The sequence below is a fragment of the Rhopalosiphum padi genome, chromosome 3, assembly GCF_020882245.1.
Source record: "Rhopalosiphum padi isolate XX-2018 chromosome 3, ASM2088224v1, whole genome shotgun sequence".
Lineage (NCBI taxonomy): Eukaryota > Metazoa > Arthropoda > Insecta > Hemiptera > Aphididae > Rhopalosiphum > Rhopalosiphum padi.
In genome coordinates this window covers 20,274,511-20,406,980 of record NC_083599.1, presented here as the reverse complement: position 1 = coordinate 20,406,980, position 132,470 = coordinate 20,274,511, and the positions used below count along the sequence as shown (strand labels likewise).

The window sequence follows — 132,470 nt, the reverse complement described above, 5'->3', positions numbered from 1 at the left end:
CGAGACTAATTTTTCAAACATTTAAATTTTCAATATAATTATGAAAGATCAAAAAGTTACGTAATTCGTTTACTTGTTACTTGTTATTCACTTATTTCTTTGAAAATCAAAATATGAAGAAAAAAACAGTTGAAAACATCATCTTCTCAGAATAGTTATTATAATTGATTATAATTCTGTATGACGTATTCTCTCCGTAGTTAATAATTGGTTTCATTTTCATATACGCATTAATAATAAATATAAACTTTAATGCAGATTTAAAAAACCTAAATAAAAACATTTTTAATGTATCAAAATATTATGCATTTTTAAAAATAACATTAAAATATTTAAAATATTTCCAAACACTAAATATTTGTTTATGAGTGTAAATCATTTTACGAATTTAATATTATAATTTAATACTAGATTAATAGTAAAATAGAAAAATGGGAAAAGTATAGATATACCTAACCACTCTTCTGTATAGTAACTATACGTCTATACGCGTATGTGTCGAGTGTGTAACTCATCATTGAAAATCACTGTAATATAATATGTGTTAAATCTGAATTTAATGAAAGGATGTCATTTCATACGAAAAATCTTTCTAAGCGAAAATTGTCTGTCAGCCTGTATTATGTATTATAAGTATATTTTATGATATTATATTTATATCGCTATTAAAGTATTATATTATTATACTATTAGCCAGTAATACTGTAAATTAAATTATTTTTTTCCTAAAACATAGCATTTTAAAATATCGTTAAACAATCACAAGATGTACCCATAAATAATATTTTTAAATTATGATAAATTGATAAGATAACTAAAATCGTTATTCTTTATTTAAATATTAAATATCTAATTTATTCCAAATTTAAAGTCTAATGTGAATAGAAAAAAAACTATTTATGAGAAACCTTGTAATACATTTTTAAACCATAGATATTAATATTAAATAATTTATGAATTTTTATTTACAACATGAATTGCAAATATTCACGATTTTGACTCAGCAAAATTATTTTATTGATATTTATATTTTATAGGAAAAAAAAACTAAAAACATTGAAAATTGAAAATGTCTATAAATCGCTTAAAAAGAATAAAAATATTAAATATTTTAATATTTAGTGAGAATTTCAAGGCTGAAAAAAATACAATATAATATATAATATCAAGGTTATTTGTTTTTGAATTACGTAAAAGAAACAACAATTTATTTGTTGAATACTAGTTTTGGGGTTTTTGTTTTCCCGGTTATTTAAAAAAATTACAAGGAAAAAACTCTTGGCCAACTAAACCATATTTCCTATCAGAAACCACGCCCAAAGTTGAAAATCGAAGCATTTTTACTACCCTAAAGCTGATGACAGAAATCAATACATTCATCGTTCTGCTAAGAATCTAAAATGAAAATAATTACAATTATTTAACCATATGTATCTATGTATACACTATACATACTTTAATGCTTATAAGTAGAGCTAAGATTTCTATGCAGTAAAAAATTGGAAAATATGCATTTTATTTACCAAAATATGCAAAAACATTTTTTTTTTAATATTTGTATCCTATTATTAAATCATGTTTTTTAAATTTTCAAATGTAAACTTATAAGTTATAAGTTATAAGTTATAATCATTCATAATAATTGACAATCGCCAGACAAATGTCATGAATAATATTATAAAACTCAATACCTATACATCATCATAATATTATCCGAGTATATTTTTTTTTATATACACATATAGCCTATTAGCTAAAAGTATCTCAAAATGCACTTACATAAAAATAACAAAATTTGATATTTTCCTCTGATATTTTTATAGTTTTAAACACAACTCAGAATTAATTAAAACCAGACATAATGATGTATAATATAATTTATGTCTTGACTTAATAAACTTTTAATTATTAAATATTTTTATAAATAATAATGTTTAAATATTATTTAAAATGTAATTATTAAATATTTTTAGTTTATTAAAGGTTCCTTGGTCTCCCTATAGTTAGGAACAAAAACACACCTAAAATAAATTCCATCGATAAACTTACAATAACGTGCAACAAAAACAATTATGAAAACAGATTTGAATTCTCACTTAAGTCTTCTTTGTACATTACATAATCTTTTTACAGTTGTATTTTATTATTTTTAAATTACTTAATAGAATAAAAAAATAAAAATAAAAATAATGAAGTATTAAAAATTGTAATTTTTTCAAAAATGTGAAAAATGTATAACACGACAGTAAACAGATTATGTTGTTAAATTTTTTAATCCGTTTTAAACATTTATGATAAATCATTTTTCTCTTCGTAGTACTGATACAAAAGTCTTTAGAGTACATAAAATTTAATTTAAGGGGCTTTTATAGACTGCAATTTCACTGTGAATTATGGATGTGTTGTGTGAGAAGTGTGCTCAAATAATCCATAAAAATCCATTTAATCCATCGCATCTATGTTGTTTATCTAGTTGTTTAATTGATTTATCTTTAATAAAATATGTCAGTACAGAATCCCCATCATTTGTAATTATTATTATTTTATAATATTTTGTGTAAATTGAGTGGCGCCCTCTACTGTTGTTACTATTATACGACTATACGAGATGACTATACTATACGTTTCAACTGTAACCACCAATTTTTTACAATATAAAATAACATAATGTATTAATGTGTGCTATGGATAAGAGCACAAGACAGTATCTTACATTGTCATCAAAGTCACGCAAAGTGTAAACAGCTGGTAGATCCTTTGACCTTTCAAAGGAGTTTAATATAGACATTTTTAAAGAGCATTCGTGCGTGTTGTGTAAAGGTAATATATTACTTGTTTAGTCGTTTATTTCGTAACAAAGTTAACTCGAAGTCGATTACTTAACTTTCTCTTCAAATAAAGTACAACAACTGTTAACTGTTAAAAAAACAAATTTAAAGGGAAGACAAGAATTGAATGTGGAAAAGTGGAGTGATCGTAATCACTCTCAAATAAACATTATGATGAAGTTTTTGGTTCCATACTATTGGCATGCATAATATTAAATATTTATTATAATATAAAAATATATTAATTATTACATTATTATTTTTTTATAACTGCATTACCTATTATAATTTATATTACATAATATATTTTAATAAATTATAGTTATGTCGATGGGGCTATTTGGCGAAAGTGCTGAAATACTCCGTACACCCTCTGTGCACGACACCTACGCCTGATTGACGATTTTATTACTAATATTATTAGTATAATATTTTTACAAATTATTGAATCCGTTAGTGTCTAATCTTTTCTAAGGTTGTTCAATATAGGCAATTTTTAAGTGCATAATTGTGTTTTTTATCTTTTTATAGTGGAGAGTAAAACGCTCACATGCACTGAAATCTTAGTAACGTAAACACGAATATTAACTATTATATGTTTACTTTTCAAAAACTGTCAATATTTTACCAATTGCATGAACCTATTTATCTGATTTAATTTCTAAAACCATGATATTTGAATTCACTATAAACTTTACTTAAAAACAGCTTTTTACATTGTTTGATAATTTTTTTTTTATAAATATTATAAACATTTTAAAATTATTAATTTTAAACATTTAAAAATAAAATTGTTGAAGATTTTAGAGCTTAATTTCAAATAAAAGTGGGCAAGTGGGTATCGCTCAGCTATATAGTAGAGATGGATAATAGGTCAGTATAATAGATAAATTAAATTTGAATGCAATTACAGATATCATTGTACACGAAAAACGATTCTGAACGGAGATGATTTGTAAGTCTAGGATAATATTAGTAGTATATATTATATTATTACTTATATTTAAATTGTAATATATCGTTATTTTATGTGATTTCGTAAAAAAATTAATTTCATACGCTCATAAAATTTTTTCTATATCGACGTTGGAGTTTTTTTTTACAATTATTTAAACTTTGAAGATAAAGTTATGGAGAATCTCATGTTGGGTTTTTTAACCTTAGATATAAATTACAAAAATTTAATGAATTTTCAATTTCAAAATGCCTTGCAAATATTCGCGATTTTAAGATATTTCGTAAACATTTGAACTTTTAATGCTTATAAACAAAAATTGTGACTAACGATTTTTGATTTTTTTTTTTTTTACTACAATAAGAACAACTTATAATTAACCTTGTATTAAATTTTAAACATATTTTGGAAAACCAAATTTCTTTAATCGGCATTTCAAGAAAAAAAAATTAGAAAAAACAAAAAATATCAATAGTCTATAAATAGTTTAAAAAAATTATAAATATTTTGAAAATTTAATCGTAAATAGATAACGCCAATATAGATATTTAGTGAAAATTTCAAATATTTACTATGATTCGTTTTTGAGTTACAGCAAAATCAAAAAATCGATTTTGTTGAAAAGTGATTATGCGTAAAAATTCCTGTTTATCAGCTACTTTTTCAGGGTTTTTCCTAACGCTTTTGAAAACTACTGGAAATTTTTTATTTCTGACCTTTAAAGTACCAACTAGATTAAATTTTCTTTTCAGAGAGGGGCTGAAGTCAAAAATCAAAGCACTATTACTATTCCAAAACGTGATGACAGACACAAAAAATAAATAAAAAAAACACACATCATTGTAAAATCAATGAATTCATCACTCCGTTCAGAATCTAAAAGTAACACGTTGACTGCGTACCGACAAGCAAGATAGAAAAATACTTGATGAATCCAAATATGTTTTCAAAAAATGTATTAAATTATTACTATAATTACGATATAAATGATATAATAAAATATATTATTATTATTATAAAATTGACATAAAATAGGCCTATTTTTGTAGAAACCCCAACCAGAATCGTGTTTTCTGAATTTAATATCGTGTATTCCTAACTATAGAAATAATATTATTTAACCCATCACCACCAAAATAAAATTAAGAACTTACCTTTATAATTTATCCTTTGAGTCTGGTTTTTGACATCCTGCTGACATAAAATTATAGCTAGATATACCTAATTTACAAGACAAAGGAAAATATTTTCAGAGTATTAAAATTACATCCTTTTGAAATACTTAATTATTTATTTTGTACTAAGTGTTTGATCTTTTCGCCATTCTTGAGTTTAGAGTTCACACATGCTGTAGTTCGTTTTTTATTTATACCTACACAGGTTACACACACACACACACAAACACACACATACATTGGTTGGTTAAATACGTAGGGTTTAATGTTTATAAAGCTAAATAATACATAAACAAAATTATTAAAATATCAAACATTAAAAATAATGTACTATATTAATAAAATAATTTAACGTCTAGATGGCTCACACATTATAGAGATGTAAAATTAGCATATAAAATGTTATAATAACATAATATTATATAAAATTATAATTTAATTCCCTGTAGGCACTAATCTTAACTTTATTCCAAGTGTTCAATATCTACCACAAAAAATCTTTTGATGAAGTTTTCTCTTCGTTATAAGTATCATAAACAATAATATAATTCCCATCCTACTCATTATCATAATAGTATAACATTTATATAACTTTACGTAAATACAAATATCTTGCCAAAATTCTACTAAATTTATCACAAAATAATATGGTACAACAAATTTATAAAAATAGATATCAATTAGTTATTAATTTTTAAAATTATATTTTTGAGCAAATGATGACTTTAAATTTAAAAACAAAATGCATTAAATTATACCCGACATCTATGACATTTTTATACCTACTAGTATTAGAATGATTGATACATTTGTAAGTACAAAATATAGATTAAATTTAACAAATTCAATAACATCATATTTTTAAAAGCATATTATAGGTATCTCCATTTAAACATTTTTTTTTTTTTTAGAAAACTAATTTAGTTGATAATTTGACTAATGGTTGAGATTCATTTAGTAAGTAAAATCGTCAAAATCAACTTAAACTCAAATAATAATATGTATATCAGATCATATACCTACTTAAATATTGTGTGAGTTTATGTCTAAAGATACTTAAGGTCAAATATTTAAGTATTATCCACTTTAATTCATACACCAAATGTTCTCCGAGGGTTTAATAATTAACATATGAACCAATGAACCTACATTATACCTACGCGAATACAGTAAGTATACTTACACATTTATACTTAGATAGGTAATATATTATTTATAATGTATAGGTAGCCTTATTAGTAGTCTTATTTTCAATTCTCAAAGGATATCAAATGTGTGTGATGTAGTCTGCATTAACGTCATTAACAGTATTAATTCACGCACGACAGTACGACACATGTTGTATAAAATATACCAATATACGTATTATATACATTATACATAGGTATATATGATAATAAAATCATATAATATAGGAATATTATATAACAAGTACCTACCTATAATAGAACCGACATAAAAATATTTATGCTTTAAATATTAAAAGTAATGTATAATAAACATTATAAATTGTTACTGTACGCAGTGGTGTATTTAGGATTTCTTTAAGGGAGAAGATATGACTAAAATTCTCGACGCCATATTATGTCTTAGCATTTTATTACCATTAAATTTTAGAGTGATAAATAGAAAACACAAATCCATAACCATATAAAAATATCTAAAAAAAGGGGGATCAAAGGGGGAGATATATCTCCCTAATCTTCCACCGTGAATACGCCACTGACTGCCTGACAGTACAATAGTATAATGTACGTGTACCATAGACCTTATGCTTATACTAAGTTTAAGGTCTATGAAGTGTATCTACTACTTAGTACTTACCTGCATATCCTGTTATTCAAATTTAAATAATTTGGAATTGGATGCAAATATAGATGTATTTATGGAGTACCTTATAATACCTGCCTGGCTGCCTAATTATTTATATAAATATATTATATCCACGATTGTCTTTATGTGCGGTTATTAACGGTTCACTATACCTATATTATACCTATACTTATAGGTACCAGTTATAACTTATAAGTTATAACTATCCAGAAGGGCTGTAAGCCAGTAGATGAATTCTGTAAATCGATAAGTTAGCTTAACGACGACTTTTGGTCCGTTAAGCTATCGAAAGCTGTGTTATCTCCAATTTGAAAAAAAAAGATTCTGTAATTAAGTTTTCGTTAAGCTATCGATATTTGTCGTTAATAAAATCGATAACAGACCTTAACGATAGTGCCACTTTGAAATCCCTCGTTAACGTTTAACGAAATATATTCATTATTCATTATATTCTTATGTGTTTCATCCCTCAAAAATTTGAAGCCAGGAATGTAGTAGAACGATTTTTTGGGGTGTTATAAGAATACTAGGATGAACGACTGCTCCTGATCCTAAAATGGGGAAAAAAATGTTTTAAGTTTAACAGCAGGTTTATTCATAATTCATAACAGAAGATTAATCATTCAAGTAAAAAATAAGTGTATTCATATCATAAATTGTAAAAGTTAATAAAAAAAATTAACTAAAGAAGAACCTAAAAATATTACATTGGTCCTAGTAAATGTAGTTGGTGGGTGGGTGAGTTGTTACTTGTTTAAAAACTTGCTACTTGAGTTATGAAGACTCAAGCTGCCACTATACCTATCTATGTTCATATTGACCATATTTCATAACTCATTTATAGCTACCACTATCTGACCGTCCTGTAGTCCTGTGTCCTGTCTAAAGTTTAACAGATAGGTATCTAACAAATTAAAAATGTATTAAAAATAGTAATTCAACTTTTGAAATATCTGCATCAATTAACATTGAAAATTAGAATTAATTATTAAAATACCTAATTAGAAACATATATTTTAATTTAAAATACAGAGAAAAAATTATAATAATTATTGTGACTACTGACTATTAATAAATAGTGACAATTTTTAAAATGTTACTACAAAACTTTAAGTTGTAAAGAAGTTTTTGATGAGAACAAAAATGGTCAGACACCAATGGTAAGTTTACAAATATAAATTGAAAGTTGAAGTAATTAATAAATCGAATTGTCAATTACGATTATCTATAAAATATAAATTTAATTTATTTTAATTTATTAATTTATTATATATTAATAATAATTATTAAAAGATGTACCAACACTATTGTTACTTGTTAGAACAAATAATATTTTAATTATTTTATTTATTTTTTAATCATCATTAACATAAATGTCTAACTATTTAATTTTAATTACGTAACTATATAAAAATAGAATAATTATTTTAAGTAGGTATGTGGTTACGCTAAATTGTAAAAATATATTTAAGGAACCTGAGTTTACTAAAACCTTTATTAACTCTATCTGCCTATTATCAAGTTACAAAATATGAATTGTTGCAAAGACTATAAGTATACATTAAGACACATATATGAAACAACAAGCAAGTATTATAGGTAACAACAAAAATAAGTTTTATTTTTAAATTTATTGATAAAGTGGCTTATAACAAATCTAATATGTAATAGGAAAAACAAAAAGTTAAATTATTGTTTAATTTAATTTTGTGTTGTTTGTCCATCACCAAATATTTTCATTCTATATCCTAATGTCTAGTACCTACCTCTCATTCTGAGTAAAACAAACCACTTTTCCACTGTGTACTACAAATACAATTAGACCATTCCTTTTTCTTTTCCCTAAATGTAACAAACTATTCTATCTACTTCAATAAAATATATGATCATCGTTATCACTAATAATTTTATTTCATTGTTATTTTAGACACGAGCCTGTACATTTTTTAATAAGATCTGTAACTGAATAATTCATTAAATAAAATGTATGATAATAACTTATATAAAAAAAAAAAAACAGTTTGATATACAATTTATTTATTAAATATTTAGCTATACTAAACATATTAAAAATAAATAAAACTATAGAAATAAAAATTGACAATTTGTTCTATGATTTTATGATACCAGGAGCAGGAGCAAACTGTAGCACACATAACAATATATAAAGTTATTAGTAACTTGAGAATATTTGGATAATATTATTGTACTTAAAATAAAATATTTAAAGAAAAACCATAGGTACAAAATGCTTACACGCTTGTATAATAAGAACTAAATATGAATGTATTTAGATTTTAGACAACTTAATATTATCATCTATATAGCAGGAGTCTTCAACCTTATTAGTCTCGCAACCCACTGTATTTGTAATTTATGTTTTATGACTATTACCTAATTGTTTTATAAAAAAAAAAATCTGATTAATATTTAATAAATACTATTTTATTATGCAATTAAAAACAGACTAATTTTTTATTTGTGTAGTAATGTAGTATTAACTATTATTGTTTATTTTTTATACTTTAAACAACAGATGAAATATATTTATACCATTTTTTTTTTATAGTTAATCAAAATAAACCTCGGCCTGATTTTGAAGCTTATGAAACCCACTGGTTGAATACCACTAGGTATTAATTAGTAAACACTTATACCTTTTTAATTAACCAGTTTAAGAAACAATAAACAAATTCTACAATATTTTTTATATTGAAAAAGTAAACTTTAAATACAAAAACATATGAATAAATATTATTTTAAATAATTTAATGTAGAATTACTGTATTCTTCATCACATAAGAATGGGATATTGATTGCAAATAGAATACATTGCACAATATATTTTAGTAGTAATATTTATATAATTTTTTAATTATAATTACTTAAGCTATACATATTTAGTGATTATTATTATACTATAAATGGATTTGCTGGAATATACTTTTGGTTAATGTGGTGCCTGCAAGTTCCTTATTGCCTTGAATTGCATACTGTACTTTTTCACGTATTTCTGATCTACTTAAATCACCTCTTAAACCTAATAATCTAGTCATTTGGTCTTCGGTAATATCCGGGTACATCTTTACAAGTGTGTGCAAGTCCAATGACAATATTTCAGAATCTTCACTTTTTAATACTTCAGATAACTTGACAACAGCATCAAAGGGAGAATCTTTATCACGTGTTACTAAAGGCGCTACACGCATAAAAAAAGATTTCAATTGGTCCACTTCATTTGTCATTTTATCTGCTGCTGATCGACGCTCTTCATAGGTCTTGAAATTTAATTTTTTCTGCAGAATAGCCATTATGTATCGACGCACTATTATATCTTCAGCTTCCAATATTATATACTCTAAATTTTTGGGTTTTAAATGAGTATAATCTTGAAAATAATCTTCTAATGTCACACAAATTGTTTCAATAGATATAAAGCTGGTAAGCCATTTCGTAGTTATTAAGTCTTGAAAATGAGAATCAAGATCAAGGAAAGCTTCTTCTAAAAGAAATTGTGCCGCTTCGTCCCTAAGGTTTTGGAAGGTCTTTATTAATTTTTCATACGCAGTACTCGATTGATCCTTAAAATCACTACTCCAATAATGTTGTTTCATTTCTAATGCTAATTCAATAAATTGTAAACAATTATTCAGCACAGTAATTATGCAGTGTGTAAAAAATGGTACTTTACTTCTATCCTCAAAGTGCTTTTTCTTGAACTCTATAACAGCCTCTTTGTAAGACAAACCATATAGACTGACACTATCTACACTCAATAATAACGCTTTGTGTGTTAAGTGCTGGCTTATAGTTTTTGTGACTTGTAAATTTTGATCGATCATCTGAAATATAATAACTGGAGCAGCTGTATGAAAACATCCGTCTGGACCAACCTCGGGTGAAGCTCCTGCATACCAATCATTTTTTTCAGTATCTAATGTTTTTAACATCCATTCTTTGTAATTAGATTTAATGTATTCTAAATATTTTGATTGTAAATCAAAAACAATTGATGATTTTAATAATGGACCAACCTTACCAATGTCTATATTCAATTCAGGATGTAACATTAACTCTTTACCGGAATATGTGTTAGTTACCCATGAAATAATTGTAACATATTCATTGCCTTCTAATCCATCTGATATTATGTCATTTAAATTTGCTGAAAGACTAGAATGATACATATAAACAAATTTTTCAAAAATATCATATTGTGGTGGAAAACATGGCACACAAAGAGTTTTAACCACTCGCAAATCCTCAAGAATTAATTGCCGACAAAGTTCCAAATATGTTACAAGCCACATTTTATTGTCAGATCGTTCATTTACTTGAGTACCTTCTATTCTCTGATCAACAGACTTTTGAAGCACATCAAACGCCATTTCTTTCCACTTTTTTGGACGACTAGGAGGCATAAATCCAGATTGTTTATTACGCTGTAATGCAAATGTATCAGCACGCTCTTCTCGTTCTATAATCCTCAGAACAGTAACAATCACCATAGGTTCTTTTCTAACAGTATTTAGTGTTCTGCTTAATACTAATTTTATTTGTTTTTTCAACATATCAGACATAACTTCAACATCTTCAAAATATGCTTTTAGTAGTATTTTATCACTGGGTGCTTGATTGGGCAATTTATGCACTTCAAATAAAAGATCATCTCTAGAGTTCTCAAGATCTATTAAACATTGATGAGCATGTAAAAACTTTCCATCATTTATCCACTGTTTGGTTTTTTCAATGCTCTCAGGTACGGTGAATAGGTGCTTCATATTTTCATTAGCTGTCAAGTACTGAGAATGTTGCATTTGTTTGGTGCGCACATCTTGCAACTTGTACCCAAGAGATGGTAAATTTATAAATGAACGTTTTGTTTGACTGAGGTATATTTTTACTTTACTTATGTCATCCAACGCATCTTTTAGTTGTTCCATTCCAATTGTAACCCCATCTAATTGACTTTGCATAGCTGTTTTCAACATTGCCTCAGTAGAAGTTTTTTTACGTGATATTCGATTTTTCAATTGTTCAACTTTCTCCAATTGTCCTGGTTTTTTTAGCATATTTGTAAAGTATTTTGTTGCTGCCAACTTAGCATCATTACCCAACTGATCAATGTCCATATTTACGATTCAATGTCTCTATAGTAAAAATACAATTTTTAGTTTAAATTTATTTTATACTCAAATACATACAACATAAAGAGTTACACAAATTACAATAAAATATTTAATACTGGTAATAATTAGGATAACCTAATGTGCAAACAGAAGTATGATGATGAATAGAAAAGTAAATGGAATGGGAATTGAATGGGGTAATAAATTAAAATGTTAAGATAGATAGTTATGTGATATCAAATATCAATGTAATTTACAAAAACTTCATAATTAAATTTATCCAGTTCGTATATCAGAATCATATTATTAGAAAATAAAATTAATAAGTACATAATTAAAAAAATAAGTCCATACCTTTTTATAATCTAAACTAATGTATATAGACTTGCAGACTGCAATACAAGCTTGATTGAAAATATTCAAAACAAATTGTAATCGGTATTTCACATATTTTAAACAAATTTAAATATTGTTAACTGTAACCATTTACAATTCACACGTATAAAAACGAAAGGATTAATTTCATATTAATTTACTAGACATTAGACATTTTTTTTTATGTAATTTATATGATTTATGAGTATCTCACTAGTGATTATAGTGATACCGTTAATCATTGTCCATTGATTTTGATACGATAGGCTGTGGAGGTCACATATATATTGATATTGTAGAATAAAATTGATTCTGTATATCTGTGGTTGGAGGTAATATATTAGGTACAACATAACGTCATATTGACCGTTGTACGAATTGTCCACCGAATTTCTAAAATTCTACTCGTAATAAAAGATCGATATTCCCGGTTTAACACGGCAATTTTACGAATTACTACTCATACGTATACTGTGTCTGCATAATAAATAATAATATGTAGGATTTGGAGGAATAGAAATTCAATGCACTCGCCTTTAAGCGAGAAATCTCATGAATAATATCACTTTATTATGAATAAAAAAATGTGTACTTAATTAAATAATTAAATAATTTATTATTGAGTGTAGCCCTGTGTAGGGCGTGTAGGGCCGTGTGCTTGTGTATAATCTTATCTCATCAAAAAATAAATGATTGCCGAAGATAACACCTGATAATACTTAAAGATTGTGTTTTGGTAAACAGTGGAATAGGTAGGTACATATTAAAGAAATTAAGTAATATAAAACTTCGTTTAAACATTTATGTTGGTGTCAAAGTTAACAGTTTAAGTGACAACAATTGAGAAAAGTTCACACTCACACCATCGCGAAACAAACACTGTTCACAAAATAAACTATTACGGTAAATTGACTTGGTACTTACCTGTATAACATGACGTGTGTTTTAAGCTATTAATTAATAAGTACGTTCATAATTTGGCAACTAATAAACCATTATAACCCTAATGGGCCGTACTTAAAAACAATTAACTTTGTGAATTTTTGTGGGCCGTTATTTTGAGGTATAATGAAGTTTGGGATCTTGAACGATTTAATGACATTTTGTTCTTAAATATTTTTATATTGCAATCGTTAACCTAAAAATTCAACCAATTTATAAATAATGAATTCACTATGCTCAATAAAGCACAAAATGTATCTTATTTATTATTGTTACAAATATTTTAGGAAAGTTAAAGATCCTATATAAAATGATTTAACTACACTTACTTTAGATTTTTTTCTCATTGATATTTCAAATTTAATATATCTAAAAAAAATATACCACATTTTCTGTATCAGTACCATCTTTTTTTTTATGTTATAGAATAGTACATATTTATTAAAACAAAATGTCTTGCAACTATGCTGATGGTTTATCTCCGTATGAATATAAAGGAGAAGTTGGTATGAATGAAGTAAGTAAAATACTTAAAGATATAGTTAAGCTATCCAATGTTATGCATTTTAATTTATTTTAGGTTTTTGATACTCCTGAAGTTTTAAAACAAAAAATTTCACTTCTTGCCGAGTGGATCAAAGATTCTAAATATACAGTTTTTCATACAGGTGCTGGTATAAGTACATCAGCAGGTATACCAGATTTTAGGTAAATATGTATAGACTAAAGAGATGTTATAAAAATTTAATTTTTTAAGTGTAAATTAAAAATATAATATTGTAAGTATTATAATTATTTTAAATTTGTATACAAGACATATTTGTCTTGTATACAAATGTCAATACATGTTTTTTCAAACATTAACATTTTTTTAAAGCAATAAATATTTATTAACACTAAATAAAATACAAGACAATTTACTATCCTAGTATATTTTAAAGACTTTATTTTACTAAAATGACCTTAAAAAAATGTATCAATATTGATTATTTGTCACTGTATACATGTTGTAGTGTAGTACATATTAAATTTATTATATCTTGAATAATTGTTAATACATAATTTGATTAGGAATTGTATGTACAGAAATCTCTGCTTGAATTCTCATTAAATTGACTCATTGACCTATTAGGCTTAAACCTAATTTACACATATACAACATAACATAATGGAAAATTTTTGATGTATTAGGTAGCATATTTTCACGTATTCTATCTATATTCACAATTTATACTATTCTCATGACTTGACACATTGAAATGTATAAGTATTAAAAATATTTTGTAGTAATAATTTTTATATTTTTTCTTTATGATTCACAACATATTATAATTGAAATACGAGTACCTACTTAAATTATTAAATATATAATAATAAATATTCATTAGTACATACATTACCTATGTAGCCAAATTAAAAATTTGTTATTAAATTTTCTTATATTTTTGTTTTTAAAATTTTTAGTTTATTGATGTTAATAAACACAAATACTCTGGTTATACACCTTTTATTAACACTACTTTACATTTTTTTTTAATTGTTCTGTTTAGCTTTTTTGTAGTCTCGCGATTATTTTCATTTCTCGAATTTGAGGTTTTAAATTTTTTTGACGTATTAGAAATTAACGTGTTACCTTTGTGACAACTATCTTGATGAGATTTCTTTTATAGAAAGTTCACTCAAACAGACATTAAAAGGTCATTTTTGTACTACCAAGCTTCGCCAGGTCTAGTTGTATTTAAAAGAATCTTCACAGCTTGAAAGGGTAAGAGTGCCCTCATGACAAGAAGGAGAAGCATCTGATTAAAACTTATATAATATAATATAATATAATATATATACAAATATTTCTAATTTAAAAAATAAAAAAAATTATTAAATCTAATTTAATATTTTCTAATTTTTTTTTTTACATTTTAAGATTGTTTTTGATTATTTTTAAGGTATTGTTTGTTTTTCTATCTACCATAAAATGTCATTTACCAATGATGGTATATTCTACTTAATAATTAATTACAATTTATAAACTATAACTTTTATCGTTGAACACTCCTTATTTCAGTGTTGACTTTTTTCAAATTTTTAATTTTGTTATTTTCTAAAACTATATAACATTTTTTATTTTTTTCATCCTTATACTTAATTGTAAAATCACTATTAACTTTTGATTTTCAAATTAACCTATATTTAAAATATCATAAAATAATAGGGATATTTTGTTTATGAATTTTAATATTCAATTTATAATTATTCATTTAATCGTTAGTGAATTATAGCTGCTCAAAGTTGGGTGGTTTTAGGTTTTCAAGTGTTCATCCTACATGTTGGCTATTAAGCGTTAATTAGAACATTGGTTATTATCCAAATTAGATAATATGACAATACATGGTTGGATGTTGCAACTACAGGTACAAAATTAATTACTCCGTCAATAGATACTAACGAGTTTATTACGCCATATGAAAATATGTATCTCTTATTATTATTTATTACTCATGCAATTTCTGTTCTTCAGAAACAAGAAGTATTATAAATACCGAAAACCGTCCAATTTTTGAATGCTACATCTTGCTAAAAAATTAACAAAAAATAGTAATTTGAACGTTAAATTCATATTAAAAAATAGCCCTACTATTTTATGATATTTTAAACATAGGTTGCCATTTAAAAATCAAAAGAGTGAAAAAAATAAAAACTTCAAATAGTTTGAAAAAAGCATGACACAAAAGATTTTGAAAAAATCAATACTTGACGAAATAATGAGTGTTTAATGTTAAAAGAATCATTTTGTATTGCTGAGGATCATCATTGTCAAGTATATTATTAGATGTTAGATGTTGTTCTTACATCATCTCTGAAAACTTCTAATAAACTATTGTGTAGAGTATTAATGCACAACTACTATCTCACTTTTAATTAGAGGCCAAACAAATTTGTTAATTCTATATTTAGTTATAACATGTCTCTCATATAGAATTGATCATTTTTGTTTGTGGCCCTGATGTAGGATCAACAAAAAATCTTTAAATGTTTCACTGTTTTGTGATGATAACATTGATAACCTACATTAACCTACATTTTTTAAGGTACTATATTCTCGCAATTAATCTATTTTCTATATTATTACTTATACATAAATAGCATAATAATATAGCAGGTATGTCATATTTTCCTATAACTATTTACCTCTAGGTAGTATAAATATTTTCTGCTATTTTTATGAATTAAACAATGCAATTTTATGTTAGGAATAAAGTATGATAATTTAAAAGCAAATTGAATATTGAACTAAGAAATAAACAAATTCTTTTCTTCATTCTTCAAAATTTATCTTTTCAAACAAAATTACTCTTTTATTTGTTTATCTTTAAATATTATCGTTCTATTCACTTTCATGCTACTGACATTAGCTTTGTTTCTTTTTTCCTCAATAACTCATTCAATTTTTCAGTTTTCTCAAGCATCCAATCTATTCACATTCTAAATTGTATAGCAGCAATTATCTGTTAAAATTAATATTATGCAATTCAAGTATTACCTCTCAATTTGCAATTATTCTGCTTAATTCTATGACCTTGTATCTTTTCTGGATCATAGTTTATAATCATTATGTCACTATACATACTACTAAATATTGTATTGTTAAATAAATAAATATTTTCTATTCATTATAGAGGACCAAAAGGAGTATGGACTTTAGAAAAAGAGGGAAAGAAACCAGAAATAAGCTTAGATTTCAATGATGCTAAACCAACAGTTACACATATGGCAATCAAAAGCTTGGTCAAAAAAGGTCTGATTCTTGAATTATTGTTTAGATAGCTTATTTTTAAATAATCATGAAATTTATATTGTATAATATATATACAAAGTATATTATGTATATTGTATATAACACATAGGTATTTAGTCTTAGATATTATGGTGCTTATTGATTGTAAGATTCATTTCATTTACTCGTATTTTGTAACTGAGAGCATACAATAATAGTAATAATTTCCAGACCTGTATTTTTTACACAATTAGAGAATTCTGAGACATGGATAGTGGTATTATTATTTGTTAGGTTGGATTAGATCAACCAGAAGTTGTCAATATTCCTGTAAAAACTGGTGAGATATATTATAAAAATGTAATATAGTTTGTAAAGTAAATATAATATTATAAATACTGATAATACCTAGTTTTTATTAAAGATAGATAGTTGGCAATTAAACCTATGTATAGAACAGGATAATGCCGTGTACTATTAACACACTGAGTTAATAGTAATTTTCACTTTAATATAGTTTTCAACTTTTTTTGCAATAAAAAAAAATTAAAAACTTGCATATTAAAGCTTATTTTGATATTTATTGATTATTTTTCTCATTTTTAAAAGAACGATTATACGTATTCTCTAAAAAAACCTATAAAGGTTAGATTATAAAAGTGTCATATTTAAACTTTTGTTTAATCTAGTAATCCAGATTTCGATGAAAATGAATAACATATACAATACATAATATCATAGTTAAATATATTAATAAATAATAATACATTTTTATTAGTAAAATATTTAAGTCTATGATGTATTAATTATAGTTATTAATTGGTATACATTTGGTTATAACTGATACACAAAGACATATTTTGTTCATGAATAATTTGAAATTATATTTATTACATAATTATGAACTATTAGTAATCCAAACTAAAATTTAAAAAAACTTTAAGTAATTTAATATTTTTTACCATTACACCTTTAAAATAAATTCTGTTTCATTCTATATAAAGAATAGCAAAAATAAATTACGTAATACTATTAATATTTATTTTGTCAAATAAGCAGTATAATATATTTAGTAAGAGTATTTAACACTAGCTAGTAAATGCAGATCACAACTAATTGTTAACAATAAATTTATATATTGCATTAGGTTATGCAAAATATGTTGTCAGTCAGAACATAGATGGTTTGCATTTGAAATCAGGTTTACTTCGTGAATATGTTTCTGAAGTTCATGGAAATATGTTTACTATGAAATGTAATAAATGCAAAAGGTAAATTAAAATATTCACATTTATTTAAGGTATTTATTATTAATAGCTTGTATAATTTTTTTAATAATTAACAATAAATGAATTATCAATATACATATATGTATTACTTTTATTATTAAATATAGTATTTTTTATATCTATAAAACTTCTGTTTTTAATTTTATTGTTGAATTATTTCTAAAATTGTTGATTTAAGGTTAAATAGTAAACTATTTATTGGTATTGAACACATGGATATGGCATTTCTATCTTCACTATAATATTTAGTTAATATACACTTTGAGGTCAATATAATGAGAAGACTAAATGACAATTCTTACTTGTAAAAAAGCTCTAAATGATAAAAAAAACTAACATTTAAATAAAAGTGAAAAGAGGTATAATTATATTGTGGTTAACAATGGTTATCAATTGTGTTGACTTACAGATTTGTATACAATGCCATGTTCATAAATTCAATATCAATGATGCAAGTATAATATAGTATTGTTTTACAAGCATTTAAACTGTTTTTAAGAGGACACCACACCCACATATGTGTCTTCGTCTTACAAACGTATTACATGGCAAATTTTCGTTCAGTAAAATCAATTTCGTGTATTTAGCTTAAATATTAGAGTAAAATAACCTATTATCAAACCTAGGTAAGAACACAATCTGTGTTCTCTCATTGGATTTTTACAGTATTTTAATTTTTAATCGAGTTGTGAGTATGTAAAATATTTATATTTAAAAATGCTCATAATTTGCTTAACAATTAAAATACATACTATAAATATCTGATGTAAATACATTCGTAAGATGGAGACAACACATGCAGGTGTGTCCCTTTTTTGTTTGCTCTTTGCATGTAAATGTAAATGTTGAGTTGGAAAAATCCAGGTATTTTCATGACCAGTTATGCTCCATTTTCAAGCCCTGATTTAAAGTAAACTACTAATTAACGTTTGAAATCATTTTGTTTCAAACAGTATTATACATCACTTATTTTTCTAATATAATAAGGTTTGAAAATAATTTTTTTGAAACTGTTTGTTATTTAATTAGCTATATTACTAGAGATGATTTAGTTATGTTATATTGTTTAAATACTAGGAGCTATGTCAGTAAGACTGCTGTAAAAACAGTTGGACAACGATGCTTAAACATAAGATGTCTTGGGAAAAATAAGAATGGCCATCAATGTCGAGGTATTTTATATGATACAATATTAGACTGGGAACATCAATTACCAATCGAAGAGTTAGAGTTATCGGAGTTACATTCCAAGTAATTGTATAATGTTTGCTTTATATTTTACGATTAAATATTATTTTTAATAAACGTTTTACATATTAATGATCATTTATTGGTTGACATTATTATATTTGTGTGACAGTCCACTGAGATTGTATACATAAATACTAACTGCCTTTTAAGATTGGTAAATTCCTGTTTAGGACTGAAATAATCATAGTATAATAGAATCTAGTCATTTAAGCTCAGTTGATACTAACTATGTAGCTTATATGTACTTAAGTATAATACAAGCACAATTAATCTATAAAAGGTATTTTTAAAGGTAATCTAAGAGGGTGTTATATTTGCTTTTGTTGTCTTTGTCTTACAGACATACACTATACAGCGTAACAAATTTTCGTTTAATACAGTAGAAACTCAATTAACCGTCACTGTTGGGACCCGGAAAATCACAGTTAATCAAATAGAGTCTATTTGGTTAACAGAAATACAATAATACAAAACATAGTTTTTCAATAAACTTATATATTTTACAACGTAATTTACAAACAAAAATAATAAATACTAATAATATATAATATGTAATATGTAATATGCAATAACAAAAATAATACCATACTAAATAATCCTTCTTCTGTTTTTTGAGGCACGTGCTTTTTGAGCAGCTGTGTTTTGTATTTCATGAAGTAGTAAGACCTGCATTGCATTTGTCTCCTCTTGTATTTCAAACCAATCAATGCATTTTGATAATATTGCTTCTGTATAGCTAGTTGGCGGTTTTAAGTCAAGCACTGAATCTTCGATGCCGTCATCGACTTTTTCGTCAACGGCAGTGACATTAAAAATGATTTGATCATCATTCAATATTTCAATGATCGCATCATTAACTTTTTTTTTATGGTGACCGATGACGGATAACAGAGTGTGACGGTTAAACTAGTTTTTACTGTACAACAGATTTTGTGTTATTAGTTAGCTTTTATACTAGCGAGTTAATACTAGTGTAATAACCTATAACCACACTTGAAGGTAATAACTGTAATTTTTCATTAGTTTTTTATGATATTTAAATTTTTACGTGAGTTATGAACATTTTCATATTTTGGAATTTTATATACTTATACTTGCTTCAAAACTGATGAAAATAATAGTTTCTTATTTTTAAGGTTGATTATAGGTTAATTACATTTAAAGTTAATAACACAAAATTGGTTCTACAGAACTCAAATTTGCCATGTTATACGTTGGTAAAATGAAGACAGCACAGCAGGTTAAGCATTCTGTTAAATGCAGTTGAAATAATTCTCTTGTTATTTTATTAAATTAAATTTATTTATGAAGTGTTATGTGTAATAATATAAACATAATTAATATTTTATAGCTTTGCAAAAGATATATGTATTTGTAATTAAACATGCTAACTATCTTATCATAATTTTTTCAATTTAACTTAAGGATTTATGTTTATTCAGAATGGCTGATTTATGCATTTGTCTTGGAACTTCATTGCAAATTCAACCAATCAATCTGGTTCCATTTAATGCGAAAAAAAACAAAGGAAAAGTTGTTATTTGTAATTTACAAAAAACAAACTGTGTAAGTATCTTATATTTATTATTTTAAATTTTGTATTATATATCACTGGTATTTTTTCTTATGTTTGTTCTAATTGTGTTAAATATTTAACAGGATCGTAAAGCAGATTTAGTAATTCATACATATGTAGACAATTTGATGACGTCTTTAATGGATATCCTTGGAGTAGATATTGACAAATATGATGAGATTAAAGATCCAACAAATATAAATCATGAAATCACTGATTGGTCAATTTATGAAATAGATTTGAAGAAAGTACGAGAAATTAAAAGAAACACAACAAAATCAAAAAAAAGAAAAAAGTCTGTAGTCAAATTGCCTAATCCAGAATCAGAAACTGAATCACCTCATAATAATCAAATCCTTAAACCATCAAAAATTTCTAAACTCAATAATATTGATAATATTATAAAATAATAACAAAATAATTAGGTTTTTGAAAAACATTTGTAGTATGTTTTCAATATAAATCTTCTAATTTGGTGTTTCCTAACACTCCAAAAATAATTCACATTGAAAATCCTTTACTTATAAATATTATATTATATCATACAGTAGTTGTAAGTAACGTACTGTTTATTAGCTATGCTACAATAGTGCATTTATTTATTTATTTTGTTTTTGTAACAGCATTTAGAAAACTAAACAATACTATAATTTTCCATTATAAATAACGTACATGTCATCACTTTAAAGTTTAAACACTACTTTTTACCAGCATTTTCAGTTTTTAACTAATAAAACATTTCTAATTTATCCTAAACTAGATAAAAAAAAAATGTATACTAAATTTAAACAAACACATCTTAAAAAATAAATAAATTAAATAAATGTAACAATTTAAAGAACAAAATTTTTTTAATTTTATATAATTTTACTGTATGATGTATAATTAAAAAAAAAAAATTCATCCTAGCCTAATAAAAACAAAATGTATAATATCTAATAAAAATATAAGTGGTGATGGGAGAAGAATGAATTTATAATCTGAATATTCAGATAAGCTTATACATTAAATGAGTTTAAAGTTCTAAAACTCGCCGTAAATATGAGTTGTGTTCAAAAAATTACCATTAGTTTATCACCATTAAATTTACCAATGTGTATTATATTTTGAGTGCTCTTGGATAATGCATTTCAAGTACCTAATTTGTTTCACAAACTTTTATTTTGCATTTTTGATGTCTTTCCATTTTTAGAAAACTTATAGCATTTTATTAATTTATTGTGTATACTTATATTTATAATATATTGTATAAGCTTTTGTTGTAAATTGTGAAATTCAAAATATTATCTGTCAAAAAATAATGTTTTTGTAATATTTGTTTTAATTCATAGTTTTTAGGTGTTTTTTTTATTTATACCAAATGTCAATTTTTGTAAATATATGTAGTGGTTTTCAACCTGTGCGTCACAGCTCCTAGGGGCAACTTCAGTTATTAGGGAACCGCGCTCGCAGTAGAAATTAAAAATTTAAAAAATAAAAACTTGATAGAATCTGTAAAATTGTTATTCATGGAACACTTATCACAATTTATTGTTCAATTCCAAAATTATTTTTCTGAGGCCGATCTTGAAATGAGAAAATGAGAATCGCGCTTTAAAAATGTACGGCATTATTTGATAATATTATGCAACAAAAACAAACACAGCTGTCCCACTAAATATTAAAATTATTATTATTGTTTAAAAATATTTCCTATTATTAATAATTACATGTTTATTTCATTATTAAATAGAGTTAGATTAAATAATGTAAATTTGATTATTTTAAATGTTCGTATGGGTGCCGTATATGTTATTTCAAAATCAAAAGGAGCCGTGGAAACAAAAAGGTTGAAAACCACTGCATTAACGTATTAATCTAATCAATAGCGGTTATCAAATGTGATCTGGGGCTCTAACAATTAACAACTAATTGGTGAGTTGGAGATTCTCACTATCTCATTTATTTCGAATACCTATAATGTGTTTATTTAATGTATGTGTCTAAGTACAGTTATGGAATATTTGTTAATTTTAGAAAGCAACTAATGTTCTCTGGGCACCTTTCATATTGTAAACAGATGATACCGCATTCCTTTTGTTTGAAAAACAATTTTAGAAAAGATTGAAGACTGACTATCAAAGAAACACAATATCCTTATTATGTTTTTATATTTTTTCAATATAAGTTTGTTCCTGGTAGTTGAAATGACCCAAATCAAATTTTCTGTTTACAAGTTTTGAAAATATTAAAATAAAAATTTTCTTTTAAAAGATCAAAAGTGAGCAAAAAAGAATCATTAAGGTTAGGCGCTGTGCATTCAGCTCTTATTGCTTCTTTTAGAGAATTTTTAACATTCAAAAATATATTAGTGGTTTCATACAAATCACAATCTCTTGACTTGGCCTCTCTGCAACTTGTTTCATAAACTAAAAACTATTTGATAACATTAATGATGCTATTCGTATTGCAATTGGAGATCTCAATCCTATAACTTTAGAAGAAATATTCAAGTACTAATTTTTTTCAAAAATAGTAGACCTTTGGATTCACTGTATTAGTGAAATTACACAATACTTTGAAGGCAATCAATTATATTAGTTCAACTTTTATACATAATATGCAATACCGTTTATCTGAATATTTTTTGAACATATATCTTTTATGCTATTACTGTCAACTAGTGGTATTTTAATAACTAAATAATTAAATACATTTTACAGATAAATGCTATAATATTATAATTATATTCAATGTGTAATGTATACAATTATTAATTATATATACTAGAATATATTGTTCTTTAGTTATTATCAATTATCATATTTAATATAGAATAGTCAATGATTGTATTTGTTTTTAGTCTATCTAGTCTATCATAAAAAAATAATAAAGATCAAATTAATATTACTAATTTTTTTATAAAATGTATAGTATTTTTTTTTTTTTTGCTTTCTTTATAGTCAGTTTTTATTAATCAACATATAAATATATTTTCTTAAATAATAAATTTGAGTTTAAATGATTAATAGGCATGTATAATTAATAAAATAAGAGCTTTTGAATTAATTGTGTAATATATATTTAAATGCAAACAACAAAAAAATTATATTGAACAATAAGTTCTTAATAATATGTATAATTAAATTAAATTCATAAAAAAAACTCATGCAATTAATCAATTACAATAGTGTAAAAAAGATCAAGAATCCTTTCTACTGTATTCTATTTATTTAGTGCATGTATTATTTAGTTTTAATTTTAAATTACATTTAAATATACCTAATGAAAATTAGTAAAATGTTATTACATGTATTTTATCTACGATCTAAACAATAATAAAATGCTAGAATTAGAAGCGTTTGATGAAAGATTTTTGAGTAATGGCTAAGTATAGTTTATAGTAATATAATTTAATGTATTTATAATATTCTGTTGTACTTCAGTATCGAATACTAAAAAAAAAAATATATACTTTAAGACTCGTATAATATCAAGCAAATTTAGAAAAGTATTATTATTTATTGTTCCTCTTTTAAGGTTTTGACCTTAGGATTTTACTGCTTAGTGCTTATCTATAATATTAGTGATTCTTTCATAACAAATTATTGCTGATCGGGTAGCCGTTATTTCTACTGACTCATTTTGAATGAGGCATTCAGAGCATTTGATGCTATAAACTATGCTTTGGTTTAGGTAGGTTTAAATGTTGATACTAGTAAAATGATATACTTTTATCTTATTCCCAATTTTATAAAATATTGTTATAATTATTTTGATGTATTGATGTATCAAGTGATTTGTAATTTGTCAAAAACACTTAGTTTTTATTGTCAACCAATCTAAATGTTTTTGCTTGCATATTAATCAAATACGTGTTCTCGGATTTACCTGAAAGAATAGTGCACTTTTACTCCTTGTCTTGTTTAGGTAGTGACGTTATTCAATTTTTAAGTAGAATTTGGTTTATGTATAATAATTAATATGTACCATAATATTAGATATAAAGCGAATAAATTGTATTCAAAACTGATTTCAATAGCGAGGCACTTAACATTGTGTATTTAAGTGGAAATAAAAAAAAAAAAAGCAAGACTCGTGTACAAATTAGCTTTAAGTCTAGAATGTAATTGATAATGTTTGAAATAAGTTATGTTTATACTACGTACGGATCTTTAAATTTTATATTATGCTATACAATTTTAATCTTATGTATATTAATATTTTTTTTTTTATTGATGTGAATTATAGCAATTATTCATTTTTATTTCATAATTGGTAGTTTAAAAATGTTAGATCAACTTGAAGTTTCATTAAAATACTTAATGTATTATTTTAATTATATAAAATGAAAATAAATTTAATAATTATTTGACTTAAAAATATTTTTGTTTCTTTTTTTGTTAATGAATGGTACATATTACTATAGGACTAGGTCATATGGGTATTTAAAATATATAATGTAAATATAATCAATATAATTTCCTAAGGGGCTAAATATTAAACATAGAATAATATTATAATCATACTATTATGTGTTGTGTAAATTGTATAATGTCATTGTTTTGATGTTATAATTTTTGAGCCACTACATAATTAATAATACTATATTATATAATTGAGAATTTGGTATTAATACTCATCGATATTGTGGGCATATGGCTAAATAAAATTCAGTTAATTTTTTTAATTCTTCTTTCGTAAAATAGAGTGAAACCTGATTAAGTGATAACACTTCAATATGATTAAAAAATCTAGGTAATAATGAGAACCTTGCACTATTTTTATGAGTTATTATTGTTATTAATGTAAAAATTAGTTTATTGCCTTATTGGGTGCTTGTGGGTAAAGCCCTCACGGGTCTGTTTGCACTTACATAGTTAAGTACACATATATATACTTTTATAAAAGGATATTACTATTATTTATTTTTCAATATATTTTATTAAAAATTAATTAGAAATACACAATAAATTATTATGATAATAATGAAGTCTAAAGGAGTAAATATTAAATACTGACAGAAATAATCGTTGGTTATTATAATTAATCTTATGCCGAGCAGCATAACAAATTGATTAATTGAATTATTGTTCATTAAAATTTAATGGGACAATCATGGACCACTAAATTATGTTATTCATTAAATGCTTAGTGATTGTTTATGCGATCCTGTGTTACTGTCTTAGGAACAATAGGAACATTTTAAAAGTCATCATTGCTTCATGGCCAATCATGGCTAATTATTAAAATAATCATTATTATGATTGAAAATATATTTAACCAAAGACATATAAGTATATGAGGGAAATCTATCAATATATTCCAAAATCATAAAATATTTGATAAATTTTATTTTTATGCTATAATTGAATAATAGGTACTTAGAAAGTTAAACAATTTGTATTTAAAACGTTACTTTATTTTTTAATAAGAAAATTAACTAGTTTTATTGGTACTTTCACGTAATCACGTTGCGAATTTGCGATAAAATGAATATAGGTATACCATATACGTGGTATTTATGTACTCGTATAAATAATAAATGTATTTAGCAAATTTTGATAAAACTATGAATACCTTTGAAAAGTTTGGAAACGTTCATTATAGACTAATTGGAACTAATAAACGGTAATATGATTTAATATTAATGGGGAATGGGGATATTAAGTATTTTACATTATAAATGTACAGCAGTGTTATCTGTTATCGTTCTATGTAGTTATTAAAATATGCATATAATAGGTAATTAAGAGTTTTCAAACTTATTGAACAACTGGTGTATTCATAGGGGATAATAATAATATGATTTAAAAAAGCAGTTTTATATTAATACCTACCTTTAGTTTTCGCCTCTTGTGCCCCGGCATTAATTTTTTTTGAGTTAAGTTAATTAGTATAGGTATGTCTATTAAATTATTGTCTATATAAGTATTGTAGGTAATTATAGATACTAACCTAATACATTTACTAATTCTTAATATCTATAGATACCTATTAAGTACCTATCTATACTGTAAAATGAAAGAAATAAATTAACTTTTTAAATAAATGTTCTAATACTAATTATACTAGGTACACCTAAATTTATTTATATGTCAATTAAATAAACAATGTGCAACATGTTTGAACTTAACACTATGTTTCTGACATTTCTAAATTTCATCAAAATTAATATTAATATTATTTAAAATACGTTTAAGAAAAATGTTGATTTTGTAATTGCAATAGATATCTTAAATTTTATAATAAGGAAATCATAAATACAAAGTAATTTTCGTCATATTATATTGTTACATAGTAAACAAATACTTATATAGCGAACTTACATAACGCATGTTACAAGAAAAGTAAAGGTGTTAAATTCCATTACGTTACTATAAGTACACATCACTGAGTAGGTATACTAGTTAGATGCCCTGCAGCCTGTAACCTGTAGATATACCTACCTACCTGCTAAATCTATTATACATAAATACAACATAATATATAGTTATACTTTTACCTACGAATAATTATATAGTCAGAGCAAGATTACAAAAACATTTAATATTCTTATCAAACAAAGCAAATATGATTCACTTATGAAAACGAGTTGTTTTATCTTGACACATTAAATACCTAGTTAACCAAATAAATTAAAAACTAGGTACCTACTTAAGTACAGAGTTGCTAACCAAAAATTGTAGTTCATATGTTTTTAGCAGGTTAAAGAAAAAATAATTTTATGAAACCAACATTTAAAACTATTTTTCTCCTGAAGTGTAATTGTTTTTAACATTTTCAATATCTGTTTCACAAGATAACACTGATGACTAGACCTTAGCCCATGAGCCGAAAGTTGAATAAGTCGATACATATTATATATTATTATATTAATAATAATGTAATGTATTATGTGGTACATAAATAAAATAAAATTTATAAAATGCATACCTATATAAAATTTATTAATAAAATGCATATAATGCAAATGTGTATATGTATATAATTTCCTCCACCGCCGTAATTTATGGGTGTAACACATATTTATTCCAAAATAACATTAACCATTTCCGTCAAAAATTAAAAATTTTGGATTTTTATATTATATTATATCCGCCAAAATTATTTTGGTAACTATTGATGGTTTTAGTTTTTAGTTTTTAATCATTTAAGCAATGTTTTGTGTGACAACTGACAAGTAATACTAGCCAGTAGCCACTATAAGTAGGTAGGTACCTATATTATAATTTATTAGACATTATTGATACTATAATTATACTGCTTTAAAATTTTACAAAATACAGTACAATAATATAGGCACAGTCACACAGACACGATAATAACTGTCCGTAATATACATGGCTATAATTTATAAGTACAATTAGTACAAAGTACCTAATTAGTTTCTTTTACTTACTTATTAGTAGTTAGTATACCTAGGTACATAATCATAGTGATAGGAATCACTTGTGTGATTTTTAAAAAATAACTATAATTTATTTAACCAATAGGCAATAACTATATAATCTTATTATTGTTTATACATTTTAAAATATTATCATATGATCATGATCTATAATTATCAATTTATTGTTATTAAAGATTTTTTAAAACCAATAATTTGAGTGAACGGTTTGTATAATTATTATGGATGGCTATGAACTGTATGAACACTATGAACTATACACTGTAGGCCTATATTACAAATCACTACTATAATAAGAATAACTATTATTTTTATACTGTTTACTGTTAACAAATAGTTAACTGTGATGAAGGTAATGTATTTTTTTTATCATTTTTTATTAATACAAATATGTTCTGTTAATCTATTATGCGTTATGCAATTATATTATAATGATTGTAAAATGTTTTTATCACCACACTATATTATTGTTACATTTTTGAATTATTAACTGACGGTTCCCAAATAATATATATCAGAAACACATTTTCGAAATTTTTTTTAGAATACAGAAGCTGGAACTCAACCTATTTTTTTTTTTTTGGAGGAAACGGGCTATATACATTTATCTGGAAATCGATTTTTTGGAGGAAAAGAACCAAGTCTTAACTAATTCGATTTCGTACTTACAAAATACATTGAAATGGGTAAAAAAAATGAATATTAGTCGACTAGCTAAATTTTAGAAAAGAAGAAAGATTTTTATTTTTAAGTAGATTTGTAGATATATCTAATAGTATATATTAACTATATTATTCGTATACCTATATAGTTATTCCGTTTATGTCCTAATATTGGTTCTTAATGTTATATATGTTATTGTGTAATGCTATATATATATATTACACAATATCAATACACAATATTATTATTAGTTCTTAATTAATTGGTACAAATTTATTTCCTACTAAAAATGTATATAATTAAAAATTAGGACTAATTACCAATACCTATATTAGTATGTTTTAGTTCATAATAAAACGGTTGTATGGATATACAAGTCACTAGGAACTTATTCTAAAACTTTATAAATACAATTTCAGAATTATTTCCGATGAAACCGTCATTTTTTTACATTTCTAAATAAAACATGAATTTTATTATATAATAGATATATATTAATATGTCTTGAATAATATAGTACGATTTTCGAGACCTGTAATAAATTCTCATAAATAGATAACGATATTTTATTTATACATTATACATCATAACATTATAAAGTAGATATAAACAGTGGCGGATTTTCAAAATTTTTCTGGTGGGGGGGGGGGGGGTCCTAAAAAATAATATGTTTTTCAAATGTATTATTTTTATTTTTATAAAAACAAATTATTATATTATATTGTGTTTATGTAAATAAGTACTATATTGTATGTGGACCTAAAATGCAAAATTAACAAAATAAAATTTAGTCTTCTTATATAATTATATATGTATATATCAGTGTCTGAGGGATCCAGACCGCTTGGACCCCCTCCCGTAAATCCGCCACTGGCATATAAATTAACGACCAAGATACCGGTGCGTATATCATTATTGGGATTCATAATAGAATATTATGTACAAACTTATACAATACTTTCAATCTTCATACTATATATTTGGTAATAATAATTACAACTTATCATAAATTCAATAATCATGTTATATTATACATTATACTCCCAACTTGGAAAATAAATAAATTTATTGTATGTTTATATAGTAGGGGGTGTATTATATATTGACTCAGATAAAAGATTGAATTGTAAATAAACGGTATATCCTGTATGTATTAGGATATACATAGGTATATTATACATATTATATACTACATAGTTTTACGACGTGAGAAAATGCCATCTGCAATACTTTCTTACAAAACAATAAACTATAACTATATAGGTATTGTAGTTGTAGTTGTAGCTATAGCTATATGTTTAATTGTTTTTAGAGGAAGAAATAAATATTTTGAAAATAAAGTTTGATGCTTATTAATTTATAGTTAAATTATTAATACATTTTATTTCATAATTTAGTAATTAAAATTAGGTATTCAACTTTATTTTTTGTATAACATTTTGATACACACTCTATTCCCAAATCATGAGCAACACGGAAATAACCAATGTAAGAAATTAAGTGATAGATATTTTAGCGATTAGTTTGAAAGAATTAATAACACTAGCAACTAGATCTCTGCAAACTGGGGATATAGTTAAAAATATATAGATTATAGAGTCTATGATATGGACAATTAAAAAGTTAAGACGACGGTAGTGGTAAGACCACTCGCAATCTTGCAAATAAATAATTAATAAATATCTTTTAATTAACGAATATCACTATAGATGGAATGAGATGAATCGGGTGTTACTTTCGAAGCCTGAACGTTCACTGGGACAGTCATCTCCGTGCAGTTCCCTATTACATATGCTCAACTCGGTTGGAAAATTATTTGAGAAGATACTGTCATGTGAAAAAACTACACACATTTTCAGAATTAGAATAGGTTTTGATTATAAGCCAATTGGTACGAGTTCAGAATATAGGCACATTCACAATCAACACACTGAGTAGACGAAAAGTAAATAGTAATATTATCAGCAGAAAACGAATGGGCTCGGTGCGCAACAGAACAGTCTGATTTATGAATGCGATTAACTTAGCGACGTGGAGCAAAATAATTCTAGCAGGCGTAGAATTTTGGTATTCTAAGATTATAGCTTGTTTTTTTTTCAAGCAGCAAATAATATTAGTTTAACTTCATGAAATGGAACGTCCAGAGTAATCAATGTAAATACCAAAAAAGTTCTAAAAGTTTAAAACCAATTTACAGCGGGCTACACCGTCTCCTGCAGAAGTTTAATTTTCGTATTTACCTACCTATGGGCTACGTCGGCTACGAATTGATGGAAGTTTTAACTACAAGGATAACTCAGATAACTGCATAGTGCATACTAAAATAATATAGAAGTGGCTTTTACAATTGTAAATTGTAAGAGACTGGATAGATGACCAACAAGGCAACTACACATAGGTATATACAGCTTAGAATTTGCAATTCACAAGATTGTGTTAGGTCGTACTTAAGCAATATTAATATATTATTATTGCTAAGCGTAAAGTACCTTTAAGTCTAAATCGACGTTAAAATGAGAATTGCATGTTCTACTTAGATTTGGAGGAAGAAAAATCCTCGTTTAGCTATATCAGTTATATATATAAAAGAATCAGATTTAGATCTGAATAAATCAGAACCGGGATTATAAATTATAGCGTACTATAAGTTATAACTTATAATGAATACACTATATAGACTACCAGAGTATCAAGTTAACAAATGACGGCATTTTTTTAGGGGGGAGGGCTTTTCCCAACACCTAGATTGACAAATGCTTTGGAGTAGGTATATTAGATATTCCGATATATATATATATATATATATATAGTTAACTATAGTTGCATCTTGGACTTTTCGAACCAAGCACGTAGTCAGTACTCAGTATACGGTAGTATTACCCGACTTCGCAGTTCTGCAATTGCCTAGGATAGAGAAGCCTTCCACAAGTTTTTTTTTTATAGGAAAATAACTATGGAAAATGATACAATAAGAGTCCAAAATTGTTGACTCCGCTTTAATAGAAATTTTTGGCTACGTGTCTGTTTCGATCGCTGCAGTATCTATATACACTTAAAATACAAATTATTTTATTTGACTCATAATTTGATCATACCTATATTAACAAGATCTAAAAATAAATATAATCAAATGATAAATATTAAATTATAACTATAAGTTAAGTATACAAGACTTAGAAACATGATTGGTATTGTAGCTCGTAGGTCGATATAATATGACCGCAGAGGCGTAGACTGCAGTATTATTTGAGTATCAAACTTGAGTTTTCTTTTTCTTGTGAGTGTCAGTGCATTTAGAAAAAAAAATTAATAATCAGTACCTACCTAATCATATCTAATTAATAACTATTAACTATAACTATCTGATTGAAAAGTGGATATCGTGTTAGATGTCAAGTACCTACGAAATATACCAATAGATGTGGAACTAGGTATCTATATAATAACGCATAACTCGTATAAGATTAAAATAATATAAACAATCAAGTGCGGTCGTTTCGACCGTGGCGATGGGTTAAAAATAAACGTTCGGTTATACCTGCCCTACTGCAGTACTGCGTAACGATTTCAACCAGACCGTCTTACGACCGGCTACCGGTGACCGGTCACGAAAACGGAAGCGTCCGGCCGTACATCAACGACACGGCGTCGACGGCCGGCTACCGGTCACGGGCGCGCGCGCGCGCAGTGACAGTATACTACAGTAGCACCGACATGACATCAGCAAAATGTCGTACGGCAGATAGCAAGTTGCCGACTGTGCCGCCGTCGCAAAACGTTAACGGTTTTTTATCTGCCGTGTTGGACCGCATTGCCGCTATCAGGCGATAGGCATGAGCCACGCGCGCTAATCCGACTGATAACAGCTCGCGCCCCGCCGGCCGACAACGCGCCATCTCGGCCGCCGCCCGCCGTGGGGGCGATGACAACAGCTGCTGCCGGTCGCCGCCGCCGCCGCCGCCGTCGATTCAGTTCGGTCGCCCGTGCTCCCGCCACGCCGCGCACTCGTCGCAACATCGCCGCGCGCAATCGACGTCCACTGCCACTGCTGCATCGGCCCAGCGCGCGCGTTTCCAGTTTCCAGGCGGCCGCCGGTTGTATTTCCCTCGTCGTTTTTCCATCGCGGTTTAGTCCCGAGCGACGAGCAGTCGCGCGCCGTTCGCAGTCCGCGTTCCACCGTTCCCACCTCCCGGCGTGTGCGTTTCGTTACGATACGATACGATTTGAATTTTCCATTTCGAACGACATTCGGGTGTTTGGCCGACGCTGAAACGCAAACGTGAAGACGAATTATTAAATTATATATTTCATAGAACACTTTTCACTACCACACTTCTTCGACCTTCGTCGTCGCGTTCGATTCGTAACCGCAATGTACGTTGTACCACTGCCCGAGCTCACTGTCCGCACACACAGTTAAACCCTTAGGTCGTACCTATACGTTCGTTTGTTTTAACATTATTTTTTTTTTTTTTGCCAATCGTCGAATAGCCCTTAGCGCTTGTCTGAACCGTCCGATAGCAACGATAGCAACGATGGCTGCGTGCAGCCCGAAAAGAACGTTAGCGTTTATTGTGTTGTTGGTGTTGTGCGAAGGATTAGTCGCGTCGGCATCGTACGGTGGTTCGTTTGTAAGTTTAGTGGAAGTTGTCAATCACACAAAGTTCACCCAAGATGAAACCAACGATTTGTACGTCAATTTGACAGTTGGCATGTTTGGACAAGGACTCAACGAAAACATTAAAATCAGGCCCACCTCTAGAGTTGCATTACGTGGTTCTGAATGTTACAAAAACCATCCGATGAAAAACATTGATTCTGAAAATCATATTTTTAAGCAGGTAAGCTTACTTTGTATATACATCAATCACTTGTGGCTATGTACTTTAGTTTGCAGAATATTATTTATATAATAGATATATAAACTTTACTAATTCTGCATAGACTTAAAATTTTTAATATGTACCCATATTTTAAGTTAAAAGTATTGCCTGATAACCTTTGAAAATTTGATGCAGGTGTTATATATTTTAGTAAAGTGTTCACAGTTTGTTAAATACTTGAATAATTTGTTAGGTATTGAATTCTTGATTTATTGACTAGCTAGGTAGTAATTATTGTATATTTATAATTAAAAATTATTAGAAATGTTAATATTATAGTATATCAGTATAAATATAAAATTGAACTAAACACTGTTAGACAGATACCTGCAGTTATCTTGCAGATATTCATAATCTATTTGTGAAAAGAAATAAACTTATTATTTTTAGTTATCTTATATTTCTATGCAACACTAATAATTTGATAATTGAATGTAGGTAGGTAGGTAACCTTTCTTGATTTAATACAGTAACTTATTATCTGCCAATTTGTTTACATATTCTCAAACTACAGTTAATATTTACTTGATATATACCTATCACTGTTCAATATAAAATATGAACCTAAATGTATACTTAGTTAACTTTTATTTATTTTAGTTCATCAAGGAAAAATTTTATTTTATATTGAAAAGAATCATAGGTATTTTTTGAAATTATAATAAGCATGTAGTACTTATGTTTATAATGTGGTAGATGCAATTGTATGAGACAGTTATTAGCGTTAGGTATAAGTTTATAATAGCTGCATTGTGTGTATCTAACTATAATTCTATTATAAATATGAAACAATTAATTTTAAAATTCACTTCACTTCATATAACATTGTAATTTCATATTTATGCATCAGTTACTGGTTGTAAAATTGCACTAATATTTTAATAAACATATTCATAAAATTTACTTTTAAGTTTTTAACCATTAAAAAAAAAAAATGTATATTCCTAAAATAAACCAGAATTCAGTTAGGAAGTAAATTATTAGGAAATAAAACATTATAAATTAAATCTATAATATTTAAAACTAAATTAACATAAAAAAATAATATTTTGGTATGTATTGTCATTTAATATGGTGCAGATAGTCATCTAAATTGTGTTTTATGTAAGCAATAAGTATAGTTAGTGGTTATTAGATAAAAATACCTCCTTTAAAATTAATTTTATGGATATTTTCTTTATATTGTAAGTACTTAAATGGTTTCATTAAACGTTGCATATGGGTATTTTGACAAGTAAAAACATTTAGTAGGGTTAAACTTTATACATTATAATGTAATAAAATTATATAATAACTTATAACTTGTGTTAAACCTAATTAAATAATTAAATATATTATTTAATGTAATTTACTATGATCGTAAAAAACACATTTTTTTTAAATTTCAGAACATAACTATATACTATATTCACAGAATAAAATTAGGTATATTGATTTTGAATAGAATAGGTTTGATAAAATTACTAAGAATTAAATTATAGTTTTTTTTTTTTTAAATGGGTATATATTATGTTTATTAAATTAAATATTTAAGCTTTTTAATAGGTACTTAAGCATTTATATTTTGATGTATGTAGTTATTCATACTGGAATGTGTTCGAGGATATACTGATACCTACTTAGGAAAATATTAAATTCTGGTGATGTAGACGTGCACTTACATACTCTGCGGAATAAGTCAAATACATGTGAAATGGTTCAAAATAATACATTTTTGGGGGTAAAAACAAAATATGTAGGAATACAATCAATGCTCGTGGCTTAATTATGTGACAAGAATTATTAAATTATATCCTTTACATAAAATACTTTATTATAATAATTAATGATTTTAATTTTCAATATAACTTATTTTTTTTTTTATAAAAAATGCTAATTATTATATTGGTAGTAATACTTTAAGGTATTGATATTTGATTATATGAGCTTTTATTTAGTGTCATTTAGATTTTTATGAAACACATTTCATCAGCTGTAAATCCTCCAACAAAAGTTTGAGTATACATGTGGCATACCTATTGCAGATAATGAAAGTTGAAAAACAGTAAATTCTGTTATTTGTTCAATTTTACTTTTAATAATCTTTGAATATGTTTTATTATCATTGTAAAACTTATTATTTTTTCACTTCATTCATTGTTTATTTTTTAGAAGAATATTAAATTTTTACTATCAATACTGTACACATTTAACATTTTTACACATATTTAATACTATAGTAAGCATATACATTTATTTTTACTTATTAGGTAAAAATGAATAAGTAAATTAGTAATGAGATTAGTAATGATTTGATTGCTATAAACTTTTAACTAACAAATCATATTATAAATTGATACTTTTCAATCTGTACAGTATATCTACAAATCATGGAATGTGTATTACTTTGACAATAATAGTACGTATCAGGGAACAACAATTATTAATTAATATTTAAGTTTTTTTTGGCCCTCAAAATATTTTTCCATATTATCTGAACCGCCATAGAATTGAATTGTCGACTCCGGCTATATACTATACAGGAATGTTATACTACAAGTAAGCTTTTTGAGTGTTAGTATACATCAAGGTATACATTTTATGCAATTTTCAACATAATATATTTTACCTTGTATTTTACATAGTGAAGAATAAGGTAAAGAAGGAGTAGAAGGTACTGAGTTAATTTTAGATGTTGTTGACTAACATAATTGTTCAAAATGATTATGTAGACATGTTAATCTAATTAAAAGTAATACTGTTTTTATTACCAAATAATATTATAAAAATGTCAAGTCTTATGACTATTTGATACTTATTATATTTTAGATAAGTATAAAATTTTTATATATTATTAGTTGAGTTGCTGAGTTAATAGAAAAACAAAAAAGCATTAAAAACAATTAAATAGACAGAAATATAGAGAAGATATCAGTAATTTAAGAATAATACCTTATTATCAATAATACAATTATTAATATAATTATTTAGACATTTGTTTTGGAAATTATATGTGTCTCACAAATTATATCACTGTTTTACCTTTTGTTATTGCTATAGACTATAGTTATATAAAATATAACTTTTAGGTATAATTGTATAACTATATTATGAGTACTGTATGAATTAAAAATTCTATCATCAGAACTCAGAAGTATATAAGTAGTATGACAATGATTACAACATATAGGATTTGTTTGTGTATCATTGGTTATTTCAGGTATTCCAGTAGTGATGGTTTGTTGTCATTAATTATGATAATACATTAGATTTGTAATTTGCTATTTGCTACTAAGAATATTGATGTTTTATGTGCTCTTCTGCCCCCCCTCAAAGCTTAACAATGTTCCTGATTGTAATTGTTAAATAAAAACATTCCTAGATTTGCTAGAAATATATAGAATTTAATTCTCAATAAAGGTAAATATGAGATGACATAATGTAGTTAAGAGATATAAAACAGATCAGTTTTTAAAGAGTTTTCAAATTAGTCTCTATTGGTTTTATTTTTAATTGTTGAAAAGTTTATTATATAGTACTTTTTAAAAATTGCAATTTAACAATTTAGTTAGTTTCATGTATTTATGTGGTAAACATAGTAGTATAGTAGTAGTAGTTGTTTTTATATAAATTTCTCTATTAAAATATGTATTTATTTAGATCTTAATGATTTGTTTTATGAAATTTAATGTTTTATTTTAGTTGAAAAATAAATAAATTAGGTCTATTTAGGTTTATCCAATAACTACCTAATAAATAACTAATTAATAATTAATTTACTTGAGATACTTTTAATACTTGTTTTAAATTAAAATAATAGTAGGCACCTTCCTACTCACTGTATTATGTCGTAAATTATTTTTAAAGAACGACATATTACATAATATATTTAAACTTTTATAATATAGAATATTATTAATAGTAATATATAGATACTTTCGTTGGTCTAAAATACTAAATATCTATAAATATCTATTTAAATATTCCAAATTTTACAAAACGTTACAATTAATTTTAAATATTGACAGTGTTTAGTCTAACTATTTAGGTAATAATTTTTCAATTTTATATGTCGGATAATTTTGGTACCGCGATATAAATAATAATTATAAAAAAGATTCTTTTTAAATAAAATTGTTGTTATTAATTTTTAGGGCTAGTTTGTGTTATGCTAGTCAAATAATGTATTACTTTTCTCTTAAAAAATGATCAACGAAAGACTGAAGTGTCATAGACCATAGTATTGTTTGCCTCTTGAAAATATAGGCATACTGGATTAAATATATTAAAGAGTATCATCTCGTCCTTAGGATCTGATCTAATCCTTTATAAGTATAATACACTCATATAGGTACTAATGTATATTAAACTTCTATTATTGAAACACCTGACAAGATAAGTTACTTTTTGAAACTAAAGTATATTTTTTACCTACCAATGATTTGTACGTAATAAATATCTTCATGTAGTTGTGTTGGATGCATATTGATTTATTGTACATTGTGTATTCATATTACTTTGTATTGACTCTTTGTTTATGTTTTAACGAATCGCTATTGCCTATTGTTTAATTTTCAATAATTTTATGTTAAAATTTTATAAGTTACTAAATAATGTATACTTTAATTTTACCTTTTTCCTAATTGATTCACTTACCTGTTAATTTTTATAATAATTTATTACTTATAAATCGTCTTTTTTATCAGTAAATAATAAATATACATAAACAACATAATATCATCTTTAATTATGTTGTTATTAAATAAGCATTCGATTTTAGTTATACCTAATATTCTACTTTCTGTAAAAGATTTAATGAGATTTCAAATATTTATTTATTATTTTTATTTATTTATACACGATGTATTCGATGTAAAGTAATTTGTTCATAATATGCAATTTGTAGAAATATCTTTTTTTATTTTCTACGGATAATAGATAATACCTACGTGGCGTTTTCAACTATAAAATTACTTTATGTTAATTTACTCGTTGCCGTGATTGTAGTTATAGCAGATACTATGATCTTAGCGCCACTACTCTGAAAATGTATAATATTCTTGCAATCTTATTATACTGTCTAGTTTTGTAGAAATCATAATACGTGACACGAAAAAAAAACCAATCATATTATATGTAGTCTAATATTAAATTCGCTGGACTAGCGTGTTATAGTTATATTTCACTATTGTATAAGAATACATATACATATATAATGGCGTCAGCTAATAGTAACGTTTAATTTGTCAAAATTTGAAAATGGATTAAGAGCATGTCAGCGTACTACTTTATGTTCTCTCTCTCTCTCTCTCTAACCTACGTACAACAAATTTGCGTTAACTGCAGGACCAACCTTATGTTGATTTATTTAGTATTGGAATGAATTAAATTATTATTCAACTTAAATACAAGAATATAATTTGTCTGTGTGTGAGCTTTATTATTATTTTTATTTTGCGCGTGGGTCAGAGAGAGAGAGAGAGAGAGAGAGAGAGAGAGAGAGCGAAAGCAAATAGTGCGCTGATATATTTATTTAAAATGGTATAATATCTTACCAAAAACTATATAAACTAGGTACTGTTTAGTAATTTATTTATTATAAAAAAATCTAAATACCAACACCTAAATATTAGTAAGATTCACTAGTAATATAAATTATTATACCACTAAATATTTGATATATACTTTGGCGACTGTCAATGGCACCATCTAAAAATAACAGAGAAAAATGTTAAATGCCAAAATATATGGAATAGTGATATTATATTATAAATTACTTTTAGAAACTAGTATACTAGAAAAATGTACTATGTAGGAACCAAATAATATACTGTGCCTATTTCAAAACAAGTGGCAACTATTTTTATTATAAACAATTATACTGTGTTCGGTGATAATTTATAATAAATTTGTACAATATATTTAACAATATTTAAATTAAAAGTTTAAAATCGTTATTTTAAATTTGTTAAAAATTAAACTAAGTTTTTGAAAGTAGGAAGTACCTATTGAGATAAAGTACTTAAAATACTGTATTTATTGATTTCTAAAAATAATACATTAAAATAGGCGCTTTGTATGATTTAGTGAAATATGAATAATGAAAAGATAGGTATTTGTCGTTTAGTATTATATATACGCAATACGCATTATACAAGTTTACTCCATGGCTTATTTACATTATATTTATATTTTAAAATTTTATTATAATTCATTTCATTTGAATAAAATATCTGATTTTGAATCAGTCCCGTACCTATTATCTATCTATTTATTCAAACCATGACTATTAATAATATATTTTTTTAAACAATATTGTATTATATGTATTACTTTTTCGTTTCTTAATAATAATTATTATTTATTTTCATATAGTTTATCGACTCTTTATTATTTAAATATTGTATCTTAAAATAAGTTAAACCAGATTATGTGTCTTGTGATACACATTTAAGTAATTATTACTTAGTTTTATAAAATTTAAGTTAATGGACCTCTGAAAATGGAATTCTGAATAAATATATTTTTTTAATAGTTTATTTCTCCAGCCAATAACAAATTTGTGTATTATTATGTTTTTGGGGGTTTTGTGTAGCTTAAGTATTTTTACGTATGATTTTTATTGCTATTTTTCCTTAGTACACATACTAATATAGTTATTTGATTTATACGTATAATCGAAAAAATATTGTGATATCAATACCATAAATTGTCATAAATAATTCATTATATTTGTATCAATATTAGTGTCAAAGTATATATCTTAGTATATTGGTGGTTAGTCTTAGTGGTAATGTTGTGATCTGATTGGTTTGACGTGTGTATGTGAATTCGTCCATTAAGACGTCAATACCTACTTTGCCGTGTGCCCGTATTAACTAACATACTAATACCGATTTTCTTGTCAGGATACTTGGACGCAGCCGAGTGGAAAATATTGTTAGTGAGCTCCCGTGTTACAAATCAATACTCGTCAACGCATCTATGGCAACATTATCGTAGTCTGTGTTATTCCCATTGCCTTTTTTTCTGGGCCTATGTTTTCCTATCCTATTTTACTGTTAAAAATGAACAAATCATTATTAGGGAGGGAAATTAATTCGAAATTAGAATCTAGTATTGTCTTTACAACAAAAAAATTACCACAATTATTACTATTAATTTTTTGCTATAGTACCTAATTGTTAAACACGGAATAATTAATATTTATCAGCCATTAGCTTTTAATTTAGAATTAAACTACCCAATAGATCATCAATTAATTATTATTACCAAGAAATAATTTCTAAAATTAAAAATATAATATGTTATTATATTTAATCAATATAATATGAAGTATGAACTAATTGTTTTCAATTGTAATCAACAAAATTTATTGAAAACAAAACGTATTTAATGTCTTAACACGTTATTTAAATTGAAATTTCCAATTGTATTTAATGAGTATTAAGTTTCAATTAACATAGTAATAAAAGCCAAAATTGGTTAGGTATGGACGGTATGGTAATATATTAAAATTGCTTTTATCTTATTAGTTACTTTCCGTCTTCATAATCGATCATAGGGAAAGAGCAATTTAATATTAATTTAGAGTTATGATGACTTTTAATAATTTATTGTAAATATATATTTATTCCCTAATTAATAATAATAACAAAACGTTTAGTAAAATATGCTCATTTATAACCACTACACTAAATTATTTAATTGGAATACTCAATCGTATATTTGTAAAATTTAGTAAAAATATACTATAAACCATTATTCTATGTATTCATTTACTGTAGTTTATTTACCTTTTATGATTTTCATTATTCATATTTGAAATTAATGTATTAAGTTATTTTTCTTACCATATTAATTAAAAATCATTCTATATTTATCAAATAAAATCTCTAATAAAAATAATTTCGTGAGTTTTGTTTAACAAATTACATACTTAAGGTCAAACTTGTTTAAATACAGATGTAAAACGTATCTCAAAATATTATAGTGCTAGTAAAAACCTTCCTTTAAAAAATATAGTTTAAAAACCCATGATTTGTTAACAACAGATTAAAATATAATAAAAATATTTGTTAGTTCAGTTATTTGGTATAAATATGATTTTATATTCATACAGACAATATTATATTCGTTTAGTCTGGGCACTCTAAAAATGCGTATTTTTATTTTTAATTAAATGCCAAGTAAAATATGAATAAAAAATAAAATAAAATAAAATTATGTGTATGTATTTTGTATAAGAAATTAAAATGTTATCAAGATTCATCTAAGAATAAAATTGCAACTTATACGGTTTAAAAGAATGTATATTACGTTGTGTAAACTTGTAATAAAAATATTGTGACGTTAAATTTATTTTAATTAAAACGAAAATTCTAAAACGAAATAAGATTTTAAAATAATGGTACCTAGCTATTATATTAGTTCATTATATACAAATCTAATACATTGAAATTGGTTTTTTATTTATTTATTTTTTAGAAAAATTAGTAATTACTAATTAAATTATGTATATCTGTTAAATATTTCTCTTATACAAATATACAACATTTTTTTTAAGTTTCATTATTTAAGTTTCACCAGTCTAATATAATTAAGTTCATTATTTGAATCTTACTTAACATTTATTTACCCATCAAGTTTTATATACAAATTAATTAGAAATATTTTATTTGTATAGTATATTATGTATTGCTATTTAATTAAAGTAATAACATAGTATGAAAATGTAATTTACTTACAATTGATATTTAACTATAGTTATTGATAAGAATTTTGAAGATATTTTAATAAACCTATTTTATTTTCTATTGGCGCATACCAATTGAGTCTCATACTTGAATGAGGAAAAAATAATATACTTATTCAGTCCTTCGGTATGAAAGAAAAATATGTCAACTGATGTTTTTAATTTTTTGGGTTATATTAAATTGTTATATATTGAATTACTACATTAATTGAATCTAATCGAATACAATTTTATCATAACATTCATAACTAAAGCAAACATAATTAGGGAGAAATGAGAATTTTTACTAAAAATATCTCAAGTTAGTAAAATGGAAAAAAATTCAAAGTTTAATTATGGGACTTAGATAGTATTAAAACCTGATGTGTACATATTTTTTTTTAAGGGGGGTTAAGGTTGTATATTTTCATATTCATGTATTAGAAATCACTTTTACTTTATAAAAACATAGTTACTTAATAATTTTCTTGAAATTTTGGTGGGGGGTTTATTCCTAAGCTTCTTTCTCTATTGAAGATATGCCTGGTTAAAATATATGGTCTCAATTAGTACCTGTTATATTTTAAGTTGAACGGGACTCAATTAGTATATTGCACCTAAAAAAATCCATGATTCAATTAGTTCTAAATGTTTTTTTTTTGGACTCAATTCACCTGTCAGTTTTATTAGGTACCAGTACTTTTAAAGACTGTACATTTTTGGTTACATTTTGAAGTTTAACTTTTTATTTTAGAGTAAAATGTAAAATGTCGACATAAATTAAATAATAATCTATTTATTCTTAGAAATATTTTATACATGATATGTATTAAAACTTGAATATTTAGTTTAGTTTTATGAGCACTAGGAAATTAGTTAAATAATAAATTAACTCCAGTGCTACGTAATACAATCATTGTGTAAACTAAATCTTACGTAATTTATAAATTCTCGTAAATTACATGTGTTTATCTGTTTTAGGTAGTGACTATAGGATTTTGTTTAAAATTCATATCTATAGTTAAAGAAAAAGGTTTGCGTATTTTGTTAAGAGTTTTAATTTATGTTTTAAAGTATTAATTTTTTATAAAAATATAATTTATCTTTTGTAACTTAATACTTTTTTATTACAATGGATTATTTAAAAATATTTTTCAAGTTTATTCATCAAATTAATAATAAAAATCAATTAACACGACACATAGTGTAATAATATATCTAATTATTATACAAGTTACAAGTAGATACATTTAATATTACTGCGATGTATGATAAAATATATTCAAGAAAAATACTGCAAGTTACATGGTTAATATAAAGAGTAAATAAATGATAAAATTCAGTAATACAAAGTTTATGTATCATTATATTATATTTTATCACCTAGTTTTATACTTATAAAGAATTCAAGTAGTTTAATATATTTATGGGTTTTGGGTATAGAACGCAAACTAAGGCGTTTGGAGATTCTCAATTCATACCTCTCCCTTTTTCACACCCTACAACATTAGATTTGTATGGATTTGTTTTGTAGAATTGTGGGTTTTAGACACTGTAAATAATGAAATGCTTTATGATTTTATAAAGAATATTAAATGTTTTTTTAAGGAAATTTATAACTGTCCTTTTAATAAGTATATAATTATGTTAAGTTTTTTAAGTATTAAGAAATACATTTTCTATGTATCTGGAAAATTTCTACTACAATCTATTATAAACACGTTGTCTATCTCATTCATAATTTCGTGTAGGTAGGATGTAGGTATACGCGTCTATTTGTTAAACAATTTTTTATCTCATTAGTCATTATACTCATTACATTATCGTTTATACATACATTACGCTCATACATACTACATACGTAATATATAATATATAGTATCACATCTTATTTGTACTAGTCAGTTACATCTTCTAACTCATTTTTACCAACTAATTTTTACTTATTCTCATTGTATCTATGTATACCTAAAAAGTAAAAATCATTATATTACCATATTAATAATAATTTGCAAAATAAATTGGAAAAAAGTTATTAATTACTGTAAACATTGTGCATTGTGTGTCACTCGGTATACTATGCGCATTGAACCATTTCATATCGTGCAATTTATATATTATGATAGCTATACAAAATCTATTTTTGACGACTTACGTTTATCTAACTAATACTATTTATTAATCTATATAAATGTACTACATAATTAAATCTTATATTGTTTGGTAATTTGAATTATTATTACTTAATTGTTGAACAGCAATTTAATAAGAGAACGTGACACCCGTTTATTGTTTTGTCACTGTCTTGAATGAATACAATATTATATTATTATACTAAACTTACATTTGGGTTCAATTTGATAAATATAAAATTTTGTTGTTGTTACTATTACTATTTTTAATCTTAAAAATGAAATTACTACCCGTGTTCTATCGTTTACTTTTTTTTCTGATACGTATATCGCAACGTGAGGTACATTTTTAATCTGTACCTATATTATAGTATTTAATAAAATGTAAAATATACTTCAGTTTGGTTTATAATCAAAGATATCTTTCTCGTTTATTAGATAATTTTTAAAATATTGGAATACCTGTTTATTGGTTTCTGATAATACAAACAATATTTTCTATATTTATGGAATATTGTTTCTTAAAACTACCAGTTAATTTACGTTAATTTATATATACAAATAGGGGAATGTTTTGCATCTATTACCCTTATTTCATCAATAATTCTTTTTTATACCTTCACGTATTAACACACAAGCCATTACGGTGGTTATATTCGTTGTCAAACAAGGTGTGCTTTCCGAATAACAGGCCTTTAATTTCTTGTTGCGAGTGAAATCAAACTTCCAGTATTTTAAAATTACGTTTTGTTTTTCAGTTGTGGACAAACGGTACATACTTGTTGATGAGTATCACGTTTAAGTTTGATCGAGACTTGACCACACGGAATGTATACTTGTGCACATATGAACCGCGAAAACCACCTAATGGACTTGCCTCGTCGCTATGGAGCGTATTCAGTGGTTCTGGCGACGACAGTGATGGTCGATGGGTGAATCAGGGTGATTCGGTAGCGATCAGATCCGATGAAATGGCACAGTCTACGGAAAATTCATTAGATTCGTCACCAAGCAGGTAAGAAACTTTAAAATACTGAGAGAATTTAACTTAAAAATTAAGTTAGTGAAGTTATACTTATGGTTATTTTTGTTTTGGTTGGGTAGTTAACTTAAATGAGTATTTTTTTTGGCTTTTAGTAAATATTACGTCTTGCTTTCAACCGCTTCTAATATCGTACTGTCTGGCTTCTCAAAACAATATATTTTTAGTTCACAATTTATACGAAATGTTTAATCGAATGATGATTTAATACCTTACGAAAATAAATTTAAAATATAATATGTTATTGTTCAAAGAATGTATCTTTGCCCGTGGTGACGGTTAAGACAGTGTAGGACAGTCGCTGCGGTGCCTGTACTATGTACTGGCGGCCGTTGCGTACCGTATTAACTCCATAAATTATTCGAATAAAAATTATTCAACAATTTCTGCAAGCCTTGAAGTTCAAAGTATTTACGTTTTATAAAAAAAATATTTTTCTCATAACATACTAAAATAATAAATATACAGTCGGAAACCTGAAAAACAACTAGGCACCTCTTATTGTTTTGTATACTTAATATATTTAAATATTAAAATAACTTAATTTTTAATTTATTATTTCTATCAGTTTTCTTCATGCATTGTCATATTGTATTAGAGTATGATTAGCTTAATTTTGTATATTTTCTGTATGATTATTTTAATAAATCAGTTGTCAAAATCTACCTTTTATTAATATTTTAATAATTTTAATTGTTTTTGTTTTGCGTATTATAAATATACAAGTTTTTTTTAAAGTACTTAATCTCTAATAATAAGTTTTGAAGCATTAAGTATTATCGTTCCATTTGTATAATTTAGTACTCAAAACCGCCATTGTTAGTCTCAAATTCATAGAATGAATATTTTATAATTTTGGCATGTTATTGTTTTATAATGGGCCTAAGGCTGTCAGATTTTTGAGAATCGTTTTATGATTATGTGTCCATTAAATTCTCTTATTAAAAATATTATCAATTTTAACAAACTAACAATATTTTAAATTATTTTATTTAAAAATTAATGTTAATCAGATGATTCATTTTCTATATTCTGTACAGTATTTTACGTTTTTATACTTACGCTATGGTAAATGACGGGTAATATTAGTTAAAATTACATAAATTGCATACTTACCGGTAAGTCAAGTGGCCGCTTGAATAAAATGCCTTTCGTGTGTTTTATATGAGGCTGTAAGTTAAAATGGTTTAATATTTAAAACACTTTTTGACTTTCAAAGGATAAATAGAAATAAATGATCAGTGAATTATAAATACTTTGATATAGTTACTATTTATTTGATCTTATATTGAAATTTCAGCTGTCTAACTGATTTAATATTCGTTAATTACATTCTTTACTTGATTTTAAATATTAATATCTAATTTATACGATCTATTTTAATTATTAGTATTGGTATCAATTAACACAATGTCATCAAAAATAAAATCATTTTGAGTATTTACTTTTCTACTAGTAAGCTCTTTCTTCAATGATTTAAAATGTAATTTATTAATAAAACATGAAATACTTAGGTACCTGATAGTCATAGTTAACTATTTCATTATCAATAACACAAAATAGTTCGTTTAATTGCACAGAATCTAAATTTTTAACAAGAACTGTTGTATTGATAAGAGTTGCTATAATTGCCTTATTTGTGAAATAAATTCGAATAACATTTAATTCGGATAACATTTTGTTTGATAATAAGAATTTGGTTGCATTCAATCATTGCATTTAGCATCAACTAAGCTTCTTCATTAATATTTAGCATTAATGGAAAATTAATTGTCTCATCAGTTTCAATCATCATCATTGAACCATTTGAACCATTGTGAGTGTCTTAAGAAATTGGTATGCCTTTGACCATCTTACACTTCTATTTTCATTACCTAGTTGAATCGCATTTAAAGCAGGATCCTGGAAATTTAATTAGTTTTGGATAATTACTAATTAAATGTGAGACCAAAGGGCCTTAACAGTTAAAATAACTTACATTTTTTATTTTTTTTTTTAAATACCAGCACGTTTTATCATGTTATACAGTTCATACGTTTATATAATTGATTATTTAAAATGTTTCAAAATGTTGCTTACTAAACGGTAGAGTTAATTAGTTCAAATAACTAAATCCGTGGTTAGATGATAAACTGATAATGATGTGTTATCAACATTTTAAATTGTTGTTAGTTTAGTAACTAACCATGGTTTATTAAAACTCTTTGGGTGCTCGTGAATTTTAACTATACAATTATTGTCAACGTTAGTGTTTATGTTATTTAATTTTTTCTGCTCGGTTTCTGCTATCAAATTTTCTTTTTGTTTATCTGTTCATACTTTAAAATGTCTTCAAATATATTATAATCTGTAGTTATGTAGTGTCATAAAATAAATAAGTAATTATGCCTTGTGAATAAAAACCTTTGAGTGATTTTATTTGAATTTCTTTGAATGATGAATCTAAATCGCTACATAATCATAACTTATCATAAAAGCAATTAGTATTGTAGTCTGTTTTTAATGGTAGGTTTATATATTTCAATAGTGTCTAATGTGTGATACAAATTTAGTGCAGTTTGTATCACCTGTTTATTGCATAAGTTGTTACTACAAAATATCTTTTAAGATTTAAATCGATGATTTTTAAACTAAAGTTGATAGATTACTTAAATTTGCTCAAACCGACTAAATTTTAATTGAATTAGTTATCATTTTAGTGCTTTATATGATGAAAGTGGAATCTCTAAAATTATAGAACTGTAATTTATTATTGATTTATAGTTACACTAGTGTTTTACTATTATTTGTATAAATGCATATATTATTGGTACAATAGTTTTTAATTTTAATTTTTTTTGTTAATATAATGTTTTGATTATTTTAAATTTCACTAAGAGGATATCTGCGCATTATTTGTTTTATTTCTAATAACGTACCTAGCAAATTTGCATTCAGTAGAACCAACTTTATTTGTTGTTAGTTTTAGTATTATAATGTCTTACTAATTTATAATGTATATGTAGTTAATTTTATATTAAGAATAATCCGTTTTACTCTATATTAATTTAATGTTAAGAGTGGATTAGCTTTAAATTAAATTGAATGATAGCTACGTTATTTATTTATCCATGTTTTTTATATTTTAATAATTGAGCTATTTATGATAATTTTAAAATTTAAAATTTTAATGTCGTTATTGTAATGCAGTTAAGAGAACGGAAATCATGTAGTTTATGTAGTGATTCACTATATCTATTACACATGCAATAATGGAATTTATTTGTTGTATGATATATTTTAACGTACGATTTTTTACGTACCTATCAATAAATCTAGTGACACGTTTAGAATTATGAAATTAGATTTAAATCACTTGTAGAGTATATTTAAAAAATTTTTTATTAAATATAACATGAATTTTGATAAGTTCATTCTAATTATTTTGTTTGAAATGTACTTTAATTTTTATCTAAAATTTGCAGATTTTATGATTTGAATTTTTTTCTTACAGACAGAGAAGACAACAAGGGTCAACATTAAAAAATGTTACCCCATTAGGTACAGCTTACATATCTCCAGTAAACTTTTATGGTTTACGGGTGGAATACTCAGATGCAGCGATAGACTACGATGATCGAGGAGTACCACAGTTACTGGTTCAACGAAATGCGTCATTTCGGTTGTTTGGTAGTGACTGGACTGAAAAAACAATATTTGTTCTTACGGAAAAAGTTGGCGATAAAGGTGGTCCGTGTGAATTTCCCGTTGGAGAAGTTCAAGAAGTATGTAGTATAATTTTTTATTAACTTCACTTTTTTACTTTTTTAAAACCAGTTTTTAATAAAATACTAATATATTTTTTTATTGGAATTTTTAGATAACTCTTTTACCAAACGAGCCAAATACAGCCAAAATAAATATAATTTTGCCGCAAGCCAGTAAAGCAGGTACGATATTTTACTTCTGTTCAAAAGAGAGCGATAAGACCGGCGCAATTTGGACGCACATGGGTAGCGAATATTACAAAAAAATGGGAGTGTACGAAAAAATGTTACCTTTCTGGCTGCAGGTCGCTATAATTCTCACGTGTCTCTCATTCTCATCTCTTTTCTCTGGTCTAAATTTGGGCCTGATGTCGTTGAATCGAATGGACTTGAAGATCATTTGCAATACGGGTACAGAGGCAGAGCGAAAATACGCCAAAGCTATCTTGCCTGTGCGTATTCACGGTAACTACTTGTTATGTAGTATTCTGTTGGGTAACGTCATGGTCAACTCAATATTTACCATTCTGTTGGATGACTTGACGTCCGGTTTGGTGGCCGTCATTACTTCTACATTGGCCATTGTAATATTCGGTGAAATTACTCCGCAAGCTGTTTGTTCACGTCACGGATTAGCTATTGGTGCCAAAACCATTTATGTCACGAAAACCGTAATGGTGCTTACTACTCCGCTATCTTGGCCCATCAGTAAGGCTTTAGATTGGGCGCTCGGTGAGGAAATCGGTAGCACTTATAACAGGGAACGTCTCAAAGAATTAGTCAAGGTTAGGTTAGTGATACTTATTTTTACTATATATACGTATAAATCGCGCATATAGTTTTAAATCTCAATTTTATAAAGATTTAGGTAGGTACGCAAACTAACTTTATGTGCAGAAATAAGATAAATTAAAGTAACTTGCCTGGTCTTTTTTTTTCATCTCAGTTTATAAGTATACTTACAGATCAATAAAATATCCATCTTACTTATTTTAATTAGTTTTTAATTTAAAATATTTAATTCAATTTCTAAAAAAAACACAAGTATATATATATATATATAGGTGAATTTTAGTTGTTTATGCTTTAGAAAATAGTCATATAATTACGATATATTTCATTGTTTAAATTTTGATTTATTTCATTGGTAAAACTAAACAATGAAATCAATTGTCTTAAAGAATTCACTGCAGCTGTCTTATTCAGTTCAATTTTAATTATTATTTAATTAATGGTGATACATTTTACAGTTTATGTACTATATATTGAAAAAGGTAAACTTAAATTATTCGTTATAATGGTTTTTATTATTCAAAAACGGATATCGAATAAAAACTAAAATTATTTCGATAAAGAATGTTCATAAATAATATATTATAAACCTACTAATCGGTTTATTTTATTATTTTGAATTGTTGATTAAATACAATAGTTTATACCTCTACCTAGTATATTACTTTATGAACATTTTATCAAAATGTTGTTAATATAATTTTGTTCTGTAGGTGTGATAGGTATTACTAGTTAAGTGTTAGTACGTTAATGTAAATACATTTCATTTTTCCATATTATTATATATAAATATATAATAGGTATATATTTATTACAAATACAGTAGGTATGTGAAAAATTAGAGCATAAAACAACAATTCTATTATTATACTTTGATTTTTCTTTCATCGATATAAAGTTAACATAATATTAATTAACTTTTTTTCAAATAAAGTTTTAAACACACTCGTATATACAAAACAAATTTTTAATAATTAACTATACTGACCTTTTTAAATTATCAATAATTGTTTAATCATCTTTTTACTGGTAATCAACAATATTTAAAGATGAAGTTTGAAAAGTATCTTAGAAAATACGTACGAGGTTTTAATTGTTAATTATTTGAAACATGCATGCTAATAGCTTATGTGATACTAACTTAATTGTACGTCAAACGAAACTTATTGTGACATAATATACGTCAACAAAAAATATACATGAACTGAAAATTCATAATACATGGCATTTTGTATGGATTTCAGTTTTGATAACATTAATTTATTTAACAATCAGATTATTATTGAAGATAAAGTATTAATTAAAAAAAAAATATTTCAGCTTATAATACTACTTTATACAAAAAATGAATTAATAATGCATGAACAAATATAAACTTAATACCTTTATATAACTATATAAGTATATACTGTATACTTATAATCGTTGTAATGAAAAATGTTAATTTGGAGTTTATTGTCCGGCTTGCATTTATAGAAATCAAAAAGTAAAGTACATAAACTAAATTAAAGAATATTTCATTTTTAATAGCTAATATCTAAAGTGTTCATTGGTTTCAAATTTTTATTTGTATTTAAATGCTTATTATGTGAATAATAATAATAATATAAAAACAGTTGAACTTGCATCTGTTGTGTAGTAAGTTTTTAATAAAATTCGTCATTGAGTAGGTTACTGTAATATGGTTGTGTTACATTTGTATTCCGCGATAAATCACTGTACCTATAGGAAATAGGTATATAATAATCGCGAAAAAATGATTATGTAGAGTGAAATGTTTATCTATTTACCTGACTTTAAATATGTACGTAATTTAAAATTTTAATAATTAACATCGTTAAATTTAATAAAAAATTAGTGAAATAGCTTCGGTATATATAAAGAGACAATTTAAAATGTTAGAGTTTGTTTTTTAGTTTAAAATGCAAATCAATTTTAAATTAAGTATTATAATAATATAACCTGTGAAAATAATGATCAAAAATGCACTATTTTATTATTTTTTTTTGTTACGCTTTGAGATATATAACTGTTACTTGTAAATAATAAAGAAATATTTTACTAACAGTTCAGCAGCGCTTTTTACGCCAATAACTTTTTCTTTCATAGTAAAAATTGTGAATGATCTTAAGGATCTATAATTATTTTATGTATGTTTTTGCTTGAATATACCATTTCATGATTTTTTTATTGTCAGGTCGTGTAACGTATTAATAAGTATAATATATTATATTATTATTATTATTTCATACACATACAAGGATAAAGTGACACATTACATATGTAAAATAATAAAATGTTAATGAGTTAACAGAAAGGCTTCTTATATATCAACAGTATCGCGTATGGTTATAACTTAAAAGTTTTATTTCATAAATAGTTGGCTTTCGTTTGATGAGTGTATATCTAAATATTATCGTTCATACTTTCATTTACTGTTATATAATTATCTGATTACAAGTTGCTATCCGTTCGTTTCATATTTATGTATATAGTTATTTTGTTTTACTTTTAGTTTTTGGTGGGATTAACTTTTATATTATGTAATGTAAACCAAGTTGGAAAAATTTTAATGTCAACATTTATTCGAATCATAAAACATCTTGTTATAATATTGGATTAAAAAATGGTTTATTACTATATTTTAAAAATATAAGCTTTGTTGTAGAATAGAGAAAAGAATAATTTTAAAATATTCAAGTTAAAATAATGACATTTTTATTGACTTTGGATAATTTCTGATGTATTATTACGTAGGTAATTGTTAGTTCAAAAATCCTTTTTTAGGTGCGTCTTTATAACAGAAAATATCTGAACATAACTGTATTTCTGGTTGGTTTACGTTTTCTTAATTCTACGTGTGTTGAATTATTGAATGTATTTAATTAAATGTATGTTGTAAAAAACCTCTATATGATCTTAATGCCTTAATATATATTTTATATTAGGTACCTTAATATGTTTAAAAATATAAAACTCCGAACTTTTTAACTTAAAATTGTTCTAGTATAAATTATTATATTCGAAGAATGACAAATCATATTAAGGTCTTATAAAGTAAATTGTAGATTATAGAACATAACTTATTTTTATTTAATGAACAATACTATATTAAATTAAATTATGTTTTGTAAAAATTAAAGATTAAACTTATTAAAATAATGTTTAGCTTTTAAATTATTATAATTGAAAAAATTATTTGGTAATAAATAAAGTATATTATATATTATATTTTGGAAATTAATTTTTGTTATGAATTTATACTTATTTAATTTACTAATTGGCAAATATCTTATGAATTGAGTTATGTATTCTTAGTAGTTCAATTTTACAATTCATAACCTAGCTATAGAACAATACAGTTTATATAACTAATTGTGTAATGTAATTTTTTGTTATGCGGGCATAGACCAGATACGTCTATAAAAAAATTTTTATTTTAGGTTCTGCAGTGTATCAATAAATTGCTTTCTTTATATCATATGGTCAGTAAACCAATTTTTAGTTTTAACTTCAGTTATAAAAAATATGTTTTCGTCTAATCTTATTCCAATTATTCCATCAACATTGTACCTATTATTAAACATTATACATAAACTATTTGTACCTACTTAAATAATTGAAAATTAAAAACATATATTATATTAGTCAATTTATTAGTAATAGTGATTGGTTTAGTACATTTTGTTTTTGAAAAAAAAGCTGATTCAGAGTCAATATTATACAGTATTGTAGGATTGACAATTTTATGAAAGATTATATTGCAATCGACGTACACATGCTTGAAATCAAATTTTTACTTTCTTAAATTATTTACCGGCCTAAATGGTTTGTTGTACTACATAATACTTTTTAATAGGAGGTTACATAATGATAATACTATTAGAATATTAGATACTTTTAAATGTAAAATTGTCATTTATTTTTATTATATTTATTATACCTATATGAGTATGTTTTTATTATTTAAGTAATTATTTTAAGTAAAGTAACTTAAATTTTATTGAATATAATAAATATTATATTTACATATAATTTTAAATTTAAATGACCAATATTTATTATATCTATCGTAATTGGTCTAACAATCCTGAAAATTATCGAGTGCAATTGGTATATTAAAAGGTCATTTTAAGCGCAATTGATAAAACTCCCCTTATTATTATTTAATTTAAAATTTAAAAAAAAAATGATTTTATAAACAATTTTAGAATATTAAAATAATTTAAACCTAGTTTTATTAATTTAAATAGGTATTACTACAATTACTAGAAAATAATACTATTCTTTTATTTTTAGGAATTTATTATATACAATACACATACTTTTATATTTATTCTAATATTTTCAAAAAAAAATTATTAACCTATAATTTATTTTAAAATAAAAATAATCTACAGGCGGTTCAAAATATACTCGCATTTATTACCTGCATTATTTGTCTTTGATAATATTTCTAATCAAGTGAACGTTCTTTACAGTTGACTTCGTTCACTATTGTATACTTAATTTTAATTAAAATATTTTTAATGAAATATCACTACATGTTTCAACACAAAAATGTACTTAATATAATCATAATCATAATCATTTATTGTTTCATATATAATCATATCCGAAATTATGTTAGGTATAATAATAGTACATGTATATGTTACACTTACAATAGAAGTTAAATCTTTAAGTACCTAATTATGATAATAACCTATATTAATTGTTCAACATAAAATATGTAAATTAATAATTTTTATTAATATGTATTAATTAATAACATTTTCAAATTATCATAGGTATTCTAAATATCCTATACTTCATTCTTAGAATTCAAATAATATACGTAAAAGTCTAGTCCTAACGAATAGTGCTTTTGAATTATGGCAAAATAATTAACATAGTTATTTATGATTAAAGCGTGTAATTTCATCCAAATTTTAACTTTAAATGTCCATAAAAAATAATCGTGATCATATATTTTTAGGTTTTTTAATTTCATTATGAACTATTTACATACTAAATTTATATTGCATATAAAATCCTTAGCTATAAAATTTTAGATTTTACTATATAATATTTGTAATTTGTAAGGTTTTGTAATTTAGATGAATTTAAAAAAAAATTTTATCTTTAGATGTTTGTAAAAAAATGTGTCTATATTTTTAATATTTTTGTTCTTATAAACGAAAAAAAATATTTGAGATCTTGTATTATATTATCAAGAATTTTGATCTATTAAATCATTTTTTATCGAAATTCGTAGAAAAAATAATAAAAAAATTATCATGCTTATAAATAGCTCAAAAAGTCAAAATATTTTGAAAACTATACTTAAGTTATTCTTTTTTGGATCCAATTTTCTATCAGAAACAGTCTTCAAAGTTTAAAGTCGAAACATTTTTTCAATTACTTACTTATTGCTTGCACAGACATACACCCACTCACAAAACACACATTATTGTAAAATCTTATACAGCGGTGGATTCAGGGGGGTCCGAAGCCTTCCCTTTAACAATTATATTATATTTATAAGGTCTAACATCAAATCATAATTATTGTGTTTACAAAATTATATGATATAATATATAATATGAAAATGTCCGTCCCTCCCCAAAAAAAATCCCAGATCATGCAGTCACTGATTTTATACATCTATTGCTTCACTCAGAATCTAAATTGGGGCGAGTATGCTTGACGAATCATCCCATATAAACCATATATTAAAAGTAGATGAAATATAAATTACACATAATATATTGAAATCTACACTTAAGTAAAATAATATATAGCGTTAACTTTTAAATATGTATATATCAAATATAGTGTTTCGTAAGGGAGGACTCTGTTATGATCGTAAGGGACTTTTTTTATTGTTTGTTAGTTAAATTGAAAATGTTTTGCAACGTATACAAATTACAAATGAATACATATATAGTTATTTTAATGTTTATTATTCTGATTTAACCTTTATAAAAAATTGACATTTATATACAATACTGTGAAATTATTAAATTTAATTTTTTTATATATTTTTTAGCCTTTTCTTTATTACCAATGTATTTTTATTTTTTTAATATAATTCTAAATTAATTATCAAAAAATAAAAGTATGTATATAAACTTTTTGTTATTTTTTCTAATAATGTATTCCAATAATACAAATATATTTTTTTTATTTATTAATTAATTTTAAAAAGTATAAATTATAATGATAATATATAATTTAATTTATTTTAACCTGTTAATAAGTAATTTATTTCCCAAATTGTAAATTACAATTGAATATTATTATTGAAAGACCAATAGACCATTTATTTCTTACAGTTAGTATCTGAATGATAAAAATTAATATCATTGTTTAGTAAAATATATTTTATGCTTTTTCTCAATATTTTTCTATCAATAAAATAATTTATTTACTGATTATTTAATATTAAAAATAAATAGTTTATTTTATTGTGTATTAAACTTTTTCCTATCTATAAATATTTATAATATAATAAATCTGTATATTTTTAAAGCGATGATGAATCCAAGCTATTTAGCGATGAAACTACGTTCACACTAGATGATTGCAAAACCAATCGTATGTGGATTTGTAGCTAGTTGAGCGTACACCGAGTGGCAGTTGTTTTTAAAGACGATTGAAACAAACGCGCGCGCACACACACACATACATACAGTGTACAAGATCAATGAATCGTCACTGCATGCACCACCATGTTGTTTCAAGGTCGCATAACTTATCGGTTTACGGTACAAAGATACCTACTACGGTCGTACTGCTAAATTTTCCTTTCAGCTTTTCGATGTAATTGATCCGAATCAATTCCCTATAATATAAATACTTATACTTGTACACGCGTTATATGTAGGTAGTTACTAATTCGTGTACGATATTGAGCAAAATACTAAGTAATTTTTTAGTACTTGGTCGCTATAAGTATAATAATTATTGGTTATCAATTACTTTACTAATGAATTTTTTTTATTATTATTCTGTTGACCATTTCAACAATATCAACATCAAAAAATTAGAATATCAAATTTTATTTTTATTTTTTATAGATTTCATTATTAATATAGTAGAATATTATAGTTAAAGATTAGATCGTTTAATTTTAACTAAGAAATACTTTTAACAACAATCATTATTTTCAATGATGACATTAGGTCGGAATTTTTTAATAAAAATTATTTATATTAATGGAATGCCACAATACTAATGATTATTTTAAACTGATGTCGAATTTAATTATGATTGAAACCTTTCAAGATCCAATTCCATCATACAATTTGAATAATATGTAAATCTGTAAAATTGATAGTTATTATTTATTATTTTTAATTACAAATTGTAATCAACATAGATTAGATTTTAAAATGATTTTTCTTGGAAGCATAAATACTTTATTAAATCAACAATTTTCGTTGTTTAAATATTTTGTGGTAAAATATTAACTACGTATTTAATAAAGTTATGTATTCTGGATTAAATAAAAATTATAAAATCTAAATACCTTTTATAAAATATAAAAGTCCAGATTATTGGTTTTTGTTATAATTTGTAATTATAACAATTTTCGAGTTCAAATTAGAATTATTTTTAAATTAAAACATTTTAGTCATCGTCTGAAACGTTATAATAGTTTCTTATTTTGTTTTAAGATATTTAAGTTATTTAATAACAGTTCTTAAAGTTCTTTAATCTTAAATCCCTTTTTAAGTAAACACTAAACCTCATCAAACAGTTTTTAATAAACTGTTAAATTAGTTATTATTTGATATATTAATACAGTTATTTTGATTTATTTGGCTGAGTCATGATTTTCACATTTATGACTTACAAATTACTGATATTTTGATGAATAATTATCATTTCTGAAATAAAGATAAAAAAGATTCTTGTTTTCCTCGTAATAAGCAATTCACTTTTATTTATTTTGTGTAACTGAAGTTATTAATTTATTGGGTTATGATTATCAATTAAATTATGCTGTCATTTTTTAAAAATTTTGTACTGCATAACTTTACCTAAAATGTAATTATTTAATAAATTATTAAGTATTAACATTTTATATTCTTAACAAATTAATACGGTTTACAGTTATGAGTTTTTTTGTGTCTAACCTTTAAGAACAGTAAATATGCGTAATATCTAGAAAATTTAAAGTGATTTTTGGTAGAAAATTGGATTTAGGTGTTACTTTATGGGATCAAAATCAAAACATGTTCAATACTGTTCTACATAATCTTAAAATTATCTTTTATTGAAATTTCGGCTATTGGTGTAATTTTTATATGGACTTTTGTAAAATTATATATTTTTGATGATTCACAATTTTCGTTTGTAAATTAAAAACGTCATAAGTTACTCTTACAAATTTAAAAATATAAAAAATTAAATAGATATTTAAACAAAAAATACCGATTTTTTTCGTAAAAAAATTTTAGTTATTTTTTTGTAACCCTATAATAGAGATTTGAAAATTTTTGCTATAGCAATATGTCATATACGAAGTTATTTTTACCTGTAACAGTCTACTGTACGGTGGCTTTGACTAATACGCTCTAATATAAATATATTATTAATAAAATTACTATGATATTGAAATAAATAAAAAAATAAATGATAAAATATTCTTAGAAATAGATACTGTCACATCATCTTTGCTTAGAAACTTCAATGATTTATCTTTGTATATTTAAATTTAACTTATCCATTACAGTGATTTAGTCAATGACGAAATTTATTCAAAACCTATACTGTATTGCAGAGCAGTTATTTCGTTAATATTTTTATAATTTAAGAAATAATTTTAGTAGAGACAGGATATTTATACTTATACATATACTTATAACTATACATTTTAGTTTATTATAAGAAAATCATTGTCATTTTATATCTCTTTTCATATGGTCTAGTGAAATTTCAAAATAGCCTGCTTGAAACCTTGCACACCCCAAAAAAAAACCTGAAATTACGCCCTTTATTTTATCCCAAAGATAATCTTGTTAGTAAAAAAAACTTTATTCCCTAATAAAATTGAATAGAGTTATTATTATTGAAATTGTAACATTTTATCTAACTTATTGAGCTAATGGGCGTATACGATTATAAATAAAATCATTTAATAACTTGTATATTTATTTTACTTCAATAATTGTAAAATTATTATAAATACAATTGCAGAAAAAAAGGTTAGCTGGGATCAGTAATTATCTTCCCACTTTGTCATTTATGTTCATTATTTTATTCAGTCGTCTCATTTATTACCCGTACTTAATACTGTATTAAATGTTAAACTAAGTGGGTTTTAAGAATAATCGTTGCGATGCTCAATTATTATAAATAATAAAAAAGGTGGGCAAATGGGCACCGTAGGTGTCGAGTGAGTCACTGTTATGGATGCGTTAAATTTGAATTCAATTATGTATCATTGTATACGAAAAATATTTCTTAGTGAAAAAAGTTTGTTAGCTTGTATCACCAAACGTATATTTTATGCTATAATTTTTTATATTGTTATTAAAGTAATTTATGATGTATTTTAGTATTGATATTACGGTTTAATTTTTTCTAAAAACATTGCATTTATTATATTATTTATGTTTAACTACTACAATTATATATTTTTATACCATATTATTAATATAATAATATGATATTATATATTATTGTTATTAGCTTTTAAGTTAATACCACTTTACTGTATCTTACTGTCACCTTACTCAAATTTGTTATCCGAACCACTTTCAAATTTAAAAATCAAAGCATTTTTTTAACTACTTATCGTGTATAATATATATACATCCATACATATAAAAAACACTCATTATTGTATAATCAATACATTATAGTTACCTCAACTACTCGTACTACGCGTATAAAAACTTCTGAGAACGCTTGTCAGTCTTACTGTTGGATTTGTGGATGTTGGTTGAACAAAAACAGAGTAAACAATAAATGTTTAATTATTTTATGAATATATATAATATGATATAATACTTTTGTAAAATATATGGACAGAGTGAAATTACTCCGCCCGAGGAATTAATTAATTGAAATACTAGTAGACTTTGCTACTTAGGTAACAAGTGGCAATGTTAGGATGCGGTCCAATAACTCATTTAAGTTCAGTTAGCTGGTTAAATCAATTCTTATTGTATAGCGTATCGAGATCTGTAGGTGATACTATAGTTGAGTTTTGACTGTACGGATACATGGTAAGAGACTTAAGATGGTGGATCAATGAAGCCAGTAATGTGTCGTTGTAAAATACCTTTCGGTTCCACTATTATTTAGTATGATATAAATAAAATGATATAACGACGTCTAGGTTCGGCAAAAACACAATGGTGATAAATAAAAGTAAAATATAGTTATACAGTATACAGTTAAGTGACGGTAGTATACTACAACATACATTGCTCCTTTTAAATTCTAAAAAGTGTAAAAAAATATAACTTAGGGTTAGGGACGGTTCCTAACCTAACCATGGGAGTTATATACTACAAATTAGAAAATAACAATTTATCAAACGCAACTATTTATAATAACGGTAATGATATGCAAGTAATATTATATTTTTAAGGCACTGAAACACCAAAAACGTTTTTAAAGTTTAAAAAAGTATAAGTACTAAAAAATGTAATTAAAAAAAAACCATCATTACAAAATCAAGACAAAAAAATTTGTTGCCTTACGAGTACTTGGTCATCTAAAATGTATTATTAATAAAGTATAGAACAAGTATAGAACGAATACACACAATAATTATGTAAATCAGTCAACATTAAGATACTTCTAGACTCTAGTATTGGTTTTGCTTTTAGTTTTTACTTATTTTTTATTAAAAATAAAATTGAATTAAGTTGCTGTTATATTTGTATTAAATTTAATGCATTTATATTAATCAAAACGGACCTGCGTCCTTAAATGTATCCCTATCAATGTTACAATTCGATAGGGAATATACGTTTCCATATATTTCTGATAAAATATATAACAATATTTCTATTTTATTCCACTCATTTATCGCTGAATTAAAAACCATAAATATAGCTTCAAAGGTCTTCGTCCTTCAGTTCTCCATAATTCACAAATTAATTTTGCCACTGAAATAAATATCTAATCGTTTATAGGTTTCATTCGACTAACCATACAATTTAAGACTATTCGTGGGGGTTCGATGCTGTTCATTAAGTTTACCAAATAATGTAAAGTGTAATCAATCATATAAATAGATTCTAAACGTAATTACGAACTTATCACTTAATTATTAATTACCAAACTTATTTTATATTATCCACAAAACTATAAATAATATTGTTTCCTTATTTTTAAACATAATGCTCTAAAATATAAATTTACTATTATATTATACTTTTGATAAACTATAATTAATATAAAATGTACATTAAACATGATAATATATTTGTATTTAATTAATACTTTATTAAGTTATAACTTTATAAATCATTTTTCACATAAGTACATAACATGCATAGGTAGAATAATTGTGTTACTAAGTATCTGTTTATTTTTGAAAATATAAGATTACGTTTTTTTTTACAATTTAGTAATTTCTTACGATTTATAAAGTCTCAAATTATATTATTATGATTTAATACAGCACTTTACAAGTAGAATTTAGTAGTTATTTGTTTATACATACATTAATATAAGTAATAGTTAAATTGAATTTCGTATACTCGTAAAAATATTTTAGATGAACTTTTATTTATTCAAATCATATATAATTTTGTTTGAACGAAATAGCTATATTTATTTTCAGATTTTTTTTCTTTGTTATTTTTTTTTTTATAATTTCATGTATATTTGATATAATCTCATTTTGATATATACTTCGCTTTGTACATTAAAAAAAATGTTTAAAGATTGATAAATGTTTGATGCGGAATACGATGGCTTCAATTGTCGTTCGTTGTTGTTTCCTAAAATTGGTATTGTGTGAGAAGTGAGGAATAATATAGAGACCAATATGAAAAATTGAATGTATAATATATAGGTATGATTTTATTAGATTGAAATACTATTATTGTAATTATACTCTGTCACTCATATAGTCGTAGGACGTCAACAAGGCTAGTCCTGGCCTTTGCCTCCGGTCGTACATACGCGCATAGCCGGCTCGGTCCCCTACCTCTCTCGACAACGAGTAAGGTGGGAGAGTGAACGAGTTACGTTGTTTGTGCCCCAAAGTGGCGGTTGATAGGAATGAGTGATGGTGGTCCGCTGCAATGCTTGTGCTTTTTTACTTGTGATTGCTACAGACTGTATTTGGATGAACTAAATAAAACATAGAATTACATTTTGTATGGAAAGATTCACAACTTTGAACTCCTTGCCAATGAATATGTAAATGAGGCCTACATTTCAGAAGGATAAAATGAGTTCGGATATGCATTTTATACAGCAGACTACTCAATAATCTGGTGTTTTTTTTTTATTGATTTTTCAACTATAGGATTAAATTAATCTAATTTAAAAACTACTTACAGTTATTACGCAACAAGTCCAGCGTTGATGATTTTTCGATAAATGTTTTCAATTATGAAATTTGTATCCGTTGATAAAAAATAAATAAATAAACATTTTATTTCTTTTACTTCATTTAACATTATTCATAGTGGTTTTATAATCTTTCATCCATTATGTGTTCGGTGTACCTCATAAACTAGAGTGCGTAAGTATAATGTTGTTAATTATTAGTGTCAATGGGACAAATAATATCCAAAATTACTGGCTAATATATTATTATTATTTTTATCTGACGTAAGTCATAAAAATTTTATGAAGGATATCTCGTAATAATTTCCGTTTACGTATACCTACGGTTCATTTGGTATTTCACTTAAAATAATCCTAGAACTCAATTATTATATTATTTTTTTCCCCGTTTAGTTATGAGGACTCTAGAATACACCGATGGTGACCCAATCAAAGACGATGTACATTCGACACTTATTATAATATACAATGTATATTAGGTATATTATATTATATTGTAAAACTTTCCTATAGTTTTTGATTTATTGTTATTTTATAAAATATTATACATGCATATGTAGACAATTAAAAACAAGAATCCACTAATGTCTTCTACTAACTTAAGATAATTTTATTTTTATACAAATTTGGATGCTTTTTATGTTAGCATTAATATAGTTGGATTATGTTCTAGTTTATCTTTTAAGCTTTTACTTAATAGTTGCATGGAATGAATCGCTTTATGACTCCATTTTGAAATACATTTTAATATGAATACAATTTCCATTTTAAACGCCTTGGTAGGTACATCTTAAAAACGTACAAATTTCAATACGGAAACATTTATTACATTTCTAATTTTTTGTTTTTTTTCTTTTATGAATACAGAATACCGTTACAAATAACATTTAATATGTTTAATTTATAAAATTAGAATATCATAAAGAATAATATACAAATTTTATATCTGATAATATACAATATATAGGTGTCCGTTAAATGCATTTATAATAAGCACAATAAAATAATTCATGATCCTCTTCTATAGCATTGTTTTTTAGTTCATATACTTATGCACATATCATAGTGGTTATGAAATATGTGTATTTCTATTGATAAAATTAATATGCATTAATATACATATTATATTGTATAAATATAATTTTAAATAATCTAAGATTGTATATTTCTCCAAATATTCTATTCTTACTGTATTTTATAGTAATATTTATTTAATCAATGAAAATATTTCATGTAATATAATTCAATGTTTGTCGTTACTATTCGTATTCAGTTTCTTTGATTTTTGAATAATAAACTTCAGATAAAAAAGGTCGTCATCGTTTAGTCTACTTGGTATAATCAGAGTTTAGTATAACATCTAACTATTAAGTATTATAATTTATACTCACAATTTAAATACTAAAAGCGTTCAACTCTACAAAGTACAAACAAAAAAAACCACCATTCAATGTTTATTGAGATTTAAAATTCTTGAATTTAAAGTAAGATAACTATCATACGTCTTACCAGTTGTCATACATCAAAATGTAAACTATTCTTACACTATTAATTTCCATTATACTCGTTTAATAGACTTTTTGGATACTACTGCAGGCAACACACTCTAAATGTATTATAAAAACGTCTTATATTTAATGTTTTATTAATTACACATAGATAAGAATAGCAACCATATATAATTGAGTGGCTATAGTAAGCCTCTTGAAATACGGATAATACCTACCTAAAAACACACTTCCAATTACCACTCCGTAGAGTATATGCAAAGAAAAGTTTACGTTAAATCTTGTGCATAATTGCCATATAAGATATATATTATATACATAAACCATAAAGAATATATATGTGGGTTTATTACATGGTATTACGATAAGCGTCCGTGGGCTTGTATATGTTGTTATATATAGTATTATATAGTATATAGATTGTAAATTTGTAACGCTGTGAACTAGTCGAATAAGCTTAAAGATATAATAGTATAAGTATTGTAAAATTGTATCGAATACGTTAGTTAATATTTCGTTTTAATCTAAAAATAATGTTTTTGATTTATCAATCTATTTTTTTTTCAAAAAATGTGCTAAAATGTTTACCACAACATCTATAGGGCTTTCATGTGTAAAATCTATAGGAAGAAACAATGCCGACATGCCTATGTATTTCCCCAACAATCTATAGTTTAAGTATATGCCAATGACCAAACATTAAGAAATTTATAGATTTAAGTGTGCGCAGACATTTGACATGTGGTAGTTAATTGTTATAGATAATAATATAAGTATTAAAGTTTAAACTTAAGTATTGTTCTGATCAACTGCAGTTTTTAAACTTAACCTATAAACGCTGTAAAAATATTACATAAAAAAAATGACCATATTTACAATTTTGATTTATGGATTATATACTACATTTAACTATTAGTATCTAGTTTCACTTCTGTACCAATATAATATAATACGATATATTATTATTTATAACTGGTATATTTTTTCATAACAAATTGTTAATATATCGTACAACTACTAAAACATCCGTATAACACTTGTATTATTTATTATACGTTAGATATACGTCTTATTGACGTCTAATATATATTATCTATTTAATAATGTGTACTAACATAAAAAAAAAATCATAGAGTAGTCAAAAATCTTCACTGATTACACATTTTGAGAAAGAATAAAACAATATATAGTGGTACTTATTATTATTTTTCTGTTATACCACCTGCAGATGACGAATTGATTTTATGTTCGCACTAAGTATTTGTGGTTTCTATGTTATTTTATACAAATTATGTATGTTTATATAGAGATTGTTGCCTTTATAATGCGTAAATTCACTAACTTTTACATTTAAAAAAAAAATATTTTAAGCATAACTTAACTTAATGTGATACTGCATACTAGTTGTACTCCACATACAGCGATAGACATATTCATAAGAGGTTGCAGTCTATAGTTTGGATGACATTATATAATATAATAATGATGTGTGTAGATAATTTAGGTAGGTATATGTAATATGTAGGTAAACGAGCAGAATTATCAATGTTATTTGTATTAAACTTAAACAATTTATTTTTATCTATAGCGATGCTTTTTTTAAAGACATTTGGATGTTAAATTAAAATTAAAAATTATGTTATACTCGTAAAATCATTTTCATATTATAATAGTATAATTATATTTAGGTGTATCGTATATGATAATAATAGTAGTCAGCATGTCAATAGTTTATATGATTCGTGTGTTATCAATAAAAAATCTGACTGCAAATTATACCGACACTGATATCCAAAAAAATGGCTATCACAAAATGTCATTGAAAATATTTTAATGTTTCCTTATCCTCATCAATAATATTTCTTATAGGTATTTATATAATAATAAAATAATTCTTAACTTAATTTACTATAATATTATCAAACTATTATATTATTATGATAAAAATTAAATTATAGTTAAAAACGAGGTTTTTTTGAGAGGGAGCGATACCTTCTCTTTGCTATTGAGTACCAATATATTAAAAATTATAAATATTTAATTATAGATATGAGTTGATAACTGATAAGTGAATAAAATTAAAGTAATCAAACAAAAACGTATATTTCCTACTCAATTAATTAACTAAAAATAACTTCAGTTTAATTTCAATATGCTGCCATTTTGGCCTCTCATACGCAATGATACAATTCCCTATCAAATAATATTTAACATAAAATAGTTTTTTTATTTTAAAATTTTCAAAATATAGTACCTATATATATTATCATTCGTTTTTTATTACACTTACTTTAAAAAATATTTTTAAAGTAAGCGTAGTTGTAGACGGTATGAGTGTCTTTAGTATATACTTGAATAAAAAGACCTTCCAAAGAAAATTAAAATGATTTTAACTTAGCATATTCATTTGTATATACATGAAAGTAAAATATATGTATTGAGTATTCATATATTTTTTAAATATTTTAATGTACTTACTCTTTATTTTTACTTTATACCTTTATAGAAATGTATTTTTCAACGTATTGTTTTAATTCTCCAGAAAAGTATAGTCCGATTCCTGTTATATTATCACTTCGATTTTGTCACTTGAATGGCTATGTTCTTTTATCGATGCGTTACTGCTGAAAATGTGCATTTATGTACACTTGTGATTCATCGTGCCATTTCCTTCAAATGACCAAAATGTGATAATCGATATGTTTATTTTTTTATTTTTATTAATTGTTTAAAATATTCTTTCAATTTATTATTTAATAATTAAACATTTAAACCTAATAATTTTATTATTAATTTTTATACCTTTAAAATTTGCCTATAATTAAAGATAATAAATAATACGTGATAAACTATCAAATAATATTATCGATTACATATTCTTTCTTGTATAATATGTGTACATATTTATAATATGATGAACTTTTGGTACTTTCATACATTATTGTGTTAGACAATCTGGACTCTGTCCATTTATTTTCTAGAAATCAATATAAAGGCGTGTTCCTGTTAGGTGTATTAAAACACAATAAACTGTACAGTTTAAAACTATACATTACATAATAAGAGGTCGAGATATTCTCCTACCAACTCTTTTATGATTTCATCGCCAATTAGACAATAATTATAAAATCATGTTCACAAATTTAAAATCTAGTTGTGTATATATATATATTTATTTATATACATGGTACTAAGACCATTACTTGGTTTTTTGTTATCATCTTCTCATATTCTTTCTTTATCACTTAAGCACTGTAGACTGAGTTGAATAAATACAAAACTATTTGGATATTTATTAAACTGAACATCTGAATGTAAGGTTTTGCTTGTTTTTTCAAAAAATATTTATAATAAAGAAAGCTATATATTAAATTAGTAACTTTAATTTTAATTGTAAAAATTACTTTCTAAATTAATTGATTAAAATAGCTTCCGAGCATTAACGTGTTAATAATTTGAACTTTAGAATTTAGTATGTTCTCTGATCATTTTGAAATAAATTTATGGTATCCTGTATTGATGATTAATACCATTATTTACTCGTACGACTTGCCATTTCTGAAAGATTAATTTTAGCTATAAATTTTAAATTATCTGATTTAAAGATGTACTATGCTAAGTTGGCACTTGTCCTTCGATGAAATGTAGTGTTTACTATTGTTAGTTATTATTTTCACTAGTATCATATACAAATTTAACTAGGAAACAATTTAATAGTAGAAAAAAATTCAATTTAATGTTAGAAAAATGGTGAACTTTTTTTTTACAAATGTAAATATAATAACTGATAATATTATAACGCGCACTTATAAAATATTAAGGACATTATTTGTATAGTTTTTTTTCAAAAATCTATTTATGTCTGTAAAAAAAACTTCAGAAAAATTAGAAATTGAAAGAAAATGGTGTTGTAATATAACATTTTGAAACATTGCTAAATTTTAAGGAAATCATTAAAAAAAACAGCTTGTTATATTGAAGAAATATTTGAGTGAATTCGTTTTTGTACCAATCTTAAAAACAAACATAAAAAACTAAACAAATTCTGCTCTGCATTATTAACCTTTATATAATGTATTTTTTCTTCACAATTATTGTTTATTCTTACGATTTAAAGTATATCTACAGACATAAAATAAAATGGAATTTTGCTAAATGTATTATTATTATTTGTAACTTTAAAAATAATCCAATTTATATTTTGAAGTAAAAATAATTTTATTAAAATTTAAAATATGTTTTATTTATTCTACATGAAATAATATTATTAATAATAATAATAATAATAATAATAATACAATAGATTTACTTAAAATTTAATATTTAAATCGTTGATATTTAATTATGAAAGTGAATATGTATTATATATATCCATATAATAATATTATATTTAACCAAAACATTTTATATTTTTAAATTCAAAAACATATAATACACTATGTCACTATACACGAATATTATTTTTGCCCGCAATTTCATTTGATATTTACAATTTCATAGTAAAACATTGTTTGTAATAAAATATGTCAAAAACATTATAATTTATGTCCGTTTAATAAAAAATATAAAATTCTATTTTTTTTCGGTTAAATAATTCATTACTAAAGCTACATAATAATATTTTTAATAACTTATATTAATTACAGTCTTCATATAATATTAATACGAACATGTTTTATATTTTTTGGTATTTTTCTTTTTTTTAGTTATGTTTTGTTCTGGGTTAATGATTGTTTATTGTTTATTAGCAGTCATTATTATGACTTGTTTCTCAAAATATAATATTTTAATTATAATAAAATAAAACTAAGTAGATATCTACTAAAATATATTTGTCTTGATGACTACATAAGTTATTTTATTATTGTATCCATAAATTAAATGAATATTTACGGTTAAAAAAAATGTCTACGATTTTATTGTTAATGATTATTGATATGATTTTGTTGAATTCCAATTCTGTATCAGTTTAACTATAAACGAAAATAAAACTGTTTTTATATTTCATGTTTTTTTTTTTTAATACTTTTAAGCGCCATTTATAATATTCAACAATAGTACCTTTAGTACACTTTTTTTAGAACTACATAGTTATTTGATGTGTAATAGTGAATCGGTTTTTACTTATTTATTTTTACAGCCGTTTTATGTCGAACAAAAAAAACCATTAAATACAATAAACATAAAAATTGAACTATATTTGTTCGAATTTTAAAATAATTCTAGTGAGGTACCTAGTTATAAATAAACCAAGTACAATAATATCAATACAAATGTATTTTTTGTAAATCTATTATACTAATATGCTTATTTGTGTTCAAAAACCATAATTTATTACTATATATGTACGTAATATATATTCTAATATATGACTAAATATAGTATGTGTGAATATCTAAAGTAAATTATGTTTTTCACAATTCTCGTAAAAATGAACTCTAGTGACAGATGCATTAATATTTTATTTTACTGTATATTTATTATTACCTATATAAAGTTATGTACTTATATAAACTAATTGAGATAGATTTGGTTGTTGGTTAAATTATTTAAAATGTTTGGTGTAGTATCTTTATGTAGTATCTAAATAGAAAAATCATTGGTCGCGATTTAGATCACTAATCACCAACAGTCAACGGCGTATAATACATAATATGATACGTTATTATGATACGTATCACGTATGTACATACTACATACTCTTTTTTGCGTTTGTTATTGACTTATTGTAAACACAGATTTTCTTATCTCCGTTGAATTCGTGTGTGTTTATATCCACTATATATTATATAAACTTATGTGACAATGGAACGTACTGTCCTGTATGGCTGCATATTACTATCCCAGTATCCCACGCTAGGCCGGTGAGAGCATAAAAAAATGCCCGGTCGACAAAACGTCGATAATCAGTATGTGACATTTCACTATATTCTTAGAGTGTCATAATTTATTGTTTTTGTGTAAGGTATTAAAATGTGAACCTCCTAAATATACTGTTTACATTGACAGGTCTGATTTGTTTTTTGTGCGCATGTTACACAATTTATTATGTATTATTATTTATCGTTTAATTTTATTAAGTATAAGTTGTTTTTGTCCACTTATATGTATCGTAGTGGTGTTCGTTTTTTATTTTACTCGTATTTTAAGAACTACAACAATTATCATTGGCATCACTATATAGATTCGGTCTGTTGTATCATCTTCTAATCTTGAGCATATAATTTGTTTGAAAAAATGAAATATATTATTACCTAAAATTTTCCAGTCTGTGTATGTTTTTGTATAATTTACTCCTTTTTATTATGATACATGTTCAAATAAGTTATGGTTGCGCCACTAGTTGACATAGGTTATATTACTGCCAGATTATATATGATAACTTACATTTTTTCAAGAATCATTTATTGAAACGAATGTGATATTTAATGGAAACTTTATGGTATCATCATTAATGACTAATTGCTAATTAGTCATGCATTGATGCATTTCATTCAATGGCTATAGGATTAGAAAGGTATTATACAAAGCTGCGGTTAATTATTAGATTACCTCGTCTGTCTCATCCATCACACATAACAATATTATTATGTGCACCTTAGTGTAAATCGCGATCTGTAGCACTCTGATTGTGACCGCTGGCTCTGACTTAAAATCACAATATTACACATATATAGACTTCAACTAAATTAATTTGTACTTGTATATCTTCATTCTTATTCGACGAATAAATTATTTTTTTGTCTTGAGTGTTTAGAAAAATGTCTCGTGCTTTGGGAAATTTGTTTGTCCCGTTCTTCTGATTATCTATTTGTATAATAATAATATTATGTCTAGCTCCGTCGTGTGTATCACATTATTCGGTCCTATTCCGATATTTTACACATCACCTACTATTATAATATATACATTATACATACTACATCGTAATTTTGATTGACAAGCTAGTCGCGTCGCAATTAAGCAACAATCCGGGTGTGTAAATCGTCGCGGTCTACCGGTTATATATTTCTGCGGCAGCGTAGGTATTATAATATATTTATACGGTCCATTATATTTAGGTATATAACCATCATCGTCACCGCTGTCTCGGTATTTGTCCTCTTCCGCTCGTTTCGTTCGCCGCTGCGTAACGAGTATTGATAATATTATATGGTAATTATTCCGGTCGCGCGCGATACCGTTCTCGCTCAAGTACGTAGTACGTAGTACGTACCTATAATATTATACACAACGCGTGCACGTCATATAGGAATATTATACTCCCACTGATATATAGTGACGTCCGAATAAACGGTTGGAGAGTATATATAGGTATAACCGTCATGATTACGCCGTGGACCGAAGGATTTGTCGCGGTGAACATCATATATTGTAGTGTGACTCAGGTATAAATAATTATCGTGTTGGTTATTTGCGTCTACCGCTTGTTGTATTATTATGATCGACGTTGTGTACCGCTATAATATGTTATGTTATACAGTTTAGTTATTATAAATTATAATATAGTAACGAAATTCACCGATGCTGTACGCATGGCAGACGCGATACGTTTGCTGCATTGCAAGAAGAAGACATCTTTTTCAAATTCCAGATAGAATTTTAAAATTGATAATATTATTTTTATTATTAGAACGTTTTTAGAATGTTTCTAGAATCACGATTATTTACAAATGCGTCTGTGATGTTGATCCGCACGGTGGAAACCAATGACGCGACTCGTTTGTGCGTGACAAAAATGCTAATGCTATTTCTCGTTTATTGCACGCATTAATATCAACTTGGATAAAGTCTAATCGATGAAAACTACACGTTTATAATATACCGGTAGTGACGCGTCCTGGTTTTGCTTTACACAGCTAAAATGCAGTCATCAAACAGGCGCAACTTGTAGTTATATTTAATCGCAATAATAATGTTCAAGCTTCGGCAGTTTTTTGAAAAGTGCCTGGAAATTGTTTTTTATATTATATAATAATATAGTTGGTTTAACGTAATGTATAAGTGCAAAATGTATGTAAAATAATATGTTGTGTGCATTTAAATTATGTACGCGAGTTGGTTTTTTTTACGCTAACGAGTCACAGAAAAGTCATATATATATGTGTGCAAACGGGTAAACAATAGGTGGTATGTCACAAGTTGGACAATATATTATTATCCATCTTAGTTCGAGGGTTGTGCGTGTTTGTTTGTTTGGGCGCCGCGTGTGAGAATGGTACGTGCAGTCATTTTGATCCTCGTCGATACCCTAACTGGTTAGTGGGTCTAAATCTTTGTTGACTTTTTATATTGTCATTTTTCTTGTTGTAACTACCTATGGTTGATTAGATTATGTCGTCGTAAATCCAAATCCAAATCGTCTCTTTTTCTGTTTATATTATGATTTTTTTCGCGGATCTTACACAATAACGATATTAAACATATTCAAATGACAAAACTATAATTATCCAAGTGTTGTTTAGTATCTAAAGAGTATGGACAACAGATAGCAAATTCGTGGCACGCGTGACGTAACGTTGGAAAAATTTGCCACCTCTAGTATACGTAAACTATATAAATAGTGTCTAATTTTCTGAATTATAAATAGTCTTAACGCAAACACCGTATTGATATGGTAACAATTAACTGATTATATCAAATTGTATCATATATATTATCTGGAACACATACATATAATGCGTATATTATATATATATATATTTATTTATATTAATGCAGCGTAGACTCGTAGTTTGTAAAGTTATTTGCTACAGTACTTAGGGGGTAAGTTTTCAATAAAAGTCTACAAATTGCATATGTCGATCAATAAATAATTGTAAAACAGTTTTTTTCGTTTTCATATTTTAACCAAAATTGATTGCTAATTGAAGAAAATAAATTATTTATTTCAAAATGTCAACTTGTGATTATATCCTAATACTACGTACCTATGCTACTTTAAAAATAAAATAATAAATATGCATATTATTCTCGTATTCAATTCGTTTCGACATGAGCTATAACATGAAAAATATAAATTGTTTTCAACTAAGATATTACGAATCTACCGCAGAGACGCGTATTAGCATAAGTGCAAACAACTATTAGACAAGTTTCAATTTCAGTTAAATGCGAAATCTAAATTGACATTATTTCTTATGTAACCATGGTAATGTCAATGTCACAGCTGTAGCTTTAGATTTAAACATAATAATATATTCCTACTATAAAAGTATTGGAAAGGATTAAGGAGTTATTATTTAAAGAGCACTGACTAAATTGGTCGAGTACACAAACGCTCCATACCAATAATATTATATCATTTAACTATTGCTCCATACTTAATCTTTTCAGAATACCTATCAAATACCTAATGAATTATGTTCATTGTTGGTTGTTATTTTATAACGCACTTACTTATTCATAATTTTGCTCAGTCGTCTAAAATGTCTTAACATCTCCTTCGACAACTTATTCTCTATGGTCAACATTAAATCTACAATGGTCATCAAATAGATAACTAATTCTGTAATGGAAGCGGGTTTCGTTATTGAATATTATATTTGTGATTTTGTTTTCTTTCTTTGTAATAATAAAATAATTGTCGAGCATTCATAGTCACTGACTAAAACCTAATATTAAAAAAAAAACGCACTAATGACTTATAAATGTTTGTCAATATATAGAATAACGTGTCATATAATTACGATATTTATTAAAACGATCGAGTGATTGACTTTATTCGATTATTCAAACTAATTTAGATATTTTGAATACTCGTAAACAGGTACCAACAACCCCATTTTCGTTAACCTCAAATGCTTAAAATTATACAACTATAAAGGTAATCGAATTTCATGACATTTTCAAGTATCGGTATTTGACGTTTTGTTTGTTTCAAAAACTTTTGGAAACTAATTTAACAACTTATTGTTATTTCAAGACGTCAAGTAAAATGTATTAAACAAAACTAAGTTAAGTACCTATAAATAACATGATTCATTAAATTGCTCTATTATTAATTATTAATTTAAACCGTCTGTATCAGATATTATGAAATATTACTATAATATAGTGTACAAAGTAAACTTGTTAAGAAAAATTGAATTCTTCAAAATAAATATATAAAGACAATTTAAAATTTAAGATGCTTATAGTTATAATTATACTTATAACTAGTATAAGTATACTCGTTAGTACATAAAGTTTTTTAATTTCATGTGTGAAATATACAAATTTAATTATTTATCAAAAATAAGCTGTGCTTAAACAGTCTATTGAAAACAGCTCGAGTGCTCACATTAATATAATAATTTATTAAATTATGGGAATTTAAAATGAGGGGTATAGGTACTTATACATCCATGTTGATAATATTATACTTATTTGTGATCGCTAGGGTGTGCAGACAATGATGTTGCTTATACAATGTAATTTATGTGGTGGAACACGAAGTACTGAAAAACAAAAAAAAATCCACCATGGGCCATTAAAGTTATTTTTGTACAACAAAAAATAAATCAATTTAGTTTTTCTATGTTATAATTTGATACTTTTGAAATATGATTTCAAACCTTCGTGTAATAACGTTAAATAATATAAAGTGAACATCTTTTTTTCGCATTTCGATTTTTCGATGTGATATAAGGTGAAAAAAGTACCAACAAAGACCAAAACGTATAATATTATAAGCTATGTTTACAAACTGGCCTTATTCCATTACAAAGGACGAAATACTTACATTGTACACGGTTTTAAAATCAATCACCGTTTCTTTGAAGTTTTGGCTTAAATATAACACCATAGGTTTAACCTACGATCTACCTTTTATTTTTTAATGACAATCCGCAATTATTATGCTCATATATATTCGTAGCCGGTACCCAAATACGAAACACTTTTGGAAACAATTCCTGTCAATTGCAGCTCACTGTTTTTTGTGTCATTATTTTGATACCTAACAACTATTTATATAAGTACTATCTCTACAGTCATTGGGCTTGCATTGTGTATATAAACAAAACAAATTATCAATTGATGTATAATCATCGATTAAGTTTCGTCTACCTGTGAATGTACACAGCTGATGGCCAACGCCTCTGGGATAACTATACAGAAGGACGAGCATCTTGACTTTTTTTTTATATTATTATAATATAACTACAATTGTGCTTTGCGTATACATTTATAAAATATATAATATATTATTTTTAATGGGTTTAATTGCCCTTCCACCATTATTATTATGCATGCAAAATCTATTTAAATATAATATTTTGCGGTAAGCATTAACTGTTGTACGAATTTCAAAGCTATTCAAATAAACAACACAGACGCGCGTTCCATTATATTATTATTGTACGTGAGTCGTGAATTACAAATTGTCTTTACATTTCGCATTCGCATTATTCGTATTATACGCATAATAATAATAAAATGTAACGTGATGGATTGGTTGTAATACAACATCATCCGCTAAAGTGCTTACTTATCGTAGCTATTTATTTTTTTTGTGTTTTGTCTGGGAAAAATTTATATCGTAATAATAATGTTTTCGGTCCTTTTTTTTATATTTTTCTAATCGATTCCGTGGTACTGACGGCTTGAAATACGAGAACACCACTCAATTCGGGCACATTATTTTGACCTGAAAAATTCATTTTGTCCTCACAGCCTTCAGGTGTTCAACGAGATTGATCGGTAGATTATCATGAATCGACGCCGAATATAATATTAAATGTGATTCGTAGTAATAATAGTAGTAGTATAGTTTATTTTTATTTTTATAAATATTATATATTATATTGTTATTATACACATTATTAAATAAAATTATTTGAATCTAAAAAGGTAAGAACCAAGAGTTTTTAACACATCTAATAAGTAATTGTGTTATAATGTAATAATAATAGAACAATTAAAAATACATATTCATTAATTACACCTAAGCATACCTAATATACATGATTAAATCATATATTATATAATATATTTTTTTTAGTTGTTATCACCATTATGCATCCGATATTCTTAATATATAAATTAAAATTAGGAAAATGGTTTTATTAATTCATAGGTGAAATAAGATAATATATATTAATTAATATTGATATTGAACGGGTTTCGTTTACCTAATTCCATTTTTTATATTAAATAATTTAAAACATATTTTTGTTAGTTTCTCGAGTATTATATTTGTTATTAAAGTCGGGTCATTGAATTTAATCTCAGATATTGGTCAAATCGTGGTTATTCGAATTGCATTTTGATTTCGATTGTTACCGCTAGTGTTATTAATGACGAACATATTTTTTCATGGTATTTCACGATATAATCCCCACCGGACTTAGTAATAAGTTCGATACAGACCACACTGTATGCACACAAAATATATCACCAGCTATTAATATACCTACATAGATCATGGCGGCGGTGAAAAATGTGTTATTTACATCGAGTGGCGCGGCACGTACGTAGTAGTTAGTGACGACTACGACAACAACGATAAGTAACTATCGTAACATTAGTGTGTGTATGTGTAAGTTAAGCGAATTGTCGATGGCAAAAAATGTGTCGATTGGAAAATCGAATCGAGATTTCGAAACTTACATAATATAAGATGTACCCGTTACGATCACCTAAAATAATCTCGACTGTGTGGCATAGGTTTATAGCTAGCGAGATATCTCCTCTTATTCTGACTTAAATGAATGCGTTCAACCACCCTTCCAATTGACATTTAAATAACCAAACCCTTATAAAAAAAAAACTTGTCATGTCTTTAACGTGTATTGTAAATAATTATATAATTATATAAATGATATATAAAATATAATATTTATTTAATTAATAGTTTTTATATATATTTGGTTATTGGTTATTTATGTTTGATAGCGATCCATGATAATCTAAAATATGATTAGGTAATTCTTAATATTTTAAAAGAAAAGTTAAAAATGTACATATAATGTAATCTTTCTTCAGTATTTACTTCTAATATACAATTATATACAATTATTGAATATTAAATCTGCTTACTGCTTCTGTAGTGGGATAGCAAATATGTACGATATATACTGTACATATTAACTATTTTAATATTTGAATTTGATTTTCGAGAATAATTTTTCAATGACGTCATAGACTCGGAGGAAGGGGCTTTTGACTTAACTGCTTATTTTGAACTTTGTTTTCTAGTACTCTAGCCCATTTATAACTACTAAATCCTAGTTACGCCCATGCTTTATAATGGTCATGATACGTATTTACAATAATGTGTTTGCAGTTCCGAATCTTGTGCTTGACAGTGATCAAAAGAAGGGTTTTGTTCTGTACAGGAATCCCTCGTTATCCGCGGAGTTTAGATTACAGAAAAATTGCGTTGATAACGAAACCATAAATTAAAGTAAAAAAAAGGTTATAGGTTTTATTTTTAATAAATGAGTTAATATATCTTTGTTTAATATATATTTATTAATTATTTATAATGTATACAATAATTATACACATGCACAATTGCACATTCATGCATATTAGGAAAGATGAAAAAATTTGTAATTTGACTTGAGAGGAAAGTTGTTAGCTGCTAAGTGGTTTGCAGAGGCAGACTCGGCAATTAGCTTGACTTTGTAAAGGTTACACCAATTTTTGAATTTCTCAAGCCAGCCCTTATTTACGAGGAACGGTGTGTATGGTCTTATTCTAATTAAATATTTGTATATTTATACTTCCTTCCTCCTTGTAATCATATAACACAAATTATCTAAATCTATTCGTAAAAGTATCGATACAATTTAGGGATTATTAATTTAAAGATATTTCCGACTCAACCGCTGATAAAAAAAATCCATGGATAACTAGGAATGACTGAATATTAGTATGTTATATAACTAATAACTAGATATAAGTCGCCGGTTTACGATATTACCATTTAATAATTAGCTCATCAATAGTCAATACCACCACCGCCGCCGTCACCGTATACCTTAAATCGTATACTCGTATAGGCTTACGCAGTGCTTTTCTTCCGGAAATAGCAAATATAAATAAAAATCATTGTCCTCAAATTAAAAAAATTAAAATATTACAAAACGTACATAATATAATCAATAGAGTGGGGAGACAGCTTGGTGGTATAGAAAAAGCTGCAGTGTTTCATTTTGAAATCAAACATTTGGGTGTAGAAATATTTTTTACCAAAAGTTCAAAACTCTTAAAATAACGTTTAGGGGTGGCGTTGTGGTTGCGTTCTGCATACCATGAAAAGAGTGGTGTGCGCACGCCTGTATGCGCCTTGAATGCAGTTGATTTATTATAAATCCATATAGGTATGAAAAACTCGACGGCGTGCGCTGCGATCTATCGACGGCGACGGGTGAGTGAGGACGACAATAATATAATGATATATAATAGTTATAGACGGAACAACTTCCCCTTTCTTTTTGGATCACTTTTCGGGTTTCCCTCGACTCCTCCGCCCGCTGCTATTTGATACATCACACATGTTGTTATTATATAACGACTACATGACGGCGCATATATGGTGATAAGTAAGTAGGTACGTTTGGCGCGCGTCTCCCCTCTATATAAAAGCCCGCGTCCCTTCACACGTCCACGCCTGCGGGACTACCCGAACACAATAAATGTCGTTAAACTTTTCAACTGCTGTGCACACCATATTATAATGGATCGTGTCCCGTTTACAATACATATTAGGTATACGCGAATAAAACGTTATCCGATATATTCTGATAGCGTTACCAATAATACATTATTATAATTTATAGTGTTTTCGGTCGGTCGATCGCACAGACCTACAAATAATAAGCAAACTCAAAATCCGCAATTTATGTGGGATTCATGGGTCTTTTCATAGAATACTCTGCCGCGCGATTAAGTTTGGTTCTTGTATGGCCTATATTAGCATTTATTATTTTTTTTAAATACGTGTACACTCGTCGGTGTACGTATTGATAATATTATACTCTAATTCCCACAAAGATGGCGGAAAATTAAATTGCATGTTTCGATAGTACATCTCAGTTGTCAATATTCTATCTATGTCCGTGATCGTTTGGAACTATACAACTATCGACGATGTGACGATCGTACAATAGGGGAAGCACGCTTTTGTGAACAATTTATATCTATCGGGTCGACAACGATGGTGATGATGATGACGAAGATAATAATTATATTATTTCGACACGGCTAAAATAGAAAAACATAAATATGTAACGGAAACGGTGCCCTCGCGGTCGGCGAGCTTTGCGTGTATGACGTCGTTGGTCGTCGAAGACGGCGAAAAAAAGGGCACCCACCACAGCCGTGTCTAGTGCACGCGTGTATTGTCCGTGTGTGTGTGTGTGTGTGTGTATTATGTATAATATTATTGTTGTGCCGTTGTGTCGTAATGTCGGCCTCTTCGGGCGCGCTCGTTTAGATGGGCCGAGGGGGAGGAAATCGGACTCTGTGGCGGCGGCGGTGGCGGTGCATGCGACGCCGCCGACGACGGCACCGAGCCGCGGCGGAACGCGCGCCGAAATAACCTTCGATATAGGTCAATACCGCGCGGCGCGTGCGCGCTGTCACTTTTTACGCCGTCGCCGCCGATGCGCCACCCTCCCCGCCGTCGCGCGTCGCCCACTGTATATACGTATAATATAATACCTCACCGATCGTCGTCGCGCACACACGCGCACGCGCGGGCGATTTGCTCTCGTGTCCGACAGTCGTCCGTACGCGTGTGTGCGTATGCCGATTTTCGCGGTCGTTGTCGTTATATTGTAATATTAAATTATACCTAGGTATATACCTACGCCAGAAGGAAGGTCTTATATGATATACCCTTGCCGTGTCACCCCCATTCTACCCCGATCCTTGGTCGCGGCGTCTCCACGTGCCCGCCGCTGCCGTCGCGGTCGTCGCCCGACAGGCCCATTAGGTCAACCCGTATAGCACATAATATTATAGTCTCCGTACTCTTCTTGCGAAGCATATTTTTAACTCTAATACTAGCCATTTCCAAGTTATTATGGGGCTTATGTTATGACTTATTTACCGTGTTTTAAGGGATCCATGTACAGTTTATTGCATTATTCCGCACCTATATTCGTCGCAATAAATATCAAAATGGTTTTATTATTTTAAATACTTTCAATATACATTGAATACGCCTTCAACATAATCAATACATACATACATACGCAGTCAATAATAATATTATATTGATAAGATAAAATTGATCATAATGTGCAGTTGTGTTTGGGTCCTTTTTAGCGAGCGTTGTGCTTTGTGCACCATAGCTATTAAATTAAAGTGGTCAATACGGTGGAATAATCTGAATACTAAAACATCTAAGTATATATTGTATACAGAACAAATTTGGTGGTCAAACAAGTATTAAACCTGACTCCTAAAAACTAAAACTAATTTAAAATACTAACGAAATTACTAGAAACCAGTAGGAGGTACTTTGCATTTAAACTAACAGTTTAGATGTACATATTATGATTATTTCATTATTTTACATTTTCGAACACCGACTTCAAAATTACTAAGACTTTTCCAGCTGATAAACATTAATGATAAATACGTTGAACATGAATAATGTTTAACCATTCAATATAACTCACATATAGTCATATTTCCTTTTGGGTTCTTGACATCCTATACCAGGAAAATATATTTATGAATAACTGGAGATAATTATCATTTTACATTACATACCCAAAATATTCGGGAGTATATTCTACTATCGTGTAATAGTTATAAATCTATTTATGTGATTTTTCCACTATACACAATCTAACGCCCGACTATACTGCAGAGACATTACTATTTATAGTGTCTGCGTATTATTGTGCTTATAGAATTAAATGAAATTCTACAACTCAATTATTATCTGTAAATGCATAATCATTTTTATATTACACCAAATAATGCTAAGGAACACAGAATTCTCATCATATTTTGAATTTTTCTTAATAAATGATGTGCTTTACATAATTTTAAACACATGTATTTATGTGTATATGTTTAAAATTAAATTACAGAATTTAAATTTATTCAAACCATTCGCGTTAAATCTCAAATCATGTTTAAATGTTTTTATTTTCTTATTTATTTAAAACATTAACCTTTAACAATAAATATAGTTTATTTTATATAATTTATTCGTGTAATATACAACGTTTGACTTGTTATCATATGAAAAGTAGTCGTCGTTATTACTATTTTACGATCCGTCGACTGATACTGATTATGTTAAGGTAAGCGAAATGTATGAGTGTGTGTAAAACGTGAATGACTTTTTCAGCAGTTTTTCGTATACAGCACCTACGTATTACGGAACATCGAAACTTGATTAGATTTAAAATTGTTTTTTTTTCGTCGAATAGTTAAATTTCCCTATAGTTTTAGAAAAGATAGCGAGTTGTTCCGCATGCCCTACTATATTTAATATAATATACATAAAGCCTGCAGCAGCCACTACGTAATCGTATACAATATAAATATTTAAACAATATATATTACGTTCGTCTTTGACTTCCCAAATGTATACCTATTACATCTATAACATTACGTATATTAATGAAGTGCATATATTCTAATCTTCATTCGACTTTCATAAAGGTAATTATATGGTGTACTCAGCGCGCCAATTGCCGAATTGTTTTTCTTGTACAACGTATCACGTATGCGCCAGCTTACGTTTACCGTGTAAAAATATAATGCAAACGAATACCGACCGCGTTATACAACATTATATTTTTATGTGTATTATTATAGTAGTTCCGTGTACTGTACTATGTATATACTCGTACTTATGGATTGTCCGCGTGTGTAAATGTATAAAGTATTGCGATGTGTATCGATTTAAAAGGCTGCGAGCTATGACGAAGAGAATGAGTGTGTGTATTCTTACGTATTTGTATATAAAAATATATAACAATAACTGCAACTCTGCTTCGGTACGAAACGGCAGACGTTACTACTTCTACAAAGACTTTTTAACGGGTGATTTTATCATATTAGTATACAGCGTCGTGGGTGTTAATATAAATATACTTATGAATAAATCCATTTTAGATTACAATACAATATATTATATGGTCACGGGCTTGTTTATTATTTACCAAAATTCCAATTGATCCGTGACGGTTTATAGTTTGAAATTAATAATTATACAATATAAATCTATAGGCACCATCTTATTCATATTTCTATTAATTCTACATTATTTAGGTACCTGTATCCTAAAACGACCGAACTTGCTATAAAAATTCAGATGTGTGGGTTAGTCGGCGTTTTGCTTGATGTCCGATTTTTTTTTGATATATGAGTATTTGTTAACATTGAGATATGAAGTCTATACTTATTGCGTCTTTATTTATTTTTCAATTTTTCAATTGAGTGATCCAAATTTTCATTAATAAAAAATAGTGATAATTATAGATATAAAAAAAATGATAAATATTAAATTAAAATACATTATGTTTGAAATTTTAAAGTTTAAGATTATTGGTATCATAATTGAAATATCAATATCAAAGATTAAATTATTATTCATTTCTTTAGTAATAAATTTAATAACCGTATTACGAATGATTTTATGAAGCGAAATTGTACTTTAAAGTCGATATCGACAATGGTATTATATTATATTTCGCTAGTAAATCGATTAAATACAGCATGAAAAAAACGTTCATAATAATATGTTTGTTCGTTTTTCATTTGTATAAATTATGTCTTCAACGTAATAAAAATGCTAGTAAAATGACCTAATACCACGATAGAAATATCTAGGGATATGTAATTTTATAGAAAACGCTATATGTTCATAATATAATACTGGTATCGCCTATTTATTACACCTAAAATTTAACCACTATATAGTTTTAGGTATGAATTATAATATTTTGTTTTCACCGTAAGTGCCTTTCGTTGTATTGATTTATTACGATTTGAATATATTCAATAAAATATAACTGCGTCCGTATAAATAGCCAACTGTTTCGAACGCGTTAGGTTAGGTTTATTAAAATTCAATAATATAAAATTAAAGTATTACTTAACGGACGAATTGATAAAATTTATTTGATTCTAAACAATCGTATAATTCATTAGGCATATTATACCATATTATATAATACGATTCATCGATTATTAACACAGCGTCGCTCTGCATTATCATTATTTAATTCCTCTTGCATTTATTAATTATTCTTTTCTGGTCTCGATTGGTAAACTGCGTTTCTACTGTTTCGAGAACCCTATTTGTTTTATATAGTGTCCAAAACTTATACCTAGATAAAGTAATGCAATTTACAATAAGAGTTTGTTAATTATATGTGGGACGCACAGCTATAAGAAAAATCCTGCAGTAGTATATTTATTATATAGTTACCTACCTAATCTAGTTACCCGAGTTGACACCCGAACCTATACGTTTTTTCTCTCGTTAATCCGAATAATCCGAGCTTTGGTGTATACGGCAGACAGATTAAATTTCACAAAACAATACAAATAAATATACATACTTTTTACTTTAGCACTTTTTCATTTCATTTTTTTTTATATATATATTTCACTATGTTGTTTCGGTTTTAGCTTATGTAATTACTACGATTTCGTATTTAAATTTTTTGAAATCAAGTGCACGATTCATACACCACTCAAACATAACATAGCATAACATGTATATAAATAAAATGTATACTATATTTGTGTACCAGATATTAACTTATATATTATCTATGTTTTAATTATTGAAAAATAGGGCTTTTGTGTTTTCGTCAAAGAAATAATTCATAAGCGTAGTTGTTTGGCTTTTTTTTTTTTTTAAATATTTTCTTTTAACGGTATATTGTAGTAACGTTATTTTTACACATATTTTAAAGTTAATAATTTCCTTTGTTATTTTTTTTTTTATCAATTTTCCATTTTGTTTGAAAATCAAATATATCTGAGTTGTTCTCTTGGTTGTTTTTTGTCAAGTTATTATGAAAAGACTTTAAATAGTTTTACATTATAATAACAATAATAACAATATTATTGTTAGGTACTTGCTAGCGTGCTACAATTAGAAAAAAATACTTTATAATATTTGTTGACAATTCTATAGTTCCAAATTCAACACCAACAAATAGATTGATTTCTAACATACGATATACACGTGTACGTATATATAATGACTTAAATTTTTATATACTATTTATTAATTAACTATTAAGTACATATATAAATCATATATTTAAGTCAGCGAGAATAATATGGTCCATTGGATTAATGATGTGTTTAAAATCTATATTACGACTGTTTTAGTGCGCAATTACACTTATAGTATAGTTTATGATTTATAATTAAGTTAGGTATGCGTAAAGTAATTAACTAAGATTTTTTTAGTCAGAATTTCTAAAAACGAAATTCATTCGTCCGTCAATCAATTATTTTAAACGAAAACGCATTCTTTCGTGATATCACTATTTTCCGTAAAAACTAATCAATAACTATATTTAGAATTTTGTATCAAAATACTAAATTTATCAGTTACCAATCATTATACTAAGAACAAATTTTGTTTATAAAAAAAACTTCATTTTATTTTATTACCGTACAGGAACATACTGTACTGCATTTATATGTAAATGTGTTAGCGAGTAACATATATTTATTATAGCTATGCATACAGAGTACGTCACGTTATTGTGTCCATAGCAATAGACGTATTTAATCAATAATGAAAGTTTTTACGTTTTTTTTTTTTCTATTAAATAATAATTGTATTTATTTATTTATTTATTAATTAATTAATCGATCCAATTATTTATGGTCTGATGATGCCTTGTTAAAGAAAACTTAATTAAATATTTTAAAATGTTAATCTCTATCACATACAATTTAATATAATAGTTCTCAGACACATTTAAAATTTAAAACAGTTTTTTGATTTTTGATGATTACCTTGTATATTTAAAGTTTTATATTAATGTAGCAAATTTGTATTATTTCTGTTGTTATTTTTCTTTCTTAATGTCATAAAATTATACGCTCTAGTTTATTTAATTTTTTTTCGTATTTAATTTAATTCGTTTTAATTTGTGATAACTTGGTTTCCCTGCAGTTAAAATATAGTTTTTCGAATGTAAATATTTTTAATAATGATTTATTACGTTGCTATATAGGGACCATTTTTGACCTATGTAGAATGACTAAAGGTTACATCACCCTTGTTAATTTATAACGATAACAAAAATGATCCCTATATCATCCATCCCTTGTGAATTTATGAAACCTAAATTTGTACGCAATTGTATACAAATTAATATATTAATGTTGACTTTTTGTTTATAAAAAAAATATGAAACATTTAAAATAGCGTGACATAGTTGTATTTATTATCTATAAATTAATTATTATAACTAATTTATAATGATCTATATTCTGTACTCTATGGTATCAAATTAACTACCTCATTAATACGTCTATCACGTGATATCTTTTTATGTAAGAATGTGACTATTATTCTTATATACTATAGGTAGTTAATAAATTTGAAATTTAAAATATTAATATTATGAATTATACAGTAGAAATGTGTATACTTTCGTATATTTAAAAGTTAGTATCTTAAAGCAATCTATACACACATATGCGTAATAACATATACATTATGCTAAACATAATATATATTTTTTTCCATGTTTTTATTATTTTTTCAGTCAATAGAAAAACAAAATAAATCATCAACTTCAACTAATTAATATCTGATTTTACACCAAATAGTGACACACTATAATTACGTACTCTGTAGTATATCGACTCATTATATACTCATTGGTTATTGACCATATTTCCTTAGTATTACAATATATTGTTACAAAAAACGATAATTTTTAAATGTTATTTTTTATTGTTACCTAACTAATTAACTATCATTAAAATAATATAATATGTGTATTATGTATTCACTTAGTATGTCTTTAATATTCATTATTATAAAATTACTCGTGTGTTCTTACGAAGTTTGAACCTTGTAGTAGTAGAACGTAAAGTTTAAAAATAATGGAGCTTAATTTAAACGAGAAAAGTGGCCAAAAGATTGATTTTCAAACTTATAAATAATTTAGGTTAAAACTTAATGGCCAATGAAATTGAGGTAAACGTTATTACTTATTACAAATAATATACGTACTACACCTATAATTATACTCTATAGTGATATAAAATGTAATTAACTTTCCTTCTTTCTGAATAAATAAAAATAAAAATAAATTATAAGTAATTTTGAGAAACCATTCAAGTTGTATTACTTGATTGATTGCCTTTCAAGTAGTCAGGTTCAGTTATACAATATATATATATAGTTTATTTTTATTTTCAAAAATAGCAATTATTTTGATTAATTTATGTAAATAATTTAAAATTTATAAGGTATTTTTGTTCACCGAGTCCATTGAAGTAATAATATATTTTACTTGTAAAATATAAACTAACAGTTATTTATCCAAATAAGGTTTTGATATATAATTTAATTATTGTAATTTATCATTGTATAAATTCATAATATAATAATTATTGTTATAGACCATTTTCAACTTTGAAAGTAATTTGCTATTCATATATATATACTGTAAAATTTGGTCGTGTATTTAATATTTGTGTTTATAAACATTTTATTTTTGATACACACGATGTATTACTTAAGTTCAATTTATTGAATTAGTTTTTATTTTCTACAAATATAAAGAATATAAAGAATATAATTATTTCATGTTTTCATTTTAATTTTTATTATTTATATTCAAATAAAACTATTTTTATCGTTTGACCTACTTAAATACTTAAATGTGTTTTTGGACATAAGAGATGTCCGTATATTTTTATACCTTGTCCAGTGTAAACTAGGCGTGAACATATTATAGTGAATAATTTAAGTTGAAAATCAAACCTGACTTATAGTTAAATTCACATAACACTTATTTTTATGAATTTTATCATATTTTATAAATCTTAAGATAATAATTTTATTCTCACAAATAAAAATGGTCAGTAGATTAAATATAATGTTTTTGATAAATTATTTAAGTAAACTATGTAGGTATCAATTTTAATTTTGTAATTTGATATATTTTTAATACAAGCTATAATATGCGCGGTTATCTACCTTAGTAGATAATATAGGCTATTTTTATAAAAATATTTACCTACTAAATGAAATGATACAAGCAGTTTAAAATAAAGCTTTAGTAGTTAATTATTTCGGGATAAACATTTGCAAGAAATAATCGATAATTTTTACAAAAACTATTTTAACTTAGTTTTTACATATTAATTAAAAAAAATTTGGAATTTAGTATTGGAGTGTTTAGATAATACATTTGAAAACATAGATACATTTTTGAGTGCCGTCAATAGTCTTTAGCGAAACCAGTAAAACCTAACTAGTTTCAATGTCTCTATTTCTCCACATCATGTGCTTAAGCTTGATAAAAAAAAAAAACTGTAGAAATAGATTACTTTTATTCTTCTCAAACTAATATATTCACAGAAAAAGATATCTAATTTAAAGACATTTATCTAGAACATTATTGAAAAACTATTTCTTTTACTCGATATTTAAAATGAATATGTATTATCTGTACCACAAAAAAGGTTTTTTTTATCCTACATTCAAGGATAAAAATCAAACTCAATGATGTTTTTAAAGCTACCATATAAAAAATGTCTGTATATACCTCTACTTGACTTTTGATGTAATTTCACGGAATTAGTTTTTCTCCATTGCAATCTTTTCCTGGTATCAGAAACCCATAATATTTTTTCATTCAAACGTTTTAAAAAATAAAAATAAATGAAATATCCTATGCATACATTCTGTATACTAATTCGATTTTCTAACACATTTTGGTATACTGATTTATATACATTTCCCGTCTTGAAATATGTTACGAAAATCACACCTGCAGTCTTCTATTGATAGATGACACCGAATAGCTGATGGAAATTGAAAATAGTGATAAAAGCCCTTGGGCTTTTGAATTAAATCAATTTTACTTTTCTCAACGTGTCGTGTAAAATTGTGTCAAGTAAATAATAAGTACCTATGTAACGATCTTGAAGAAAATAACAACTATTATTTGTCGTTTGTATTATTATAGGTGGCGTGTACGTACGTTATACGATTAAAATACAAATTATTGATTAAAATATGCCATATTTAATGCTAACTACGTAATTATAACTATAAATTGTTATTTCAATCATTTTTCTACTTCAAAAAGGGCGTATAATCACTTTAATGTCTTGTTTGCTTTGAACATTTTGAACAGTAACAGTAACTGTTACTAATTATAATTAAACTGAAACATTTTAAATTAATATTTATACTCGTGTCTAGTATATATTAATACAATGCATGTTGTTTAGTGCATTCGTGGATAATTTGATAATTTTATAATTTTTATTTAAACAGAAAATTTGAATATTAAAATGTTTCATTTATAGCTCATAGAATAAAGAAAATAATTTATTGAGAAGTTAATATTATGTGAGTAGGTACTCAAATAAATATAATAATTGCTCTTATTTAGATAGTGAATTCCCTAAGGGATTCTGTTGTACCTAATGAAAACAAAATGTATACTAAAAACAGTAAAAACTTCATATACACCATATCTGTATAATATAATATTGAAAATATACTAAATAAATATATAATTGGGATGTATTTTATATTCTAAGAATGGTAAAACGTGCTTAAACTCAACATAACACTACACTAAGTATACATGTTGAATTTTTAAAACATTTAATTTCATACGGCTTCTATGCAATTCAGTTGTATTATTGTTCTCTTAGATTTTATGAAATTGAATAATATTTTGATTTCGCGTTGCAGCATAATTACATTTCGTACAATGCTTTATAACTGGCTAAACCAAGCGCGTACTTGCATTATATATTATTTACAGTTTTGTCATACTTATATGTTTTACAACTTTCCGATAGCATATCTTATCTTAAGTTTCTCCGCATATGGCCGTATGTAAGTCTTATATAACAATAACATCACTTTGACTAAATTCTTAAAACCGTCAAAATCTTCAACTAAAAAATATACCATTGATAAAATCCTGTTATAAATACATAAGTATATAAAACGCTCTCTTCCATAATTTATCAAATCCTTAAATATAGGTAAAAATAAAGAAAACTGGACAGGACACAGCAGTTACCTGAGCCAATCATCTTGGTTCGCTTAACTTAGAGCAGTATGTGTGTTATGATATATAATATTATATAAACTTAAAAGTAATAATAAATCATCCCATTTGAAAACGATTCTTGACGCTTATTGACATTTCTTCAATATTTTTCGACTTTTGTCGATAGTTTTTCCTAACACTTGTATAAAGTATTGAAAAAATTGAAAAATATCCTTTTAAAAGTACTATTTATATAAATACTGTTCTCCTCCTAAAATGTACTTAGAGAAAAATGTAATAAAATAAGCTTAGTAAAACCAATATATGCCTTACTAAACTTTGACTCTAAAAAAATATAACTACATTTTTTTTAACACTATCCCTCTTTCTTCAGACTCCTACAATTCCTAAAATATATTTTTATTTTTAAAGATTATACATTTTCATTAGATAATAATAATATTTAATAAAAAAATATATAAATTTACTTATAATATTCTATAGATCAGATTTCAATCATCAACTGATAGATATCGAGGTATTTAATCAATAAACACCGAATACATTTATTATTTTTTGGTTCCCTAAAATATATTCCTATGATTGAGAAATTGGACAAAAATTGAAACAAATAGATGTTTTTAAAAATACATGTACTTATAGAAAATGGATTTTTCATTTCACTAGAAAAACACTTTAAATTATAAACCATTTTACATATAAGAATATTATATATTTTACGTAGGAAAAATATTGGGGAGAATATATGTGAATACTGGTTGCCTAAGTGAGAAATCAAATATTTCTAAAAATAATAATTTAATTAAGTTATTTTAGAATAATTGTAACTAAGATTCAAGTCCGTAAGAATACATACACTTTCATCCTTGCAATTTTGTTTAAATTTACATTTAAAAATTCAAATAAAAAGTAAATGGTCGTACAATTTATTAATATATTTATTATGACTTGTTTTATTCATTTAAATAGTTGTTTTAAATTAGTAATTTTATCATGTTATACCTAGGTACTACGATTTGTATTTTATTATAATAATAAATAATAATAAGTCTACAATGATTATAAACAGCTCCAAACATTGGCTCACTACCAATTTTTTGGCTTTGGTTTATATGTTTATACTTTTCTTAATATGTTCGATCTTTGTAATTACTATAGGTATTGCGTTATTACAATATAAGTTGTATACATCCCTTCCTGCAGCTTCCAATATATTTTTGGAAATATCTGTATGTGTATTACATTGTTCAAAGAAAAAAAATTAACCATCCCTCTAGTTAATGATTTAAAATAACCTGACCCGCTTATAATAAACGAGTTCATTACTTTTACCATTTAAAATGTCTAAAACATGCATTTTTTACAAATATAAAATTCATGCATTAACAAAAAATAGTGGCGGTATCAAGGTCATGGAAATATATATTATAATTAATATAGGAGTACAGTTGAAATTAAAATTGTACACGACTAATACTAAAGTAAAATTATAATCAACGTTTTTAAAAGAAAAATGTATCTAAAAGTATTAATACATATTGCTCTTTGTTTTTCTTTATCGATTTCGTTGATATTTCTAATAAATAATTAATAATTAATTAGTAATTATATTGTTATATTTTAATTTAAACGTTTAGTAAATAAGCTTAATTATAAACATACAATCAATATTGAAGTAAAAATAAAATAATAAAAATACCATACCTTAAATTCTTCTTCATATAAATACAGTTTAATATTTAGTTTATTATTGTTATTAAATTTCTATCCTTTAATGCAATTTTATAATGGAAAAATAGTTTTTATTTGCGGTATAGTACGATCCATGTATATCCACATATTGAATTATTTTATTATATTATATAATATCGTGCATCTGAAAAATATTTTTTTTAATATTCTAATTAAGTTAGCTTGATTAACTAAAAATTAATTTTTTTTTATAAAGTACATTGCAGAGTATCTAAATACATTATTTGAGATCATTAATCATTCTTTTTTAGGGTTAAGATAAAAACTATTGTATATAGTTTGAAAAAAAACTGCTCAAAAAAATTTGGTTTATTATAAGTTATAACTTATAACAGAATAGATAATGTAAATATTTTATAATCATATAGTTATTTATCTTTTGCTTTGAAAAAAATATTTAAGATGATTAATATGTGTGAAAAAATGTATAAAAAGATTAAAAATAAATCAATGCACTATGTTTGCGCAAAAAACCTAATAAGTATTAACATAATTCAATATTGTAATATATATTAGTATATTACATATTATATTTATATAGGTGTCCTTTAGTGTTTGCGTTTTATGAGTGATGAGAAATAAACATTTCTGTATTACGCTTATATTAATATTATATCCTACCAGCTATCACTGAACAAAAATTCAAATTTTCTATGTATAAAATATGAAAAGTTTATTTCACCTATATTATGTTTATATAAAATATGTTAAAATATATAAAGCACGCAACTAGATATATATTACACGAATACACACTCTGAGTGCTTAATGTACTAATTATTAGTTAAAATAGTAAATAGAAGTCATTATTTAAACTTATTAATAAACTGAAAAAAACTATTGTTGATATAAAACATCACGTGTGTAAAATAAATAAATTATGTTTCACTTGAATGCATAAATTCTATGAATTTGGTGATTGATATAATATATTGTATACAAAAAAAATATGGCATTTTTGCTGTAATTTATTTACTTAATCAATATTTATTAAAAGTGTATTATTATTGTTAATTTTTTTTATGTAAATAAAACAGTAATGTACATTACCTAGAAACTAAAATACTCATACAATTTGACCTACTATCAATTATTAGTATTTCGTTGGTAACATTATATTGAGTATACAAGTATACAGTACTTGTAAGGTATTAAACTCATATTTAACTTTTATACACTGCGTATACTTGTTCCATGAAAACTGAGTAATTTAAAATATTTAGTTTATAAAATTTGCATTACCAATATTAACATAACAATACTGTAATATTTTTTCAATATTTCAATCATTACTTTTATAAAGTGCTAAAAAAGTTTTTATATACTTATGTCATAGTTTTATAATATTACGAATATCAATTTTCCCATTATTCTAATTTCATGTTTATAATTATTGATTCTGACTATTTAAATTTTGAATTTACTTTGATGATATATTATATGTGTCTGTTCAGTATGTATAATGATACTATATGTTACATATGTTTAGAGATAGCTTTTACACTATAAACGATTAATCAGAGTAATCATCGCCCACTTTAAAATGTATTAACGCATGGAATTTTATCAATATAATATGTTTATTTTCAGCTTTTAAATTTAGCTGTACCCAATGCAATTTAGTTTTGTTTCTAGGCTTGTTTGTTTAAAAATTTTATTATATACAATCTAAACATAAAATAAGTACCTATTAAATCTATTCCTTGTTGAACTCATATAATCATAAAGAATTATGATTTGTATATAGTTGACGAAAAATTGATTTTGTGACAGTTTTTGTCTTAGAGCAATTCTGTTTTCGTGCCAAAACATATATTTATATAAATTATTTAAATATAGAATTGCTCCCAACACATGTATTAATGAAATTATTCCGAAGAAAATGAAGGTTTTTCTCAATTTAGTTATTTGTATCTTGTATTTATTAACTCAAGTATATTTACCTTCTTTTTTTAAAATCAATAAAATCATATTAACAATAGTAATGTTAATGTTTAAAATATATAATTAGGTACAATATTTTTATTTACCAAAAATATTATGACTGATACATACCATATCTATAAATTATACCCATATTGGTTAAATATAATAAAACAAAATATATTTATTTAATTATCTATTATTATACAGGTACCTACATAATAAAATTTGTTAAATTATTTGTACCTCTTCATAATTTATAAGTGGGTGGGTACGTCCTACCATTACACTTAAAGTTTATTTGAATGGATTTTCATTATCGCTGAATGTGGACAACAAGTATTAAATGCGGTTACTAAAAGTCGACCCTGTAAATGGCTTCAGTATCATTATTTTCTATGACTAAACAGCAAATCCATTTAAAGATGAGTATCATGACAGATGGAAGCGAGAGTGCTAGGAGGGTATAACCAAAGCTTTAACCAAAAAATACACATTAGATTATATAATGTAATATGTTATTGTATGCCAATGCAAATTGTATTTAGTTTATATTTAATTATATTGTAAGGTTTAACTGATCGATACCATGGAATTTATTGCTATGTATATACAATATGTAGGTACTGCGATAAATTTTTTTTTTAAAAATTTTCGTATCAAATAGTTGAAATGTGTTGCTATAAATCATTTCTGTACAAATATACGAACAATTTGTTTTAACAATGCATTAAACTAACGAAGTTTTGGTACATAGCTTTTACCGATATCGCTCATTAAATATTTGTTTAAATATCTTACATACCAAAAGTTCTAGAAATTTGCAAAGAAGTCAATATTATATTAGAAATAAATTATTATATTTAAAATTATATCTCTATTTGAAACAGATTTTTTTGAATTACAAAATAAAAAAAACCTTCCAATTTACTCAACTGAAACGAAACTAAAAAAAAAATCGAAAATACTTGTTAATTATTATTATCTTTCCGCGTGACAACATATGATGCCTGCAAACACGTGTCGCCTTCACATGTTGAAAAAGGTGAAATGTGAAATTTGATTTTTATAATAATAACGTCTAAATCGTACATTGTACTTACGTCATGAAGTAATATTATATTCACGTTCGAGAGACTAAAATTCCTACCTATAGTACATTATAATTAGAAACTTAGTTTGCAGACGGATGGTTTATAGGTGGGGCGGTGTGTGTTGTGCAAATAAACGGCTGAGCCCTTCCTACTTACTTCCCTATAAACACTTTGTTTGTGCGATCTGATGCATATGTCTGACTTTTTATTTAGTTGACAGTGCACAAAAAATAACAAAAAATATGTTATATATATATAAACATAATATAGGTAGGTATATAAAAAGTAATTCACCAAGCATGCTCACTCTCATATTTTCCTTTTTTATTGAACCTTTTAAATATACTTCTATGCTATTTTATATTCAAATATTTAGATTTTTTATATCATTTAAAAATGACCGATATGGCGATACCAGATTATTTTTTCAAATGATAATATTACCTACTCTTTTTCTTTATATTTTTAATCAGATATATATTTTTTTAAATTCTTATTGTACGAATACTTATCTAAATTGATATTTGAAAGACATATTGAACTATAAAGGCCAGTATTTTTTTTTTCTGTTTGTTTTTTCTGATTATTTTGAAACATCTTAAACATTTTTTTTCTTTATACTTTTACTTGAGTTTTAACATACCAACTAAATCCAATTTACTACCAGAAACCACCCTAAAAGTTGAAGATTGAAGTATTTTTACTGCTGATGACAAACACGTATACCATAATATACCAAAATATTATAAAATCAATAAAATTTATCGCTCCCTTAAGATTAAAATTATCTAAATACCAAAAAATTGAAATTTTGTAGATTTAATAGTATGATTATGTGAAAGAGTATAGAGCATACTATTTAAAATACTTGTCTTAAAAAGATGATTCGGCACAACTGTTAAGATAAAAAATCAAAATTGAACAGAATGCACGATAAAATTTGTAATTTAATTTATATTATATAACCGTAAGTCAGTTGTATATCGAATTGTGAGCTAGCGGGTTCTGCAATGCGGGTATGCCCGTATAAAGAATAAAGGGGTCCGGAAATCTATTTTACTCACTGACCTTTCTTTTTACTCTCAAGATTTTAATTGCCTACTAGATATAATTAATTTTTAGTAAATAACCTGTTTGATAAACTTACGTGGTAATATTATATGTATCGCAGTTTATGTATGAATCGATAAATATTATTCACCGAGTTTATTCAGTGTCCAAAATGTTAAAAAATTCATAAGAAAATATAAAAAAAAAAACCAGTAGAAATAATTATGTTAAAAGTAATAATTCATCAAAACTATTTTTAATCGATAATACTATTTACTTATTTATAAATAAATAAAATAAAAAACCGGTATTTCTCACGAGCGATGTATGCCATGTAAGTTGTCTATAAAAGAAAAATGTACACATGTTTCATAGTTTAGTTAGCTGAGTCTCGCATTCAGCATGGCCACAAAGTTAAAGAAATACTGATTTGCTTAAAATAAAGGTAAATGTGTTATAGGTTGTCATACCATATTTATAGCTGCTATTTTTCATTTTAATAAAACCTCAGGTGTCCATGCCTTAGTAGTATTTTTTTAAACAATGACCTAACCAGGTGTCATTCTAAATTTTCCGATATTTTTAATCTGGGTAAATATTTTAACCAAATTATGAGATTTAACCTTAATTATTTACAGTTAATTGTAAAATTGAATATAAAATATAACTATATATGATAACTTTATTTTGAACATTTAAGTTTAGGCTTAATAAATTTATCATGTAGGTATATTACAATAATTCCTATGTACATATACAGAAACTTAAACTATGACTAGCTATAGTATTTTTATAATGTTTATCTATCTATATTTTAGTTATATTAGTCATACTCAATTTGAAATGAATGAATTTACGGAAAATATCTTTGTAAGCTTTCCAACTCATCCATCTTACCTTAATAATGACACAGAAACCACAATGTCGTAAAAATTCTCAAGAAAGGTTTAGTGACAAGATAATAAATTACCTTTGAAGTCTTAAAAACTTCTAAAGTTGTATAATAGACGTGTAGCTGTGTAGGTCAATATTTTATACGCTATAGTTATTTATTATATTTTTGATGTTTACCTTATAAATATTTAACTATAGAAATATAAAACACAATAGAATAAATATAAGTAATTTAAAATTAATTACCTCATATACATGTAGGAGAGTAATATAGTTACAACTAATTTATAAAGTTTAAATATTTAAGATAGGCTCAAAAATACCCAATATCTTGTTTATGTCTGCAATGACGATACTTTTGAAACAGAAAAAATTCTTCAATCTTCAAAATAAATATAGTGGTTTCTGATAGAAAAATTAATATACATCGGGCAAATAGATAATATATTTACGCAACATCTGTTTCGACAAAATTAATTTAATTTTTTTTTTTTTGTAATTCAAAAAAGAATAACCATTGCAGATACATGAAACATTTTACCAATACGTATATATTATAATTTTATAAATTCAATAGATTAGTTTTAAAATGTTCATACTAATTTTAAGCTATTTACTTATATAAGTTATATATAGGTAGTATATACAATATACATAACGATGTTTTGACAAAAATTAGTTCTAAATTAAGAAAATTATAATATTAATACATATTTAATATAACATATCATTAAACTTCATTCAAAAATGTATGCTAATTGGACCCAGCATCTTCGCTAAACAGTGGCTCATCTTTGAATTTAAATTTAACACATCCATTACTGCAGTGACTTATTCAACGACGAATTAAAATCAAAAACCTACACCACTTAGCATAATTTATACTATAATACTATATGGTTTTTCAAAATCTTTTTACAATGTAAAAAAATGTATTACTCTAATAATTTATCAAATATCTAAGTATAAAAAGTATGTTATTGATAGCTCATTAATATCCGAGTTTATACCTATAATATACAATGTAATATTTTGAAAGTAAATATTCATCTGATAAATATTTTTATAAACATTTTATGTGTGTATTAGTGATTTACTTAATTCACTGTACGCCTGTACTAATTAATAGTTTATAATCGAAATGATGTGCAATAACAATAAAATAAAATTTATATAATGTAAATAATATCACATGAATAAATTTGAATAAATATGTGTAGTGTATTAGTGTAATACTAACTAGGTAATCTGTACTAGTACCGATTAAAATAAAACTGTGATGGATTCGTTTCAGTAAAAATAAAATAAAACCTGAGATATATATATATATATAGCGTTGTTGTTGGTTGTTACTTGTTGGATGTTTATTAGGTGAACAAACATCGAGTTACCACACGAGGTATAACGGTATGCGATGTATGGCCAAAACAAAAGAAGCTCATTGTTGAATATATCTAAGCACCTATCTTGATTGAAAATAATACGCCAAGTAAAATGAAATTCGCAATCTCTTAAATTTAGATCAGAATGCACAGAAATGACTAATAATATTTTATAACAATTAATCTATTATTCACCCGGCCAAAATGTTGTTTAGTCGTATTTTTTTAATAAAATACATTTTATTTAAATGATGAACATATTAAGTATATTATAATTTTTAATATTCTTTTATTTTATCAGTTATTATTTCACTACTACTTATTTTTTATTTTGTGATGAGTATATATAATTATTAATTCCATTACTTATTAAAATAAATGTATTCGACACTGCTAATTATATAATATATAAGTTTTGTGCTATTAGTTATTATAATAATGCATCCGACAATCCGCGACATCGAAAGATTCCGGATCTCTCGTCTCGGTATCTCACGCGTACGTTCACATGTCTCAGTTATGATTTTTTTTTTATTAAATAAAGATTTTTTGGCTCAACGGTTTTTCACACAAACCGTACGAAGAAACCACGAAAATTGCAGTCTGTGACATCTTCCGTTTATTTTTTCATTTTAAAATCTGTCAAGTTCGTTTTTACCGTTGTCCGAGCTCTGACCGTGTCTATCGCACGCCGCTCGCCGCACGTAGACAGATCTGTGTCCGTTACCATCGGCAACGGACCCGACAAACTAATTGCATTATATAGGTATAAGGTAATAATACCTTTGTACATTTAATTCGCCGTATTATTGTACGTGAATATTTTCCTACAGTAAATAGAATCAATACATCGCAGAATATATTATGTGCATCATATTATATATACAAACCATCGTGGTGCCAAATGTGTATAGGTTACTGATTTCTGGGAGCAAAAGGCACTCGTGTTGAATCGAATTTCTTTTTGAGCGATCTGCACACTCCACCGATACTGCCCTGAATGTGTTGAAAGCGAGGGAAGTAGCTGACAACATATACATTTTATAATATAAAAAACCATAACGCACAACATATGATGGTGATCATATTGGTGTTAATGAAAGTTTACATTTTGCTACAGTTAAAGACATAAAAATATTATGTATAGTTAACTCTTTTTTTATTCGTTTGATTTCGTACGCACGTAGGCACTACACATAACTTATTTATATACTTCGCGCTATTTGTGGAATTTAAAAACTCACTATCTATGTATTCTTTACTGGTAACTGCTTTAAGTTGATTTGTTGTGTAACTCAAGAAACAAGTTAATTTATATGACAATATAATACAACTACAGTAATATTATATAAACTTGATCTGTACAAAAATAATAAGGCCAAGGGTATACTGGTACACGTAGGTATACACAATACATTCATAATAATATAATTTTTAATATTATTATACGTAGTATGCGTACCACACACACTTATTCACCTAGAAAGCTCACCCCTTTTTTTTCAATAATGCAGTTATTCAACATTTTTTTTAAATATATTTAAATATCATGTTTTAAAATTTTTGATTTTTTTTATAATGAAGTGCAATTCTATTTTTCTATTGAAAATAATTTGACGGAAATTTTTTTGAAAGTTTTGACTGCCAGAATCAAATTTGAACGAGTAATATTTTAGTTATTTAATTTTATGTACCTACTAAGGATAATAATATGGGTTTAAAATATTAGGAGCTATTGAGAGTAGAAAATTTTAATAATTAATATCAATAATCTATCAATATTTATTATTTGTAAAAATGGTCTAAGTATAATAAATTGTGTATTGAATATTACAAACATTTTATAATAACTGAAAAAACTACTCATTCAAATTTTAAATTACACGTATATCATCACTCTGTTTAATAGTAGTGTGCGTGTGTAATACGGTCATGTATATATTATCTTAATGTATAACTTTACATAATATACCACCCCTATAATACTACGCGCACAACGACTGGTCTTCTGGGACGAGCTTTTCCCGGCGCGTCAATATTGTTGTTATATAGCTACAGCAGACAAGTGGCGTCTATAAATGACATTCTCAAGTGACACGCGTTCGTTTACAACGAAAACTTTTGCTCGTTATACGATAATAATATTATGATAGCCTCATTTAAGAATAATACATAAATATTTAACACCGACTGGCCATCTACGCGTATATTATACATATTTATTATATAATATGGATAGCGCCCTTATAAGAGCGCTGTACGCCGACGCGCGCTCGACATGATTTTTGTAGCGTATAATATTTTAATATGATACTGAAAAGTAAAAAGTACAAATGTATAAAATGGAGTTTGTATCGCATTATCCGTTGTCTATATACGTCGACTCGGGGACGACTGCGAGCAACTACCCCCCGCCATCCGTCATTAAAATAATAACGCGCAAGTTTTCACTCTTTTCCGCTCTGTTGTCCTCTATCAGCTCTTTTTTTCCGTGACGAGTCGCCGCATCGTTTGCACGCTTCCCCATAGCCGCCCCGCCTGCACCGCTCAGTGACGCGCTTGCAAAACTCGAATCGCGTTCTAAAATGATAATGGCTAATAGTCGTGATGGCAGTAATAATCGTACATTCAGCAGCGGTAATGGTCGCGGGGTAAAACGGGCGACCCCCCCCCCCCCGGGGGGTCGGCGTGTGTATGCGTTTTTAGCGAGCACCCCTATAATAATAGTCGGAGGCAGCACGCGAACGATATTATATACACAAGACGAGACGGCCCAACGGTGAAATTATAAACGTTTCTCTGTATTTGCACGACAAAAGCAAATTCCCGGGTGGGAGAAAACGAGGAAACCGTTTCGAGCCGATTATAATATTATATCATGCGCCCGTTAGCCGCCGTGTTGTACATAATATTATGAGGTACGCGTTCAAATTATTATCAACTGCAGTTATTATACGATATTATCGTCCGCCGAACGTACCTATTCTCGTAGTATTTCATTTGAATAACTCATTCATTAGTGTACTTTATTTTTCTGTAAACGGGTCATCATTAATTACCAATTGTCGCCGTAGTGCGTTACACATTTTTAAACTCTGTTGCTGCTCCGGCAAGCCGAAGGTAAGCCGGTGATCATAATATTATGTTTTGTATGCGATTTTTGGTAGAAATCCTTTATTACAAACATAGACGTGCGTAGACTTGAATTTCGGGGAGTGCCTACAATATTGTTGGTACCTTTTCTTAATATTATTCTTTGAATCTAGTGTCTACTTGTAAAATAGTTTCAAATTATATTTATGATTATATATAATATATCTATAGTTTTTATATCATAATAAGTTTTTCCATAAAAATTTAAAATATTTTAGAATCTACCACATATTTTGGAAAAAAATACATTTTATTTTGGCAACGTCAGTTTTAATACTAGCCCTTTAGTCTGGAATTTCAATTTTAGTGCCCCAAATATAAAATGTTGGAGAAGGGAATGCCCAGAAACATCCGGCACTCCACCCCACCACCATAGATACATGCCTATGATAACCAATGTATGTGATCTATAACCTATGTGGTAACGTAATGTATGTTGTTTTTGAGGGTCGAAGACACTTCAACAAAAACATGATGACCCCCATTGATGATGACAGGCGCCAATTTTTCTCAAGTCGTCGGGCTTTTTATGGGTCGTAGAATTCTACACTTTTTTTTAATATAAATTTATGATATTATAGATATTTGTATGAGAGTTTGTGGATTGACGAAATTTCGTTGGTAATATAGTTTACAATACGTCACGTCGTACAAACGAACCATAACGGCCCGTTAATAGGTGTAAAGGTTTGTTCGACTTGTATTGTATGCAAAAAAAGTTGCACCACATAGGCGTAGTCACGCGTTTATTTTAGTCAATACAACATCACTTCCATTTCTTCAAATATTATATTTTTGTGGAATTGTTCTTTTAAAATTCCACTAAGAAACTGAATTTTTTTTTTTGATTAAACAACACTGATATGTTTAAATAATATAATAATGTATTAATATACTATATAGGGATTAATTTTTAAATATTTCACTTTATGTATTTTCCGCTAAATAATTAAATAATCGCAAAATCGCGTTCTACCTATGATTTATATTTTTTCTCGACAGTATTAATTGATTTTAAAAATCCTATAATAATAGGATATTCGTATAGGGGTAAAATTCAACCTTAAATATTTTACCTCCTTCTTGGTTTTTATGTATTCGTGATTTTGTGATTCCCCGACAAAATGTTTTCCAATAATTTATTAATTCACATTGAATGATAAAACGTACGCCAGTTAAACCGCAATGGTCAATAACGGTTTGATGTTAATAGCCATCAACTACCGTCACGTGATTTAAGAAAAAAATGTCACTATATCCCGCAAAAACTTATAGATATACTTATAATTGAATTACAAACTGTCTAGAAGTAGCTATGTATAGGAATGTGTAAAGATTGATTAAAGGTTTGTGCAATTTAATGGTACCACTATACAGTTCACGCGATAACATCTCTAAAGTTTTTTTCAAACTATACCACTGTCCATGAACAATGGCATTGTAATGGTATTTTCGATTAGTTACCGAAATAATCTCATTCATCTTAATCCTTTGGAGCCTGATTCGGTTTTACATTGAAACCTTTATCTATACTACTGGGTAAATTTTTTGTCGTTTATCAATGATTACAAAACATCTACTGACATTTGAAATGCAAAGGTTTTGTACTGTGTGATTTTAATCTCACTCGTAGTCGACAAAACATCAACTTGAATTGAACGTCGACTCCTGCAGGTGACCAGATACTATTAACTTGTCGTATCATTAGTTCCCGGAAACACTATATATAATATTGCAATTGGTGATTTCGTATTCTTCAAAAAAAAAAATAAAATAATAATATACATTTTTTTTATTTATAAAATCACTTTTAAGTATAATATACACATTTTCTAATACTTATATATAATAAGTATATTATTATACCTATTAGAAATTATTTTTAAGCCAACGTACAAACTAAAATAAAATAAAAAAATGCCAAGTTTGTCGATTTATTAATATCATATTAATATTGTACAATAGAAATTGGTTTTTTATCATTAATAATACTGTTACACAAACGTAATGATAACCGTACGGTCGTTTATGTTATGTTACTTATTATGTCATTCGTTTGAGTTGAATTTTTTTTTTTAAAACTCGACATCGCTTAATTAATACTGAATTATCATTGGCCAGAAAAGATAATGTTCACAAGAAAAATAATAACAATTTTAATTCGTTTTACCATGACTCGCTTTCGTGTCACTATTCTACAGTAGCCAACAAGGATATAAAGCTGTCTATTTAAATTTTACTTTTAATTATTCCAATAGATTGAAACACAGACAACACGTAGGATTTATTACAATTCATTTGTACATTCGACTTATATATAAAAAAAAAATAATACAATAATGTAATATATGAAAATGCTTAACGAATTTGACAATCGAAATCCTGCGTATGTGTTTACAACACTTGAGGTCAACTGCAGAAGAAGTAAACCGACACTCCGCCGCGTTATTGATCTTGCCGTATTTTAACCGTTCAATGATTACTCCGTGTCGTACGCATGCTAAGAAACGTATACTTTCGCGGTGATACAAAAAATCATTAACAAGACCTAACACACTTATTTTGTGTGTTTGTGTGTGTATTCTGCCACCAATAACAATCGTTTTGTTGAAAAATATAAATAACTTTGTTTGCAGCCGTTTTCATTGTGTACACGGTTTAATGAATAATTATAGGTATCGCTGAAAGAATTAAAAATTATTTATGAATAATAATACAATATAAAATAAAGTGGTACTTATAAACTCAACGAGGAAAATTATTGCTTTAAAATTCTAATAAATCATGTAATATTATTATTATTATATATAAGTACACTCATACCTATATAGTTTCAAATACTTCTTTAAAAGTTTAGCTTGCAAAATATGTCTTTTTAGATACGTTATTTATATATATATATATATTATATAAGTAACAAAAATGTATATTTATCAACGCGATATTCTACATTAATTATTTTGTTATTCAATATTGTAATTAATTTTTACTGATAGCTGTATTTATGTGTTGTGTGTTAATATTAAAATGATTTATGCCTATATACCGTTTTTATAAATGTATTTTTTACATTCTCTAGATGACCGGTGATGAATACAACGATTTGGAAAAAGACGAAGTTAATATTATTTCTGGAGCTCTCGAACTTCATCGTAAAAAAGTCGGTGATGTAATGACCAAATTGGAGGACGTATACATGCTGTCATATGATACAATACTGGACTTTGAAACTGTCTCAGAAATCATGAAATCTGGTATGTAAACATTTTATTATAAAACTAATTTTGTATAAAATACATACGCTTTTTGTGGGTGACATGACAGGGCACTTGCCCCCCTAAAAAATAATATAAACTTATAATTTAATAAATACTACCATGATATTACCTAAAAACTTAGATAGCATAAAATACATTTTTTTCTTTATTTTATTTTTTAAGAATTTATTGCAGGCATTTTAATTAACTATATGACAAATATGTTATAAAAACATGAATTATTTATATATTTATATGTTAACATTACATTAAACCTTTATTTAGCTAACATTTTAGATTTTTTTTTATTTTGCCCCTCCCCTAAAATTTTATTTTTGGGCGCCTGTGTATATATTATTTATAATTTTTGTATTTTTATTTTAACAAATTTGTACGTATCACTAATTCAGCATATATTCAGTATGAAATATTTGATTTTATATAATAAAACTAAATTTGTTTGATAAAAAAAAGTATATACATATATATATATATATATATGATGCATAGTTCCTCTGAAAAGTGGTATATCCATTTAAATTAATAGGAATCAATTTTGTCGTAAATGATAAGTTTTTTTTTATTATTGAATAAAATGGTATAATAAATAATAGTTAATAGATAATAAAAATAGAACTTTTAGAGAAAAATGTACACATATAGTTACCATTGAATAAATAATGATAATAACAATTAATTTTTAATTGTTTGTTTATTAAATAATCACAATTAAACAATAACTTTTATTCATTTTAATATTATAACAGCATATTATATCCGTATAACTCGAATAAGCTGCTTAATATATTTGTACGCTGTAAGGTATATCCCGGAATACCTACTAAACTACTAAAGCATTAAAAAAATAAATACAACTATCATATTCAAGTTAAAAATTAAAATAACCAACCGTAGCTGTATGATATTATTGTATGTTCAAATTACGATTAAAAAGTTTGTAAAAAGGTTTAATGATGCATAATATAATACGCTGTCTACTAAATATGTAGAAAAAAATGTACTGCATTGCATACTCTTGTGTATTATTGTAATATGTTTTATATAAACACTGCAGTGGTATATGAATATTAACTCATGTATTATGTTTAAATGAACAATTGTTTGAAAGTGTACAGGTCAAATGTTTTAGATTTCAGAAATATTTTGTACATAATCTTATCAATAAATAACGATATTGTATTATATTGTCAAACATATTACTTAAATAACGTTATTGCTGTATCTAACTGAATGCATAGCACAAATTCTACAACAGACGTTCGTCATGAAAAAAATAAATGATAATAAAAACCATAGGAACCTACAAAATATATATAAATCGATTTTTGGCAATCGTGTAAATACGTATAACGTCCGCCATGCGGTTCACATATTATATGATCTATATTTATATTCTCCCCGAGCCGCGGTGACTATACTGCTGCTGTTGTTGCAGGTGCACAACATTTGAAAGATTTTTCGACTTTATACTCTCATATAAATATTTCTGGTATCAATGGTCCCGTCGTATTAAGTGGGTAGCGCCGTAGCGGATAACGAGTAAAATGTTAAAAAAAAAAAAATTTTAAATTAAAATTAAATCCGTTTTGAGAAGTCCGCGGGCATTGGGCCAACGGGGAACTGCCGCCACCGCCCAAGTCCCAACTATAAATATAACGCCGCCGCCGTATCGGCGACGTCGAGCATGTATAACTCATGTGAGATTTTTTTTATGGTTTTTTTTTTGCTAATTGACCGAAGGGTTGTGCTCGATTTTAAAACACTTATATACTATGCAAAACATATAGTAATATACCGGTATATACTGTATGTGAAATATCGAATTATACACGTTTCTCATCAAATCACATTTTAGTAACGACCTTTAAAAAATATAGTCCCATAGGTATCCTAAAATCTTTCAGCTCACGTTCTTGCTTGGTCGCTCTATTTCATACACACAAATAATAATAAAAGTGAAAACACACTTTTATTAAATAACGCCATTTTACGACATAGATATTACGTGCTTTATTCGTGTACATTTTCAACTAACGATTCGGTCACCTTTTAATAATTTAATTCTTCTATTTTTTTTTTTTTTAACTACATTGTGTTGATTTTATTTTTATCAGGATACTCGAGGATACCCGTGTACGAGGGCAACCGTCAGAATATTGTCACCATGTTGTATATCAAGGACTTGGCGCTGGTCGATCCCGACGACAACACATTGCTTAAAACGCTGTGCCAATTCTACCAGAATCCATGTTATTTCGTATTTGAAGACACCACACTCGACGTACTATTTAAGCAGTTCAAAGAAGGTAAATAATTGCGCATTGCCGCACCGGTAGTTACGGTCATAAATGAATGGAAATTGAGGATGAACCAGTAGGATATATTTTAGCATAGAATTTCTAAATGAATTACCAATGTACCTAATTACCCTATTTAAATTTGAGACAAAGTATAACAAATTAATTATTAGGTAGTTGGTTCGACATTCTAAATGTACTTTCAACATTTTCAAAGAGATGTAAATATTCTTTTTTAGGATACAATTATTGGTTACCACTTGTAAATGAGGCTATTAAGTCTCAGAAAATAATGTAATAGATCAAAAATACAATAATAAAATTATATTAAAAGTATAAAGAATGTTTTTATAAAAGTAAAAATAACAGATATTTCACAAATTACGAAATTATTATAGTTTGGTTTTTTTTTTAAATAATCACTTCGTAGATATTTCAACTGTGACAGACGTTGAGTTAATTTATAATTACCATTTATAAACACTCACAGCTGTTCCTTATCGTAATGGTTTTGGCAAACTTATCAAGATTTGCATTTATATTATGGTTCCATATAATAAATACTTTTTTTTAATTCGTGTCCAATTAAAATATATTGGACGTTTAATGTAAATGTATATGCTAAAATAAAATAAAGATACTATATAAAACATAATTTTACTAAATACATACAAATATCATACATAAAAAAAGTTTATAGTTACTAAATATTTTATACCAGTTTATTTCATGATTCCTCGTGTACTCGTATGGTAGAGTATCAACTTTCATAAAGGAATAATATAATATAATGTATACATAATTATTTCAACTATATGGTCTCTTATGGGATTACTTTTTACCGAGTATTAGGATATATATTAGCCTAATCGGTCGTTGTCATGCACAATACAGCTTCGAATAATATGATAAGGTAAAAAAATTATGATACTATTTAGATACCTATTTTTTTTTAAATTTATTTAAGCAAATTAACTAAAGTTTATACTGAGTAAAATAAATATTATTTTTACATATTTTAAATATAAATAACCAACAGCTATTGTTTAACGCAATGAATTTGTCTATGAACTCTAAAAACGACCGAGCGCAACTGGTCTATCGATCTTAAATGTTTTGAGCGCACTTGGTATATGAAAAGTTTATTTTAAGCGCAAGGTTTGGTTAACTCGCAATCAAACAATAGTTCTCATCCGCATGTGACAGTAATTGGTCGAAAATTCTGTACCAATTATTGTTTTGAATAATATGGTAAACCATTTTTAGTCAAAGATAATCCTAAGTGCTTATACTGTTGGTCTCTAGTACTCAGATTAATGAGGTACCTACCTCAAGTTAACATGTCGATACTTGAATGCCAAATGTACCGTACTCAATGCTATATGAAACTTAAATACAAATGCTATAGTAATAACAATAGTAAATCCAAAACCCTTCAACATTCAAAAGGCATACCGCCTACATCTAAAAGTGTTTTATTTCTTTTTTTATTTTTTGTATAAAATACTATTCTATTTTATAAATTGTCATTAAATATTAAACTTTTCCAAGTTTTATACTACAGCGAGAAAAATCGTGCTCGTTACGCGTCTATAATATATTCGTTTAAATGTATTTTTTATCAAATGTTTATTTTTTACCGTTTTGAAAATAATTATTTAACTTTTGACAGTAATGTATTTAAGCTTATAAAAATTCTATCTCAACTTATTCCCTGAAATTCCCACATTTAACTATATTTACTAAAAATCAATATTAATAAAATGTCAAACTAACAGTAATATATTTTAACGTCAAAAAGTTTTGAATCTTTTGTTCTAAATGACATAATAATAGTTTCTGAATATATCAATAATAATACTATTGAATTAAAATCTTGACAGTTTATTGGTCTACGTATAAAAATGAAAAGTAAATCATTTTATTTTAAATTGAATAAATTTAAATCACGTGTTTTCTATTTATCTAAACGTGTAGTATAGCTTGTGTAGCTTTTTTAAGACATACATAATAAATAAACATAATAATTAAAATAAGTGAAATAAAAAGCACAAGTAATATAGAAAAGTCAATAAGTTTTCTTAGGTTCACTTTATAAGGATTTTATAAATATAATAAAACATAACATATTTTATAATATTTTAATTTATAAATAAAGTAGCTTAGAACTATTATAGTAGTGTTTGACATAAGATTAACATCATTTAGTTGATTTAATTTTAATAACATAATCTTTATTTTTGTTTTATACTTTCAAATGAACAGGTATTAAAGGTCATATGGCGTTTGTTCATCGTGTGAATAATGAAGGCGAAGGCGATCCGTTCTATGAAACCGTTGGCATAATAACACTGGAAGATGTAATTGAAGAATTGATTCAGGCTGAGATCATGGATGAAACTGATGTTTACAGTATGTAGCATGTCGAGTACCTCATTAATATAAAATATATTACTAACAGTAGTTTTTTCTTCGTATTAATTTCAGCCGATAACCGTTCGAAACAACGTCGACAACAGCGTTCACTTAGAGCTCAAGACTTTACAGCATTTGCCGAGCGTAGTGAAAACCAACGTATCCATATTTCTCCACAACTTACTTTGGCCACATTCCAATTTTTGTCATCAAGTATGTACATATAAACTTATATACATAATTAGTGCTTAATTTTAATCTTAATATCTCACCATAGTTATTTGTCTCAGTTAATAACTTTTCTTTTAATAATCAGTGTTTTTGAAATATGATTTTGAATAATTATTACACTGCGCTAGAGAAGTAAAATTATTATTGCCCATATTCTAGTTTTGGGTTTAACCAAAAAAAAACTTTTTTCTTGTTTTTTGTGTTTTTAATTTTACTCATAACTGTTAGAAAATACATAGGATTAATTTATGTTAATATTTTAAAAGTTCAATTACTTGTTTCCTTTGAATACTTATATTCAAATAGTTAGGCTAGTTTTAAAATGTATTGTATGCCGTTGACTTGGTCATATAAGAGAACAATTACGGCGAGCACTGTGTATAGTGTATGACGTCTGTAAACATCGTCAAGCTGCTTTACAAGTATATTGAAATATAATTATTTTTCATTTTATGATTTTTTTCAAATAGGTGTCGAAGCTTTCAAAACAGATGTTGTATCCGAAACTATTTTAATGCGCTTACTCAAACAGGACGTGATATTCCATATAAAAATGAAAGATAAAGAAAGATTTAAGTCTGATCCAGCCAGTATCATTTACCAGCAGGGCAAACCAGTTGATTACTTTGTGCTCATATTGGAAGGACGTGTCGAAGTCACTGTTGGCCGTGAAAATCTCGTGTTCGAGAGCGGTCCATTCACGTACTTTGGATCTCAAGCTTTACACCAAAACATCGGAATCGGTGAGTTAGATTATACAAAGAGATTCATGAAGCATGATGCTCTTCCTAATTTTATTATTTAGTTATGTATGCATACATAAAAATTCTGATGCTTTCATTTTTAACCGTGCTTATATTATTTTAATATTACTATACATTTAAAAATAGTTAGGTTTTTATAAGTACTTTAAATTATAAGCATACTATGATAATTTTTTTATTTACTTCCCTTTTTACCTACTAAGATTGTTAAACCTATGATTTTCACCTATTGATACTTATTAATTATTATATACTGTCTACATTCGAATAAGTAGTTTTTATTAGCTTGTCATATTTGATAATTAATCAAGAATCGTTGAATTTATAAAAAATTTAGCTTATTCAGTATAGAATTTATTTTAAAATTACTTGAAAGTATTAAAAATTAAATATTACAGATTAATTAACATATATTTTATATTTTATGTATATCTAACCATAAACCGTATAATTAATAAGGTTTTAAAAAATCTACTTAATCGATTTGAATGTTTATTGTGTAGAGCTAAAACTCAAGTATTTGAAAATATGATCTTTAATTTTACTTACAAAATCTAAAAATTAGAATTGTATTAATTAATACAGATAATAATAAGCATGATGGTCGATGAATCGCAATCGTCCTGATGTATACTTGAATACGTTCACCGGTCTTCTTTGACATAGGCACTTTTTTAATCATTACTGTATTATAGGTGAGTCACCACCATCTGGAGCCAATCCGACAATGGCCAATTCTACTGTGAACAACATGGGCAGTATACAGTCGGTCAACATCGATGCTATGTTGCGTTATACTTTTGTGCCAGATTACTCAGTGCGTGCCGTTACTGAAGTTATGTATTTGCGCGTGAAACGTTCGTTCTACATGGCAGCGAAACGCGCCACGCTCATGGAACGTTCTAAGAAAATGTCAAACGCCGGTGAATTCGATGAAGAAGTAGACAAGGTGATTAAATTCAAAATCCATTACAATTATTAATATAATGCGTTATATGCGAACATTTAGTCTAAAACTTGAGAGTGCTACAATTATTTACCCCCAGACCAACTACTCAATATCTTAAGCAAAATTTTATATATCACTGTGTATATCGTTTATTATTTGAAAAAAAAATTATTCGTTTTTAAATTGTTCATTAATTATATTGAACATATTTATTTAATAAAAATAAAAAAATATGTTGCCGCAGCAATTAACTAGGGAACTTGACAGAGCTATAATATGGCAATCACCACAGTTCACTATGTCAAACTAGTCGCTATTTCTTATGTGCGAATAATTTTTGTCAGTTTTATCACGAATAATCGAGTTATTCTATTACTTATTAGTTATTACTACGGTAAAGAAATTATTTCTAAAAAATATAAACTGGCATTCTCCCACAAATAAAAGAATAATTTTTCAAACAATAATTTATAATATTATATTATCTTATATTAAAAATATTTTAGTTCAAAATAAACGAATAGCGGTAGAGCTAAATACCCCATAGTTCGTTCGAATATTAACCAATGTAATGATATTTCAAATAAATCTCTTCGTTATTAAGTATATTAAGTAATCTGGGCTTTATATTATTAAGTTTATTAATTTGTAACAAATGCAATAAATTTAAAATATAATATGTACTTATAACAGTCTTATTATATTCTATGTATTTAATGTAAAAATAAAACCTAATATTATTTTCATAATAATAGTAAAAAATTGATTATTATAAGTACTACACCAAAATCTATGTATATTTAACATTCAATAGATGTAAATTATAAGATGCGTAGATAGTCACACTTCATTTTATTGATATTTTGATTTTGATATTTTAATTGTATAGAATTAATTTTATTAACTACTGAGATACCTATCCCATAAATTATTTTGATAAATTTTTTGTCATTTTATATTTTATTTAAAAATAGTTTCTTCCCTCATTAAATAGTTCAACTATCAGCATATTTAATTTACTTAAAAATAACACTGATAATATGTTTTACGTACTACATATTTGATTTCATAAAATTATTTTACATATTATTACAATTAATAATACTGTGTTTATTTTTTTGTTAAAGCTGTTCCATACTTATGGAGACGAAGATCGGAAGAGTATTCAAGGTTCTCCTGACGTCACTAGGAATGCATCTCAGGTAAAGCGCAACGAGCTATTTTGAACTTCATATTTACAAAGAGTTCTCTACATACAATTTTACACAGAAAAAATTATTAAAATACAGTTTCTGTAATTTTAATACTTATGGTGTAAACGCGTTTCAGCCCAACATCTCAGATTTCGCACTTCGTATTTAGGTGGATTTGTTCGCTGCCACAAGACCGCGAACACTAATACTGCTAGAAACTAGTCTGTAAACCAAAACATTATATTTTCCTTTCCTAATCCTTTGATGGTGAGTGGGAGACTGAAATGAAAAAAAAAGTAAAATAATGTACTATGATATATGATTTTGCCGTCACTATACGAAAAGCACGCTTTGAAATATTATTCCACGTTGATATAATATTATCAAGTTCATTTTCAATTGGCTGCCATCGAAACGATTTTGTTCATTCATCACGAATAAATAGACTATACGCCTAGCTCATAGAGTTATTATGACTGAATTGTTTTTTAAAATTACCCTAGTGTCACACTAAAATATAATATGTATTTATACTTGTTAAACCATACTTATACCCGCATGGATAATGGGTATACTATAGTACCGATTTATGTACATTTGTACATACATATATACATACATACATACATACATACATACATATATACATTTGTATAAACATATTTACGTACATACATACATACTTACTTGCATAGTACATACTATACGTACTTTACGATGATATTTTCTTCACAGATAAATCACCGTAAAAGTTCGCTCGCCCCCCTCAAGTCCGAAGGGCGTTCGAGTAATACAAAAAGAAACAGCAACGAGCTGTTTATATGAGGTAGTAGGAGTGAGCGAGTGTTACAAAATAATGCCCAAAGTTGTTCACTAACTGATTTTCGATTTTAACCTTGATTTGATTACTAGTTAGTTTCTAACATTGACTGATAGTAACTACCAATATAACTTGGTTCAATACATTACATGTTTATTTGAAGTTACTTTATATAAACAATACATAAATATTAATAATAATACATGCTTTTTAACATTTGTTTGCAAATTGTTCTTCAAGGATTTGTTTACATCAATACCAACACGTTAAATCCTTGTAGAACTACCTAATTTAGACTTTGAATTTTTACGCACACCTGCTACATTTACAAATAAAAAATTATTAACACCCATCAGACAAACACTCATATTCTTTGTGAAATTATTTGAAATACACAACATTACTGATTCATAAGCAAACTATATTTGTATGATAAAATTGTATCATGTCATAAAACAAGTATATACTCGTATTATAATAATTTATAAGTTGAAGATTTTAAAACGAATTACCAATTAATTAAAATGCTATTCATAATATGACATCGTACAACAGTCTATGAGATGTATAATTTAATTTTGCTTCGAATTAATACTTCAAAAATAGGTTGTGCACATTTGTCAAGTGTGTTTTTAGTCGTTTTACTTTAAATATAACATATTATTATATTCAAATATAATACGATATTAGCCTTGAAACTCGACAATTTTTCAATCAATATATATTGTTGATTTTCAAAAAAAAATTCTTGTCTATTTTCATACCCCATACACGCATTACACGATAATATATTTACAGATATTATATGATGTATAACACACGCATTATTATTGTACTTTGAGCTTAAAAATATAAGAATTATTAATTTTGAAATATATAATATAAATAATTCAAATACATACATATAATATAGTTGCTGATCGTTGTCTAATAAAATGTTTATGACTTTCAGACAACAGTACAGCCATCAACAATTTCGGCCAACGCAGCATCTCTTAACAACGGAGAACCTATTCAACCCGTAGCTGTAGCATTCTCACGAACACCTCAGGGTAACTCCGACGCATCGGCTGAAGAAAAAATCACACTTTTGGGCACAAACACGTTGTCCGCTGCTACAAAATCGGACGCTACTGATCCATCATCTTAGGTCTATAGATAATGATATTAATTTTTAGTCTGTTCTTTTATAATTGTCATTTTTTTTTTCTTTTTTTGCTTTACACAGTTTCAAATAGATTGAAACGACAGCGTTTAATTAGGGACATACATTACGCATAAGCACGTAGCAGATATTATTTAAGTTTATACATTTTTTTTTCTATTGTTATGTGTTAAGTATAATTTTTGACTTAAGTAGTTCTAGTCCAGCATTATTGTGTTCAGTAAGTGTCCAAATAATCCCAGCAGAATCTATCTGAACAATACGTGTGTCAATCAATATGTGTACATTTTAATTTATCTACGCTCTCTTTACGCTCGTATTGGATAAACATAATGTTAAACTGTCATAATGGCTGCACACTGAGGACTCAACTCCCATTTTATCGTTCTAGTGACTAACTACTTCAACCAGCTTTTATTTTATTGTACTTTTTTTTACGATTTATAATATAATTGCTTTATTTATTTCATATTATTATTTATAAATATATACATATTACACACACATATACACACACACACACACATATATACATATATATATATATATATAGAGATTAAACATAATATATAATTAAGCTTTGTGTCCCGGTGACGCGGAAATCCGTTTTGTATATATGCAAAAGCGAATCTCCAAGGCTTTTCGTGTCTCTTAAAATTTCAACCGATTAACAAGCCCTCAGAGTGATCTCAGAGGTATGCGAGTCCTCGTATTTTTTGATATTAAGTTGTATTAAGAAATCGACGAATCTATACAATATCGGTATTGTTCTTTGTTTTCTCTCTTTTTTTCGATGAAATTAATAATATTTTCCTCCAATAATCGAATAAACAAAACAATCAAGTTTATATTAAAATATAAAATGAAATCTTATAAATAATTAACAATTCCTCACACATAACGACATCACTATTAAATCGTTTACCTTTAAAATACATTCTTCGACTATGTTGTTAATTTTTTATTCATTTGAATATTACATATTGCTATGTATAGATATTCTACAAGTTTTTTAATTGACTTTAAAATTAACTCAGTAACATGGCGTTTTATAATTCTTAGGAATGCGCTCAAATTAAAGTCTAAGTAATTATAGGTTATATTAATAATCGGAACAACGTTTGGTGATTCGTTACATAATATTTAGCTTCAGAGTTAACTAGTCCTTTTTTAAGCTTACGATTCATGTTATATTATGATATGGTATATTATAGTGATGTTCGTTAAAAAAATGTTTTTTTTTTAAAAAAAAAAGATGAATAGTTGGAACAAAATAATTAGTTAATATGGAAGGGGAGAAATATAATGTTGAGAGTTTATATACATATATTTATATTTAATAATAATTATTGATAATATTATGATTATTAATGTTTGTATACTAAATTTTTCGTAATATTTATCTGTTGCGTGTAAGTAATTATATAAGATTAGATACCCTATATGATATAATTAAGCTGAATAATAATTTTAGAGCTATTCGACAGTAATCGACTGATGGTCATCGAAATTCGTCTAACTGAAATACCTACTCAACAAGAGTCCGAACATAATATCAATTATTTAATTATCATAGTACGGTTCTGCGCAATGCGCGCGACTAACACAATGACAACATTATAATATCATTACAATATATTATATGATACAGTCTACGGGCATTGCTACGAACGTACATTGAGGTGCAAGCCGTATATAATTTAAACGTGGTGCTCGATTATTATCAAACATATTATATATGATATTATTATCATCATTTTTTTTCGTCCGCCTAAAACGTCGACCGAACCATATTTCAAACATAGCCTATACCAAAAAAAAACGATCTATTTATCCACCTGCGTCTAAAAGTGGTATGTTTAAGCAGCGTAGATATTATAATCATAAGACCATACCGAAGTGTCAACAAAATATCTATAACGATATGTAAATCGAAAGATTTGAATAATTTTCCAACTAATTGTTTGTGAACGAGAATATGATACGACCCCGTGACGATTATTGGTCGATTTCCTCTTCACGATATACATACTATTCACAATAAGTACGTTGTATTTGCGCTCGTTCGGTGAAAAAAACTTTTCTGTTGTACACACAAAAAAAAAAATTGCCTACCATTATAATTTCACTGTTTCTACTTTAGTCGTACACGTTTTTCTTGTTTTTTTTTTTTGTGCATTGTATATATTATGTTATATACATCATATATGTACAATTGCGTTATAAATTATAATATTATTTTACTGACACCAATAATTATCATTTCGCGTAGTCATCATTTATGATCAAAATTATAATATTATTATTATTATTATTATTATTATTATTTATAATTAAATATTATTATTTGTATTTAAGTATTCGTTGTTAAATTGTTTAATTTACCGAAAAGTATATTCATAGACACAAAACATTTTCGTGTAAACCGCCATTATTATTTTAATATTAAACATTTAAGTAGGTACCTGTCTTTACAATATATAACAATATGATTATATTTTAATTTAATTTCGAAGATATTATTGTTGAGCATATAACTATACATATATGTGCATAGCTTATAGTTTTTTAATTATCTAATTTCCTGTAATAAGAAAATATTGTTTTTATTTAGTTTATTTATACTATTTTTATCATTATTATTTTTTAGAATAGTTTTTCGCTATACTGTATCTACTAATAATGTGTACAATGTTTGTGCGATTGAATTATGGGAGAAATATGGATATTTCTATTATTGCGTTCAGTCTGTTAAAAAGCGCTGTATTGCTGTTGGGTTTAGATTATAGGCATTAATAAAATAAATATAAACTAATTTTAAGGTTAAAAAATTAACTAAATTATATAATAATAATAATAATAATCGTTTTTCAGCCAAGTGCTAGTTGTAATATTATTAGTGATGATCGAGTAAAAGTGTTTAGTTGACATTGCCGAATCACAATAGTTGTATAGACTAATCTAGTAATAATTAAAATATTCAACACTTAAGCTTCTATTTAATGTATAGGGTCATAATAAAAAAAAACATGCCATTATAGTTTATGTTAATAGGCAAAAATATATTATTTTTAATTGATTTAGTTTAAAAAAATTCAAAATTATATTAACACTGGCTGTGCTGCTCTCGATGTTCAGATATACGTTCAATTCTAAATTACCTATTAAATCAACTGTTTGATGAAATTAAATTGTGTTCAATGGTTTCAGTTATAGGTATTGTTTAAATAATCTGCACAGCCAGTTTCGATTTCGGGGCCTATATATATTATATACAAGTAGCTTTAATATATTAACATAAAACATGTATACACTAGCATGGAGATAAATCAAATTAGAGCAATCTTTATATAGTACTTAAAAATATTATAGCATCCATACAGTTATACATTATTTTTAATATGTTAAAGATGATACAAATAACTTCTTTTTTTTAATATTATTATTATAATTATTAAAAACCTATTCTGTTGTCCAGTATATGTAATATTATGTTATACATTTATTATTATGATTATAGATAAATAGAAAATTGACTTTAATGTACATTTGTGGTATTTATTTTTCATATTTATTAGTTATTTATTTTAAGAATTTTTGATTTACAGCTTTCCTTAAAAAAAAAAAACATGTGTTGATCACAAATACCGTTAGTATATACATTTTAACTAGTGAATCGGTGAATGATATCTGTATCTAATAATTTACTACATTATTATACCAATATTATAACATTTCATTACCTTATATTTTATATTTTTAATGGTTGGCAGAGAGTTATTAATACACTATGTAAAACATATATTAAACATAATCAAAGTATTATATTATCTTATTTGCTGAGCACCTATTAACTTATTAGTACTTATTTCTCATAAGTTATTAGCTAATAAAAATGTACATAGTTTCTTTGTTTATACCATTGTCCATTACTAACTGTTCAGATATAAATACCCACCCACATGTTTTGTCTATCTTACGTATGCGTAACGTATAAAAAATCCAAAAACGAATTCTTACTAAATTTTTTTGAATTAATATTAGAACAAATTTTCATATTATCAAATATGTCTATTATTGATGACCTGTTTTCATAGATTTGGAAAATAGAATTATTTCAGTATGTAAAACATATTTTAAAACTCTTCACCGCGCATAGTATACGTATTATAGTGTTCTTAATAAATTCGATACTATGTACATGTTCACTATACATAAACTGTAATAAGAATCCGACAAATATACCTACGTAATTTTTCCACGTTACGCCATATTGCGTAGGTAAGACAGATATAATATATTATATGGATGTGGGTCGTGGGTATATCGTATCCTCTTAACAAACATTTATACACATAATTTTGGATCAACTGTTAAATTTTGTAGAATATTACAATTCTCATAATTAAAAACTGAAAATAAGAAATACAATTAATATATTGTCTCGAGAATAAGACTTCGCACTTTGTAAGCGATATAAAATTATAGCACCATTACTCCTTAGTAGGTAATTAATCTGTAGCAGTGGTTTTGTCAGAGAATTATAGGATACCTTATTCCTACCTAGGAATCGAATTATATTATAATTAGTAATAATAAGTCACTAAATATTTAGCATAAGAACATAAGCTGTGCTTGACTCGGGGGCGACGTAGGGAACTGAGTACTTATTAAAGTAAATTTTAGAGCACTGGATGGTTATTATTGTAAAATATTCAAATTGTGGCAGTGCAATTACAGTGGTCAAATGGCTATCGATTATGCTACTTGTACTCATGGGCGCCACGAAGAGGGTGCACTTTAAAAAATAAAAAAAATTGAATGGTATTGAAAATATTTAATTTTACATAATTATCTATATTATATTTATTATAATACGTCTTATTTTACATATTTTTCTAATCGTAGCCACTAGGCTGCATTACTTTGTAGCCGTTGAAAAAAACTAAAATAACTTTTTATCGTCGTATAATTTGAAAAAATATTTCTACGTATTTAACTTAAATAATTTAAGCATTATTTAAAAAATCAGCGTGTACGATGCACTCCTCTGACAAAATTTCTGGCTGCGCCTATGCACGTACTATTTTTACTGATAGAATGTTTAAAAATATGAAATTTTACATTAGATTACTTATAATTAGGGCTGGGATTTTAATGTCTTTAAAAATCAAGAAAAATGACCTTAAAAAATGCAAAAATGACTTAAAAACTAAAAAAATGTCTTCAAAATGTATTTCAAATAGCATAAAATTTAAGAAAATTACATTACATGTACATAAATATTTTATTTTACTTCATATATTAATAATATAATAATAAATAAATAATTATTCTTTATTGTTACATTGAATCACGAGAACGTGCTTCAGGTTTTCAAATAGAAATCTGTTATCCGCTAATAAGTATTTGTAGATAAAAAAGCTCCTTTTCATATATTGTTAGCATATAAATATTTTATGTTATAAATCTATAATCTATAATCTTTAATTTTAAATTCAAAAACACCAAAAATGACTCACAAACCCATAAAATGCCCTAAAAAATTAGAAAAATGACCTTAAAATCAAAAATTGTCAAAAAATGCAAAATAAAATTTCTTATTCCAATTTAAAAATACATAAAACATATTTATAACAAAACGAGCATCGTGCAGAAAGCTCTAGAAAAAATGTAAAGTGCATCGAAATCCCAGCCTGTGATTATAAATCAAGTTTTAAATATTTCTACCTACATATCTAATGTGATTAAATAAAATACCTAGCACAACTAATTATGCGTATGTATGAGTGTATAACACGATAGAGTGTAAAGGTATATTGAGTATAAGATTATAACTAATCAGTAATCACGAAGACATGAACGATAAAACTATGAGAGACAAGAAGAAAATGTTATAAATTAAAAATATTCTCATATTTTATGGAAATTATCAAAGAATAAAGATAAATAAATAAAAAAATGTTTAATTACAATGACTGATTTTGGATATTTTAGAATGTAAATGTACATAATTAAATTTATACTTATAATAAGTAAAAGATAATTTGCTGCAAAAAAAATCATTTGAATTACGTACAAAAATGTATGAAATATTTGTAGGTTTGTGGTAATATGTACCTACATATTATACTCTACAGGATGTGAGTGACAAAGCCTCCGTGGACATATATTAGAAAATTATTTATTAGGCAGCAAGAGAAGCAAATTTTTCTTGTATTTTGAGTAAGTACTCTTTAATTATTTTAATCGCATGTAACTTGTATTTTACTTACTCAATGTTGACACTTTTTACAGAACGATTTGTAATTTTTCATAGAGAAAGTGAAATAATTATTCAATTATATACCTTTTTTCTCTTGTGTAGCGTGGCACATTTATAAATTTTGTAAATTACATTATATCAAACTATATCTCACCTATTTAATTTTATTAATTATGCTAATAGTTTTCCTCCGATGAAAATTGACACCCGAATTTCCTTATCCCCCCTCCCCAGACTAATAACTAAATGCACCACTTCGGCCACGCCTAAAATGTATACGTATAATTACTTAAATATTTTATATTCTGAGCAGAGCGATGATAATGTATTGATTTTAAAATGATTTGTGTTTTTTTTCTTTTTTGTGTGTGTGTCTGTCATCGCCTTTTGGGACAGCAAAATTACTTTGACACTCAAATTTAAGGGTATCAATAAAAATGTTTCTATTATTTCTATAATTTTAACAAATTTACGAAAATTAACTAAATATTTTATGGTTAAAAATGCGTTAAATTTTTTAAATTTATACCTAAGATTTGAAACTTTAATGGGCGCGTACATGATTTACTATACATTTTCTATCTATAACAAAAAGATTACCGAAAAGTTTGATAAATTATTAATGATGATTTTAAGTTCAAATTCTTACAACTATGCTGAATCACAAATTGCCAAATAATAAATGAATAACCATTTCTCTTCCTACTACTTTAAATTTTAACGATACAATGAATGTGTTGAATTTTCAATGATGTGAACATATTTTTGGTACAGAAAAAAATTGGGGTGGGTTTTGGTAGCAAATTAAATCTAATTGGTACTTTAGAGGGTCAGAAATAAAAAGTTTCTTAAAGTAAATGTTATACTTGGAAAAACAAAAAATTAAATTAAGGAAAATCGGAGATTTTACATGTATCCAATTTTCGACAACATAATTTTATGTTTTTTTTGTATAACTCAAAAACGAATAACTGATTTTTCATCAAATGTTACATTATCATACAATTCATATAATGAAATTTCCAATATTTTTTTGTTTGGTAAAAATGCTTAAAAATGTATTATAAAGATAATTTTGCTTTTGCATTCAAAATATATCCAAAATCTAGTTAAACATTTTTTATAATCGTTTTAAGTTAGAACTTTAACAAATTTCATTAAAATGGTAAAAATTAACAAACATTTTTGTAGCTAAAAATAAATTAAGCGTTTTATATTTATTTTAACTTATATTTAAATAAAGTTCTACCAGAAAACCAAATACATTTTGTATAACCATTTGAAATTCTGATTTTTACGACATTGGATATTCACCCGTAAAATAAGTATTTCTCCTCAAACAATTTTGGATATTTTATTGTATTTAAAAAAAATAATAATAACAATGGATACTTGAAATTCACCAAATGTCTAAATTATTATTTTCATTTTATATAATAAAAAAATTTTTCTATAGCAAATTGTTGATAAAAAATAAAAATTGTTGCTTAAATTGTCGAAATTCTTGAAAATTTAATACAAGATCCCATAAAAATACTTCACATATTTATACAAAATATTTATAATATATATATGGACACAATATTTTTATACATTCATTTGAAGTTGGAATTTTGACAAATTTCGTCAAAAACAAAATAAAATTAAAACAATCTTGTAATTAAAAATTCATAAAAAATTTTCGTTTTATATCAAAGTTTTGAAAATTGAATATAAGATTCCCCATGAGTTATTTATACTGAAACCATAAAACCTAATAAATATAGTAAACTAAAAATCATATACAATATACTTAGTGATATAAACTGGTAGAAAGTATTATTGTCATTTAAAAATAAATAACCTTATAGATTGAAATTTTCTACTATTTTTTATTTTTATAATTTTTTTTATTTGCATTTTAAGTTCAAATTTTGATAAAATTCATCATAATCGTAAATATTTAAATTTATTTTGTAGTTAGAATAATTATTCTATTAATAGCTAAAAAATTACATGATTAATATATGAATAACACGATGATAATATTATTTTGTTATTAATTAAAAACATTATTCGTGAATCATGATCGCGAGTACCTACTATATCTTATACACATATTATGAATGTTACTAGGTATTCTCAATGACATTTCAAAATACATTGGTTAATTTTAAGATATTACCTATTTATGCCATGTATCCACACTGTTTATGGTAAGGAAGTATTCACTTAAAAATGTATAACAATAATATAATGCATAAGTATAATGTATTATTAAAATAATTAAAACTATTAATAAATGCAATATAAAAAAAAAATTAATTGAAAAAAAATGAAAATTTATTGTGATCTAGGTTGATAACCCGTCTCCGCTCATAATCGTGTTTCATATATATAATGACTTATCATTGAATTCAAATTTAACACACACATTACGCATTACAGTGGCCCACTCGACATCCGACACTTACTGTACACTCTAGTACTCTACATCACAGCGGTATTCACTTGTCTACCTTTTTTATATTCGTGTCACAAGTTTGAAGTTTTAAATAAAACAATATAATATTGAAAATATTATGTTAGTTGTATAAACTATATTAATTTATGTAATTTCCACCTGCGACGACTTTTGGTGCCATGGTTACAGCTATTTCAATCACTTCAGCTGTCAAACTGGGTACGATAATATAAATATACATACATTTATTTTTTAAGGTCAAGAAGACACTAAAACCTTTCAGTAGTCAATCATCACCACTACAAAAACGCCTCTGCTATTTATATATTATTCATATAGAATTATAAAAACAGTGGTATTTAAGTACTCGCCTATAATTATTATATAAAACAAAACTAAAATACGAAAACCCACAGTGCTAGCCGTACTTAGTAACGTTTAGTATTTATTATTATTATTTTTTTTTTTATTAACAGCTTTAAAAAATATTGATTGAAAATTAACATTGAAATTAATTATTCAAGAACTGAAAATTCATCAATTATTTTTCAATAGGGACTTTATTGACATTTAATTATTTGTGTGTAGTTGACAACTATTTTGATGACACAATCATAGCGGTTTGATTCAATTTCATGAGATCTCATCACCATTACCGTTTTAAGTGCCAGAAAAAGTTTTCTGTTGAGCTATCAAATATTGGGTACTCAATCAACGATTCGAATTCAATTATGATTATATTATAACGGTTACAAAATCGTTTTCACCGAGAATATGAATGAACGTGATGTAATTTAATATATTATATATTTAGGCGTGGCTTGTATATAGATAGTACAATAGACTCGAGGTAGTCGGAATTGGAAAACTTTCCGCATTTATTGGTAATTAATATTTTCAATCATCCCCAGATTTTCTATAAAATCTAAAAATAATTGATTATAATTGTGTATAAGAATACGTACCTAGAATTTATTATGTTTAAATAAAAGCAATTTAATAAGCACGCGCGAGAGTGCCATTTAAATGTGTATATACTGTGCATAGTGAGTGATTATTAGAGCGTATTGTGACTGTATGGATGAAAAAATAGCAAAGCGTTCCCACACGTGTCAAAAACGTGCCACGCAAATATTAACTATTTTATTTTTGTTAAGAATCATTTTTTTTTTAAATTATATTATTGAACCTACTTATCTAATAAAATTTCTAAAAATATATTTGAATTTTCCGTCAAGTTTTCTTAAAAAATTTAATTTTGATGGGTTCTGAGTTTAATTTCAAAAAAGTGGAAAATGAATTTTCATGTCATCGTCTTATCCATTTCAAAAATGTTTTCAGTAAATATATTCAATTACTCGTACTGAGATAGTCGGTACAATTGGTATAAGATAAGTTAATTTAAAATAATATTCGAAGTTTAAAATACAGTAAATTCCCGTTAAAACGATACCAATACAACGAAAAATCCCGTTGTAACGAAAGTCATAGAAGTCCCCTTCCAAAAAGCAGGGCTTATAAAGAACTTATTCGAATTTTCGTTATAACGAAAAAAAATTCGGTCCCCTGGAGTTCGTTGTGATGGGATTTTACTGTATATCGAAATGTTGTACTTAATAGCATAGAAAAAGAGTTGTTGTCACCGATTAAACATTTTTATTATTACTATAATATTATCGTCATTACTCATAACTTCTACTACTAGGTAAGTACAAATAATTACAAATTAAACTGTACACTTATTTGTATGTATTATGATATATATTTTTGTGAATGGCATCAGTGCCCATGTAAAAGACCTTAGTACTGTGAAATGCAAGAAACAAAATTAACGTATTAGGTATGAACCATTTCAAGTACCAAAATAGCCTATCTAGAACGCCGTGTAATAATAATATTTAAAAATATGATAATTTATTTTAAAATACTGATAAAATAGTCTATAAGTATATACATAGCACATCAGTAAATGGTATAATATTGTGTTCTTTAAAAAAATGTTGATGATGTAATTACTAATTACTACTTATTTAATAGCTACTTATTATATTAATATAGTGTATATCATGCATCCGTACATGAACAACATAAAACTATTATTTAATATTTGATTATAGAATGTGAATTTGAGGAGTAAAGTTACTTTAGCTTATTCTGTGATAATAAGATTATAAGACTAAATGAAGAATTTTCTAAAACAATCAGACAACTCCTTTTTTTTATTAATATAACAGAATATTAAAAAATATTTTTTATTCTTAAAAATTCACGGTACCTACCTAAAGACTTTTTCTAAACTACCATTAAACTAATATAATCTATTTATATTATAATAAATGATAAAAAAATAATGATACGCCTTAATTTTAACTGCTTGAGGTTATCTAGTTATGAGGGCTGACGTTGGAGTTTTCAGGGTCATATGTAAATTAATATTGTAGGACCTTTTATTTAATTCATCTAATGTTCCATTCATGTTTTAAAAGCAAAGATTTTTTTCTCAATAACAAGCATGTTAATAATTAGTATAACCCATTCAGTTCATTTTTATGATACGGTTGCCGAGTTCCAAGATGAACTGAACAAATAATAGAAACTTGAACTATTTCAAAAATTGATTCATAGTCAACCCATACAATTTGAACCATTTTTAAATTAAAAAGTAATTTTATAAGTATTTGTGCATATAAATACATTTGCACAGAGCTTGAAATAGGTTTTTTGAATTTGGGGTTTAGAATCTTAGACTTATATTTAATATAATATAATATTATATTATCGATAACTATACATAAATTATATAGATATTATATGTATTAAAAATTAATACTATTTAAATAATATTTTTAACTTATTTATATATCTGTGTGTACGTTTTGTGATAATTAAAAATACATATTTGTGTTACATAGGTTAGGTTATAAAAAAAAATCTAAAACAAAACCACATTTTTATAAAACAATAATAACCAATCGCTTCGCCGAGAATTTAGTATTTTAAAATTTATCTCTCAACATTATGTACATTTACATTTGAATATTTTGTGTTATTAAATCAAACAAATTAAAAATACTCATATAAAAACTAAAGCTAAATGTATTCCTCTGTTTGTTTATATATGATATAGTCGAGAGGTGATTAACAGTTCAGTTGGTGGTGGACTGTTAAGATAAGTGCAGTCACTGCAAAGAGGCAAGACGTATAAAATAAAACAATAATAACATTATCGTTTATTGGTAAAAAAAAAAATTGATTTTGACAAAAAAAGATAATAAGTATAATCATTTAATGATCTCTGAATTTATTTATAAGTAAAATTTGTAAGTGTGTCAGAATATGTGATTATAGGTTATACATGTTACATTAATAGTGACAATTCATACGTAATTTGTATTTTTGATTCGTATTTAAAATTTTTTAATATTTATTATAACTATTTACAATACATTCTGTATGTCTAGATTCTTATATTTCACGTGAGTTAGACCAAGACAAAAAATCCCCATTTTCAATATTCTCAAGTAGTTAAGTATAAGACTTAACTATATAGTAATAACTAATAATATAATAACAAATGTTATTTAAGCATGAACATCTTTGTATTGAATACAGTATACATTATATTATACTTTTATAAGGACTGAAACTAAATTGTTAAAACTAAAGAAATGATATAATAATTATTAAATATAGGTACTGAAAAATGAAAATATAAAATGATTTTTTCAATAGAATTTTAAATGAGAAACATTATTTTATTATAATTTTTCCGAAACATTCAAAATTATTTATGAACAAATTTTTTTATTTTTTTGAAATATTTAGAATTAAACTTTATCCTTATTGTTATGATATTAAAATTCCATTTTTAATACATTCACGTATGTTCATGAATGTATGAATATATAATATTTTTGTTCATTTCCTCATACATAAAAATAATTAGTACACGTCAGACACGTAGTGTATTCAAGAATGGCCTTGAACCCACGTTGGGGAGCCGAGTCTTAAGTGAGTCTTGTGTTAACCTTTATAGTTTTACACATAAGTATATGTATAGTAATAAAATCAAAATATAACTGATTTTCAATCAAATTAAACAAATAAATCAATAATTTAAGATAATTAATGTTTATATTCATTATATTTTATTGTCCAATTTTATAATATTATAACACATTTGACCTATATACTAATCTGTAGGTACTCAAAGCAAGATATCTAAGTAACTTATTCTAATCTAAATATTAAATAAAAACTTGAAACATGATGATAAAAAAAAATAAGATACATTTATGGTAAATATATAGTCGGTTGTTATTAAACAAGTAAGTATATCTTACACATTTCAATATAGTTGTGAATACGTTTTTTTTAGCAATATAGTTAGATTTAATAGTATCTATTTGTTTAAGTATATAGTGCATACGTTTTATATATTAAATACATTTTACCCACTTATAAAATTAATGAAGTTTTCATAGATAAAAACCAGCAAGAAACTCTCTATGCTGTATATAGCGGGTTTCGAGTGTATACTGATCGGATAACTCATCAGTCATCATTATGTACATATCTGTAATGGATGTGTGTTAAATTTGAGCTCAATTTTCAATAATAAATCATTTTATACGAAAACCCATTCTGAGTTGATACTGCAGTGTTTCAGCCATTATTTATTATAAGTATGATAATTTATTTTGCTATTAGTGAGACTACGATCGAGAATAAGGTTGATGAACTAATTTTTGGCAAAAAAAAATCGCATATATTATTGTTATATTATATTTCCTATAATTTTATGTCATACATTATAAACAAAGACAAGATCTAGGAATTAAAAAATCTTTTCTTAATCACCGCCTAGATAATAATTACTAAATAAATCATTATTACATTTAGTAATGTAGGCCGATAGACGTTTTTGCTCAAGCATTATTATGTATAATGATTTATCAATTAATTAAAAATTTAACACATATACATTATAGTAAGTTACTCAAAGACGAGATACATTTCAAATCTACTGTACATTAGAATATTTAACTATTTTCTTCTTTTGATTTTTAAATATCAACATTTATTTTTAATTTTATAATCTGAGGAAGAATTGTTTTTTTAAATGTCAAGTATTAAACGAAAAATATTGAATAACCATTTAAATATTTTATGAATCTATGCATGCAATACATTATTTTACCTGGTTCTCCAGCGTCCATAAATATATTAAATAACATAGACGATTTATGCTCAAATAGCCATATATAGTCACATGTTAATTTAGTATATTAAAATAATGATATACTTTACATATTTATTTTAAATTTTAGAACTTGGATAAATTAATTTATAAACCATGAATTAGAACATTATATACACGATTTACCTTGTTATTAGCAATATTACTTATATTAGGTAGGTACTTAGGTAGTAATAACAATGTAATAAACGATAAACCGCACGAATATAAATTTAGTTAAATACTGATCAATTTATACAAGTAAAAATTAACTTTATATAAATTCAAGTGAAATTTAATTTAATAAATCTTGCAAACGTTTGGAATTATATTGAACTTGGCCTATGATACCTAAACCTTATACATAAATCATACGATATCTTATCTAACTCAATAGAAAAATAATTTAGATATTTCATTTAGTCAACTATTTGATACTTCAAAATATTAACAATATTAAGTCAATAATAATATTGTGCTTAATTACATACACATTAAAATAGGAGCGTAGTATATTTTAAAAATAACTATGTATAGTAGCAAAATAATAATGCAAGATATGGCCATCTTTAAATTGTTATATTTCACATACTCATATCTCAGATAAAAATTTAAATACTATAAAATGCTGGTTTAGTTATAACTTTATAAGTCTTATTATTATATAGGTGTGCATTATCTCTAATATGGGATCATTAGGATCGGGTACTGACTGTTTTCATCTTTGTTAAATACATATGGAACATAGAAATGTAGACGTATTTTTTGACAAATTTACCGATTGTTCTAATGGAATGATAATAAATTTGAAAACAGATTTGAATTTTTTATTCTTATACTTGCGATCGATTTTTGATTTTATCGCCAAAAATCCAAAAAAAGTATAAAAAAAAATTGTCATATTTCAATTTTTGAAGAAGTTATAAAAAAAAATAATGTAGGAAAATCGGTCTTAGACTTAACAAAAAAAATTCAAATTTGTTTTAAGATTTCTTATCATTTCACTGGATCAATCGAAAATCATGTCTAGATTTCTATATTCGTGGGTGTTAAACAAAGACAGAAACGGTCGGTATCAAATCCCCTTCAAGCAAACAATACAAAATTAGTTCTGCTGAACGCAAATTTGCTATTTTATACGTTGTAAGAATGAGATAATAATCACACATGCAATCGCTTAATAAAATATACAAATAAAAGCAATTAGTGATACAGGCCCTTTGAGCTCCCCTTAAATATGCCACTACACTAAAATATAATAAATTACATATTTCCGTTGTCTACATATTTTACTAAGTGTTCATAATTTCTTATCACTTTATATTAAAAATAAATGTTGTACCTACTGCAAAGCGTGCTTACTGACCAAGCGTTAATATTTAATTTGGTGTAATAATAAAATCAATATATTGGTAGTCTACGTAGAAAGTTGTAATACAAAAACTGTAATAAATATTAATAGCATTTTGGAAAAATCGAAACAAAAAGGGCGTAGGTAGGATTAGTAATTTCATTATTTTTTACTTTCATTGTAAAGCATATTATAAATATAAATGTCAAATGTGCATGTATTCGACAAACATATACATATATATATATATATATATAATAGTTCATCGATGCATCATCAATAGGTAGGTAAAAATTGTATAAAAACATATATTACTTATTATATTATTATACTATATAGTATATATTATATATATATTTATTGTATAAATTGTACCTTTAAAATTATATTTTATTAATTATTTTAGACAATTCAGAATCCTGATTGATATAATGAGTATTGCTAGTAGGAATGCATTATATAGTTAGTATTATAGTTTGTGATTATATTTGTGTAAGATAAATTGATAATGTGCATGGACTATACATCGAATAAATATAATCAACATTTTAAGTATCAACTCATGCAAGTTAAAAAGCTTAAAATAATTGAACAGTTTATAACTTTAAAGTATTTTAGACTTAAAAGTTAATTAAATGTTTGAAATAACTTAGTTAAGATAAATGTATTTCACATAATTTTACCTACTGGACAGCCGGTGCCACTCAGTGACAAATTCTTCCGAAATGTCAACACTAAACAATGTTAAAATAAACAAGTATAGGTACACCAACAATAGTTAGCTGGAATTAAATTTGAAAATAATTCGTCTTGTATTAAAATTTAAAAGTTTATGTACATACAATATTAACTCAAGTTAATAAAAGAACAAAAATAACTAGCAAGTTTAAAAATTTAATTAACTCGTTCATTCCCGGCCTGGTTACATTGTCAATTATCGTGAAGGGCGTCGACCCATATATGCCACTTAATAATTGTGTAATATGTTCGCTACATTAACAATGACAATAATTCACGTACAACAAAATTGTGTTATTTTAAACAAATATAATATAAATTATAAAAATATGAATTTAAAAAGAAATTGGGTGTAAAAAATTTAGATTTTAAACATTTAAAGTATATTTCATCAACCCACCGAATTATTAAAAAATAAACAATATATATATGTATATATGTATATATAATATATATTATATACTAGTATACTACTTACCATATATTATTTTGCATCAACGTTGCTGTACATAGTATTATTTTATTACTACCGTCGACCATTCGTTTCCTTTCTGTTATATTAAACAATAAACAACCTAATCCCGAAAATCCTACCAGTATATTTAGGTATTATACGCGTTTATAATATATAAATATTTAATGCTCAGTAGTCAGTAAAATACTATAATACTATGCGTATGTATATTGTATATGTATCTAAACGACTATACATAATATAGCACGGTCGCACCACTCCGCGCGTACCTACCTAATATATATATATGGGTATGAAAATACATAAATATATGAAATAACAACCAGGTATCTACTTAAAACCCACCACTCTTCCATAAATTCAACTATGTTGTATAATAGGTAAACAGTATTATTATAATACGAATAATATAATATAATGATTCCGATGATTATTCCACAACGTGCGCACACGCCGCATCGCAGCCGGTCACAGATTTCACACTCCTCGTCATCCACGCGCGGTTACCACATAACGAAACATCGTTATCATAACATTATATTTTTGTATCGCACAACAAACATTAATAGTTTTCTATTATTATGTAAAAACTAGTTTTTTTGTTCCACGCTTCCACTTGTATAATGCATAGTAGGTATACCTCGTTCCGATATCGTATATATATAGATTATAGGTGTATTATGCATCGGTTTTTTGTCTAGGTTTGATTCTATGTCCGCTATATGGTATATGGTATCAGTGGCGGCGTCGGGGCGTCTACACTGTGAGGGGTCATAATATTACCCACAGTAGACAAAAAAAATTTTAAAAAATAGTTTTATCCTCCCTCCCCCCTCCCACCATGAGAAAATTCATCGATACATACGTTTTGGACAAATAGTTTATGAGTTCAATTTATAAAGTTTGAATAACCGCGTGTGTTGTAGTGTTACAACTTACTTTACAAGGGTACCACGCAAAATGTTGATTCTCTACTCCACAACTCCGTTCATCTACCAACTTACATATATGGTTAATAAACGCAGGGCTAGATCTAGCGTATATTTTACTTGGGGAAAAGTATACAATTTAATGCCGTCCTATAATTTATCCCGCTCTATTATGCCACTGTTATATTTATATGTTACTCTAGTCACTTTATCTAAAAAAAAAAAATCTTAAACACTTGATTAGGAAAAATTAGTATTCAATAAAATAAAAAATTGTTGCTTGACTACAAAATAATCCGTATGATAAATGGAGGTATTCATGGCCAAAGTAAAATGAAAATTGTAATTTGTATTATAATACTCATTATATAATGAATAAAAACTGTTAATATATTCACTTATTATTAGGTAATTTGGCGTCCATTTCCCGACCAAGACTTTCGGGGCAAGTGATTCACCCCCCTTCTAATAAAGTAATAATCTACTTATCTTAAATTCGTTTTTTTAACGACCCATCATTAGGCGTGTAAAATAATAAATATTTTCAAAAATGTTAAGGTTTTCTTAAACAGTTACATAATACTGTCTTATTACGTCAAAGGTCAAACGGATCATGCCAAACACCTCCCGTATATATATATATATAATCGTATTATATTACATAATATATCAAAATAAATATACGTCTAATGTACAACCCAAAACATGTAGCTCGTCGTACAACATATATAATATCGTCGTACTTATAATATTATAATAGTGTAGTGTATGTATTATTATTCGAGGACAGAGAAATATAATACATATTATAACATTATTATTGCAGGGTATTGTACACACACAAGACGTAGTGGTCGTCCCGACTCCATCTCGATTGGGCTACTCGTCGGCAGCAGTAGCAGTACCTACAACTCGTGTTACAACAATAATAATAATA

The 132,470-nt window shown here is 26.0% G+C and overlaps 3 protein-coding genes across 7 annotated transcripts; 2 read left to right on the top strand and 1 right to left on the bottom strand.

The window, feature by feature from the left end:
* Positions 1-9,484: 9,484 nt before the first annotated feature.
* Positions 9,485-12,516, bottom strand: LOC132924159 (exocyst complex component 3). Its single transcript, XM_060988297.1, has 2 exons — positions 12,275-12,516; positions 9,485-11,941 (listed from the first exon to the last, which is right to left on the bottom strand). Exon 2 carries the CDS (start codon positions 11,921-11,923, stop codon positions 9,710-9,712), a length of 2,214 nt encoding a protein of 737 aa, XP_060844280.1. The 5' UTR covers positions 11,924-11,941; positions 12,275-12,516; the 3' UTR covers positions 9,485-9,709.
* Positions 12,517-12,932: 416 nt separating this feature from the next.
* LOC132924160 (NAD-dependent protein deacetylase Sirt6) lies at positions 12,933-25,253 on the top strand. 3 transcript variants are annotated; one of them, XM_060988299.1, is made up of 9 exons: positions 12,933-13,047; positions 13,114-13,198; positions 13,664-13,754; positions 13,818-13,945; positions 16,912-17,030; positions 18,157-18,280; positions 19,376-19,549; positions 20,992-21,115; positions 21,209-25,253. In XM_060988299.1, the coding sequence occupies exons 3-9, from the start codon at positions 13,689-13,691 to the stop codon at positions 21,533-21,535; spliced, it is 1,062 nt and encodes a 353-aa protein (XP_060844282.1). In that variant the 5' UTR covers positions 12,933-13,047; positions 13,114-13,198; positions 13,664-13,688; the 3' UTR covers positions 21,536-25,253. The 3 variants fall into 3 exon arrangements, with proteins under 3 accessions (XP_060844282.1, XP_060844281.1, XP_060844283.1); XM_060988298.1 differs by having other exon boundaries at positions 13,009-13,198; XM_060988300.1 differs by lacking the exon at positions 13,114-13,198 and having other exon boundaries at positions 13,026-13,047.
* Positions 25,254-33,160: 7,907 nt separating this feature from the next.
* LOC132923681 (unextended protein) lies at positions 33,161-117,639 on the top strand. 3 transcript variants are annotated; one of them, XR_009661242.1, is made up of 13 exons: positions 33,161-34,019; positions 45,665-45,921; positions 49,442-49,712; positions 49,808-50,479; positions 104,061-104,235; positions 106,374-106,565; positions 108,822-108,968; positions 109,044-109,184; positions 109,673-109,945; positions 110,662-110,915; positions 112,043-112,117; positions 112,245-112,375; positions 113,881-114,009. XR_009661242.1 is itself a non-coding variant. In XM_060987603.1 (13 exons), the coding sequence occupies exons 1-12, from the start codon at positions 33,714-33,716 to the stop codon at positions 112,931-112,933; spliced, it is 2,853 nt and encodes a 950-aa protein (XP_060843586.1). In that variant the 5' UTR covers positions 33,161-33,713; the 3' UTR covers position 112,934; positions 113,881-114,020. The 3 variants fall into 3 exon arrangements, 2 of the variants coding, with proteins under 2 accessions (XP_060843586.1, XP_060843585.1); XM_060987603.1 differs by lacking the exon at positions 112,245-112,375 and adding an exon at positions 112,844-112,934 and having other exon boundaries at positions 113,881-114,020; XM_060987602.1 differs by lacking the exon at positions 112,245-112,375 and having other exon boundaries at positions 33,162-34,019; positions 113,881-117,639.
* Positions 117,640-132,470: the final 14,831 nt, after the last annotated feature.

What these genes read in the sequence shown, in the direction of transcription:
- LOC132923681 (XM_060987602.1), top strand. Translation starts at nt 33,714, where the DNA reads ATGGCTGCGTGCAGCCCGAAAAGAACGTTAGCGTTTATTGTGTTGTTG. An exon ending in ATTTAAGCAGTTCAAAGAAG is followed by an intron (nt 106,566 to 108,821) that starts GTAAATAATTGC and finishes TCAAATGAACAG; the next exon opens with GTATTAAAGGTCATATGGCG. An exon ending in GGATGAAACTGATGTTTACA is followed by an intron (nt 108,969 to 109,043) that starts GTATGTAGCATG and finishes TATTAATTTCAG; the next exon opens with CCGATAACCGTTCGAAACAA.
- LOC132924160 (XM_060988299.1), top strand. Translation starts at nt 13,689, where the DNA reads ATGTCTTGCAACTATGCTGATGGTTTATCTCCGTATGAATATAAAGGA. An exon ending in CAAAAGCTTGGTCAAAAAAG is followed by an intron (nt 17,031 to 18,156) that starts GTCTGATTCTTG and finishes ATATTGCATTAG; the next exon opens with GTTATGCAAAATATGTTGTC. An exon ending in TTATCGGAGTTACATTCCAA is followed by an intron (nt 19,550 to 20,991) that starts GTAATTGTATAA and finishes ATGTTTATTCAG; the next exon opens with AATGGCTGATTTATGCATTT.
- LOC132924159 (XM_060988297.1), bottom strand. Translation starts at nt 11,923, where the DNA reads ATGGACATTGATCAGTTGGGTAATGATGCTAAGTTGGCAGCAACAAAA.